The 125,021-nt window shown below is 43.5% G+C and overlaps 6 protein-coding genes and 3 long non-coding RNA genes across 15 annotated transcripts; 5 read left to right on the plus strand and 4 right to left on the minus strand.

The window, feature by feature from the left end:
- The first annotated feature begins 46,454 nt into the window (after positions 1-46,454).
- Positions 46,455-66,976, plus strand: LOC147062705 (activin receptor type-2A-like). Its single transcript, XM_085929639.1, has 11 exons — positions 46,455-47,357; positions 52,526-52,733; positions 54,036-54,169; positions 55,221-55,375; positions 60,731-60,874; positions 61,327-61,470; positions 63,126-63,271; positions 63,542-63,656; positions 63,737-63,875; positions 63,959-64,089; positions 64,208-66,976. Exons 1-11 carry the CDS (start codon positions 47,303-47,305, stop codon positions 64,400-64,402), a joined length of 1,566 nt encoding a protein of 521 aa, XP_085785765.1. The 5' UTR covers positions 46,455-47,302; the 3' UTR covers positions 64,403-66,976.
- A 1,687-nt stretch (positions 66,977-68,663) lies between these two features.
- On the minus strand, positions 68,664-71,417 carry orc4 (origin recognition complex, subunit 4). The gene is made up of 13 exons (XM_085929652.1): positions 71,234-71,417; positions 71,081-71,157; positions 70,904-70,994; positions 70,748-70,823; positions 70,594-70,679; positions 70,413-70,461; positions 70,197-70,348; positions 69,936-70,109; positions 69,769-69,855; positions 69,580-69,688; positions 69,407-69,502; positions 69,281-69,348; positions 68,664-69,209 (listed from the first exon to the last, which is right to left on the minus strand). Exons 1-13 carry the CDS (start codon positions 71,309-71,311, stop codon positions 69,027-69,029), a joined length of 1,326 nt encoding a protein of 441 aa, XP_085785778.1. The 5' UTR covers positions 71,312-71,417; the 3' UTR covers positions 68,664-69,026.
- An 830-nt stretch (positions 71,418-72,247) lies between these two features.
- mbd5 (methyl-CpG binding domain protein 5) lies at positions 72,248-83,012 on the plus strand. 2 transcript variants are annotated; one of them, XM_085929618.1, is made up of 11 exons: positions 72,248-72,400; positions 74,413-74,643; positions 74,710-74,924; positions 75,910-76,012; positions 76,243-76,414; positions 76,496-78,763; positions 80,474-80,643; positions 80,726-81,760; positions 81,838-81,911; positions 81,981-82,059; positions 82,133-83,012. In XM_085929618.1, exons 3-11 carry the CDS (start codon positions 74,815-74,817, stop codon positions 82,193-82,195), a joined length of 4,074 nt encoding a protein of 1,357 aa, XP_085785744.1. In that variant the 5' UTR covers positions 72,248-72,400; positions 74,413-74,643; positions 74,710-74,814; the 3' UTR covers positions 82,196-83,012. The 2 variants fall into 2 exon arrangements, with proteins under 2 accessions (XP_085785744.1, XP_085785753.1); XM_085929627.1 differs by having other exon boundaries at positions 81,984-82,059.
- Positions 83,013-86,531: 3,519 nt separating this feature from the next.
- On the plus strand, positions 86,532-87,484 carry LOC147062708 (uncharacterized). The gene is made up of 3 exons (XR_015066868.1): positions 86,532-86,627; positions 87,055-87,101; positions 87,213-87,484. It is a non-coding gene; the product is annotated as an uncharacterized LOC147062708 (long non-coding RNA).
- Positions 86,753-100,330, minus strand: LOC147062709 (plakophilin-4-like). Of its 5 annotated transcripts, none has more exons than XM_085917919.1 (22): positions 100,064-100,329; positions 99,086-99,289; positions 96,882-96,994; positions 96,565-96,599; positions 96,223-96,333; positions 95,032-95,186; positions 94,136-94,574; positions 93,356-93,529; positions 92,830-93,031; positions 92,447-92,579; positions 91,429-91,642; positions 90,376-90,559; positions 89,480-89,597; positions 89,159-89,353; positions 88,899-89,075; positions 88,628-88,778; positions 88,361-88,553; positions 88,191-88,275; positions 88,015-88,132; positions 87,808-87,939; positions 87,639-87,712; positions 86,753-87,482 (listed from the first exon to the last, which is right to left on the minus strand). In XM_085917919.1, the coding sequence occupies exons 2-22, from the start codon at positions 99,221-99,223 to the stop codon at positions 87,300-87,302; spliced, it is 3,324 nt and encodes a 1,107-aa protein (XP_085774045.1). In that variant the 5' UTR covers positions 99,224-99,289; positions 100,064-100,329; the 3' UTR covers positions 86,753-87,299. The 5 variants fall into 5 exon arrangements, 4 of the variants coding, with proteins under 4 accessions (XP_085774045.1, XP_085774014.1, XP_085774034.1 ...); XM_085917888.1 differs by having other exon boundaries at positions 86,753-87,551; positions 100,064-100,327; XM_085917908.1 differs by having other exon boundaries at positions 86,753-87,551; positions 96,229-96,333; positions 100,064-100,326.
- Positions 87,854-91,990, plus strand: LOC147062710 (uncharacterized). Its single transcript, XR_015066867.1, has 6 exons — positions 87,854-88,111; positions 88,176-88,584; positions 88,656-89,311; positions 90,046-90,158; positions 90,272-90,352; positions 90,450-91,990. It is a non-coding gene; the product is annotated as an uncharacterized LOC147062710 (long non-coding RNA).
- Positions 100,331-101,916: 1,586 nt separating the features above from the next.
- Positions 101,917-105,191, minus strand: c1h7orf57 (chromosome 1 C7orf57 homolog). Its single transcript, XM_085915946.1, has 8 exons — positions 105,058-105,191; positions 104,359-104,413; positions 104,115-104,288; positions 103,957-104,044; positions 103,590-103,719; positions 103,247-103,311; positions 103,062-103,162; positions 101,917-102,460 (listed from the first exon to the last, which is right to left on the minus strand). Exons 2-8 carry the CDS (start codon positions 104,399-104,401, stop codon positions 102,402-102,404), a joined length of 660 nt encoding a protein of 219 aa, XP_085772072.1. The 5' UTR covers positions 104,402-104,413; positions 105,058-105,191; the 3' UTR covers positions 101,917-102,401.
- Positions 104,660-107,671, plus strand: LOC147062712 (uncharacterized). Of its 2 annotated transcripts, none has more exons than XR_015066641.1 (3): positions 104,660-105,158; positions 106,546-106,638; positions 107,410-107,671. It is a non-coding gene; the product is annotated as an uncharacterized LOC147062712 (long non-coding RNA). The 2 variants fall into 2 exon arrangements; XR_015066642.1 differs by lacking the exon at positions 104,660-105,158 and adding an exon at positions 105,266-105,535.
- On the minus strand, positions 106,506-120,345 carry LOC147062713 (collagen alpha-1(XVIII) chain-like). The gene is made up of 41 exons (XM_085915960.1): positions 119,509-120,345; positions 115,925-116,466; positions 115,256-115,339; positions 115,121-115,180; positions 114,974-115,049; positions 114,312-114,442; positions 114,209-114,226; positions 113,950-114,132; positions 113,841-113,867; positions 113,697-113,759; positions 113,551-113,625; positions 113,443-113,493; positions 113,166-113,288; positions 113,004-113,057; positions 112,886-112,930; positions 111,967-112,098; positions 111,813-111,860; positions 111,709-111,735; positions 111,531-111,629; positions 111,380-111,415; positions 111,211-111,294; positions 111,093-111,125; positions 110,983-111,018; positions 110,836-110,895; positions 110,419-110,496; positions 110,311-110,346; positions 110,146-110,199; positions 109,952-110,026; positions 109,830-109,880; positions 109,718-109,748; positions 109,590-109,643; positions 109,471-109,505; positions 109,280-109,396; positions 108,881-109,031; positions 108,720-108,784; positions 108,469-108,597; positions 108,358-108,390; positions 107,639-108,034; positions 107,375-107,572; positions 107,106-107,215; positions 106,506-106,734 (listed from the first exon to the last, which is right to left on the minus strand). The coding sequence occupies exons 1-41, from the start codon at positions 120,299-120,301 to the stop codon at positions 106,521-106,523; spliced, it is 4,707 nt and encodes a 1,568-aa protein (XP_085772086.1). The 5' UTR covers positions 120,302-120,345; the 3' UTR covers positions 106,506-106,520.
- Positions 120,346-125,021: the final 4,676 nt, after the last annotated feature.

Consider the following 125,021-nt stretch of genomic DNA (forward strand, 5'->3'; position numbering starts at 1 on the left):
ATCTCGCTCCAAGTCATGGTAACCAGACGCTGCCAATAATATCTCGTTGACAGAACTAAAACGTACTTCAAAAGGGGAATCATCGCATCTTTGCCCCCGCAGAACAATTGTGAGCAATAAAGGACGACCTGATTGATTCCATCACGCTTGTTTGAGACGTTGAGGGGTAAAAGTAGTTCAAGGAATTGAGAAGAAGAAAAAAAAGTGATCTCCTGCGGTGGGAAACGTAGTGTTTGTTTACCTTTGCGCTGAAAATGGACGGAAGCGGACGCAGTAAATGGCAAAGACTCGATAGCATTCAAGCCTGCGTGACAATCTCGGATGTTTTCAGATAAAAGCCTGATTTTTACTAAAATTGTTATCGGGTTTGAAAAAAAAAAAGCCTCGATATTCTAAAAGCGGCGATACGCATCTCGAGTCATTGTGAATTAATACAAACAAGCCGAGCGGACGTTTACCTCTTCTGGAGCGATTCCGACCCGATGAATTACATTTTGAATCAAACGGAGGAAAAGTTCTACGCACAAAAACATTTGCCTTTTCTGGAGTTATTCACGGGATTTTCATCATTTCAGACCTTTACTCATCCTAGGAGAGAAGAAAAAGTCATGATATAATCCTTTTTCTCTGATGAAATTGCCTGCGGGAATCAAATTATTCTATGACCCGGCTCGACTATTCAAGGCGTCTTACCTCTGCAATTTCTTTTTTTTTTGGGAGAGACAACTTCTTGCCATGCATGAATCGCAGGTTAAGCGTATCCCTTTCAATGGCCGGAGCAATATAATTATGTTTTTTTTTACAAGTCGACGCTTATCTTCAGGCTCCTTCATTTCGAGGGCTTTTCAGAAGCACTTTACAGGTTGCCAATCCGGCGTGGAAATGCACGACTGCGTCGTTCAAAAGGTTTCTCTAGCAGGCCGCCCGACGAAAACGGGTTTGCCACGTAACAAGTGTGGACCAAAATTGCTTAAAAGCTGCCGCATTGCTGTGTAAAATATGACTTCAAATAAGTGAGAGCGTGAGGAGCTCGGAGCAAATTCAATCCAGTTTGCCAAATAAAAGCTGTCATTGGCAAAATATGAGTCACGGTTTGAATGCTTGGATGCTCGCAAATTGCCGCGGCCCGGCCGGCTGCGCTCGTCCCAGGTGTGAATTCACGTGGACTCAAAATTGGAACATGAGACGGCCACGCTTTGACAGTACATGACGTGCCGGACGGTCCTCCGGGCTGGACGTGTGAGGATGACGAGCATATTCATCCTATCTGAGCGTGAATACAAAAGATAAAATGTCCGGCGAGCAGATTGCTTTTCATTCCAAAATGAAACGACGAGCCAATTAAGCGGCTGGAAATGTGAGAGGACAGGTGTCGTCAGGTAAAAGGGCGCTTTGCGGCCGCTTTGTCTAATCAGCAACATTGTGTCTTTTCATTAGCTGCCTTTGTTAAGATGGCCCTTTAATGATGCAGCTTGTGAATCAAATCATCATAAAATCCCCCTGCAACCAATCTCAAAGTGAAGAGACGAGGGAGACGGGGAGGTAAAATGTAGAAAAATGTTCAAAAAATAAAACAAACACTCTTTGTGAGAGGAAATACCTGGCAGGCTGGCGCCACACTCGGTTCCCACACGTCCCCGGGGGAGTCGTTCTCCCGGGTTCCCAAAACATTACAAGAAGAAAAATCAAGACAGAGCAAGCTCAAAGCGCTTCACAAATGATCCCCGCCGCTGTTACATAAGTTTTCGCCAAACAAGGTGAGAACATCGTACAGCTGAGAGCAGTCGAAGAATCAATGCTTCATTGTTTTAAAAAAAAAAAAAAACACACAAAATAAAATTCTATTTTATTTTTTATTATTTTATTATACATTATAATATTTTCGTTATATATTTTTTTGTTATTTATTTTTTTTATTACATATACTCCCTGTGCTCATGTGACCGTATTGATTTTGGTCTTTCCACACATTTAAACATTTTCCAAAAGTTCAAAAAGTATCAGTCATTTCACGAATCAGATCTCACACTGTATTGACACGAGAGAAAATACAAAAATTCGACAAGAAGAAATAAATTTTCTAATAAAATAGAAAGCTCCAGATTTTTTTTTTCAATAAATCAAATCTTTCATTTTTCCAAGCTGTGAATTCCAAATCTTGCCTCTGAAGGGTTAAAACGGTTTGAAATGTTACATAAACCGCAACAGAACGGGGAACCAATTAAAGAGAGCTGCTGGAATATGATTTGCTCATTTAATCAAGGAGATTAAATAAACTCGACCCACCGAGTCCCGGACGGACCAATGAGCCACTTCCTGCTGTTTAAAACGCCGTCTGCTTGCTTGTTGCCTCTTCCCGCAGAGGCCGGAGTACGAGATCATTGGGGTGGCTGCGAATGATCGAAATAATGCCCCAACACAAAGTTGGAAGGGGCCTCGCCTTCCCACTCGGCTACCTTGAGCAAGCGGCTTATTTTATTTGCCGGCGTATTTTTTATTTTTTTTTCAAAGTGACTGGATTAACATAAGCACCTCAACCATTGTGCTCGCGTTCCAAATACGTTTATCTATCCAGACGGCTACAATTGTCGTTTTATCAGGTGGGCAAAAAAAAAAAAGTGCCTTTCTCTGCACTTTATATTTAGCAGTGCATCACTTCCTTTTCAAATATTCTTACTCTGAGTTGTCTTCATTAACCCAGCTCAAAACTGGCTTTACTTGTGTTTAGTATTGAAATAAATTAAAACTAAAGTAACAAAGCAAACAGTTGTGTATACTCAACAAAGCTCAACCAACTGGCAGCTCACCACCAATTTCAATCCTATTCACTGAGTTTCCATTATAGCTAATGGGGAGTCCCCCCCACCACCACCACCTCCACCCCTCCCTCTCTTTTGGCATCCAAAGTCCATAGGAAGCAGAAGAGGAAATGATATAATAGCTGCAGATTGCAAGGGGGTGCGTCTCCCGTGCCCAGCTGCTCCTCATCTGACCTCGCCTGAGAGCCGGAAGAGGAGGAGCTGGCACACCGGGCATTGCCGCGCTCGGAACCATCCATTGTTTCCGAACAAATGACGGCCAACGCTATGACAAAAAAATAAATAATAATAAAGACAGTAGCGAATTTATGGAGACATTTCCTAACTCGGTATGAAAACGTGTTTGTAGAAGAAGAAGTAAAAAGTTTCCGTATTAAAAGCAAGTGTGCTAAAAATATAACCGGTGTTTGTGTGTGAGGAATGGAGACAGAGTGTGTTTTCGAAGAATTCCTCCACTAATTAGGCGCACTGTTTGCCAGCTCATCCAAATTTTTCTTGACTGGGGCAAACGGAGAGAAACCTCTGAGCCAGAGTATAATATGGAAGTTTGGTTCCCCCCCCCACCTCCCTCCTTCTCCATCTGCTACATTTGTGCACACAAGCTTAATTGGAGCTAAACCTTGTCAAAGCCTCCTCCAGTGAACATGAATAGTCCAAAAATGTGTGAACGAGACAGTTAAAAAAATATATTAAAAAAAAAACTTTTTGGGCAAAAGGAAATTATTATTGAATGATCATATATAGAATCATTTTAACTTTTTCAATTAATATTTATATTAGGAAAATGCATTTCAGAATAATAGCAATGTTAGCGTCAAAACGGCTAAACGACGATGGTTAATTTCATTCCACATTTTATTTTGGTGCTCAAGGATTTTGAGGAAAATAACGTTCAAAAAGTAACCTTCGTCGAGTGTTGTCAAACTACGGCTTTCCGTGTCCCCGCTAGCTCGTAAATGCCTCTCAGCCGACGTTAATAAACACACACTCCATTTGTGCGGCAGGCCTCTCAAACAAATTGTAAAAACGTTTGTTTGGGTTTGTTTGAGTCGATGCGTTCGGTAATGCATTTTGTTTTGTTCCCGGCGACTCTCCGTCAGCGTTTGACGAGAATTTGTCCTCCCCTGGGTTTGGCAACACTTAGACACTCGCCGTGATAGCTACGCATTAATGTCACTCACCAACGACCGCACACTGGCCGGCCGCGTAAATCCTCGCCTCGGCTTTGGTCACAAATATTTGTTCATTAAAGTACACTTGTATACTATTCTTCTTTCATTTTGCATTCTAATCTGAGTCCCATTTCCATAACATATATTAGTCCGTTGTGTTGACGGTCACGTAAGTACTCAAACTCATCCTGCCGCCTTTTCATATTTATGTTGGCAGTGATTTAAGATGGACTGATTGTAGGGATTTAATTACGGGGGACACAATGGGCCACACAATTCAGTTTTCTTCCCTCACCGTCTTGCGAGGCGCTGACATGCCGCACACTCGGCTGCACACTGCCGAGGAATGTTTTACACTCCAAATGAGCTGTGCTTGCAGAAGAATTTAATTTGATCTGCCGCTGTAATTGTGCTCTCAAAAAAAAAAAAAGGGAGAGGGTGGAAAAGGGAAAGAAAAAGAGGAGAGGTGGTGGTGGTGGTGGTGGTGGTGGTGGAGGGGCCACGGTGCGTGCAACTTTAAAATGTAATATGCACAAAAAGTAAATTAACTCGAGAGGAGAGGCCCTTGTGATGTGTTGACACTTGCGCTGGGCCATCTCCCAAGGAGCAGAGGATGATGGGGGGGGGTACATGGAAGGAAGAGAGAGTGGGGGGGGGACGGCCATGATAAAACACCACAAAGAAAAGTGTTATGAATTTTATTAATGACTTGCAAGACAGTATGCAAAACATCAAAGGTCCACGGGAAAGATTAATGACCCTGCATGCGACTGTTTAATTACACCCAGCTAATTAGATTCTTGACCACATTTTTAATATCTGCATTCATACCCGACGCGTAATTGAGATTCCACCATATTTATCAATATTTCAAAAAAGACAGTGGGGGGATAGAAACAAACCTTGCTGGTGATTTTCTTGTTCGGCTTGTCCTCATTTAAGGAACAATTAGGGCTCAGTCAGGTTTGGTGTGTCTTCCACATTTAAAAAACAAAAAACAAAAGCAAAGCTGTGAAGGATACTTATTTATTCGCTAAAGAGGCTTTTGTCTTATCAACGTGATCTTTGTTTCTAATGAACTTGCTAATAGACTTATAGCGAGCTCTGTCAACTCTCCTTGTCGTGCCGTAATTCTCTTATCTTGACCTGAGCTGAGGAGAGAAGCACTCGCTCGTTCTCAGAGGAGCCGCTCTCCATCGACGGCTCCTTTCTGCAACATTTTTTCCTCTGCCGGATAATCCTGTCGCTATTTACGAGTCATCAAAATGCCTTTGAACTGGCGCTATCTAAACTATCTATCGGGTTACATGTTCACGTCTGCGGTTTCTGTGACCCGCTTGTTGTCGTTGCAATAATTGTGCTAGGATTATTCTTCATCGGGATTGTCTTGAGAAATCAGAGTGTCCATTTGCTAGCATAAAATGCTACACAGTCTCCCCCCCCTCCTGCTTTTCTCGTCCGTCTTTGAGTTATTCTGAGAAACAAGGCCGAGTTGGCACAAGTCACCAGACCTTGAATAGCACCATCTGCTGTGAAAACTCAAGTACTGTCGCATCGGGCGTCAAAACGCCGCAATCGAAACGATTTGAGTGCATTAGTGACGAGGCGAAATGGAAAAAGATCCCATTGTTCCTCGGGTGCTATTTATCGCCCTTTTCCTTCTCTTTTCTGTCTTTTCGTGACCATTGAGGTGGGTCGTCGCGTTTCGACCCCCCTTCCCCTCCTCTGTCCTCTCTCCATTTGGCTCCATTTGTCTTTCTGTCCGTCTTGAAAAGAGTGAGATCTAAATAGGAGCGGATCACCTCCCTAGCCGGCGTTTCATTAGAGGCAATTAGAAAGGCGAGGCTGCGACGTCCCATAAGGCTCAGCGAGAGGCAGGAAAGACGTCGGCCGCATTAACGGTCGGGGATGAAGTATGTATGACAACACTTTCATCAGCACCACAACGGTTCCTCACCGAGTGTCAGAGGTAGCCTTCTGACAATTATGACAATTAACACTGTCAAAATAAAGCCATTAGCTTAGCGAGAGGGCAAAGCAGTACACTTAATTACAGGCTTTTCTCTTCAAATGGATTCCCTTCAGACCACGCGCGCACGGCAAACGGCAAAATGCAATAAGATAATTATGAACTCAGAAACGGGGTAAAGGAATGACATCTGCTGTTGTCTGAACGCTGGCCTCGGGTCGCTGTGTGCTTCCTGTTGGATGGGCACACACACTTACACACGCAAACAGTGGCCTCATTCATTTTTAGATTGTTTGGAAGAGAATATTTCTTACATGGGGGTGCTTACAACAAGTTTTGGAACAGATTGCAAATGTATTGTTATTGCACTGGAGTCGGGGTTTTACGTTAGGCGCTCTCATCTATCTTGGGAAATTTGCATGTATGAGGCTCATCAGGTTATGAGGCGCATTAAGAGAAATAAAGCAAATAAGTGACAACTTTATTCAACTTCAATATTCTGATTATAAGGCGCATTTTTAAGAAAATAAAGGATTTGAAGTGCGCCTTATTGTCCAAAATATACGGTAATGAGGATTCTAAATGGTCATTTGTAATGATTAAAAAATGAGATTTTTTACCGTATATATTTTGGGCTATAAGGACTAAACAAAAATTTTACCTGCTCACTTTTTTAATAATTGAACTTCCAAAAATTAAATAGAGAATTTAAAACAAAATAAAAAATAAAGTAAATTTAACTAACCCTAAATTATCAGCAAATATGAGATAATTTAAGACTTTTCCTCAGATCATATTCTTTCTATCCAAAGTCATTTTTGTCACTTCTATTTGTACCTGAATTTCATATATCATATAAGATTGCTTATAAAACACACAATAAATAAAAATAAATATAAGTACATAAACATAAAATATATAAAAATATATATAAATAAAAATTCATGTGATGCTATTGGTGACTGTCAGCTTTGCTTTGGTCAGGAGGTGACCCTCCACCCCAACAATCATGTGTCATCATTTTTGAATGATAAAGAATGGCCTAATGGAAAGATTGAAACAAAGACAGTCATTGACATGGCATAAGAGCAAGCCAGCGCTCTCCCTCATTACCAGAGAGAATATCAGTGACTGGAGCACAGAGGTCAACGTGCTTTACGACGGCTCTACGACCCCTAAATGACCTGCCGTGTTCACAGCCAAACGCCGCTCGTCTGACCTAATTGCTTCTTATTGACCAGAACACGGAGGGGAAACCGTAGCGGGTATGCTAGCATCCACCCCTTTGCGGTATCGATTTGCTCTTGATTAATAAGCGATGCAAAGAACCAAAAGTAGGCGAAATAATCGGAGCGGCTTTTTACGCACGTCTGCAATTAGCGAGTTGTCACTGCGATCTCGAGTGCTTTCCAGTTAACAATCCTCTCAACTTAAAACCAATCCCATGGTTTTAAGTTGTGAGGATTGTTAACGGATTTTCAGGGAGATCCTTCACTAAAATGAACAAATAGTGTTTGTTGAATAATTAGAGGGTTAGACATTTGTTTTTTTTGTCCTGGAGAGCTCATTTCTGTCCCAGCATAACAAAAAGTCCACAAAGCCATACTCGGACGCCTCGATTGAACTTTGACCTGAACTCCATCAAACATTTTTGGAATGAACTAGATAGAAGCTAGATTGTGAGAAGGACCCTCTCTCAGGTCCAGCATGGATGACTCCTGACCTCCAAAACATTCTTCTGGATGAATGGGGGAAAACATTCCCACAGACACACTTTATAACCTTGGAGGAAGAGCGATAGCTAATACAACTGGAAAAGTTGCTTGAAAATGTTTTATTTCAAGAAGGTGAAATGGCAACATGACCGCTTCTGCCTTAACTCATTCAGTGCCATTGACGGTTATAGACGTCAAAGATATTAACTGGCAGTCAATGAGTTCAAGTTAAACTCAAAAGAACAAGAACTTCTGCTCAACGTGATTGAGTTAAGAGGGCAAGGTCTGTCCATCATCACAGCTTTGATTAAAATAAAAAAATAAAAAAAACTCCCATCTTATTTTGATGGAATCAGCGTGTCTGTAAATCACAGCACTTTGATTGGCTGCGGCAAACGCGCATCGCCGTCATTGCCGCCGCTCGCTCGCATTTGTCCTCAAAAAGCAAGCCGATGGCTCCCGTCAGATAAGGACGCGAGCCCTGCGCTTAAAGCGTCCCTGCAAATAAATGAATATGTTCTCCATCACGCCGCGGCACTTATTGTGTTTTAGCCAGGCCAAATGAAATTTGTATCATTTCTGTGGCACAGATCAAAAGGAAGTGGGCCTCGGCAATGACTCACTGCAGCCAAAACGCTCTGTTTCCAATCGAAGAAAATCAGATCTGCGCCGGTTGTTCATTTCTTTGACTTCTCCATTTGCGTGATAAGACAGCGAGCAGTGACGGTAAATGGCCGAATAAACTGTGACATGGCCCGTCTGCTGGCAAGCTTAACAATATATGACGTCATCTGGACGCCAGAAGTCCCTCTTCTGTCATTTTAGTGGCATTGGCACTAAGACAAAAGACCAACAAAAAAAAAAAAAAGGCACGTCTTCTGTCAGTCGCACTGGGCTTTGTCTTTCTAAGAGCTTTGTGGAAGTTTTCAAAGTTCTTAGTATTTACTACATACGGACTAAATGTAGAGCAATTTGACAAATTTATCGAAGGACGGCCGATTGACCCGTTCACTGCCATTGACGACTATAGACGTCAAATTACATTTTTTTGCCACACTTCCAAAAAGAGAGCACGAGAGCACTCAAACAGAAACAGCATATTTCAGCAAAACATTTGGGGATGGCGTTGTCGGTTCCGACAATATTTATCGAGGCAGAGTTTGGTGACTCACAAATTTGGTCAACTTCTTTTGTTTGAGTCAAATCAATTTCTATAGCTCTCAATAAAAAGTCTCACAGGGCTTCACATTTCCACAGATAGAATGAGTGTGTTGTTTCCAGAAATTAGTCAGACCCCATTTAAGCAGTTGTAGTGCCCTCCCTTATATAAGAATTTATTATTGAAGGAAATATAACTCTAAATATTTGTCTAGTTTTGGCCAACTTTATGGTTCACAACAAACAGGATATGTGCAAGTGCACACTTTTTTTCTGTTAAAAACAGAGAACCGGTCCCCAACGTGATTTATTCCGTCTGGCAAACGAGGCCCGCTAGCGGCAGGGTGGCACAGCAGCAGCAGCGCCATTGTATTTGAACAACAATGAAGGGTCATTACCGTGGAGACGGTTATCAGCACCGAGGTTACGGGGACGGTTCCTGCTTTATTGTCAAGCCCTGAACACAATTGTGTTGGGGAACCCGCACAGACTAAACAGCATGATGATGATTATTATTATTTTCAGGCAGGCAGCAAGAAGACACACCTGAGTCTTATCGGAGAGGAAACGGAGCCAACCTATATTAATGCATCCTGCCTGCAGTTTGTTAAAAGAAATAATGAGTAGAAGAAGAAAATAAGACAATTGCACCCAAATACAATAATAGCTAAACAGATAGCTTTGTTTGCAATTTTATTTTTTAAGTGTTCCCTTTGCTTTCAGAGTTTTGAATGTCTCTATGTGTTCTCTGTTTTGAGTCGGGTGACAAATTTAGAATGAAAGGCGTTTTTTTTCCGGGGAGGGGAGGTGGCGAGTGAAAGACACATCTGAAACACACGGGAGGAAATCACATTGAAAACAGTGAGCACTAAATTAATGGTAGCAGATGCCAAGATGTCTGGCATGTGCTTTTTTTATCCCTCCTGCTCGCTCACTTTTGTTTTCTCCGCGAGAGCTCCCGCATTCCTAATGTCGGAAAATTATACAGCAACGACTTCCTTCTCTCATGTCAAGTTCAGCGCCGTCATGTCTCGGCTGGGAGAACCCACGGAGACCCCACTCCCCCCTCTCCCCCTACCCTACCTGGCTAGGGGGCTAAGTGTCGGCACGGTGGTGTAATTGATTTCAAGTCGTGGTGGTAATAGTCTTTTCAGATGACAGGCTCAACGACAACGCTATAAATTATTGATGTTACCTTGATGATGCAGGCCGGCTCCACCAAAGAGATAAAACGCACCAATGTTCTTTTTGGTTTTTTTCTGGTACCCCCCCAAGGAAAATAGTTTTGCTTATTAGAAATTTATTTAGGCTAACAAAGCGTGTGTGTGTGTGTGTGTGTGTTGGCTTATGTCCAAGCGCAAGCATCCACAAAGACAACCTTGCTCTTAATGGCACATATGTGGGAGATGGAGGTGGCCGATACATGAAAGTGCTGTGATCATTACACTGATAGCAATTATCCTCCAGGAGGCTGAAATGGCAGCTCTGACAAGCTCACAATCATGGGTGGCGGCCAATCAGATGCCTTTTAATTTTTTTGATATTATTATTATTATTTCTAAACCTTGGCCTGGCGACGGGTGACAAAAAATGTGCTGAAATAAATAAAAGACAAAAAAAAAAAAAGCAAGCAGGACAAAGGAATTGATGTTATGTATTAATGTATTCTTAATGTGTTGGTGTGTGTGTGGTGGGGGGGTCTATGGGGGTCTCTTGAGTGGAGCCCTGGCAGCAATATGATTGAGTGCAGGGGCCGGCGTGATGGAGGGACAAAAACAACAAGGTAATTAAAGCTTAAAGCTTGCCATTTACGCTTGGCCATCCATGACGGCATAAGGTGTCTTCCACCGCCGCCGCCGCCGCTGCCCCAAATGGAAAATAAGTCAGGTAATTGTCATTGCTCACTGCATGTCATTATTTATTAAAAGGGTAATTCATCTTCATGGACACGGCAGAGGAGAGCAGGTAGGGCTGCTTTATTAGTGCCATAATCAAATGGGAGGCTTGATCAAATCAGGAGAAATGATAAACAAAATCATCTGCGCGCGCGCGTGTGTGTGTGTGTGTGTCTGTGTGTGTGTGAGGAATCTTTGAGTCAAAGTTTTCTAAAGCATCAGCATTGCCCCTACCAAGTCACCCCCTCCCCTCCCTTTTTTTTTTTTTTATTCCTACAGTATTTTGTTCAAAGTGCGGCGGGTTGACAAGAGAGGCTGCCTCCCGTTGTTTCTGCTCGCGCGGTTACAAAGAGGCGCGTAAAAAGTTACAAGGTTGTCCCCCGTGGGGTTAGATTTCAAACAGCACCTGTCAAAGCAGATGGGGCATTTAAATAAGAGTCTTTAAGAGGTATTTGTTACAGCGCCGCTCAGGAGTACCTGCTGTGCTCGTCGATGCTTCTCACGGCTGTCGTCGCTCGCAGAATCTGTTTGCAGATAAACATCATGAAAGTCGCAAGACAAAAAAAAGCCCACTGAGGCCACAAATTGCACCGGGCGGGGGATGGCTGCATTTGGGGAACTGCCGAGGCGAGTCGGGCCAAGTCTTTGTATGAAGATGCCTCACTTTTTTCTTTTTTTTTTTTTTTTAGAACCCCGCGAGTCGACGCGAGTGATCCGAGCCCGACAAGCTTTTATTTGTACTGCTTGTGATTTTGATACGGTTGACATAGCTCCTTTCCACACAAGCCTGTGCCGTGGCCCAAACACACACACACATAGCTCGGACAGGAACACCGCGGCGCCCCGGCGCCACTCCGGCCCAAAGCACGGCGTGATCCCACACCTGGGAATTCAAAGGAGGTCCGTGACTAAACATCAAGCGGGACAGATGTGTCCCCGAGAGAGAACATAAACACCTTGGAGCCTCGGCAGTCGGGAGGTGGTCGCAAGGAGATCCCGCCGTCTGGCTGAAGAATTTTCCAAGATCTTGAATGATAAATTACACAGCGGTCACTTAGCTCATGGTAGCAAAAAAAAAAGCCGCCATGGATGATGGATCATTTGTTATGTGTAGTGAATAAAGCAATCTTTATTGCCCGGCTTCACGAAGAAAACTTTACTGCTCGGCTTCACGAACAAACACAGACGGCTTAGTTGTGCTTATGCTTGAATTGCGGGTATTTTTGTTTTTTTATTTTTTTGCCCTTAACTAGCCCCCAGTAGTTTAACGTTGTGGTCTTAGCTCACATCCGAGCACAGTGTGTTTTTACTTATTTCTGTATTATACTGTGTTTCTAACTATACGCTCATAAAAACTTACTGTCTATACAATTTTTAAAAGGACATCATGTGCTCCACACAAGTGCTGTTCTACTGTTCATTATTTTTAGGCAAATCGATGCCGGGGGGGGGCTGGGGGGGCAAAGGCTGGCTTTGTCTGACAGGCCTGTACTTGCCACTTTTGAGACTGATCCTCTCTCTCGAGATGACTTCCTTGTCACTTTGGCAGCCTCTATCTTTCATCACGCTGCACTCAGCTTGTTTCCAGGACCGATCCGCCGGGGGACCAGAGACACATACCGGAGGTCAGCCCGCGCCGTTCCGGCCCCTCCCCCTCCCACCTTGTGACACAGACGCCAGACGTCTGGAATACTCCGGTGGCTTCAGCGGGTGTCATCTCCTCCCGACATTCTCGTCTTCTTCATGCTAAACTTTATGCGCACTGTCAGACACTAAAGGAATGACAAAGAGCTTTCCGAGCATTTCCTGTGCTGTCAGAAGACATAATGAATAAAAATGCTTGATGTCCGTGCAGGGTGGTGATGGGCGGAGTCTCCGGTACATACCTGTGCGGCATCCCAATTAATTGATTATTTATTTTGCTCATTTCTAGTCTAGTACCTTATAAATAGTTTCGGTCTTTGTCTCTTATGAAGTCAGGATGACCTCATGTTAATTGTGTGTCTCGTTATCTCCGATAAGTGACTTTTTTTGTTTGTGTTTTACAATTAGTGTTTTGCAGACATAGTTTTCCGTTTGTATTTTTTTGTTAACTTGTGTTTTCCAGCTTTTGGTTGAATAAACATTGTATTTGTACAGATCGTGTTCTGCCACATTACGGGCACACAAGCGTGACAGCCACACGGCGGAACCATAGCGCAATAACACCCGAGCAAATGTCCAAAGTCAAAGGGTTTGAGGTTGGGCGACTCAGAAATTGGCCAAAATGTTCACCCAAGACGACAGACGACTATTGTGCAAGATGTCACGCAAGGAACAGCCCGGGGGACTTTCCACAGAGAGCATGAAATAATTATTTCTGTGCATCCCTTTTGACTTGAAGAGAAAGCCTAAATTGTCTTTGCATGGTGCAGAGACAAAAACGTTTCTGTTTCAGGAATAGAATATACAAAATAGATAATATCATATCCAGTAAAGATACCCCTATAGTTGGAACTGAGTTAGGAATCTTTGAATTTAAAAAAAAAAGTAAAACAAAAATAAATGGGAGGGAAAAAATGAAAGACAAATGTAGCAGCAATTCTCAAGACATAAAAAGTCAAATCAGATTTCAAATATTTGTATTTGCACCAAAAGAGGGGCCAGTCTCAAGGGGTGTGAAGAATTACGAAAATCAGAAGCAGCAAGACATTTTACATGAGTTGACAGTACCTTCAAAGAATTTATAAAGTGTCCCACAATGGTAGCTAATATTTAACAAAACAACAATTGAGAAAAATCTGTCATCAGTCATATTTTCCCGCCATTTCTGCCAGTATATGTAAATTTCCCGGGCTGGTAAAACACGTTGAATTTGTTTTTAAAGGTCCTGTAGAAGTCATTTTCAAAAGTAATAATTTTATAATTCTCAGTGAGCGGCGATAGCGGAATGTCCTCGCTTACTTTCGAGTGAGTGACGATTGGCCGTCGGTGGAAAGCTAGCGCTCGGCGCTAGCCGCTTGGCAAACGCTACCTTCACTGTCATTCAGCTCCATCTCGGGCAACTAATCTTCTTGGTACAATGAAAGAGATTAACAGCTTTGCAACACTATCCCTGCCTAAATGTCATTATCGCGGCAACGCGTCGTGCCGAGCAGCCATCTTAGCCTCTGCCCGCTTATCTGCTCCTTTGTGGGAAGTTGAAGGCTAAACGTCCCCCGACATTCGCCGTGCCCTCGACCAGGCCGAGAGTTTGCGCATTAGTTTCCGGATCAAACGTTTGTACGGGAGGGGAAACAAGCGATTGAGAAGTTTATCTGACTCAAGGTAGATTGAATCGGTTTTGGAAATAGCAAGCCTCCAAAACTAACACTTAAAAAGTTTGTTTTTTATCCTTGTGTACGATACGGTTCCTCAATTTGCTTCCTTTTTTTTTTTTTATCAGAGTGAACAAATGTGAATGAATAAAGTAAAACAAGTTTTTGAATTGATACTCTTTTCACATACCTATGATTAAAGTCTTTCAAAGTCATTTTAAAAAGTCTTCTTGCACTGTATGTACTTTTGATCATTTTGGTAAGCTATTTTTGTATATGTGTCAATGCTTTAAAATGTTGTACTTTTAATGACAAAGTATGGGAAGATTATTCTTACATTTTACATTGTTAATGTTTTACATTACATATTTTTACATACATTTACATTTTACATTATAATGTATCAACTGCACTATAAAGCAATGATTTTCTTTTATTTTTATTTTTTTTACAACCCTTAGGCACTGGTAAACATCTATACAATGTTAATTTCTTTTTGTTTTTATTACCGCCCCCCCCCCCCCCACCATCATCACCCCCCCACCACCACCACCACCAATATGTATCATTTTATTTGTATTTATTTTATTTCCGTTACTTATTTATTTATTTATTTATTTATTTATTTATTGTTGGAATTTTACAGTACATTTGAAGAACACCATTGTTTTTGTCTCGGATATTTTTTTCCACTCTCTGTGTTTAGACATATATCAGTCAGAAGCTTCCAGAAATTAATTATATAAAAAGAGCCATGTGTGTGAACATTCTGCTCTTGCAAATTTGCATACAAAAGTCCTTCCACCAGCACGAAAAGAATCTGGCCGATGCAATGCGTATATTCCGTGCGGCCAAAGAAAAGCAGAATTGTAAAATATATAAATACGGTATATACGGTCGGTCGCTCGGTCTATCTCTGCTACGTGTAAGGTGATCTTTTGCTTCACCAACATTCCCAATAGATGGATGAACTACAAGCAAAGGATCCTCGAGCAGCTAACACGAGTTCATTTTAAGGATGGATCATTTCTCGCATCCCCCTCGGGACCTTTAATGAAAACGATCCCACCGGGAGGCCGACGTGATCCCACAACTCTTTCGGCATCTTCACATCACTCTTTGTTTATTCTCATTGAGCATCTCCCTCCATCTGCACACACACAGCTGCCTCCTCATTACCTCTCTACCTGATACCCAACCCAAACCCCTTCCCCTTTATTTATTTTTTTATTTATTCATTTATTTGCCGGCGACGCGGGGTTACCACATTTAATATCGCCGCTGAAACATGATTATTACCTTTTAATGCCAAAATTACGGGGGCATTCTTTTTGTCATCCTCGCCTTTGCGTTTCCCCCCGTAGCACCCCGTGGCAGGAACATCTTTATCTCCCCATGCGCTCGCAGTTTTAAAACCTTTACCCCCGCTGTTTGAAAAATATTTCTCATTTTCCTCCCCCATGGCGTGAAGAAATCCCCATAGGCAAACCATTAGTGATCTTTCTGCCTTTCCCAAACACTTATTACTATCAGCCGCACTCCTTGAGCTGCCTCATTGGCTTTTGGTAAATTATGCAAATAAGGTGATGTAGGAACATATAGTTTTTTTTCTGCAAGCGCGCAACTTTGCACAGCCTTTTTTTTTGCCGAGCAGCCGCCGCGCCATTAAAGTGACGGAGCACGTCAGCAAGATTTATGCATCGGTGACAAATCGTAATGCTTTCGCCGCTAATTTCCCCTCTTCCGTTTCTTCCACTTCATCTCGGCGCAGGTTGGTTTTGCCTTTTGGGGAAGCTTCGGCTGGTGAGTTCCACTGTATTTTCTTTTCCAAGCCCGCGCATCAATCTCACATTTGCGGAGGCAAGCCGAGCGAGTCGCTCGCACGTCGGATGTCATTACGGAAGAAGTTTTCATTTGAAGAGAGAGCGCGCGCGACGAGGAGGGAACAGATGGAGCGGGCCCGTCGTGGCTTTCGCTGTCAAGTCTGGACTCTGCCGAGGTCAAAGGTCAAGTGCTATTCCCAGCTCGCGACATTGGGAACTCGCGCTTGAAAAAGCCCGAGTGGCTTCAGACATCGGCGAGCGGACGCCATAATTGTTTTTTTATTTACTTTGACTGAACGGATTAGATTCTACGAGCGTATGCAAATGACAAATCCCTCTTAACCCCCGCCCCCCCTAAACGGCAAATACACCTCGACCCATCATACATTGGGCTCGGCCGATGTTATTAAACACAACTTTTCAGATTGACTTCCTTCAAAAGGTGCCATTTAAGCAGGCGGCGGGCAGGAAGGAGGCCGCGCCGGGAAGCGAATTACAGGTTGCCAGCACTTCGTCTCTACGGAGGAGTGACAGGGCCGTCATTTTGCCGGCGGGGCCACCTCCCGTGTTGTTGTGACAACCGGTCATTACGCTCCACTGAGATGCTCTCAGCTGCAGGTTTCAGCCCAAATGCAAATGGCACAAATGGGCTCCGACCGAGACCAAGCTAATAACGTCCTTTTCATCAGCTTGCCATTCTTTTTTTTTTTCCTCCATTATTTCTGAGCTGTGTAACACACACACACACCTTCGCTTGATTTTCCCCTTTGAGTGTGCAAGTAATGTGGAATGGTTCTGTTAAAAAGATGCTTTGATACCCACGTTTACATTTTTTTTTTCCCATAAGGAATTTGTTGATCAAAATGAAACATTGTTTATAGTCAGTGTGAAATCTGAGAACATGTCAAACGTCTTGGCACTGATTACTTTAAATTGTGTGTAGTCGTAATTAAAAAATATACATACTTCATTTAAATTCATTAACTTTCATTTAAAACTTTAAATTCGGTTTAATAGTATATTTTTTAAATTGCTATCGATATCGAGGGCATACACACATCAAACGTTTTATTTTCTCAGTGAATAATTAGAAAGTGAATTATAATTATAATAATTAATTATAATCATGTATAATAATACAAAATAATGTAAAATAATCTAAAATAATTGTGTATTGTATAAAATAGTAGGTAATATGTAAAACATGAATTTACAATGAGAAGATGGATCATGTCTCTAGTAATGATTCAAACTTTTTTTCACTATTTTTAGTTAAGCAGTCTGCAATTAAAGCAGAAAAATATTTTCAATGAACTACTTTTAGCGAATGCCGGTGAGCATTGAATATAACAGGTGCACCACACAGCGACCATTTTGAGAGTCGCTGCATACGGAAACTTTCTCAAAAAGCGAGCTCGATTTTAGAATGCTTAATTCACATCGTGTGATAAGCAAAAAAAATAAAAAATAAAAAATACTCGTGCGTGCTGGAGGGTTTCACCCATCAAAGCATTCTGCATCACCCTTCAAATGAGATCAAACTTGATCCCAAAAAGTAAAAAAAGGACAGTGTGGGACGGGTCTCCTCAAGGGTCTTAAGTCTCAGTCAGCCCACCACAAGAGGCGTGGAATTAAAGAGCACCGAATTATCTTTGTCCAAGCAGGACCCTTTCAAAGGCACACTGAGGAAAATCCCCGGGAAGAAACAATCTCCCAACAAGGATAATAGCATTTGCGGAATCATCTCGCTGGTCGTGGGGAAGAAGTCCGACTTTTTTTTTTTCTTAGCACGGAACAAGCCGCGTGTCCATAAATTACAGCTTCAATTGGATAATTGGATCACTTGCTAGAAGATTAATTGCAGCCATGCGTTCTTTCAGTTTTTTTTTTTTTGCTTCATGTGGACCAACGCTGGCATAGATCAGCTTTTCATTAGCGACCGCTAGCTCCCAAAGCAAAGATGACGCTTTACGTGTTGTTTGTTTCGGCATTGAAACGGCGCAAACCAGCCACTCGTCAATGTCCTTGAGAACATGACGAGATGTTACTGTAAAGGAAAATTGAGAGGGGGGAAATAGGATTTGCGACGTCTAGGCCAGAATTGATGCTTCCCAGTTGTACGATAAAGTGCTCCATAATCTAGAAATAGAGTTTCCCTTAAAACACAGCATTGGAAGCCGCAGGACGTCGAGAGGGAGGGAGAAAGCAGAGCTCAAAGCAGGCCTCATAATCTAATAAATTGATTTGCAATATCCTCTGAAACTGTGAACTGATAAACGTAGCTTCTCATGTCGCCCCGCCTCGTCTACAGCTCGGCTTAATGCGCTGGGAGACAAAGGCGCGGCCCGCTACTTTTGCAAAGTATCGCGCTGGCGCTCATTTGGGCCGTGCCACTGGTCACCCAAGGATTAAGGACCGCGCCGCTCCTAATCCCGCGCTCTCTGTAACCCAGCCTGGCTATTCTTCCGGCAAAAAAGCCGCCGTACACCCGAGACGCGGCATTCAACGTAGCCAGCAAATAAAGATTATCCTTGGATATGAAGTCCCATGTTCTTGAGTTTGTCGGACAGCTGACGCCAAAACAAACAATAGGCCGGTGGCATCGTCAGGGCTGTACTTGCAGATTGCGGCCCGGGCGCCGCACAAAGATGTGCGGACTTTGTCGTGTGAAAGACAAATCGTGCTAATCTGAGCCTCCGTGGGGGCTTCGAACGTATTTCTAGCGGGAAAGGTTTACCACCCAAGATTGCGCCGGTCGGCAGTGGAAAATGCCACCCTTCCGCACCCCCACGCAAAAAAAAAGAGAGAAACAACAAAATATGATTCACACCCAAATCCTCTGCCGTGGTGCCATCTCCTCTTTGAATAGATCTCCCCGAGGTTTTGTTTTTCTAATGGCTTATTTATCTCCGCCTACTACATTATCAGACGCTTTGTCGGGTGTACCTGAGACTCCTGTGAGGGATTAGCACGCGGCTGGCCCAGAGTCAAACGCGCCGACAAGACGCTGCTAAGACAAGGAGAAAGACGGCAACTCGGGGTTTGGCACGGCTACTTGGACCACACAGACCACCGGGGACCCCGGCATGCGAAGCACACGCTTAACAAATGTCACTTGACATTGGGAGAGGCTTTAGCCGTGCCCCCACATACACACACACACACACACACCCTCCTCAGCGGAGGAAAGAGGACTTGCTTCGGATTTGGCCAGTTGGCGGAGCCTATCTCCACACTGGCAGGGCACGCCGGGAATTTAATGGCTGTTTGCCTGCTGTGGCGGGTGCTTTTCTTCTGCCGCAGACCCACTTGGGCTACAGTCGGAGTTGCTTTGATGTCACTCACAAAGACAAATACCAAGACTATATATATGATATATATATATATATATATATATATATATATATATATATATATATATATATATATATATATATATATATATATATATATATATATATATATATATATATATATATATATATATATATATATATATATATATATATATATATATATATATATATATATATATATTGTAATTGTTTTGTTGTCAGTCTAATTGTAATTGTTTTATTGTATATTGTGTACTATATTTTCCGGACTATAATTCGCTTTTTTTTTTTCCATAGTTTGGCTGGGGGTGCGAAAAGTTCCCCCTAACATGTGATTTATACTCCAGTGTGACATATATATGTTGTTGTTTTTTTTGGGGGGGGGGGTTTATGACTGATGCGACTTGTACTCGGGGGCGATTTATAATCCGGAAAATATGGTATATATGTAATTAGATTGTATTTATAATTTTTTTATTTAATCAATTTGTACGCGGAACTACAATACATGATTTCCATATTTGTTCCATATCCGAAAATATAAATAAACCAGGGTTAGGGAAGTCCGGTTCTTGAGACTTGCTGACCTACCTGTTTTTGAAGTTTCCCATCTTCATCACATTTTGATCATTTGAATCAGTTGTGTTGGTGAAGGAAAACTTCTAAAAGAGGCAGGACGGCGTGGCCCACAGCCACTTTTTTTTTTCCCTCCTCCTTCTTTGTTGTTCTTGCAAGGCCGAGTTTGTCTTTCTTCGCAAGCATCCGAATGTTCCGAGTGTGTGTTTGTGTGTTTTTTGTCAGTGAAAATAACCACACAGCGCTTTGCAAAGGCGATGCGGTTCTATCTCAGTCCGCCGCAGACTGGAGCGGCAAACTAAAATAGTCGCAAACCTGCGTACTTGCAGAGGACAGTCGGGGTGTGTCAAAGCCTAACGCACCACTAATAGAACGTTTGACTGCCAAACAATGCAATGCCTGCGCACGCACAAAACACAAAAACACACACATACGGAGGGAATAGAGTCTCTTGTCACCGTCACACACCACCTTTGCACACACACACACACACACTCACTGAACTGCAAAGGCTATAATTACAACAATCAGCCATGTTGACTTGACTACGGCGACAAACAAAATGCTACACGCCGGACATCGATTCACACACTGCGCCGGGTCGCAAGATAGCGACTGTCATGATGGATGGGCTTATGCTTTCCAAGCCACTGGTCATCATTGCTTTAGCTCGGAGATGCCCCCCCCCCACCCATCTCTATTTCCTGTTCCGTGCTGACCCCCATCAGCCCCGAGACTAGTGCAGACATTCAATCACGGGTGGGGGGGTGCTGCAAGCATGCGCGTGTGTGTGTGCGTGTATAAACACTCCGGGAATTGTCACTTTTGTTAAGCTGATTTGAATAATAAGATACACAATGCTAATAATAATGATAATAATAATAATTCCATGTTATGGGTGCGGCAGAGATTCAGTGCCCACAAGAAAATAAAAGCAAACAATTCTAGCTAATTAATGAATTAAAATGGTAAACACTACATTTTCTTGATAGGAACGCTAAGGAATAAATAAGTTTGTACAATGCAAATGATGACGTTCGTTTCTTGTCGTTTCACACTGGCTGTTATTTTTTTCCAAGCGGCGAGAGCAGTGTGGCATTTATTAGCGGTTTTGCTGCTATTATTGCGGCACCGAGTGCGTTTGCTCGTATTTGTCTGCTTTTGAGGGGAGACGAGACAAATACGCAGGCAACGACTGTGATATTTGTTTCAATTAGGACACTTATTCCTGGCTGCAATCTATCAAAGTCACCGATGATTTCCTCGGCAAAATGAAACGTGAGCGCTCGACTTGATAATCTCGTGCAGCCTCCGAATGAACCCTGTACAAAGATGGGAAAAAATGGACATGTAAAAGAAAAAAAAAAATAACGGATGGGGAGGGGGTGTTGGAAATGATAGCTCATTTTGTAATCTCCCAAAGTGGCTATGGATCTTAAAAGTGCTGTGATGTATTGAAATAAATCTTCCTGCTCTTATTTTTAGTGGGAACTTTATTCTGCCATGCTCCCATCCAGCAAGACGTGTAATTTGTATACATGGCCTCTGGTGTTGTTTCAGGCCGCGCTCCAAAGCCACTCAAAAAAAAGGTATGTAGCTCTGGTGGGGAGAATAAACAGCCACCTCATTCCACTCTCCCACGTCTCGGACGCTCGTCTCCCGACCTCGCCGGCGTTCCGCTTCCAAAGTAAAGCGGACATAAAACACGGCACTTGGGGGAAATCAAAAGGGAGGAAAGGTCGGGGTGACAAAATCGCTCCAAAACATAGAGGTGAAAAGTCGGTCCACTTTCAACTAGACTTTTATTGAAATAAAATTCAACTAAATATTTGAGTTTTGTTGTTGTGAAAATGTTCTCTCACTTAAATCACAACAAAGTTTACAAAACATTTCGCCTTTGCGTTGTTCCTCAACATTTTTTGAGAATCAAGGAAAAACAACTCGTTAGCTAACTTTGTTATGCTAACATCCTTGCCATGAAAGTCAATCGGTGATATGTTTAGAATGTACAACAAATCATCGAGGGGAAACGCAAAGAGGTACGATGGCCGTAGAAGCAAGCCCAAACAGTAAGTGTTGAAGTGCGAGAAAAAAATGACCCCCAAAAATGACACAGCTGTCCATCAACATCCAACCCCTCTGATACGCTTCTCTGTTTAACTCAAGCTCCCGCATTAATCAACGCCCGACACCCGGGACAGTAATACACAGAAGTATGGGCGAAATGACAGAAAATGACATAGCTGTCCATCAACGCCCGACGCTCCGATGCAGCGTTCCCTGGAATGCGAGCTCCCGCTCGAGCCGCCCTTTCAGTCTGTCAACAAATATATATAAATATGCCAACGCCATGTTGCCATGGCACTTGTCCATATTTGGGTCACAGGTGAGCTGGGGCCTTTCCTACCTGGTCGCCCCGCCCACTTTCTCAGTGATGCACATCTGTGTTCATTTTGTGCCAACTGAGTAACTAAAAAAAAAAAATCACCTTTACGGCCAAATAATGTGTGTTGGAAAAAAAATGCAGATGTAATTTTTGACGGCATTTTAATATCCGGCTAACACACAACACAAAGTTCCCCAGAGCAGTAAAGCAAGCGACAACAAAGGGAGCAGCCAAGCAGGGTTACTCCATGAAGTTCCTGAAGGTGATCCACCTTGACAGCAATGAATGAACTGGTGAAGGTGAGCTTGTCTCGTTTGGACAGCGCAGAGGAGACAAATGACAAATGGATGTGCATATGACTAAGTGGACGCTAAGTGGAGCTGGCCCTGTTGACAAATGGGGGCTGGCAGCCGCACCTCCACCTGGCCCCTTCTCCGCCGCCGTCAATGTCGTCGGCGTCCACGAGCTGACGGCTAGCGGCCCGCGGCACTCCGCTGCGCCCGGCGACTTGACGGCCAAAATGACAAACACGATTGTCGCACAAGGCTTGGTTAAAAAGATCCTTGACACAGGAGACAGCATCGCGGAGGAGGTGAGATAAGGTCGGCGATGTCCGCTGAATTAAAATTTAAAATTATACAAAAACGTCAGGCAACGTGGTTCACTTGGCAAAGCGATACAAACGATACGTTGACATTTACTGTACATTCGTCCCATGGAATTTATTGCCCACGACAAATCTAGTCCTCAAATATGTTTTTTTTAATAACTGTAATGACAAACAGACACCAGTAGATGGCAGCGCTGCATTTTGGAGTTTAGCACAACACCGTTTTTTTTTTAAATGAATATTTAGATTACGAGTGAATCAATGCTATTGAGTTTAATCGCTAACAATGGATTTGAGATATGAGCATGGTGACTCAACTCATAAGTCAAGGTAGGTCTGGTTCTGTTTTTGTAAGGGACGTCTTCCTGTGCCTGGCCTCACGTGTCAACGCCTGTACGTCACGTTGACGCTAAGTCTATTTGTGTCACAGCAGCTCAGAGAAGATGTCAGCAAGGAAGCCGTCTACGGCTCCTCCAGACATCTCCTGCTAGGCACAAGAGGCACGAAGCACCTCCTCGCCGCAGCTACATGATTTTCTCATCAGGTCGTTTGACCTCAAATTTGACTTCTGACCTTTATAAAGAAATAAAAGTGCACGTCGATATATGTGCATTGGCGATGCATTCGTATGATACGTGCAATATTATGACACATTTTATGATCAAACACTGAGTTTCTTTTTTTCCCATCTGGGGAGCAAGGTGCGCAGCCTCCTACGCAGAGGAAATGCTGAGAGCCTTTTTCAAACCTCCCACCGATGCAACTCATTGTTCTCCAGATGCCAGTTAATGGCGCCAATTGAGATTTCAAGAGTTCCCGAACCGCGTGAGGTATTTAACGCGTCTCGCTGTGTCAACGCCATCTCACTTATTGTTTCCCTTTTGATGGAGTTTTCTTCAAAGCGTACCTCTTAACATGCTCAGATCATCCCGGCTCGGCCCCCTCGTTTGCACATCCGTTTTATTTTATTTTTTATCTCCTGCTCTCGTTTGCACGCCGAGGTGCTTTACCTTTCGGAAAAGCCAGATCAGACTTTATTAAGGGCAAAAGGAAGAAAAAACAGGACGATCTTTCCGAGCGCTAGTCCTCTCCCCGGGAGACTAAACAGAACAAGAAATAACATGAGCGCGATGTATTCATGTATGCCCTTTGATGTGTGCGGTGCATCGTCCTGTACCGCCATTAACTATTTAACAGAAATATCACATTTGTCAAAACTAAAGTGAGCATCCAAGACGAGAGGTTGAGGGAACTGTCGCATCGTTGGAGGAGAGCAAAAAGGCCCAATTACGCCCAATTCCGTTTCTTTTCTTTTTGAAGTAGAGCACAAACACAAGCGCGTGTGTGTGCGTGTGGGTCTGAACGTGAGCAGGGGGTTTCGTGTGTGTGTGTGTGTGTGTGTGTGTGTGTGTGTGTGTGTGTGTGTGTGTGTGTGTGTGTGTGTGTGTGTGTGTGTGTGTGTGTGTGTGTGTGTGTGTGTGTGTGTGTGTGTGTGTGAGAGAGAGAGACAAGTTGCATGACACATCAACTTAGCGCCCTCTAGTGGCTATTATACACACAATCTGATTCCAAATAAATCCAAATTATTCAGAAAAATATTTCGGTGTGCTACATTTACGTCCTTTTTTAATAACATATGTAATTTTGTACATTTGACTACAGCTGTGAGTGAAGACAATATTCATACATTGCAATACAACTTTTGTTCCGATAGATCAAATAGATTCAAAAAAGAAAAACAACTGGGTAGGCCTATCTCCAGTATTCTGCAGTGGGGGGGAAAAAAAATGAAAATAAATTGTTTTCAAAGTGTCAAGCTGCCCTCAGACGTGCCTGTTAACGCTCTGGAGACGTCCCCGCAAAGAAAAGCCAAAGTACAGGCATCAAACGACGAAAAGAAGAAGGGGGGGGGGCAGCATTTGAAAGGGAACATGGGTCCTATTCAGCGGGTAATATCTAGCAATTAATCACTTGATTAATATGCCCTTAAACACACAATGTGACAGTGACAAATCTTGTTCACACGTTTGCGATCCCGAAAACGATAATTATCCAATGAAAGTCTCATTTGTCAAACACGGGCAGAGAAGCAGAGCTCCCGCTTCAGTCTGTAGTGTCACCGGTTTTAATTTGACTCGTGTATTTTTACACAGGCGCTCACGGTCACTCCTCAAGCTAGTACACTGATCCCTTACATTACATAAATTAACACAAAAGGCGGAGCATGTTATTTTTTTTGTTATTTTTTTTTTTTAAACATTCTGCCATTTGTAGGTTTCCACAGTAACTTTCACAAGTTGTTGCCTAGAAACCACAAGTTGGATATATTTAAGTAGATCCACAAATATCTTCTATCAGCCCAGTCAAATGTGCTCGCAGCTAACAAGTACGATACAGTCAAATCCAGCTGGGAATGTAATAATCAAAACACATAATTACGCCGCCAGCCGGTCGTTTGTTGGGATGACCCAAAACCACATTCAGAACCTACGGCCAGCGTGATGGACTTTAGCTATCGAAACAGATTGATGAGCTTTCATTGCTCATTTCTTTTCATACAGTAGAGATTCCACTCATCGCCTGTTTTTTTTTTCTCCCTTGCTCGAGCTAATTCTGTTGTGACCCAATTTCCTCATTTGCAACAGATTCAAATGTAGTTCAGCATAAAAGTAGGGGGGGGGAGAGATAAACAAAACCTAAAAAAGGATAAAAAGATCTCTCTGATTTTCAGTTGGAACCTTCAGTGAGAGTCCGGGGGGAAAATCCTGCTCGGGAGAAGATTGCTATGGACACTAATAATGCAGAGATTATCCTCCCCCATGATGAAAGGTTTATGCGGCCACCTCATTTAGACATGCTGATATTCAATATTAAAGCAGAGGAAGGACTCTTGGTCCACATCAAAAAGCCTTCATCCCTTTTACTGCAAACGACTCACCATCCACATCTTTATTTATAACACCGTAAATTAAATGGCCACAAAAAAACAGGCTTTTCGTTGAAGGAAAATAAGCACATGTGTAAATTCCAACAGCAAAATGACCTCAAAGCCTCATTTCCATTCCCCGTTCCCAAAGTTGTGCGACATGTGACAGCCTGGCTTGACAGCGGCTTGAAGTGTGGCCGTCAGCCGGGCGGTGACAGCGTCTCTTCAGTGTGACGCGCGCAGATGAAGGGCTGAGGGCCCGGCCCGGTGCGTCGCCCGGTCGGGCCGGGCCTGGGAGATCTCGGCTTGCACGGCTCCCCTGGCACTCCCCCTAATGAGCTCCCGACGTGCAGCGACATCACACGCGCTCCCAGACGCGGCCAACCAGGGAGCAGTATGCGCATATCAATACAAAGAGCATGTCTCGGCATACAGACACGGTCCGAAACACTCGGTACCGCCCGGCCCCCCGTGCTAAATTGGTGCAAACACACGCAAAGGATGTGTCACCTGAGAGTATAAGCGAGAATGTTGACCAGATCTTTATAGCCGTGTCACGCCGCCACATACTGATGATTACCGAATACGAGTTACTTGTCGGGGAAAACCTTTCTGGAAGGAAAAGAAAAGAGCAAACGATATCAAGTTTGCAGCCCATTTGCTCTGATGATATTGTAATAAGATGCCTCACAATAGAGTGGCAATGGAAAATGTAATTACGTGCATTAGTTTATGTAAGCACTGGTGCCGTCACAGATCCATCAGTTTTTCAGAGCTCATCTGCAAGACCATGCATCACTGTCAGCGGTACTTTGATTGGAACTTCATTGGTTAGCCTCGTTTAAATAAAATAAAAATGCCACCTCACGTTTACTTAGGCCCCGGATACGGCAGAGAAGTTATGACACATAAAAAATGGTGAGATGGACCTCTGTATCATGCCATGTGTGGCAGGCTCTTCCTGCTAATAGAAAGATGAGAATGCTGTAACACCTTGTCAACCTTTTCGTTGCTTCCATTTTCAGTTCAGATGCCCAATAAAATGTGACTCATTATTTTGTGTGTGTTTTTTTTAGTACAACACAAACAAATGTAAATTGTTCCTATTTCAATTTTAGGCATCTAATGTGTAAAATGAAAAAGGCAGGACGCTTTTGTTTTGAATGTCGGGAGCTTTGGTCGAAATACGTCAAACAATCCACCCTGACAGCGTCATACGATTAGCCAAACGGTATCGAGGACAAACGTTTTGGGAACTGGCTAACGAGAAAGATACGCTGCCGCTGCGGTTTGACCGATGCCGTTGTTTTCAATTCGTACACGTCCACGCGGAACGATAACCGGCATGTGGTCTAGTCGGCGGTTGAACAAAATAAAGATGTTCCCACCGGAGTTGCGACTGCTCCTCAAAGTACAACCTGAGACATTTGCTGACCTCTGACCTCTCGAGGTGATTCACTTTCCTCCACCGACACGAACAACAACACGGGAGAAACTCTTCTGCATTCAAACACAACACAAAATCGTCTATTTTTTTTTTTTTTTTGTGGGTGTGCGAAATGATCCAAAACACAGGCATTCTTGAAATACAAGCTGAACACTTCCCTTGATGGTTAACCTAATAAACCCAGAAAAGTTATGCACAATTTGTGTAATTGAAGATACAATTAACAAGTCAGGGTTCTTTTAGAAGCCGGGAGACGGGTTTTATGCGGTGCCACTGAGCACCATTATGTTCCTCAGTCACCGTCCCTGCTCTCTTAATGGACATGAAACCCGGAGCTGAAGAAATACACAAACACAATTGAGTTAGCGGGCACTTACAAGGGGAGAGGCCACCTCCATACATTTGCGTAAGGACACATAACTGTCACTAAATTACATGTCATTATTGGGCGGATCATATGGATCCCACTTATTGGCGCTTAATGGCCTCTTTTTAGAAGGAAAAAAATGTGCATTGAACGATGTTTAAAACTAATGCCAAGGAGGATGATGGCTTGCCCCCCCCCCTCTTCAGCCTCACCCCAGCCTCCTTTGCTTATTCAGTTACTGTCCAAACCTCAATTTCCGTTTGCAATCAGCTCATTAAAGCTGACTGATGGAAAGGCGGTCACTCCATTAATGACACTCGGTGCCTTCATGTCAAGAAAAGCGCCTGGACAGTGGGACACGATCAGCAGTGGAGGCAAGACGCCCCCTGCTGGCCAACATAGGAAAGTCGCTCCTACACGAATACACACTTTTAGTTCTAAAAATGATTACCGCAAGAGCAAGATTTGTATTTAAGAAGAAAATTGCCTTTAATCGGGTTTGGCAAGAGAAGCAAATTCTAAAAAAATTTCATCAGTCAATTATTTCAAAGGTTCCATTCATGTCATTGAAATACTAAAATTGCTGTGCAGTTATTGGAAATATTCCACCTTCACAGCCAGAGGATAATATCAATATAGAGCAGATTCTTGGGTTCGTGGCTGGTTTAATTAATCTAATAATTAATTGAATGGACACTCTCAAGGACAATTCCCGCTACCTCTTCAAAACGCTAATTATGTATTTCAGTAATTAAATTAAAATACATCTTTCATCAGGACCGAACTAATAATGATAATAATAATAATAAAGGTACAGTAAGATGGATTTTGTGGAGTATTTCTAACGATTCAAAAATGTTATCTACTGTTAAATTTGATGATTAAACAAATGGATTGAAATCTGTAGGATATTTTTTGTCAACATATTTTTCAATTTACATGAAAGTGATTTCGATTTGTTTCATTCATTTGTTTGTCTTCATTTTTCATGATATCAGGTAAAACATGCAATATCTTTTTTTTTTTTTTTAATTGATTGAAATCTGTAGGATATTTTTTGTCAACATATTTTTTAATTTACATGAAAGTGATTTCGATTTGTTTCATTAATTTGTTTGTCTTCATTTTTCATGATATCAGGTAAAACATATGCAGTATATTTTTTTTTTATTTGAAATTGATTCCATTTTTGGCAGCCTCTCGTGCATAATTCACGAAAGGCCGGTAGAGGGCTAATTGTGCAAATTAATTTGTGTTAACGACGAAGCGAGAGATAACAGAATTAGATCTGGCACAGGTTCAACAGTGACGAACCAAGCCGCTGCTGCATCAAGAAGGCATCCTTGCCAAAAATTAACAAACACACACACGCTAATAATAATAATCGACTTTGTTATTAATCTGCACCCCAAGACGTGCAGTGAGGGCTGCGATGTTAAACAAGGACATGTGCATCATTAGAACAAACGAGCTGGGCCCTTGGACTAAAATTGATGCTGAGGGTTTAAGGAAAGGCACCAATGACTTTGTGTGGCACATTCATCAATCAGCATGTTACTGTCACAATCCAGCACATTCGGGGCTGCAAACTGTCGAGTCACTAGAGGAAGGCTTCACATGTGAGAATGTTGGAGTTTATAAGTGTGGGAAGGAGGACCGCAAAAGTAGAACCACCAGGTTCAGTTGATTTGAAGTTAAGGTTAAGAATTTGGGATTTATTTTGAATTGTGGAAAATGAAACCTCCAATCTGTTTCATGAACCAGTTTTATTTAGCCCTTATGTAAGCGCACAGTGCCATCTAGAGGAGCCCAAAAATAAAACAACTGGTTCACGAAACACATTTGAAGCTTCACTTCTCCTCCGCTAGATATTATATTCACGGATGGAGGTTGGAGTCCAAGTTTCAAAGTTTGCCCCTGATATTCAGTTGAGTTATGCTAAAGCATATTTCAACCAGCTATGTTTAAGTTCCCCGTTCATTTTATAAACTCTTAATTTGTTTGAAAATTCTGTGAATTTTGTTAAGTATGCGCTGAATGACCTTATAGCATTTAGAGACACGGAGCCGGAGTCTCGACCGGCGCTATAATTTACGTCTGTTAACACGAGGTGGGAGCCTGGGCCTCCATTTAACTCTGCTCAACGTCTTTATTGCCGCTAGTTCATGATCACCCATCCTAACGGACTGCTTATTGCCTGAAGCACGGAAGAAACGCGCAGTGCAATGATGAGAGGACACAAAGGGCTCGTTGGTCTTGTTGGCCTTAGCTTGTGTGTGCACGCAGCATGACTCACCTGGGCCTCGCTCACGTCAGCTCACCGAGCTGAGATGAGGTGAGCTGAGGTGAGGTGAGCTCGGGCTGCTCTGCTGACGGACCAGAGCAAGAGCTGCTTCTGGCTGCCATTTCAATTATGCAAATGTCTGCTTGGTAAAATGTGTAAAAAAAAATATATATAATGTTTTGTTCTTGTATAAACACTGCTTTATAATATTCAACATTTCATCCCTATTAATTCTTTAAGACTTTATTTTCCCATATAGAAATAGATCAGTGAAAAATTATAGCTACGAACATATTGCGTTTGCAATTTGCTGAAGAAAAAAAAATCATCTTTTAATAGATAACAAAAATGTAGTTTCTTTATATATAAGAGAGCGAGAGACTTTTGTAAAAATCATTTGAAAAAATTCTTTACTCTCAACTAATTAGTCATTAGTAATTAGTCAAATTACACATAAAACATTAAGTTCTAATGTTGAATGAGTCAACATATTGTGTTTAGAAAGTGCTTTAGAATATTCAACATTTCATCCCTATTAATTCTTTAAAACTTTATTTTCCCATTTAGAAATAGATCAGTGAAAAATTATAGCTACGAATATATTGAGTTTGCAATTTCCTGAAGAAAAAAAATCATCTTTTGATGGATAACAAAAACGTAGTTTCTTTTTATACATATAAGAGAGACTTTTGTAAAAATCATTTTTAAAAAATTCTTTACTCTCAACTAATTAGTCATTAATAATTAGTAATTAGTCAAATTACACGTAAAACATTAAGTTCTAATGTTTAATGAGTCAACATATTGTGTTTAGAAAGTGCTCAATATAGTTTGTCGATTAAGTGCACACACACACACATTTTCGTTTTAATCGCCGTTTTCCTTCACCGAGATCACAAGAGTCTGTGCAGCTCATTTTTCTCTTGCCTCTAATAAGTTCAGCCTCTTCTCTGCACATACGTACTTGCTCTCCCATGCTATTCCGCCATTTCATCCATTTGACTTAAAGGCTTCTTGCTACTAATTTTGACTGCCAGGTCAAGTAGTAGAGGAGCCAATTAACTGCAATAATGAAGCCTTGAGTGAGAGATGATGGCCATCTCCAGTGTGTCATCAATCCTGAAGAGAAACCATCACTATTTTTAATGCCCGCCTTTAACGTGCAGCCATCTGTTGCAGCATCTCATTTGTCAAAAGAATTAATAAACATCATGCCTACACCATTTCTCCCAGTACTTCTCAGCCATCATTTATTTTCATTTCTTGGTCTTTCCATAAACTCCACGTTCAATTTATTGTGTTTCCTTTGACTCCTCGTGAAGTTTATAAGCTCATTCTGACCACACTCTGCCTCTCTTTTTCAAATCATATTTCCCTCATTGAAATTAATGGAAATTCCGGCTCCGTATGGATAAACAGTACATGGAGACGGTCACGGCGTCTCACTAAACTGCAGTAATATTAGTCATTGCGTGCAGACGAGAAAGAAAGATGATAAGCCTGGCTTTTGTTCTATCATGTGTTAAAATGTGTAGCATTACTGTGAATTTATTTTATATTTCAGTTTATTTATAATCATTTTGGCATATTTTATTTTTAATTCATTAGTTTTTAATTATTTTTTTGTTCCTTAAAGAGTTGTACGAAACACAGTAGCACTCGTGCTTTACGTTAGCCCGTGTTTGTTAGCATTAAGCTAAAGGGACTTAGGGGGCAATGTGATTTAATACATTTTACTGTATGTTTTGTTTGCCAGTAAACCGAAAATCTTGAATGTTTTTTTTTTTTTTTTTGAAGACTTGCCCACTATCTACCAAACCATTTGAAAATGTTTGTGCTTTTCATTAGCCCATATTTGTTAGCATTAAGCTAAACGGACTTAAGGGGCAATGCTATGTAGCGGTTTTGATGCCCATCATGTACTTATTTGTCGTATGTTTATTTTGCCAGTAAACCGAAAAGCTTGAATGTTCTTTTTTTGAACCATTGCCCACTACCTACCAAACCATTTGAAAATATGTTCTCGCAAGTCAAAGTAAAACATCAACTGGAAATTCTTCACTAACCACAGTGACACAATGCATAAAATGTATTGCCAAAGTATTTTGATCCCGATGTCGCCGCTTCAAATCGGCTCCCAATCTCAGCCCCAACAAAGCGGGCCAAACCTCGGTGCTCTGGTGGCGTGGCCCGTGTCAAATTGCTCATTTGAGTTCTAATCATGTCATTTATCAAAATGCTGCACAGCCATGTCAGTGGGCAGTCGCTATGCTAATGAGAGCCAAGCGGGGACATAACTATCAGGTTTGGATGTTAGTTGGGAACAAACCCACACGCTCCGGAGTGCTAAATAACTGCCGCTCCGGAATTCGCCGACACCAGCGTGACCTCCGGGACGAGCAGCGTTTTCCACCACTACGGTCATCAAAACAAACAGGCAAACGTCGGCACGTTCGGCCTTCCCTTCTTGTCGTTGATTGCCGATGGAGACATTAATCTTGCTTTGATAGAAATATGTCACTTTCTGCCCGCCGTGATGGATGTGATTTATTGTTCCGGACAAATGTGCCGCTGCTCCTGACAGCTCAATTGTGGCGAGAACGTCCCAAAATGTCACCTGTTGTACAGCCGGCGACCTTCTAATTTTCTAATTCAATTTCTCCACTCTCCCCGCCAGTCGGCTCTGATCGCAAAGCAGTAATAACAATTACGCATGGTGACTGGCTTCCAAACCTGCAGTCACCCCCCCCCCGCGTTAAATCATGCTCAAGTAGTCTTTTATTAGACTGCCCGCTTAAATCAATCTAAATCTAAGCATAATAACTCTCTAATCAGGTGCTGAGGAGAATAATAGGTTGTCACGCTCCAGGAAAAATAGGCAATCATGGAATGTTTTCTTTAATTAGGCCGGTTTGCGTCGAAGGGCACGGCAGGAGAGTGGGACACATCTATCATAGACAAGGTGGGGAAATTACTTCAATTACTCAGGAAGGCCAGGGTGAAGAGAAGAAGAACAAGTCAGATGGGCAAAAAGAGCTTCCGGGCAACAAAGAGGGCAAAGGAGGCAGGTGAGGAAGCAAGTCAGGTGCTTAGGAAAGATGATGTGGTGTGTGAATCAGGTGACAGGATATTTGATTTTTAGCTGCTCGCTTATTCAAGGAGGTATATTATAGCAAAATGGCTTTTTCTATTTCTCGGGAGTACTCGTTCAAACCGCAAGTGTGAAATCGCACAACCGAGGAAAGATTCAGGAGCGGTCTATTTACAAAAAACTCAGAGTATGTTCTAAATTTGGATGACTCCTTTCGTGAGCAGAGAAAGACGAGCGTAAGGTGCAGTCCACTTTTTTTTCTTTTGGTATTTTTCTCCACTTCTTGTGAATACAAAGTTATCTCTAAAACACTTGCGCCGCAATTTAGACCTGCTTACATCTGGTCTAATGTCGAGTCTACCTTCTGTCATCATATTGTCAGGTGTCAGCTCCGTCATCATCACTTTCCAATTTTTAAAGACAATAAATCAAGAGGGGTCTCATTGAGTGTTATTGATGAACGACCAATTATTTGCCGTCTAATATGGTGAAAAGTGCTGACCCGTGAAGGCAGATCTCTTTCTTTCCTCCTCCATCAGTGACTGACGCATCGCAGGACACCCGTGATGGATTGGATCCTTAAACTGTTTCTGCACATTTAATGTAGCGCTCCGTCGTTGCCGTTAACAAAGCAGCTCGAATGATGGATGAAGTTGTTTGATAAAGAGGTGACTTGTCAAGCAAAAGTCAATATTCCGTACACCTGTTACTTATTCGGGTCTGTAGTTTACTTGCTCTTCAGGTGTTGCCCTGTTTTCACCACAAGGGACCTTTAAATAAAAAAATTTACCCGCACAGACTTTTACTGATATGGAGCCAGAACATTGCAAAGGGTTTTGTTGGATGAAACAGAGTCACGTGACAGCGATTCAAGTTTCTCTTGACCCTAAAATTAAACCAAAAAAAAAGGGAACACGAATGCAACACTTACCTGATTTTGCTTTCCCCCTAAAACGCAAAAATCTTCGAATAAAGACATCACAATTGATTGTGAAAGAATTAGACAACCACTCACACTACCTCCACGTTTGTCCGCAAAATTATTTGAAGACTCTTTGGAATGTCTCCACAAGGGGGCGTTAATTCCACTGTTGGTCCTTGTAGTGTCATGAGGGAATCTCAGAACAGTAAAAAATGCATGTGTATTTGCACTTGAAAGGAACAATATGAATATTGTTCACTTGGGAATTTCAAATAGTTTGAAGAACTGCTTATCTACTCCAACCATTTCATGGCTATAAAACTTCTACTGCAGGTACAGTTGCGACACATAAAAAAATAACCTGATAAATTGCAATATTATTTAGGAATATAGCAAAATTTTACTCACCAAAAATCCTGATTATTTGTACACAAAATCCATCCTACTTTCTTTCCTCAAGAAGATTTCAATTTTGCTGTTGTGCAGATTATCCTTGTGTTTCAGTCCCATCAAGAAGTCCTGCTTACCCCCAAAAAATGACAGTCTATCAGTCTTTTTAAGAGTTCCCTATTTTTCTTCACCTTTTTGTTGTGGGACTCCGATTCCCTGTTCACTTGCTTGCTCAGATGTAGATCCATTCTAGTTTCACCAAAAGTTTTGGAAAGCACAGTTGCTTGTAAACGTTGCCTTGGTTAGGCAAGTCAAAGTTACAAATCCAGTGTGGCTCCAAACATCATGTCGATCAGTGGCAAATAATACAATTTGCAGCGTTCCTCAGAGCCTGTGAGATAGGAATTTCGTATTCGTTGACCCTGGCAACAAATAGTGGTTGAAATGTGGTTGGTTAAATGATTAAATGTAAAAATACACGTCTGGAAGCAGCGCAACCAGGGGGCTCGCAATCAAAGGAAGCGGACAGACCATTTGGAATTATTTAATATGTCTGAAATTAATTTTAAATAAATGTTTTCCATGAATACGGATTCAAAATTAATATGTACCTATTCATGGACAAATATAATTAACATCAGTCTATGATTCAGATATTTTAGGTTAGCAGAGAAGGCTTTGCAGACCCTGACGGCCCACTACTGTTATGGTGGTATTCTTAGCCCGGGTCAAAAAGGGAAAAAAACTGACCCGAAACATTTTTAGTGTCCATGGAAAATAAACAGCATCACAGCTGTAGTAGACATCTTTGGCCACTAGAGTTCAGTGTTCCACAGATTATAGTTTTACCCGTGGAGACCTGGCAAACTCTCAAAATCTGAATGATTGATAACTAGGATTCCTTTCTGGTCTGTGTTAAATAGGTACATTTACATTTAAAAAAAAAAAAAGTTTCATTTCAAATAAATTACAATTTACAGTTTCTCAGTGGAAGTTATCATGGGATGGGCGTTTCAACAAAATGGAATACCCCACCATTTATTTACAGCCTCCGGGGTTGTATATCATTCACATACATACATCTTAGGACCGAAAGCCAATAAAAGGTTGCTTCATTTAATGTGACATTAATTTTATTACAGTATAGCTACTCCCTCTGATTGGTGAAGTTAATGCAGCGCAGTGCTTTTATTCTCTGAAGTATTATGAAAAAAAAAAGTGTCTCAGTTCCATTTCATTTGTCAAGGGGCTACTTAAGAATGAAAGATGCCCCTCACCCATTTCTTTTTCCAAGGACATATGAGCTCATGCTGCCTGGCCAGCTGCCTGGACATGGAGGAGGAGTTGGACACTTTCATTAGGGCCATTACATCACCATTGGCCAATCCGCTTCTTTCTGACATGAGCGTCTGTCCGTGAGTTTAGCTTGTGGGAATTGGCTGGGGTTAGCCTTCACCTTGACGAGACCGAACAAACCTGGGTCACAGGTTCCGAAGTGCTCTCAAACCCAAAACCGCCATTATGTGATGTTACCATAATCTGGTGCCTATGAGGCCATCTTTTGTGAGTCAATTTGACATTCAAAAAAATATCATGGTACAGAACAAAATTAAAAAATCACAGAAAAAGTGAGTACACAGGTCAGTGCACCTGCGGACATTCTTGTACTGTGACGTCATTTTCAGCCGACAGTAAGTGACAAAATGGCCGCCTCCTGAGATGGCTAAAAATCAGGTGGATTTTGACGCACAAAACATCAATCATAACACGGTTTCAACTAATTGGGCTGCACAGAATATTCCAAAAACAATTTTGGGGTGACTACTTCTTTAAGTATTTTGTATTTAAATATAGTTCTTGGTGAAGACAAATTGAGACCAGCTCACAATGCCTGTCATCCCACAATAAAAGCAAATCATCAGCAGAGGAATAATGAGGAGCACGGCTCCATCATTGTTATTCTGTTGTCTCTTACATAATTGACGGAGATTAACTTCCCTTCAAGCGAGTCTAATTAAAATCAATCCACCAATAAGGCTGGCTAATTAATGGAGCGATATGATTGGTTGGAATGTACAGGCTAATGAAGAAACGCTCACAAACAAAGTCATTAAGTTGTCTGCAAGTCCAAATAAACATCTGGAGGAGAAATCAGGAATCTGCACATGCTTTCTTTGTGACCTTGGCAATTTTTTTATTTTTTTACTTTCTGAAAAATGATTGGGTAAACGTAACAGTATTGCTTTAAAGTTCTAACTTCTTAAGATCCAAATGAAGCAGGAGCCTCCGTTTCCTAATAAAACCACTCTCTTGGTAAAATGTCTTTCAAACTGGCCACTGAGGCTTGCATCTTTTAATCTTCCTTTGCATATTTCCTCAAGGACATCTTCATGACATATCTGATAGATAATCTTGCCTTTTAATGTAAATCCGGCATCCAAGCCAGCCCGAGTACCTGGCGAATGCTTAACGAAAGTCCAGCAAATAAAAGATTTGATGGTTTGATGGCGCATTAAATCAATGCCTCCAGCCTGAATGAAGAGATGAAATGCTGAAAGAGAAGCCAACAGAATTATGGTCGTGATGTCAGAGTCCAGCAGCTTGGAAACATTTCGACAAACACAACCTTATTGATGTGTGTGACGAGAAAAAAAAAAAAAATGTTTTTTTCTGACGATCGTGACGAGCGGTAAGCAGTTCAAAATAAGTAAATTTATTATTTACAGATGAACTCAATCACTCAGTGCTTCTCCTTGAAGTCAACAATCATCACGCTACCAGGGGTGTCCAAGTAATTTTTGTCGCGGGGAGCATTGTACTCAAAGTTTCCTTCTGAAGGGCATTATGATTGTCAAGGCCTAATATTATATACTGTAAAATCAAAACAACAAACTGATGAATAACTAGTAAAAACTGTTCAAATATTTTCAAAAGATGAATAGAAATTGCTAGCAATAGCTGTAGTTTTTAAAAGTGAAGACAATTTGCAATTTTAGTATTGACACATGAAGTCAATCCACAATTTGTCTTTGTGGACTGCAAAAAAATGATGCCGTATATTATAAATATATTTTTGCCAGTGAAAGGTAGAGCAACTAAATGAAGCAACCGGTTAGAAGGAACAGTATCTTGCCAAACATGCATGCTACGCGCTAGCTATCAAAATGGAGCCCGGTGTCTTCATTCAACATTCAGGGACTCAGTGACACCTTTGTTCCCAGATGTGTGGATTACTGGATTGATTTCGGGAAGTGATAGTTGTAGCGTGAGAGAGTAAAACAAAGCTTGTAAAGTATCCGTGGAACTTTCACCGCATCTGTGCGCGAAGGAAAGGGAAAGCAATTAGACTTCAGACAGTCTGAGCCCATCTAACAGCCATGTTACTTGATTTCTCCTAGCGATGCTTGAGTGGAAGCTTACATAGTCCGTAAAGCCGTATTAAGCTCACTGTATGATGTCGAGTACATCAAAGATGGAAAATGAAACTAGACACCTTCTGTTTTTCATTCCTGAAAGAAATGACATCTGCACGTAAGCTGCTAATGTTCTGACCGGGACTCGGTTCTGTTTTTATGATTCAGGGAGATTGTAATAGTTGAGGTCAAAATTGTGATGTCCGCTACGATGTATTGGAAATAAAAAGATCTGAGCATGAAATATTTGAAATTATTCAAACTACTGGGGAGAAAAGTAATTGACACCGTTTATTATGAATCCTGCACTGTAGAGATGAACATTTGCATTAGGCTCGATTACAGTCTTCTCACATACATTATTTGAAATATATCACTGGCGGAACTAAGATTTTTTCTTTGGGGGTGGTCCATAGGGGGGCCAAGGGTATATCTGGGGTTCCAAGAATTGTAAAAAAAAAAAAAAGAAATACAAACCCAAAATATTCTTCAGAAAATGCTGATAAAGATTCAGTTTATATTCCCTTTGGGGAATTTGTGGAAATGTGGAAAATAAATTCCCCAAAAATGTGAAAACAGCCAAAAGGCAAAAAATGGTTCAAGCATATTGCAGGGTGTTTTGGTCCCCTGCAATACATACAACCGAAAAATACAGTGACCAAGCCCACAACTTTCTGAGCAGTGGGGTTACATTTTTGAAGTAACTTTTCATCCTATTAAGTTTCAATTGGAACTTTTTAATTTGGATAGATTACAATAGTGTTCCTGCCTCCATGATAATGAATACGCACAGAACAAGATGCCAAATCATTATTGATGAGATGTTTGTAAAGGAGGAAATATGATGTTTGGGGAAATATACACATGAAAAATGATACAATAATTGATGTTGAAATTTTCAAACGTGTTGCATTCATGGGTTCATTTTCGCATTTGGTCCGGCAGCAAGTCAGATTTGTTTCCAGTGAGTGTTGGCCGACCTTTGACATTGATTCATATCTTTTATGGAGGCGTTGGGAGGGTTAAAAAAAAATAATACAGAATAGGAAAACAAAAACCCAAAGTTTTGTCAAGAAGCAACTAAAAAGGTTCATTTCCATATTTTTAACACCTGAAAGCCAGATGTCCACGCCCACCTGGTTTTTCCTCTGCTCGGTGGGAGTCCCTGGCACCGGCCGTGATTTCGAACATTCTGCAGTCAGCAGATGCCGCAGAGTGTCACATTTCAAAGGGCGAGAGAAGAGAGATTTGTGAGGCCCTTAAAGCCCCAAAGGCAGGCTGGCGCCTCCCATTCTTGATTCCAGTCGGCAGAAGCTAAAGTCTCCTAGCGTATCATCCCTGGGCAGAAATGGTGCCAAGAAAAGCAAAATAGCATCTTGATTGCTTCAAATCTCCCACTTTAAGTATTGGAAGCAATCTTCAGTCATGGTCACAGACAGGCTGATTTTTTTGTTTTAGTCGTGCTGCCGGTAATGCGGAGCGAGTTATATAACTGTTATTTTTTATTTCATAACACTTCTCTTGTCTGTTGAAATCATAGAAAAGCTGTTATAGTCGCCGTGCTTCCAAGCCCGCCGGGGAGTCGGCATGTACAGTGACTAGAAATCTGTTCCTAGCAGAGTTTGAAAATTCTCACACAACTTTCACTTTTGGAATGGCGACGGATGTGAGTGTGTGTGTGCATATAGATGTATATATATATTTTACATATATTTTATATATTTTTTTTATATATAAAAAAAAAAAAATATATATATATATTATCATCCCTATTTCGACATTATTATTAATTAATTTATTTATTTATTTATTTTAGCCGATATGCACAACTTAGTGCCTCGGCTGAATTTTTTAACTAGTACATCAAAAGTGTAAATTACACGATTATTTCTATTTGTTTTAGTTTGCAGAAAACGGAAATGTTAGCAGGCTCATCTTGCCACATTTTGGGCTGGCAAGCCTTCACTGTTGGCGAGACGTCTTTGTTTTTTGATTATGCAATTTCATTTGTCTGCTCTTGGCAGAGTTGTGGATCCTGTAACGCAGATTCTGTGATTGACCTCAAGAAATGCGGTCCAATTGGGGAGCTCTGAACAATCATAAAGCAAGAATTGTCTTTGGGAAAGTTTATTCTTTCATTTCATTTACAAGTTCAACCGTCATCTCACCTCTTCGTCGAGAGACTTTCAAATTTTTCGCTTAGTTTGAAGGTCACTTGTTCATTTATCATTTTAATGGAATAAATGGGTTGTTGGGGTGAATTTTATTCTCCAAAGTCTTAAGAATACATTCAGGGCACGTTTGTGCGGAGATTTATTTGTGTCTTTTTTTTTTTTTGTTAGTTTCCCATCCTGCAACTCCTGTAGGAAAATTACAGGAGGTTGAATATTCTGGAATAAATTTAACAACCATCTATCATCCATGAAGCGATGGCATAATTAGAAAGACTTCATAGATTAAAAAGATGAATATATGGTGACTAATAAAAGACATTTCTAGACAAACTAAAGACTTGGGATAAATTAACAACAACATTTTTCAGGTTTCTGGCGCTCTGCTATCTGGCGATAAAAATGCAACAGAGGTTGTTGTTGGGTTTTTTTTGTCTTTGGAATCATCCATTCAGAGTTGAACTCAAATGGTCCCTTCTGTTTTGAATTTCAATGAAACTAACTCTCTGTGGACTAAAGAAGTCACTCTGGGTGTGCCTCATGTGCATTTATGTAAGTTGCGCCCATGAAAGATTTTGCCAACTATTCTCTCCAATTCTGTTGCTGCCATTTTGAACTTGCCCCGCCACTTACTGTACAATTGCACGTTCCTTACAAATGAAAGAGAACAAACGGGATTTCCACTGATGGAAAAATCATTAGGACAAAGAAAAAAATTGACTAAACACAAATTTCCTTACTGTGTTCATGATTCATGTTGTATTTTTAATATACTCTGCTTTGTATTCTACTGATGATAACCCTGGAGCAAGAGAGGATGAATGTTTCCACTAGGCCCCCGGGCTGCCTGCTAAATATTATACATGCATATGAAATCAGTTATCCCGTAATTGCCTTTGAAATGAGAAGGTTTGTTTTTGTCGTCTGTCTTTGCGTCGAATAATTCATGTCCTGTTAACTTGACACTTTGGAAGAAATGATGGTGTCTGCTGCCAGAGGGATTGAATCTACTCTTACTTCAAAGAAATGCACTTTGGATGTTTTCGTGTATTGTTAGTGTGAGCATTTGAAGAAGAAATAGTGCACACACGCACACTGTACACTCATTTTTAAGGAAATAGTCACCATGAGGAGTAAGGAGTTGCAGTCTTCAGCCGGAAGATGAGGTGAGGAGCAGATGGTGTGAGAAACTAGAAATGTAGTTTTGAGCTAATGGGAAGCTGTTTATGCGTGGGGGAGCGAAGGTCTACTTTTTTTGTAACATGAAGAGGAACCATTTTCCCAATGCCAGCACTTTATGGGACCCTCATTGAAATATATATATATGTATATATATATACAATGAATCAATGAATAATTAAATAAATAAATAAATAAATAAATAAATGATTTTGACCCTAGGGCGGCTCGGTGGGGCAGTGGGTAGCATGTCCGCCTCACAGTTAGGAGGGTGCGGGTTCGATTCCACCTCCGACCGTCCCTGTGTGGAGTTTGCATGTTCTCCCCGTGTCCGCGTGGGTTTTCTCCGGGCACTCCGGTTTCCTCCCACATCCCAAAAACATGCTTGATAGGCCGATTGAGCACTCCAAATTGTCCCTAGGTGTGAGTGCGAGTGCGAATGGTTGTTCGTCTCTGTGTGCCCTGCGATTGGTTGGCAACCAGTTCAGGGTGTCTCCCGCCTACTGCCCGATGACGGCTGGGATAGGCTCCAGCACGCCCTCGACCCCCGTGGGGACTAAGCGGTTCAGAAAATGGATGGATGGATGGATTTTGACCCTCATTTAAATACTCACAAACCATTTATACACAACATTAGTTTATGAATAAATAAATGAATGAATAAATGAATAAATCAATAAATAAAAAATGAATACATAAATAAATAAATAAATAAATAAATAAATAAATAAATAAATAAATAAAATAAAATAAATAAATAAATGTTTTGAGTGTTGTAAAGGTCCATAAAATACCTTGAAAAGTAACTGAAAAGAATTGAGTAAAAAATGTGTCATCTTACATCCGTCATCCCTTCCTAAATACTCATTCCAAAGATTGAGTGTCAGTTAACATATTAATCAAACAAAAACAACCCGTTCTTGTTTGTTCATCATTTCTGGTTAATTTGGTTTTATATTTAATTGACAATTGAGAATCTTAGTAAAAAATAATTTCCATCATGGATGGTTTTTTTTCATCCAATCAGCAATCAAAAACAATTTGTGTTCATCCTTATTGATTCTGAGCAGATGGTTTGAGGTCTCCATCTTTCTTGCCATCCATGATAAGCACTCACAACATACTATGTACAGTCAGCAGATACATCAGCGAAATTCAACACGCCACAGCTAAATTTATAATCAACCATGTCTCCAATTGCTACGTTAGACCTCTAAAACGGGATCTTGAAGGAAAACAAACATATTTTTGTAACATCTCACCAATGGCGACTTTGATTAACTTTTCCTTTCAACCATCCAGTACATGCAGAGAGCTCTTGAGTCTTCATTGGGATTGTACGTGACCCAGTTCAGGAAATGCCGGAGCAGCTGGGAGATCCCGTGCAGATAAGTGGCGCCAACAGCTCCAATGATGTCACCGTCTCTGAACCCATTAAGCTCCCCTCCATCACTCCCTCCCTTCAATCCTTGACTCCCATTTAAAAAAGAAAAAAAAGAGGTGCTTGCTTACAAAATACAGAAGGCTTCATTCCAACACTACAACATTTTTGGTGTTAATTGTCTGCTTGAAGAATTTTAGTGCACACATAGCTAACCAGAAAATCAAATGTGAAACTGAAAAAGGTGCACCGCAGAATAAAGTAGGTTGCTTTGCTCAAGAGCACTTGGGCAGTAACAGGGAAGCAAGTCTTGCATCCCTTGACAAGTCCAATAATGTTTTTGGCAAACAAAGTTCTTATCTTCCAGCCAAGTCTTAACAGTCACGTCAAGGGAGACAAATTAAGAAAAAAACAATGCATGGATATTAATTTTTCTCACCCCTACATTTATTTATTTATTTGTTTATTTATTTATTTGTGCATTTTTCTTTTTTTTAATTTAGTTTGTTACTTAATTAGTTTTTTAGTTAGTTATTTTGTTATTTATTTATGAAATGTGTTTGGCTGAAACATTCAGCAATCTCATCTGCATCTCAAGCAGGATGAATTGTCCAACAAATGGAAGAGCATCGAGTTTGGGTTGGAAGGGAGCCCTTGAAGAGGCTCTTACAGCTGTTGAGTGCTGTCACTCTCGGACTATTATCTCCAACTACCCGCTTGCCACCCGCCCCGCCCTGCCCCACTCCCACACACAGCGTGGGGGATTACAGCAACGCTGACATTCGGAGCCAGCTTCTGCAAGATCTGATTGGATGTGAACAGAAGGCAGTATAAGCAGTGGGTTGGCCTTCCACACAAAAACAAACATGTCATGCTGGCTCTGCTCTGTATTTAAATACCTTCACAGACCACAGCAAGAGTCACACAGTGGATTGGCCGGAATTTGTGTCTTCAAAAAAAACAAAAAAAAAACAGGGCCTCCATCTGATTTCGGATGCATGCATTCACTGCTGCAGTTGCCATCCCGAACACCGGGAACAACTTGTCTCTAAAGGTGTCAGTGTATTAGGTTACATTCCACGAATATCATGGCCTAATTGCACAACGTCCCAACTGTTTCGTCATGCTCACTTGTACTTGGTGTTACTTTCAAACTAGCCTGGTCATGCCGACTCCTATTTTGGGCACCTCGCATTTTAATTTAGAGCTGTCACTCACGCCGAGCTACCGCAAAGAGCAAAATAATACGGTTGAGATTCGAGAGCATTAGTTAATGCGAGCACATCCTCGGAAATCCATTTTCTGAATCAAGGCTGAAAAGATTTGCTTTGACAGAAATTCAGGTATTTGCACAACTCTCCAGGAGATAAGCATCAATGAAAATTACAGCAGTGTTCTTGGCAAGGAGCAAAAGTTGCAGATTAATGTTAGGCCTGATGACGTCCTGACGACTGAACTCGCTTCATTGAAAAGAGAATGTGACCTTCACAATGAAATAAGTGTACATCATATACAATGTCAGCTTTAAGAGCTGTATATTATTTAATTCATACTTGCAGGGGACCAGACCTTTTCTAGTATGTGCAAAAGTATTAGGCCACCCCAAATTTGATAGCAGGACTGTGCAACAAATTTCCACAAGGATGTAGATACAAGAATGTTTTCCCCATTAAAATATATAAATAAATAAAAATAAAATAATGGTGGCCCACAAGCTAGAACACAGATGGACAAACAAACAAAACGGACACCCCACATAGTCCACACGCCACCAAACAGCTGTACATTATGTCAAGGATTAGGAGGACGCTGATTCCTCTATGCACAATATAAGTGTGAACTGTCAACAATTGGTGATGTGTTTGTTTGTCTTTTTGCGTTACTGTAACCTTGACGGTCTGGAAGCGCTTTCTTCTATGTACTCTTAGTTGTCATGCAAAAGTAACAGAAGCACAAGACGCAACAATAAGAGCTCACTTGGGCTCAATAATGCTTTTGCTGTTTTATCACACAGATATGTCCAAGGACAGGATGAGCAAGATGATTAAGCGAGAGTGGCTTTATAAAAGAATTTTGCTGTGAGTTCAACATATTAGCTGTGTGTTTCTCTGGAAATCCTCTGCTAGTCAAAGACCAAAAGTGAAATTGTAAAATATTTGCATTTAGAGATCAACTAACGGCAACAGTTAGATTTAATCATAGAAGCAGCAATCTCTGGTTTCCCAAAGATCACACAGACACATTGGAAACACATTTCAATCCTCACCCAATAACAATACAACACGTGTATCCACATCCCGGTTTATTTACATGCTTTGTTGTGCTGCAATGCGCTTTGCAATGCACCACCTGCTTTTGTTAAAAGCCCTTTGTCAATACATTTGACTTCCCCCCGACACTCAATACTGAGTCCATTAAGCCTGAGGGCTGCTCTGTGCAAAGGGGCCACCGGTTCCAGTAAGGTATCTGCTGAGCTCTCATTAGTGAGCATCATCATACGTAATTCTGGCACGTGTAATGCCATTAGAGGGGATTTGGCGTCTGATAGTTGAGTAATGGGATGAACTGGACAGTAAATCTCATGGAGTGGAAGTCTTCCTCACTCAAAAGGTAGAGAAACCTGTTTCACATTTGGCCGGGTTTGCTTCCCACTCCGTGTGAATGCTTGTTGAAATGTCCCCTTGTCAGTTTGAGGTGTAGTCTGCCTTTTCCACAAAGCCTGCTGAGATAGGCTAATAACACCCCACGACCCTGAACAGGATGAACTGTGTTGAAAATGGAAGGATGGCATTTCAACAGGGGGGGGTGTAGATTTTATATATATCCCATGTGACGCAAGGACAAAAGAATCCGACAATGGTGTGTAATCATATTAAAAGGCTATTTATAGTTGCGCCAACCACCTCGGGCTAATTACCATTCAAGTCTTGAACTGTTGAACGTGCGAAATAATCAATTTAATCTTCGTCGATTTCAGGAGCCTTTCCGTTCCAACTCGCTGCAAGGGAAATATCGTCGACAGGAAACTGAACTCTTCACCCTGAGAGTGTTTGTGCCCGAAGCTATGTACAGAAGTGTTGTTGTTTTTTTACTGAGAATGAAAGCTACCACTCCACTATTGTTTAGTAAAGGTGACTCAGCTTCCAGTTTGGCAGAACGATCCCCCTGAGACCCTTGACCTCATAATCGTTTAGCAGTGCCAACGTTTGAGATCTGCTCCGGGCTATTAGAGGGATTAGTGTCAAACAGATTTGGGGATGGGCCAAGCCTATATCTGGACTTCATGGTATTCTCAGCATTGATTACAGAGCACCTAACCAATCCTGAAGCCTAATATAGACGAGTATGTCACTACATTGTGGCGTTTCATTTGTGTTGACCCACATTACAATAAGTGACAGGCACAGCTACACAAAGGGGCTCTCTCACCTATGGACAATTTAGTTTTCAATTACCCAACATCAACAGGAATGAGGATGGAAGGAGTAAGAAAGGTCATAACCAAGATTTCAATCCAGAATCACTGCTGCCCACTTCTGTACACAGTGTTTTGATTTTTGAAACTTACTATACTGTACATGCATATTGTATATATTTTAAGATTGTAACGTGCACAACAAATTTTGAAGTGTCCAACCCATCTGTGGAAAAAATAGGCAAAGAAAGGCAAAATTACCCTTTGAAAGATGCATTTAAAATTGAATTGGAGGTGATTGGAGGACTTTATGAGTCAACTGAGGACACTTTCGAATGGAGAATTATACAATGTGATGTGAATTAGAATGAGCTAATAAAACTACCGGCACTAAACGTAGTTTGGATTTAAAGCACTCATCGGTGTAAGTCACATTGGCAAACGGAATGAACAAAACACCGGCAACCTTCTCGCTCGTAAAGTATTTAAGTCAAGTTTACAGGAGTGGGCAGAACATCTAACGGATATCACATATTTGATTGATTTTTACAACAAAATAATAACAAGAAGAAATTGGTAAAACGTGGGTAAGTTTTTTATATAATCTCATCACATAAAAATGCACGCGATTGTTTTACCTATCTGAACGTCATTTTCTACTAAACTATTATTTTGAAATATCTCACCGGAAATGTGACAATCCATATTCTTGTTGCGGCTCTGTGCGCCATCTTGGATTGTCCCGACCAACAGCGGCGGCGACGGCGGTGGACGACTTTGACAGTGGACGGTGCAACGCGTCCTTAATTCGAAAAATATCTCACATAGGTGGATTAACTCGGTTTCCACCGGTTTGCACTCTTCAAATGATCATATCTCATCGAGTATATTTCGAAGAGGACGTCTGCTGAAGAGGCTTAAGTGGAGAGCGCCTCGTAGTCGGCGCTGTTTTTGCCTTCTCGAGCGGCGAACCGATCCTGCCTCTGGCCTGCTTGCCTTGTTGGACTATTGGGCAATATTTGGGCTAGCACACGAAGTTGGACACAAATCGACCCAATGCATTGTGTTGTCGTGCTTTGACGTTGGGAAATGGATTCCAATTTGACGTTTTAATGCAATGCTACGCAGCTCAGCGAAGACAAGTTTGATTGGAGGACGGAGTGCGCTTGATTCCCAGTCCGATGGATATTGCCTCTGTCCGGTTGCGGCTCGGTTCCCCGTTCCGGTGCTCTGACAAAACAATCGTTGCAACAAAACCGCGTTTGTTCGTAACGATGCTGCAGCATGGCAAACGTATGCTAACGTCGGCTTGAATGCCAAGAAGAAATCTCCTTCCATCGCTCATCTGTAAACGTGGAAATACCAAGCAAGTCCCCCCTCCCCCCTCTTTGCATTACCCGGTCTATCTTTGGATTTATCTGGTTTTGAACATGTCCTGTTTGCAGAGACAGACCTCCTTCTGACTCCGCCGCTGTGAGGTTTTTTTTGTAGTAACTTTTTATTTTTCTTACATCTATTTTTTTTTAACTCTTTCTAATCTGAGGATCTGATTCGGATGGAAAATGGGAGACGCCACCAAACTGGCCCTCGCCGTTTTCCTCATCTCCTGCTCTTCAGGTGGGTGTGAAGGTATTGTACTTGTATTTCAACCCCATGCCTGTTGTGTGCAATGTATGCGGGATGTTGTCTGTGCAGAATGCGGTGCAATGCAACCCCGCGGGGGAACGGGGGTGGGTCTCATCCTGACATCGTTTGTGTGACCCGTGTTGTTTTTAACATTTTTTTGCACATTTTACCAACAACGTGTAAGACTATATTGAACCAAAATTGTTCCTTTGGGTGGATTTGCCCCTGTTGCATGCACAATATGTGAACTAGAAACTGCAAGATGATTTGAGCACTCCAACTCAAGTTAATGCATCGGATCATTTCAGAAATGTACTGCATACTGTAAAAATATGTTTGCATGCTAAATTCTGATCTTCAGGGATGGCTTTGTTGCAGTATATCTTTTCTCTAGGGTTATTTTGAACTGCTATATTTTTGGCTTTAGGAAAAAAATATTGGATTTCTGAGTTGGCAACATTTTGCATTTGCATTGCAGAACATATTTGGAAATGCAAACTAGCCCATACCTTAATTAAGGGTTGGAGCAAAACAGCCAACTATTGAAGCAAAAGTGTCCATGTCGTATTTGTCTTGTTTTTTTGTCCAAACATTTGCATGCAACATGCTTACAGCAGCTGCCGATGCAGCTCAACCAGTGACAAACTCACAGCCGGCTTGATTCAGTCGCTCCGCACGCAGCATTGTTTTCATGTCGTGACAGTGTGCTTGTGAAAATTTGGATTCATTACCTCAATGACTTTGTTTACAGGCACAAAATTGTTTTGATCCAATCAGAGTCTGGATTTGAAATGAAGATTGGATTTGATTAGGACTTGTGTGTTCACACTTTTGATAGGAACAAATCACTTTGACACGATTGACCAAATACACCGAAAACGGCAGGCTTTTGCGAAAAAAACCATCACTCTGCTCATTTATTTTATTTTCTCCTTTTTTTTTCGTTTTGCTTCGTCGCCCATCTAGCATGCAGATTATAAAAGATACACAGTGAGTGCAAAGTCGCCATTTACAGTAGTGAAACGTGTTAGAGGCTGCCGTGACGTCACGCGCGAAGCTCTCCGGAGGCCTGCTGATCTGATTTTGTCAGCTTATCTGATGTGTAACTATTTGTTTTTCCTCTGCAAGTATTGCCTTGTTAGGTCATCCTTCTGAAATTGCTGACGAGTAGATGCCAAGTTGGCGCCGCTGACGAGTCATTTCAAGGAATCCTTGGAGTTTTCCATCTTTAAAAGCATTGTGTCTTTTCAGGTTCACTTTTCTTTCAATAATGAGAAAGTGAGGGTTGGAGAAAGCTAGTCAATGCCATATGTTGAATTTCACTTTGCCGCGTAGCATTACTTACCGAGCTGCCTCGTGCAATATGTCAGTGAAGTGAAAGCTAAAAAAAAAACGTGATCAATTATGTATCTATTTAAATTTTGTACGGCGTAATTAACCTGAGACAATGAAAGCGTGTCAACATGCACAATTAGCGTGAGCAGATCACATCCACCTTTGCTGAATTATGCGATGGATGAAGCGCTGCCTTTTTGTGTTTACCTGTCAAATGGGAACTCGCTGGGCGTCGGAGTCAAGCCTCTAAAATAAACATGGTTTTGTTTCCGTGGAGATGTGGAATGAATGTACTTGTTCTTTTCCCACCGGGGCTACCGGATGCTCCGCACGGAGGCTCGCGTTTTGTGCAGTGCAGCAGTATCGGGCGGATATATCGATCCTCCCGCTCGACGGTGTGAGGTTACATTAGCGCGTCGACCATCTTCTGGTCTGTCACAAGAGCTGGAAGAAAAAGAAAAAATGTCGAGAAACAGCTTTGGATTCTGAGGTGAACAAGTGCAACTCAATAAAATGCAAAGCTTCTTTGATTGAGTGCCGGCCGCTGGAAATTTTGAAAAATGTAAATCACTGCAAGCGGTTGAGGCAAGCCTTTTTTTTTTATTGATGTGACTTGATTTGTGTGCTATGCATATATAGTTTTTACAATCCTCCTAACACAAATTCCAAACCTCTGACACATTTTCAAGACTCTCACACAGTTTGCGCAACAGCAGCCTGTGTGGCTTACACAATTGAAACATTTCAAAATGTTTTCACGTTGTTTATAAACAAAAACATTTCAGCTCACAAATGTATAAATACTTTCAGTGTATGTCAGATCGGAGAATTTTGGTTTCAGAGATCCAATACGCTGTGATTTGAATTATGTTCCGCAAACATATTTCACCAAACACGCATTTCTTTCCCAAGCAAGAAATTTAGTACGTGACCTGCGTGTTTTGCCTGCAAAAGTGAAACATACAAGTCGACGCGGTTTTTGTGATGTCAACAATCGTCAGTATTTTCAAGGCGGCTGTACTTTGATTGACCGCATGTACCTTGCAAAGTGAAAACAAACGTTCTCCTTTGCGTCACATTTGCCGTCTTTTACTAACGTGAAAGATGTGTTCTATTTTGAAATGAATTGTTTGTGTACTTTGAATCAAATTTGTTTTTGAGAAGGGAAGTATCCATTTGGCCAATTGTGTTTTGTAAGTGTCAGTCTGTGTTAAGAGTTTAGAAAAAAGTATTTGAAGTTTGCTTGTTCATAATATCTGTCTGAAAAATCACAACACAACTTTTTTCTTCAAATCGTTCAGCCCTCTCCCTGAGACTTTTTTTTTTTAACTGCTGTGCTTCTTAGCAATCAGTAACTGCTCAAGACTGATAAACACAACCATAAACCTTGCAGATACTTGAAGTTTATTCGCTGCGGCAATATGATACCATATGCAATATGATCGCAATTCCAGATACCGACATTTCATTTTTGCACCTCAACACCGCCGCGTGAAATGACCGGGCACTAAATCTCAAGACGGGCCGAGTCGAATCAGCACGGCTTAGATTTGGACAAGCGCGTGGAAAGTGTCAAACACGACCAGTGGCATCCTGTAGTCGAGCAGATGTTTGTGGCGACTCTGGCTAAACTGGACCCACCATCATCTCAAATGCACACCCACATGGGTATAAATAGTGTGTCTGATGGCTTGCGTCCCACCTGCTCCCCTTTTCACTCATTGGCCGATTGATGAAGATACGGCAACATGACAGCAAATTCAAATTTACAGCTTTAAGCCCAAGTGGCACTCAACACACCCTTCGAGTGAATCCAAACAATTTAAACGAGGGACGCAAGTCCTCCTTTGGTCCTCCGAGAGATAATGAGACAATTTACAGGGCTCATCTTGAGAAGAATGTTTGGAATGCGTCGGCTATTTGCTACTCGTGACGCACGAGTGTCGCCGGGCTTTTACGCAAACTTGCTCCCATGACCCGCCCCGGTGTCCTCCCCACCGACGCTTATCGAAGCAGAGGCTAATGGGCATTTGTCGCTGCAGCATACCAGCGGGGATTAAAGGGATTGAATTCAGTCGCTGAGTACGGTGCTTTTTAATGCCCCCCCTCCTCCTCTCGCACCGTGGCCGCGGTGGAAAGAGTGCAGCCTTTGTGAGCGAGTGGCGAGCCCACCCAGCTACTCGCCGCTGCCATCTGATTGACTCAAGTTGCTGCTCTTACTGTCAAATCAGTGAATTGTGCCGTCTCCGCCTGTTGTTGCGTTAGGTTTAACGTCACTTATCGTAGACGACGTTGACTCTCAGCCAATCAGATGGCATGTCGTTGGTATGTACAAAAGTATCATGCTGGTGTAGGCATATGCATATTAAAAGTTTGAAGCTCTCTTTTTCTTTTTTTTTTCTCTCTCTCTCTCTCTCTCTCTCTCTCTCACTCATTGTTTCAACAGATAATGACGTAACACCTGTGGCTGTCAGACGTTGAGAAATGCCCCCCCCCCCCCCCCCCCCCCCCCCAAAAAAAATGTAGCCAATGTTAACAGATGCTCCATTTAAGCGTTGGGCTCACGTTTCACCCATCAGTAGAATTTATGTCTTGTCATCGTAAAGGTCTAACAAGTTGAGTCGGCCTTACAAAAATTAGCCTTTACTCGATTAGGAATTTTGAGGGCCGTAAAAAAATGACAACCACAGATTGGTGGAAAATCTACAGAAAACATTATCTTGTAGTAGCTGATTTGCTTGGAAAAAACTGTCCAGTCTTTCTTTGCTGATGATCAGTAAAGCATGATTTTTTGCTTCCCGAGCTTAACATAACCCCAAAATTATTTTTTTTCCTGCTGTGTTGTTTAATAGGCTGGTGCATAAAAAAAAGTAGCGCAGTCAAGTAGAGATGAGCACCCAGAATGCAAACAACACTTCAATTGGAGTTATTTGCCTTTTTCAGATGTCCAAATATGAGGGAGTTTATATGAGCTTCAACGCAAAACGTCGAGGAGGCATCTTTTTCAGCGGCGAGTTAAGAAGTCGGCTCGGTGTTTGAGTCGGGGAACAATTAAAGTTGCGGTTAAAGTAGGTCACAGTTCACCTCATTAAATCTCATATTTGGAGGACTGAAAGGCGCTGGTTGGTCAACTTGACTGCCGGCTTTTGAGCAATTGCACCTTTTTATTTTGGGATTGTGCACGACGATTGCTATTGACGCAGAACAAAAACTGACCTATTTTCCAAGCAAAAACATGAAATGAAGCATCTCCAAAGCGCTTTTGTCACTCGGTCTGACTTACTCACAAGCAGCCCCGGCCAACCTTCCCCGTTCGAACAATCAGCCATTTTATGAATCGACATTTAAAGATGAATCGACACAATCATCCCGCTTGTAATTGATTGGTTGACTGATTTTTTTATTTTATTTCGGCATGTACATTGTTGCACTTTATCACAGTTTTGATTGTACTGACACGACTTGCCAAAATGGGAATCGGGATGAAGCAACCTTACTTATGGTGTCCCGCCCCAATTCCAACAAAGTGTTTTGTTTACATGACACATATACACATTGAATTATATTTTGACAACAAAAACCAAGAATGACAGTTCAGGGTTACATAAAAGAAACCATTTTGATTGTGTTCAGCAATGTTCTGATCCAATTTGTTTTACATCATCCAATAAGCTAGCATTTATAAACTTTGTAAAATATTGTTGTCGACTGATAAGGACATCACAGTTGCTCGAGGCTGAGATAACGACCAATCACAACCAATCGTGAGCATCAAATGACATAAAATAGCACGGATGAATGACTTTTGTCACTGTTCTTGCCAGGCGCGATCCTGGGACGCTCCGAGACTCAGGAGTGCAGCTACTACAACTCCAACTGGGAAAAGGAACGTACCAACCGCACCGGCACTGAACCCTGCTATGGCGATAAGGATAAAAGGCGGCACTGCTTTGCCACGTGGAAGAATATTTCTGGCACCGTGGAGGTAGTCAAGCAGGGTTGCTGGTTGGACGACATCAATTGCTATGACAGGTATGATGGCAAAAGAAGCACATTCCAGTAATCCCTCGCTACATCGTGGTTCATTTGTCCCCCCCTCCCCCCCCCCCCCCCCAAAATTCAAAACTTCAAAATATTTTTTTTATTAGAAAAAAGTTATAATAATAATAAGAGTTCCAAAAACATATTTACAATATTGTACCTTGTTATACATATTTTTTTTATAATAAGAGTTCTAAACACATCTTCACCAACATATTAAAGTATGTATGTAAAAAAAAAAGTTGTTATAATAATAAAAACGTCCTAAAAACATATATACAGTATGCACACTTTAGCTACATCTACAAATGTTACACACGCACGTGGATCATATTTATCTTATTTATACATTATTTTCTCATTTGTACTATTAATACAGTATTTGCATGTTTGGAACTATTGTTTAATGTTCTAATGATAACATATGCACTTGTATGGTTTAATATACGCTTATTGATACACAAACAATGTATGTATCTTAAAAATGAGAGGGTGACACCATGCGGATTTTCACCTATCACGGGTGGTCTTGGAACCAATTATCTGCGATAAACGAGGGATTACTGTACTTCGTTAGTTTTTAACTCGACAAATGAGAAGTAAGCTCATGTTAAAAAACAAAAAAAAAGTTAGGTTATTATTTATTTCGCTCTACGCCCTCATTTGATGTCGTGTGGTGGCGACTGAAGTTGCAGTCAATATAGATTTGGAACCCTAGCAGAGATGGCGCCGTCTTGCCTCCCCGGAGAGTCCATAACAAGTCTAGGCTCTAGGGCGGCTGCCACTTCCTCCGTCTTATCTGATGGCTGCGAGAGTGTCGAAGCCAGAGTGAGATTGACTTTGGAACTATATACATTGTATTTTGCGATTGTTCAAGGCAAGGAAATGGCAATAGTTGACATAGTTTTTCCGTCTCTCCAGGATTTATTTTTTTTGGACTAGTACATTAACATGCACCTTTAAAACACATATTGTCTGTACTCATTTTTTTTTTGAAGGGCATGTAAACATATGCCTTTATCTTATTTGGGTTTTTAAAATTCCAAACGAAGCCAACAGGTCGGTTTCAGTTCTGCGCATAAGATCTTGGACTTTGTAGTACAGGTCATGTGGAAAGGTTAACAAAACGTTCTCACAAATGTAATTTCCTTCACGTTAGCTTAACGCAGAGCAACTAGCAAGTGACAGGTGTAACGATCTGGAGAAACAAGAATAAATTGTATTAGCTTTGAAAAAAATATTGTTCCACTCTAATGTGTAGCTTTTCATTCCGTCTTGTTTTTTTTTTTACAGCAACGAGTGTGTGGAGAGGGAGGAGAATCCTGACGTTTTTTTCTGCTGCTGCGAAGGCAACATGTGCAACGAGCGCTTCCTCTACTCACCTGATACAACCCCGCAAAGCGACACGCACCAGTCAACAGCCTACAGTATGTACTGTCAACACACACACGTGCACTCAATGGGAATGCTTGCACTGATGATATAATAAAATGAACAAAAAAATTTACATTTTTAAAATGTTCCCATTATTTTTAATAGTTAGCACTATAAAAAACCCAATATCTATCGATATCACACAATATGAAATCATTATATCGTAGCATACTTGTCATTCATATCGCACAACCCTAATTTGTACCCATCCATGAATGCCTTTAAATATTTTTCAAAGTTATGAATTCTGTGTTTTATTTGCGCTGGGCAAATGTTGCCAAAAGATCACGCGCTTCTATATTTTGAATTTGGAGAAATACATTCGATGGTCAGAACGCCAGCTCCGGTCTTTGTCTGTGTGGGGGTGGAGAGTTCGATTAAATTGAGGGATTTGCAAAGTAATCATTACGGTGTTTGGGTTTCATTTTGAGCCGATAAAGGTTGGATGGACATAAAATAAAATTCAATACATTTCCAAATCAAAAGGGCTCTTACAAAATCCATCAACACATTCACCTTGAACATCTGCGTTTTAGTCCATTGGGTGCCCCGCCCCCCTCCGTTTCACTGTCTGAACAGAGTTCATCATTTTGCAAAGCATATTTTGCAGTCAGCTGACAAAATGTTGTCATCTGTGTTTAAAAAAAAGTTTGGATTGCACCTTTCTTGTGTAAACCTGTCCCGCTGCAAATCCTGCCCCTACACGCACCGCACTCATTCTGGCTTCAGCCAAAATGTTATCTCAACATCATACACAAGCAAATATTTTTTAGAATACATTTTTCTATCTGTCATTCCATCGATTACTCGAGTACCCAACCTGCTTCCTGCGGGGGAGGTCAGACACAGTTCAGAGCGTTGTGATTTTTGACCAAAGGATTAAGTGATGTCACAAGACAGATTTACTCGTCCTGTTGCGTGCGTGCGTGCGCATGCGTTTGCACTCCCTTCAAAGATTTTGGAGCAGCGAGGCTCTTTTTTTTTTATTATCCACCTCTCATTTCCCCAACAAGATCTCAAATGTTGTCATTTCCTTCCTTGCAGCCACATCCAACCCCTTTTCCCAGAAGCCTCAGCTCTTCAGCACTCTGCTCTACTCCCTCGTTCCCATCATCGGACTGGCCGCCGTCGTCCTCTTCTCCTTCTGGATGTGGCGACACCACAAGTTGGCCTATCCGGCAGCCCTCGTCCCCACACATGTAAGGAAACACAAAAACACGCACACGCTTTAAACACCAAGCCTCGTTTTGGCTCCATCTTCATCCCTCATCTTCAGCGTTTATGGCAGAGGTCTCCACTATATTTTTCCAAGGCGTCCTGAGCTTTATTCTAAGTTCCATCCAAGCGCCTCTATTGTATGGAAGGGAAGTCACGGGGCCCCTGCATTATTGATGACACTTTATATCGGCAAACAAAACTAAACACACAAGCTGCTTGGGAGAGTAAGCGGAGGTGGTGGCTGGATCGTGTGGGAGAGGGAGAGATGAGAGACTTGAACTTCTCTCACTTTACTGCTTGATTCCGAGCCATACTACGCTGAAAATACCCATCATGCCCTGCAAAATACAACTTGAAAATAGATCTCAAGAAAGATTTTCATCGAAACATTGTGGCATCAATTGTTTATTTGGTAACCGATTCAACTTTAAAGCCCAAGTATCACGGTAATAAATTCGACTGTTTTTACGTTTTTAAAATGGATGCTTTTGTCTGAATTCCTCGTTTTGATAGCATCACAGGTCCTTCTTTTCTACTTGTTCTGAAGTGCGGCCTCTGAGCCGTTTTGGTGCGGTCTCTTTGAATGCAAATGAGATGTGCAACTCCCTTTCCGGTCGACATATTTGTATTTTTTTTTAGCCGATGTGGCGTTTACTTTTTTTTTGTTGCTTTATTTAAACGAGGTAGCGTTTACTTTTTGTCAATAGCAGAAGACTTGTCCATCCAACCAAACATAACACAAATTAAATAAAGTATTTATGAACACGTCTTGTAAACAAGCAATTCAGTCAAGCTACGAAGTAAGCTAATGCTAGCAGTATATCTGCAGCACCTGTTTTTTGTTGTTTACTTTAGACTGGGTCTTTACTGATATACAATAAAAATATATTTTGTGTTGCTGCCGCAAATGGTGGAGACATTAAACCCTGACCACTATTAAAAGTACATTAAATTAAAAGTAGTTCTATACTTAACACAAGTCATGAAAGCGTTATCGATCCCTCCATTTAATGCTCAACCATATCCCTTTAAGTTGCTCTTTAATGCTTAGCCTAAAGACGTTGAACTCATTGAGACTTTCCTGCCATTCATTCAATGTGTCGACACATCGAAAAGCGTTTATACAAACGATGCATAATCACTGCGTGTAAATAATTCAGCGGTCAACTTTAGCTAACTCAACAAATGTGTTATGGTGTAGTCTTAATAATAGTATGAAAGCTGTAATTACAGTTTCGCACTGTTTTTTGCTTGACTCTGAATTAATGGACTGAATTAAACACAAATAAAAACACAAGATGCCTTTAACCATAATAAATGATATGCAGCTAGTAGTTGGTGTGAATTAACTAATAAAAAGTAACTGCAGTATATCATTTAATCAACTGAAAGCATTGCGTACAAACACGCTAAACGGGACTGTTTATAAAAAAAAAAAAAAAAAAAAAAAAAAAAAAAAAAAAGCACTTCAGCCAAACTCTTCACCTGGAAGCCAAATTCTATTTGCATGTATTGACTTCCTTGAATGCAACGTTGGGCTTTCCCTGCCTTTAACTGCCACCGTAACCAAAACAGGCAAAACCAGAGCTCCTTTGTGCAAACGTTAGGCGTCATAATAGCTAGCGTCACAGTTTTGGGAAGTTGTCACGTGTGTGTTTGGGTGTAATTTGTACAATGCAAATCAGAAGTGCGACGATGAATCGATTAATCGACAACAAAATCGCTAATAGTCTTTTTTTTCATTGATTAATCGTTTAAATGCTGTTTTTATTTCTTAAAAAGTGTTCGGATTTCCGCTCGTCAACATTTAATATTCTCCAATCACCGTCATCCTACGTGAAAGCCGACTGCTTATATTTGTGTTGAATCAAAAGAAAACGATTGCAATTACTTTGTAAAAACACTTTTTGGACCACAACTCAGTATCAGTTATTTCACATTGTTAGTGCAAAAAAAAAAGCATTTGAATTTTTAAAAATTATTTTGAATACAATGAAAACATTTTATCCGATTCAATCGATAAAATAATCGCCAGATGAAATGATGATTCAAATAATGATTAGTAGTGGCCCTAGGTTAAATTTAAATGGCTGAAAAGGCCACTCGGACCATGCGATGTGAATGATTGTGCAAACATGCCAGTAGGTCCTTCAAGCACTTCACTTATAGCATCCACATCTCCCGCTCCTCAAAAGATCACCATTGTAAAATTGCGATGTGAATATCAAATTGCTCATTAACCACTCAATTAAAAAAGTGAAATGTCAAAAACTGCAGAGAACAAAGATTGTGAGATCCTAAGTGACTCGAGAGCAAAATGAGCCGGAACCGTTGCCAAAACAAGCCCATCCAGTCTGAGCGAGAGCTTTTTTTTTTTTTTTTTTTTTCCTTGGCGGCCTGCATACTTGTCACCAGGCCTCCATTTTTCACACGTGTGGCAAACTTGAGGTGATCGTCTCAACCTGCCGATTTTACCACGAGAAGCTCTTCTTCTTCATGAATGCGCACCCTGTTAGTTTTTTTTTTTCCCTCCCCAAAATATATATTTTTCTTCGAACTACCTCGATTCTTATCTAGGTGCGAGTTTCAAGGAATTTTGCATATCATTAATCATTCTTGCTGTTAAAATTGTCCATTGGTCTATTGTACTGTTATCAAGTCCAGATCATCGCTTAACGTGCTTCAAACAAAACCAGGACAATGAGATTCTCATTGCTCAGTTGTTGCCGCATGCTTGAAAGTTTCTATCTTTCCTTTTTTTGCCACCGCTGTCATCTTAATCTGGCCTTTGCTCCATTGCTAACGTTCTAGACACGAGCGAGTCGGCGTGAAGATCTCCTTCCATCAATCTCTTTTCCATCCTCTAACTGACATACGATTTTCTCTGTTTGCTTCTTATGTTCTTTTTCATGAAAAGCACCCCTTTCACATTATGGTGGAGGTAAGAGCAGTTTAATTGTAGTTAATTAATTTCCTCCCCTCCTTTTTGGGTTCACTTTCAATTCTCCACTTGAGTCCCACCAGGCTGTCTTTTTCTTATCCTCTTCACTTTTTTCCACAGCATCTTGTTCATTTAATACCCAGCACATTTGTCCTTTTTATTTTATTTGATATATCTATTGACATTTTTGCTGCCTGGGTTTATTGCACGCGTGAATGTCTCTTATGTTTCCTGCTGAAAATATATGGTGCATGGTGGAAAGTAGGCGAGCTCCAAGTGCAGCCCCTCCTCCCCCACCCTCTCCCCTTTTCATGTGAATGTCCGTCCACGTGTGATGTCTATGTAACATTGTGGTTGAATCTGCGCCGCCGATTTAACTACCTTTCCTACGTCCACATGAAATTGCAGAACAACCGAATTTTATTCTGTCACTGTCAAAACGACCCCCGTGCCCGAGCTGAATGTCAGCTTCCGTCAATATCTAGACCCAAACCCACTTTTGGGTGCGTTTGCGGTCAATCCTAAAATTTTACCCCAAAGTCTATTATTGCTAACTTTTTGCAAGTAGTTGCGTCAGTTTTCGCACACACTTGCACGTAATGTCGGGTTGTGACTCGAAGTCAGCATTCTTGCAGTAGTGCTATGAGTGGACAGGGGATCCGCTAAGTCCTGACTGAGGTCTAGTTTGACCCCCCCCCCAATATTAGATGTGCCATCAAGCACCCCCCCACCCCAAAAAAAAAAAAATCCCACCCTCACTGAATTAAGGAGCTCCAACAAAAAAACTAGCGTGCTATAAATCATATTTTATATCTATCCAACAGTTCACATTTAACACAACGGCCAGCAATTAACGGTAAATGACATTCATGAATATTCTACTTTTAAATCTTTCGATTATTTTGAACTCCTGTTTGGTTGTTTCTTAAATTACAGCTGTCTTGTAGAGAAAATAGAGGATAATCTTATTTTATCCTGTTCCTCAAGTACACTCGATATTCCGCTTTTGTTAACATGGAACAGCGGAAAATAATAGATGACCATGTGCTTCAGAGTTGCCTAACATAGATACTGAATTTCACGGCATGTTTACACACACACACACACACACACACACACACACACACACACACACACACACACACACACACACACACACACACACACACACACACACACACACACACACACACACAGATGCGGAAAAAGCTTTTTGTTAGTTTTTTTTGCCTTCAGACGAATCAAATTTATACTGAGCTGCAACCCTGAACACCCCCGTGCATAACAGCTACAGAATTTTCTTCTCATTCAAAAGCCATTTCTTTATACAGCACAGATATTCAATTTCAGTGTTTGTGACCGTCGTGTTGTCAAGCTCGTTATCTTGAGCGACGTGTTCGACAATGTCTTTTGAGACACATTTTTAAAAGTGCATGTTTGTACTCCCAAATAAGAACACCGTGTAAAGAATGAGCCATGGCAACAGATTCCATCCATATTGGTTTTTAAAGGCTCAAGCCGCTTGTTTTCATTTCCCAGCACAATTGCTGGAATTTATACATTCAAATGTTTTCCCAGCTTCTCTGTGAACCGCATTTCGCTGCTGCTTTCTCAATTTTGCCGTATGCGAGATATAAAGCCGATATTTGTATGCCGGGTCTCGCCCTTCGCCGGCCCTTTAAACAGCCTTGGCTTGACAAGCTTCCGCTTCCACCGCACGCACACAATGGTGAAGTGGATGCGGTTGGCCTCGGGCTTTTGAAACTTGCCCTAGCTTATCGCTTAAGCCCCTCCGAGGTTCAAGTAAAAACAGAAACATTGCCACCGTGCTTCTTTCATTTGACTCACTGGAACGTTTCCAGCAACATCCTCGTCCATCCAACGAGCCAGCTAGCGTCTTTGGGCTACTATTTAGCCCGTGGTGTGAAATGTGACCAACGCATGCTTTGTTGTAATCCTTCTCCCACTCATTGTTTCTCCCTCTGGTGTAAGCCTCACGCAGCTCACGTTTTAACATCCTCACCGGTCCCCCCAAAAAAAAAAAACATCATCAAACTAGTACATCTATGTCTTCTCCGAGTTGAGGCTCGGACCGAAGACAGTCAAACAAATGCACAGAGTTCATCCTTTGCTCGTTGCACCTGAGGTCTCGTTCGATACTCTGCGGCATTGTTTTCACGTCTCGCGTGATGTCATGCATGAAGTCGGTTCCAATTCTAACAGATGAAAAATGTGTTCATATCATGGCTCATTATCGCCTCTTGTGGAAGCAAGCGGTATTTCATAGCCATTTGGTAGGAATGTGGAACATGCTTGCAAGGACAACAGAAATGACGCCTCAGCTTCGGTTCTCTGGAATCTAAGACACTTTGAACGCTTTACTTTGTCCTCGCAGGATCCCGGTCCTTCGCCGCCGTCTCCCATCCTGGGACATAAACCGCTGCAGCTGATTGAAATGAAGGCCAGGGGACGCTTTGGCTGCGTATGGAAGGCCCAGCTTCTCAATGACTACGTAGCCGTGAAGATCTTCCCCATTCAGGTGTTGATGGAGTTGAGGGACAGTGGGGGGGGCACCACAAAATGTTTTTTTTACCAAGACAAAAAAAAAAAGCAAGCGAGACAAATTTTACTTGTTTGACTAACTTAAACTATTCCAACATTAACAAAAATTCCCCTATCCGGAAATACAGAAGAAGTCCTGTTCTACATGCAAAGTAAATTGCGTCTTGCCCTAGAGCTTGTAATGTCTCGCCTCTGCATATTTGCTAAATAAACCCTTTCAGGAAAATACTTTTTAATATTCAACCGTACTTGCGTGGAAGTCAGAATGAGACATATTTTCGTATAATACTCCCTCAACTATATTTACGTTCACTCATAAGTCAACCTTGAATTTTGCAAGTTCCCAGTTGATTCAAATTTGCAACTTTCCTCCAAGTTCAGTTTTGTAGCTTGATGGCCGGAATAACCGCCTCGTCTTGTATCTCGTAGGACAAGCTTTCTTGGCAGAACGAGTACGAGATTTATAGCGTGAATGGTATGAAGCATGAAAATATCCTCCACTTTATTGGCGTGGAGAAAAGGAACAACAACCTGGACTTGGAGCTGTGGCTCATCACCACCTACCATGACAAGGTAGGCCGCATCTTCTGTTGGGGTCATGTGACCTTTCTAGATGCATGCGTTATTGTTAGCACATTACCGCTGCAGTCTCTGTATTTCCTGAATTTTTTTATTTTTTTATTTCTATAAGGTATCATCAACATTTTTGTAGTAACAATACAATTATTATTTATTTGTATGTTGAAGTTTTATTTATTGAAAAAAAGCGGGCCTTCATCAGCACTTCCGCAAGAGTTTCAATCTTTCTTACCTTATGTCACCTCAATTTGAAAAAAATTGCGAGGAGGAAAAAAAAGAAAAACTGCGTGATGCACTCATCTCGCTACTCAGAGTAGAAATTGCTTGGAAAACATTTGCGTTGAAGGACCTTTTGGCAAGGTTGCACTAGAACGAGAACATCACAGTTAAGTGGCTCGTAAATCAGCCCCTGTAATTGTTTTCTCAGCGGGGGGTCTTTCATAACTCGGGTCTACACAACACCTCATCTTTGCACTTTTAAAGAGCAGCCGGGAAAAAGGCAAACCTGTTCTTTCGCTTGCACTTGGTTTTAGCACAGCTGGTACCGGAATTGTTCATGACTCCTGACGCCTTTTGATGCTTTTGGCAGTCCAATATAACTCGTTTACCCTCAAAGCCAAATCTACCTGCAGAAACTTCTTTTTTTTTTTTTTTTTTTTTCCTCACGGCAAGACTGCTGGTTTTGTTTTGGGATCTGCTTATAGTACCAAAGGGATATTTTGTTAAAAAACAAGGCAACGTAAGGGATCAGCGGATGCTGCCTGCCCTCTAGTGGTCACAATCGACAGCGTTTAACTGTCAGAACAAATTGCATCGTGTTATTATTAGTTGTCCTCTTATCTTTTGGGTTCAGTTTGCCTCCATTTAATGTTTGCTTCATATGACTTTCCCAACTTTAATGAGGACAGCTGGGTAAACGGATTATAAATATGTTTTCGGTCTCCTTTGCCATTTGTCCCCAGGCATTTCCTTAGCTGCAGAATTAAACAAACAGAAGACAAATATTAGCATTGTAGTCACGTTTCTTTTTGATGATTGTGAAGTCACTACAACATCATGTGTAGTCATTTTATCATTTTCAAGTTCTAACAGCTTTAGGGCCTTAACAGAACCAGTTATAGTTTACACATTACTCGACTGATTGTATTTATTTATTTTTCCTGGTGCTGGTTTTCACTTTCTGCTCTCAATTGAAAATGACTCCTACAGTTGATTCTACAGACAGTTGATCAGACTTGGATAGGACCCGGTCCAACTTCATGGATAGCATTTTTTTTTACTCCTCTCGATGGCACTCTTTGTTCAACATTGAGCTGACAAAGTACAATATAGTACACTGACTTGCCATTTTCTAAATCCCTTTATTAGAACCATCCATAGACCATAGAATTGGACATCTTGAATAGTCCAAAACAACAACAACTGGTTCATGAAGCATATTTGAAGCTTAATTTTTCCAAATGTAAAACAAATATAGAATCGTTTATTGTGATGATCCCCAAAACGTTATTATGACAATTTAATTTATTTTAATTGGTGCAATAATTGAAGATTAAAGAATTGGAAGGCAATAGGGGGTTCAATCCTTAACATTGCAATTCTGATGTGCTATGTGTGATGGATTAAAAAAAAATGTCTCCCACTTACAGGGCTCACTGACAGACTATCTGAAGGCCAACGTGGTGTCCTGGAATGAGTTGTGCCACATCACTCAGACGGCTGCCCGAGGTTTGGCCTACCTCCACGAAGATATCCCTGGACACAAAGACGGACACAAGCCCTCCATCGCCCACAGGTGCTCCAGCCAGGAAAATGATTTGGACATCAGTGTGATTTCCAGATGAGATTCAATTTTTTTATGTTGGATAAAATATTAATAATAATATCATACAATAATATTTAATAATAAATAGTAATGTAATCATTAATAATTAATATATTATTAATAAATAATAACATAATCATCCTTTTTCCACTCACTGATTAAAAATGTAAAATCTAGATTGATATATGTTGTTGTTATTGCGCTTGCTACCCTCCCTAAACCTCCGCGTTTCTTTTTCAGGGACATCAAGAGCAAGAACGTGCTCCTGAAAAACAACCTGACAGCTTGCATCGCCGACTTTGGTCTCGCTCTTAAATTCGAAGCTGGCAAATCAGCAGGGGACACGCACGGCCAAGTATGTTCGGAGGCATTCCTTGCGCCACGTGCCACACGCGCCGTTGACCTTTCCAATATGTTTGTCCTTTTGACGTCAAGGTGGGGACGAGGCGTTATATGGCCCCCGAGGTCCTTGAGGGAGCCATTAACTTCCAGCGGGACTCCTTTCTGCGCATTGACATGTACGCCTTCGGCCTTGTCCTGTGGGAACTGGCGGCGCGCTGCACCGCCGCCGATGGTGAGCCGCTCTGACGATCGGTCGCCGGGTCACGTGATCGTCGGATAATAACAGTATTAATCGGGGGAATGTTGCGCCACCAGGCCCGGTAGATGAGTACATGCTGCCTTTCGAGGAAGAGGTGGGCCAGCATCCGTCTCTGGAGGACATGCAGGAGGTTGTTGTGCACAAGAAGCTGCGGCCCTGCCTTCGGGACTGCTGGCAGAAACATACGGTCGGCACTTTTTTTTTTGTGTGCAGCTGTTATATTTTTAACCTACATGACTTGTAAAAACCGGAGATGAAATTTCAGCATAATCATATCACATTTCTCGCTGTCCGCCACTCCTCAGGGTCTCGCCATGCTGTGCGAAACTATTGAAGACTGCTGGGACCAAGAGGCCGAGGCCCGACTGTCTGCCGGCTGCATAGAGGAGCGCATCGGCCAAATGCAGCGACAGGCTCCCCTAATCGGGCCCGAGGAAATAGTCACCGTTGTCACCATGGTGACCAACGTGGACCTCCCGCCCAAGGAGTCCAGTTTATGATCGGCCGACACCCCGCCAGACGAGCATCGAACACGGAGGGGGCGAGCGGCCGGCCCCGGTTGGTCGGTCGGCCGCCTTTTCTCATTCTGGTTTGGTCGTCGTTTTTGTTTTTTTGCAAAGCACCGGTCGCTACTCGCGCTCAGGACGTACCGTGTGTTGGCCTCATGGCATCAATCTCCAAGCCCCCCCGCCCTCCCCCCTCCCTTCATGTTGACACACGTGCCCGAGGAATTTGAACCAATTGGGCGATTTATGACGAGACTCACCAAACTTTTGGATCGTCTTTTTATATACACTACGTCAGGAGGCTCAACTGGAATCTTCTACAGTGAGAACAGACCTTGCAGATTTTCACCAAACTCGAAATACATTTAAAAAAACAAAAAAAACAAACAGAATATGGGCATGTGGCTCTTGATACCTTTTGCTGTTTTCTTGTGCGTGTTTTTATTTTTATTTTTTTGATTCCGTTTATTTGTTTTTGAAGTATCGACTAACATTCTGCCAATAAGCAACGGCTTTTTGAATGTTTCTAGTGTAATGCTGCTGTACATAGTGTATTATGAACCCAGTCGACTTGTTAATCCATCATAGTTTTAAGGGGAACGGGGGTGGGAAGGGGAGGAAAAGGGGTGTGATCCATTTTTCAAGCATTACGATGATAAGAACCATAGACCTCCTTCAACCAGGTATACCTCAGTTCAGATGGACACATATGATTAGTCCCGCTCACTGTTTTGAACAGTTTACTGCTCACGCGCCCGTTTCACAAGCTTCACCGCATTTAAACGCCAGAACCCTCGTCGGTGCTCATGAGCGATGTCGTCGGCGGATAGTCAGCGGCCGCACGTCAGCGAGTGTTCCCGCTTCTTTGCTTGCCCCCCTTTTTTTCCCCATTCGCTTTGTTTAGTTTTCTTCTTTCGTTCAGCCGGTTAGTTAAGAACAGCGGTAGCGGTCAAAAGTTTTTCCCCTTTCATATGTAAAATGGTTGATGTCTGGATTTTTATAGTCACCCCTCGTTAGTCTTTGAGGTTTCAGGTTTGAAGTACGGTCTTGAGGAAGGTTCCAAAGGTACTCGCCCCCCGTTTTTTTTTGAAATATTCTCAGCAGAGCCAGCTCAGTTCTTTGTTTTGCTAAACGGGCGGTCACTTGTAGAGCGCTCTTCTACTTTTGGTACTCAAAAGCGCTTCGCTCTGCTTCCTCATTCACCTCTCGATGACATCATCAGGAGCAATCGGAGTGCAGTGTCTCGCTCAAGGACAGTCAGACACGGTCACAACGGCCGAGGATCGAACCCCCGACCTCGCCGTTTGATTGCACTCATCGCATTTGACTACTACGAAGGGTTTCCACTCTCTGTTTCTACGCCTCAGGAATCTTTGCTAGCCATCCTCCTCACTCACGCCCTTCCCAGAACCGATTTTGTCAGGTGGTGACTTCTTGTGCTTCTTCTCACCTCATCTCGACACTAATGCTGGACAGTGAAGTCACAAGACTGCCGCTCTTTGTTCAATTCAGGTTCCGGCGTGAGCCCGCTGACCCCGAGGCGTTGTGCCAGGTCTCGCTTCAGCACTGGTTGTGACTTTTTAACGCCTTCTCACAGTTTCAAATCAAGTCATCGGTCGTAACAATCCGGGTTGGGTTCCCACCAAACCAAACTGCCAGTCATGTGCTATTTCCTGTTTTCGTACCGCCCCCCCCAAACCAAACACGCCACGTCTGTGTCGCCATCAGACGAGAGGAGGCAGGGAGCGCATCTTTCATCTCGGTGCCATTTCTTCCACCATAATTCCTCTTGTAGATGTCAGGCCAAATGGATGTATATGTCGCTGTCGGAGGAGCAACAGCGCCCCCTCCCCCCTCCCTCTCAAATCCGCAACTTTTGATTTGCTCCGATGGACGTCACACACTGGTGCCGCTAAAACTGCAGTCTCTCTTCGAGCTTTGGGGTTGTTTCACGTGATGCGGTTTCAAATCAGAGTTGGAGGAATGTTGGAAGGGATGTATTGCCCCCCTCCCCCCTTTCTGAAAAAACGAGCAGCGCTCTGAACTTGTTTTCCCGCCAATGATCAAAACTGCTATAAGTCAAGCTTGGAATAAAACGTATGCACATTTCAGCAAGGTGCTAGATCTGAAGGAAGTCAAAAAGCCATCTATGTATTTTGTTAATGTAGCGTGAGCTTTGCGTCGGCGGCTCTTTTTATTTTCCCCCCCCCTCCTCTCAAAGCTTGGCACTACCTCAAATTTCAAACTCTCCCGTCATTAAGTCTTCACAATTTCAAATAGCTCGAGCTATTGCCCTCCCCAAAAAAAAAAATAATCTGATGAATTGATGAATCCTTTTTTCAAGGGTATATTTTGTGTCTTCATGATCAGTGACTTGAAACCGCATCAGTGAAAGTGTCCCAAAACACCATTCAGGGATTCAGTACTATGCTTTTCTATGTTCTGGCAAGTTATATGCAACCAGTGCCGCAAACGACTCAACACTTGAGCTGCAAGAATGACTTTCAATACACACACACACACACACACACACACACACACACACACACACACACACACACACACACACACACACACACACAAATAACTAGTAGCATTTAATTCTGATTTTAATCCTTGCATATTGATGTGTTGTATTTATTTATTACTCAAAGACCTAAAGTTAGGGGCTCGTAGCTCAGGTGCAACTCAAACTCAAGAGTTGGCACGAGTTCAGCTTGTCGTTTTCGGGGGGGGGGGGGGGATGAGTCGGGGTATCCTTACTTGTAATTCAGGAAGTACTTCAGTTGATTCTTGAAGAAAAGATGCAAACTGCTCCTCACTCTTTAGTCTCCGTACAAAGACCGCAGATGAATGTTGTCGAGACTCCTTCCTGGGTTCTGGTTTGGTGTGGCCCCCGCGTACCTGTCGAGGGCTCCGCTTTCAGCTGATCCTCATAACGATTGTGCTCTATTACGGTCCAGGTTGATTCGGTCCGACACTCGATGAAACCAGGTGGCTCATTCGATCCGACCGCAGGAAGAAGCACTCGAGTTGTCTTTACAAACCACTCGATGCGATTCCGAATGAGGTCATGGGAGACAATCTTACAAATCAGCTGGACTTGTGGCTACGCTGTGGTCGCCGTGCTCAATAAGAATATTTAAAGGTTGTATGAATGGAGAAGCTTTACATTTTCTATCCTGACTTCCTCCAAGTCAGCTCCAGGCTTACATTGCTGTGCTTCAGAATACCAGTGAATCATTTGTGTCTTGTCGCCCTGCTATTTGAAACAGTCGAGGACCTGTACAGACATGAGAACGTATTAAAATCAAGTATATACTCTGAGCTGAATCTTTATAAGTGTGTGAAAAATCAGTGTTTCCTATAGAGTACATTCATTTATACTTCTTGTGTTTTTGGTTTCAACTGTCCCATCACAATTGAACTTTGTGTAAACTAGAGGCTCATTGGAGTACTTTGCAAATTATCCCAGAAAGCACTTAACAGCAGTGTTCCTCAGGGAACTATAGCGGATCCCCTGACAGTTGCAATACTCCAGATGTGATCATGAAATCATCTGCTCTTGGTGTTTCATTCCACCGCCGCGACTTTCTGCTTGACCCTGCTGTTGTTAAGAATTCTAGAGGAAGCATTGATCTCCAATGACCTCATTACCAAGACTGTGATGGTTTGGTTGCCAGGTCAGAAGTTTCTTTAAAAAAGAAAGAAAAAAAAATAAATAAGGAAAAACACTACAAGTTTATGACCCCCACTATTGCTAAGGTTCACTTAAATTCAGCGCTGATCAAAGACATGGAGTCTCTTGGGGAGAACACACAAAAAGAAAACTTTTTCTCTTGGTCATGGAAAATGTGTGTATTCGTGCCGGTGGCAAAAGTCATCTCCAACTTTAGATTCATCCTGGAGACGAAACTGATCTGTGATCAGCGCTGTAATTTATGTCAGCCGGTGGAGGTTTTTAATCCGTTGAAGTGATCCACGTGATGTAAATAAATGTTTCTAGATTGTGAAATTTGATGTTTGGCTTTTTTTTTTTTCTCCCCTTGCACGCTCACATGTTTAAAATATAATTTTTGTGACACTTATCTTTCCGCAGAGCCAATGATGTGAGATCCTCCATTACCTGTTTCTAATAATTTGACTTAAATGTTGCCAAATGATGTGTCCAAATTATTCAAAAACAGCCCCACGAACATGATACAATTCAATGAATTATATATTTATTTTATAAATATTAAAAAAAAATTGTCATTTCAAAATTAGAAAACCAGATGGTTAGCATTAGCATGATAGTCCTTTCTGCCGAGTAGTGTTCTTCACTTTTTCTTCCTCGAGCCTTCTAAAAAGGTTTTATAAAGAGCATAATTAACACGATATATTTTTTATTATTTAATCACTGGAATAATACAAAATTGTGCCAAAAGATGCTGATTTTAAATGTTATATTTGATATACAAGTTTATCATCAAGAGGGAGGGGTGGGGGCAATTCTACTTGTAACTGTTGCTGTATTTTGGCATTGAGGGTTTGGGGAAGTAATGAATCCTTATTGACCCTTTCAGAGCAGTTTAAAAAAAAAAAAAAATACTTTTATTATTGTAGAAAATAGTAAATCCTAAGCAAAGGCAGACATGCCCCACTGTTTGATATCTGTGGGACATTGCGGATATTTGTGCAGGGCCTCAATGATCTGACTGCTGTCCAGCATGAGTTTCATCAACTCGTATTCCCGCTGCGTTTTGGTCGAAGATCCGTCCACAGGTCGGATCAACTCCAGTTGTTGCAGGTGCTCGAAGGCCTGTGAGAGCAAAAAAAAAAAAACTGAAAATGCTTTTCCGGTTGAAAGAAGCTTAAAAGTTTGTCCGCCACCTTGATGACAACAGGCTGCTCAAAGTTGTACATGGAGTTGGACTTTCTCTGGAGGAACTTCTTAAACTCTGAAAATGGAAATGGGTCAAAAAGATGACATCCCCGTAGCATGTTAATTGCACGTACCGTTGTAAACCATCTGGAAGTTGAAGGGCTCTCCTCCGTAGACGTCGTTGAGGTGTTTCATGGAAATGACCAGGCACAGCTCCAGGATGGAAAGACCTGAAAGAATGCAGAATGTGCAGTGAACCTGTGTGGACCAAAGGGTCCGACTCCAAGCATTCTGTCGTGTATTTCACCATGAAGCATATTGGACGTGGAATCGCTGAAGCACATTCTGCTGGCTTCCAGTACGTCGGCAGGCTTGATGTTGGGATGTACTGGAGAGATGCGACTCAAGCACAACATCTGGAAGGAAAAGATAGTCACTCATTCATCTTGGAGAAGACATGTTGGAGGATCTGGTGCTTGAGTGACCATTTCCTCACCAGTAGCATGTGCAAAGAGCGAAAGTCTTTACTGAAGTTAAAATGTCTCCGTAAAATCTCCTCCACTGATTTGTCTTCACAAAGACTCTGGAGAAAAAAAAAAAAAAAGACACAAGCGCGGTTACGAGACTAATTTTGTCAGAGTCGCCGCCGTCCGTTGTCCTTGCCTGCACGCTGCCGTTCCAGTCTTTAGCAAAGCTCCTGTCGGGAAAGTCGTCTGGTAGGCTGAGCTGGGATGCGACTCGCTCAAGGTACTGAGAGAAGCTCAGGTGGCTCAGCATGTGGATCTGACGATGGGAAAAGCGCGATTTCACTCGCTTCTCCAGCAACTCCAGGACATCCTGCGAAGCGCCACAAACACCTCCGCTCCTTCAATGGACTGACCCGGTTTTGATCAAAACCAGACCAAATCAATCCATGCAACTGACCAGCCTGCAGGTGAGCCCGACCACGGCGACCGGCGCCTGGGCCGACTGGGACACATCCAACAAATTGTAGAGCAGAGTTTGGTTCTTGTGGTGAGCAAAGAGATCAAACTCATCCAGGACGAACAAGATTGGACGAGTACTACTGCGGTCCCCTGAGTACAAACTCGTGTCAGAACCAAAATGGAGAAAACAACTCCACGGATTTCTAAATCTGACCTTTCTTGAGTGCCTCTAGCAGGAAGACCAAGTTTTCCGCAAAGCTCCCCTGGAATACATTATTTGGGAAGTGTGTATCAGCTCTTCTCATTAATTGGTACTCAATTTAGAACAATTGACTTCAACAATTTAGAACATTGATTTTTTTTTTTTTTTTAAAGTGAATTGTGGCGATACTTACAAATACTTTGTCGCCGACAACATTTTCCAGGTTGAGTTGTCGTGTTATTTCTTTCAGGGCTATTCGATCGTCGGTCTGCAGGAGGCCTGAGCGAATGAACAAAAGATGCGTCGAACTGGATTGCAACGTGGAAGAGCACACTGGGATGACATACCGTTGAGATGGACCTGCAGGAGGTTCTTCTCTACTTCCTTTTCCTGCAGCAGCTCTCTTAACACGCACTTGAGGAGCTGCGGACAGAAGGACAGTGGACGAGATTGCACCACGCTGAGATGAAAGAACCGCATTGATGATGTTTAGGTGATCTGACCACAGTTTTCCCGGATCCCCTGGGACCTATGATGAGCGCAGAGTTGCTTTCCCCGTGGATGGCGGTTCGCTGGAGCAACCCCAGTAAGTGTCTGACGGGAAAATAGAAATCCGCTGTGAGTAAATACTTTCCAGATGCATTGCGCAAAACAACGCTCCGGACTCAGAGCTTGCTTACTTGTGTTGAGCCTCTGATGCCTCGAGCGTGCTGGGAAGCTGATTGTGGCAAAATCGCTCTCTCAGACATTTGTGAAGCTGTCATTGAAAAAAAAAAAGAGTCAGTCGCTTATGCAACAAATCAGGAATCATACTAGAAAGAAAGTTAATAAACCTGTGTGATACATTCGCTGATTGGCTTCAAACATCCGAGTTCGGTCACGTTTATCCTTTCTAACCTAACTCGTATCATGTTGACACATTCACACTGCTTTACCCCCAAATCAGTCGATAAATCTCGAATCCTAAACAATCCCGAATGTCGCAGAGTGAAAACAAACCTTCGCGGCAAAAAAAAAAAAAAAAAAAAAAAGACGTCCCTGTACTTCCGTCGAGTTACTGCAGTTCCGTTGTTGTCGTCGCTGATTGGCTGCGAATACTCACTCTGACATCTTGCCGCCCATTTAAAAATATAACACAGAAATAAAAGTTGTACCATAAATACATATGAAGAACTTCCCAGGATTACCACAAAATAAGCATGAATTCCTTTTGGTACGTTATCATGAGATCAACATTTCGTTTTGCTTATCATGAGAGCTATATAATTTTGCTTAATGTCCACACGAGGGCGCTGTGATAAATGCTTTCGACTACAAGAAACCAACACCACATGTAGTTCTCATAATGTCCACACGATGGCGCAAATCAACCCTACTGAAATAAGGGATTGGGGTCACCAACCTTTTTGTAGCAGAGAGCAACTTCTGTTCTTGGGTACTGATTCATGTAAATGTTTGATACACAGCCAGCGTTATTAATAACATCTCATCTATGTGACAAATTTCATCATAACAATTTTTTAAAAAATGAAAGAGAGCAACAGTTTAATTTTTTAGGTATATATTTATTCATGTATTTATTAATTCAAATTTCTGACTGTTTGCCTTTGCAAAAGGCCAGTGTGGATCTTTGGGGGCTGGTGCTGTCACAAACATTAATATTCACAATGACACCATAAAAGAACAGCCATCAACAACAACAGCAATATGATATAATAATAATAATAATAATAACACTCGATTAAAAACTGTTACCCCAGTTAATACAAATATTATTAGCTCCATGAGATCATTTTAAGTGTAGTTTTATGTTTATTTGTATTATTTCGAGGAAGGCTGGCTATTCATGTCAGACAGATAGCAAAGAGCGTGTTGGGCCTTTGGGGGAGCATCAGCTCTCCTGTGTGCTGGCTGTCGCCAACACGCATGCGCAGTCGGGCTCTCCATCATTTCCAATATCCCAGTGTAGGAGAAGCAGCAGAGGCAGATAGAACTAATGGGTAGGTAGGTTTCCTTTTCTCCCCCCCCCCCCCCCCCCCCCCCTAAAGATCTGAAAGAGCCCTCGCATGGACTATTCGCCGTTCTATCGCCAATGTGCATTCACTGTGGTACTCGGGTAAGAAAAGAGTGTTACGCGGAAATTGGACGAGAGCATTAAAAGCGTTGGAGCTAAAAGAGTCTCCTGTGTGTCTGCAGACGCAAAGGCTTTGCATGGCTAGCTAACGCTAGCTAGTCGGGCCTAGCCGTGGCCTTGCGTTGGCCCCTTGGCTCGAAAGCCGTCGAGGGCCAGACTACGCTCCACTTCGACATTTTCGCGTCGGAATAAAACACTGGCGTCCCCCCTGTTGGAGCCCGGTTACGGCTCTCCCAAGGGAAGCGTCGTGGACGGTGTCCAGTCTGGTCGCGGTGCCTTTTGGTTTCAACGAGTAGTCGTTGGCTAACTAACGGTAGCCAGACAACTGACGCTTGGCATGCTAACCTCCAGCTAGTCGAGTAAGTGACCACTGCATCGCAGACGAGCCCGCTCGGGTTTTGTTGACACCGTCACTCGTTCGTTCCTCCTGATCGTAGGCTGAACGGATCACTGTACCCGAAGGCTGTTCGGAGAACCAGAAGCTCTGCTTGTGTTGTTAATGGCAACACTTGGCTGGCTAATGCTAAACTGCTAAGTGAGAACCTTTTGGTCCCGATTGGTGGTTAACGAAAGATTATTTGGCGTCGTTCACCTGCCGTAGGAGAGTTGATTCCGAAACTGTCGTGTTTGCAGCCAAATATAAAGTGAGCTATGATGCTCGCCTCGTCACCTGGCTTGCTCCGATCACTTGTCAAGATGATGAGCGTCTGTCTCACTGACAACATTGAACCAATCGACGCACTTTTGACTATGCTTGCTATTGGAACTATTGAATATTTCCACTAATCACTACTGAAAATTCCAGAAGGCAATTAAGTGAGAAAAACATGTGTTAAAGACTAATAATGCATACACAAGAGAAACTAAGAGATGTTTTATTTATTTTTTGCTAATCAGCAGTTTTTTGTATTTACAAATCGTTGCTTTCGCATGGCCATGCTTCAGGCTGTTACTATCACGTTTGGTAACCGCCTAATTTTGCATTCTCGAGCAATTTGTTCAGCTAAGTCTGCAATGATTTGCTTAAAATGATGAGAAATATAATTTGCAATACTATCATGAAATAAAATTACAACACGAGAATTTCTGTATGAAGTCACATTGTAGTCACTTGTCACCATTGTAAAAAAAACTAGGCACAAATTTCAAGATTAGTCATAATTAACTAACGTCATGCGAGTAAGGTACGTTAAAGTTGATCTAGTATTGGTTTGTGTAGCATTAATTTTTACTTTCCCTCAAGTCTTTGCTCCATTTGGGGGGGGTTTGGTGATAATGTTGCTCTTGTAGTGTGCCTGGGCCGATTTATAACACGTAATCATTACATTTATGGCATTTTATGTACGAACAAATAAATGATTCCTTGAGGCAGCCAAAATTCTCTGATGTCTTTTTTTTTTTTTTTGAGGGTGTAAGGGTACTGCAAATGTTTTCACCCTTATTTTTGAGTCTGAGGTGCCCAGCTCTTGGAGGCCATAATATTCCAAACTGGAAGAGTACAATTCAGAAAGTTGTGGTTTCTAGCAAAACCATTTCTGACTGGTTTTCTTCATTGAAAGCTTCAAATGAGAATTTGAACGCGGTGGTGCTTCTTCTGATCGATGGCTGCCACGCATACTGCTTCACCCCCCTCCCCTCCACCCCCTTTCCGTAGTTGTATTGCTGGCTTTGCTGCCAGCCAGCCACTCCAGTTATGAGTCAGCAGCAGCAATGCTTGCAAGGATGCTTTGTCACTGGCAGACTCAAATACGCAGCAGGCAGAAAACAGCCAATGCAAAGTGTCTGTTTCCCCCCCCCCCCCCCCCAACGAGATATTTTATTTCAAAACGTGATGTTTTCTCCCTGTCTAATTGCTGTACACTTGTTTGACCCGTACAGGAAGCGTGGGAATATCACCACCCAGCTGCGTCTGGGAAACATGTTGAATTCACCCCGCTTGTTCATCTGACACAAAGGACAAATGGTAGCAAAAAGTTAAGCCGAAGGTGTGCGCGTGTGGAGCGCACCCGTTCCCGACCCTCTTCCTGAGTGGGATGGCTCTGAACGACGAGAGGCAGTAATGGAGCTCTGTGTGGCAATCAGCACCGCGGCCATGAAGCAACTAAAAGGGTAGGGTCAACCTACCCGATCGTTCCCACCCTGCCCCGCCCCACCCTCAAGAGTGCTATTCCGTAGCCGCCCTGCCGACTGTTGGAAGACGAAGATGGCGTGCGTCGTAGAGACTCCGCTGGATGTCTGACAGAAGTAGCGGTGAGGTGTGAGCGCAAATCCACTTGAGCAATGAATGGCGGAAAGGACTGTGAGGCGGGCGAGGAGAGGCAGGCCGTCCCTGTCCAAGTCCCCATCGGCTGGCAGCGCGTGAGGGAGCACAGTGGCATCTTGTATGTCAGGTAGGAGACGCTCACGGCTTCTGGGCAAATTGGACACGTCAGCATGTAAATTTGCTTTTAGAAAGACATCTGTTTTTTTGTGTGTTTTTTTTTAAGGTCCTGTTACTTGATTGGTGTGATGATATAATACATAATTAGTGTAATTAATTGTTATAATAATGTAGAAATTTAATTAAATATATATTTTTTAAATACAGGGTCTTTTTAGGTCTTGGTAATTGGTGTGATGATAAAATTCATAATTAGTGTCATTAATTATAATAATGAAGAAAAAAAACTTAAAATAAAATATATAAATAAAAATGTGTAAAAATAATATACATAAGTAATAATAATAATGTACATGAGTAATTAAAAAAAAATGTAAATAAGGATTACCTGCCCCGAATTTCAGTATCTAAATGAATCCGCTTTTGTTACGTCTTTTTTTTTTTTTTTTTTTTTTATCCATGTTTTGGTGAGGTTCAGGGTGGCTGTGGGGGTTGTTTGGAATTTGGAAATTGCACATCTTTTGAGTTTTGACCACATTTGAAAGCAGTCCTAATCCACCCAGATGGCACACGGCCCGATGGTGTCGGGTTGTGTCTTCTCGAACGCACACTCTGCGCTCATCACAATGAGCGCAACAGTTGGTCAAGTGTCAAGTTTATTTTTAGTATTGGAAAGAATCCCGCCGACGTCTTTGACCGTGGCCTAAAACTGTCACCGTGCGCATGCACACAATCGCTCGGAATGTTTTTTTTTGTGTTTTTTTTAAACGTTGCGTAAGAAATCTTCAAATCACAGCCCAACTCGTTTTGAGTTAATGTGACTCATCACTTCATTCAGATGCACAAATTCAAACAAGGACAATCTCACACGGGTTGCTCTTTTAGTGCTTATGCCAAGTTGTGTGTAGAAGTAGAAAACATTCTCTTCAGTTTTCTGCACCGACACCTTGAGTGGCGTGTCCTGAATCTGACTTCTCCGTCTTTTCTGTGTGCAGTCCCAGTGGCTCTGTGCTCTCCAGTTTGGATCAGGTGAAGAACTACCTTCTGACAGACGGGACCTGCAAATGTGGTCTGGAATGCCCGCTCGTCCTCCACAAGGTAGCAAACTCGCAACCTCTTCTTCCACATTCAATTAAAAACATGCATATAAAAGTAAAATGTCTCATGACATCTTTTACGTCGTGTCATCGTCAAATCAAATTTCTGATGCTTGAATGTGAAAATTGTCATCCGTCCCATCATTCTTTGTTTCCCGCAACTCGACACAAAACTATCACAGCTGTGAAATCTTACTCCGTCATAATCAGATGTATCGATTGATTCCTCAGGTGTTCAACTTTGACCCGGGGGCCATGGTCAAGCAGAGGACAGCGGAGGACGTCAAGTCGGACGAGGACGTCACCAAGCTGTGTATTCACAAGAGGAAACTTCTGGCTGTGGCTACGCTGCACAAGAGCATGGAGAGTCACCCTCCTCTCACTCTGAGCGGCCCCGTCAGAGGTACACGCGTACCTCTTCAACGTGCCCGAGGGAAGACGCAGGAGCGGCTTCAAACTGAACCGTGCTATGTTTGGCCTCAAGGTACGCCGGCGGCGTCGCATTCCGCGAGTCATCGAGCAATAAGGACGGTAGCCCACGATGTCCTGGCCAACGCCGCCGGGCCAGACTGCAAGAATCCTTACAAGATGGCGATGGCGGCCGGCCACCAGCAGCAGATGTTTCCACCTCAGGAGATGGGCGCAGGGCAGCAGGCGGAGCTCTGCGCCGGCTACTCCAGGCCGCAGAGGTTGCCCGGCGGCGACCCGGGCCCCAAATCCCCTTACCGGCTCGGCTACGGAGGCATGTTGAGCCCACCCATCTCCGGCACCAAACATTGCGGAGATGGCTCGCAGTCGCCCCGCGCGGACACGCTGGCTAGCCCGGAGGCCTTTCAAAGAAGCAGTTCTTGCGCCTTTCCTGGCACCGGCAGTCCCAGCTCGGCTTCCATCCACGGCAATTCCAGAACGCCTCTTTCCCCACCGAGCATAATGCTCCACGGCTCCCCTGCGAGCCAAGCAGCCTGTGCCATGGCGAGAAGGACTAGCACGCCGCTCTCGCCCACAGCCACTGCCAAAAGCCCCGTCATGAACAATATGCCCCGCGGGAACCTCCCCTATGCCATGGACGTGCCCGCCGCAGCCTTCCACCATAAAGCGCATGCCGTACCGCCACCTCCGCCTCCTCCCTCTGTGCCACCCTCCTGCGTCCTGCAAAAGAGGCAGTTGACGTCCGAAAAAGACCCCTTGGGTATCCTGGACCCGATCCCCAGCAAGCCTCCTAGCCAGCCCCCAGCCAATGCCCCAAACTTCCAGCCTAACATCCACACTCAGGTATCAATGATGAATGTAAACATCCCCCCTCCTGCCATTGTCCCTTTGCCAAGTAACTTACCTTTGCCCACGGTCAAACCCGGGCCCGTGGGTCACGGCGGCCAAATTCCGAGGACTCAACAGAGCGCTCCGGCTTCGTCCGTGCCGCCGTCCCCGGTCACCTCCCCGGTTCACATGACGGGATCGGCCCTGGGGCGAGCGGAAGCTTCGCCTCATCGCTCGCGCTCGTCGTCAACCTCCTCCGAGCACGGGAACTTTGCCGTGCCGTCGGGGCATCAGGCCGCATGCGGCGCCTTGAAGGTCCCCCCTCGGTCCCCTAGATCGGCCATGGGCTCTCCCAGGCCGGCTATGCCCCCCAGCCCTTCCGGCAACAGGAATGACTCCATCCATCAGTACCGAGATCCCCAGCTGCTTGGCGCTCTTCAGCACAACGCCGCCACCACGTACTCGCCCACCTCCTCCTCTTCCTCCTTGCCCTCTCCTAGCGCTTCCCAGAAGGGCCAGGCAGGACTGCTGAGGATGCCCCTCAACCAGATTCTCAACCAACAGAATGCTGCCTCCTTCCCAGCCAGCAGTCTCCTGTCAGCAGCAGCCAAAGCACAGCTAGCACATCAAAACAAACACGGCACTACCGGTGCGGCGGCTGCTCTCGCGGGCGGCGGGGCCAACGGAGGCGGCGGGCACCCCGGCTCCACCGGCGCTCATCCCGGCCTGGAAGGACACAGCACTTTAAACTCCATGCTCCCGCCAAACTTCACCATGCTGCTCAACTGCCCCGAGGGTCAGAGCGGTCGAGCGGCTCTCCGAGACAAGCTGATGGCTCAGCAGAGGGACCCCGTACGCAAACGAAGGCAACCGTCGGGCAACGCCTCGGTCAACCACGACGGCAACGTGGGCTACGGCACGCTCAGCAAAGCTAGCATGGGAGGGCCGCAGATGGCAGCAGAGCAGGCGCGAAAGGCCGGTCGTCTCGGAAACCTCCCACCCAACGCCTCCATGGCCCAACTCCTCCAGTCCATGAGCAGCCAGAGCTCCCACAACATGGGCCACCACCCCGGCCTCAGCCCAGGACCGTCTCCTCAAGGAGCCGCTCAGCTCCACTACAACGATTCCACGGCCAAGGTCCCCCAGCAGAACGTCATGGGCCAGCAGAGGCTTCGGGTCCAAGTGGACGGCATGCAGAATTGTCCCGGCATGGACGCCGCGGGAGGTCACTTGGGCTCGCGGCCGGGTCAGTTTCCCGACATGATGTCCCAGATGAAGGCCGCCGCCTCAATTAACTGCGGGCCACGGGGTCCCACCGGTGGACTCAAAGCCCCCGACGGCACGCCGCTCGGACGCCCGCACACCAATCCCCCGCCGTTATCCCATTCCGGGCCTCACCCCTCGCAGCACAACCTCCATCATAGCGTAGGACAGACTAACATGGCGGTAATGGCGACTGGAGATGGAAGTTGTACAAAGAACATGTCTGACACAGGTGAGAAACAACAATCGCAAGCGTTGATATTTTATCGCAACACGCCTGCCTTGATTTCATCTTACGTAACTGTGTCTCTGCATCCCCAAGAACAGTTTTGAGACTTTGAGTCAGGATCAACCAAAAAAGATTTAGCTGTGTCATTCAGGCTGCGGCTGAGCTAATGAGTAGGCCAAATGTCACCGGGGGGCTAATCGTCACTCAGTCCGGGTTTCTCCTCGTTGATATCCGTTTGCTTGTTGACCAAGAAACAGATGGAAACAAGAGCTGCATCATGCTTTAAGCAAAATGGCCCGGATAGGCCATTCTATAGAGCTTCTCATGGCTGGTCGCTATAGCAACGACAGACCCTGAATACAGAGGAGAGTAAAATCCTTGACGAGGCTTTATGCGTCACGTATGACATTGTGTGCGCGGCTCTGATCATTTGTATTGAATCTGGATTGGTGTTTTTTTTTTCTTTTTTTTTTTTCTTGTGATCACTGCAGGACTTTGCTGCTGGCCACCTATTCTTAGTTTTTCCAGTCAAGTCATTAAAGTCCAGATGATCTTTTTTCGATATCATAAATGAAGGTGTGGGATGTGAAAGGCTGATGACTAGCGCACTGCAAAACACCTCTATACTATTAATAAACTGATAAATTGATATCTTAGATTTAGCCCCTTTTATACATCAAGGGTGAAAGCCGTTTGATTTATTCTTCACGAACACTTTTTTTTTTTTAAAGCAACACACTGCATGATGGAATTAAATTGGCGGATGCAACAAAGTAGCCGGTTAAAGAAATTTGCTTTTTAGCTTTAGCCTGTGTAGCCATCTGTCTTGAATGCTAGCTGGTGTGCTCCGATTCCCGCCCCCCAAACAAATACCCCAAAGAAGTGGGGGTTCACAATGAATGTTGTAACCCCCCCCCCCCAACCGCAGACACCCCACCACCGTGCTGACCAGCTCACATCCCCCAGCAGTCTCAAATGCACCGCCTGACCCTCGGCACCTCCCCCTCCCCACAATCCAAACTCCCCCGACAAGCTTCCTGGCAGCGGACGGCACCACCAATCATCACTGGGTTCCCATGGTAACATCCCTCGGCAACAGCCGTCACTATATCGAAGGGGGAAGGGGGTCGGCCGTGTCGCTGCTCTTAGCGTCGTCGGGAAGGAAGAAAAGAGGCGGGGGGGGGGGGGAAGGAAAAAAAAATGAACACACAGCTGCCCTTCAGCTACACATGATGGTACCAGCTGCTCTTGCCACCGCACGCACATACATACGCACACACGCTTGTCTCCTCGGGCTTTGTCTCGGTAACACTGCTGCTCCGTCGGGTTCATTTATATATGCGGCATGCATCAAGAAACACCCCCCCCCTCCCCCCCTTCACACATACCAGTTGTATTGCTCGACTTAGCCGCCGCTTATATCTGTGCTCCCCCCCCAAAGGATGTGATTTGCAACTTTCACCTTAAAGCAGGACTTCTGCTCTTCAACTGGATCTTCTCACTGGCCCGTTTGGTCTCATTTTCCCTATGCGGTTCACACGCTGATTCTCCAATCAACCAAGTTTCAATATTTGATTGAGTTGGTTATGTCAGATGAAACAAAATGATCATCAAACGCACATCTATTGTGTTTAAGTTGAATATTATACTCCCCCCCCCCCCCCCCCCCCCCGCGTGTCTAACGTGTGCTCCTTGGTCTCTGTTCCTCTGCAGGAAGCCCGTCTCCCCTCGGCCCGCAGCCTCACGTCAACCGAGGACGGCTGTACATGCAGCAGGGCGGGGCCTACCAGACTCAGCAGCACTTCTCCGACAACAACCCGCCTTACGCAGACGGCGGCAATGCCAACCTTGACTCCGTGGGTTGCCGCTATCAGATGTACCAGGTGAGAAGATCGGATTGCGTTTGAGGTCTGCGCCGCTTCGGACGTGCGATTTCACAATGTGGTCCTTTTTGTGCTTTGGCAGCAGGGGATGATGGCGCACCCGCAGTTTAGCGAGGGGCAGCCGCGCCAGAGCGAATGCTTACCGGCCGGAGCCCCCGGCAGAGGCTCGGAGTCCGTGGACGCCATCTACAGGGCTGTGGTGGATGCCGCCAGTAAGGGGATGCCGGTAACCATCACCACCGCGACGATGAGCGGGAGCACACAGGCCAGCCCCGTGCCTGCCCTCAGCGCCATGAGTGCCTTCACCGCCTCCATCGGGGAACCCGGCAAGCTCCCCCACGGGGTCGGTGCGCCGGTGCACGGGGAAGGGGAGGTTTTGTCGCAGCAGGCCAGAAGCCGGCAGCTCAGGCCGGCGGAAGGCCAAAAGAACGCCGACGCGGGCAAGAGCACCCCGGAGGCCAACGACTACTTCCGCGGAACTCCGAGGGGACAGTGGGACGGCGGCGGTTGGGGTGCAGAAGAGTTCCTGGAGTGCTCCACGCAGGTGAGGAGCAGCCCCCGCATGGAGCGAGCCGCCCCGCCCTGCGCCACCAATGGCTCCAACGACCACAGCGTGGCCTTGTCTCACGGCAAGACCTACTTGGACGACGGCTACCGCTTCAGCAACTGCAGCCGGACACCCGCTAACTACAAGGAGCGTCTGGAGCAGACGGTGGAACGTTGCGCTCACATGAACGGCTCCGCCCCGCTCTTCAGCAGCCGGGGCTACGCAGACCTGCTGGGAGCCCCTCGGCAGGACTCGGCGGCCGACGACCAGTCTCCCGGCTCGTCCACGAGCCTCGAGGGCCCGCTAGCCGGCGCCAAAGACTACGGCCACTACAACGGCCACTTGAACGGGACGACGCCCAGCCCCTCGGACACCAAGAGCCTGAGCAGCGAGGAAGACCTGCGGCAGCCCGACTCGCCTTCCTCGGAGCTGCTCCATTACCGCTCCGGGAGCTTCAATATGGGAGAGCTGGTGTGGGGCCAGCTGAAGGGCTTCCCCCCCTGGCCGGCCAAGCTGGCGGGGGACGAACAGTTCCACGGTGCTCCCCTGCAACTGCGAGATCAAGCCAAGGTGAGTCGAAATGACGAGCGTAACGCCAATGTCTTCCCGCAGGACAAACAATGACCTTTTATCTCGTGTCCGCCCAGGTTGAGCCAGACAAGCTCAAAACTTTAACGCACGATTTGGAGGCACTCGACCGAGCCGCCAAAAGAGGCTTGAAGTAAGCAAACGCCGTCGTCGAACGCGTCCCGCTTGGCCAAATTTCAATACGGTGAATGTTTTTCTTTAGCAGGCCGGGCAAGCTGAATAATCACTTGGAAGCTGCTATCCACGAGGCCATGAGCGAGCTGGACAAAATGTCGGGCACGGTGAGTCCGCCGACCCCCTACAACCACCCCACCCCCGCCCCGAGTTTCTCATTCTCGCTCTCCCCGCCGCCAGATCCCATCAAGAGATCGACAGGTGAAGATGCCCAAACCCAAAAGGAGGAAGATCTCCAGATAGCAATGAATGTGTCCTCCTCCTCCTCGCTGCCATCTGAGCTGTCCCAGGTGCTACACGTTGACGCCACGTCTTCACTTGACTTGCTGACTTTTGAGGTGCTGGAACGTCCAATCACCGTTTTTACTCCAGTAAAAAAAAAAAAAGAAAAAAAAAATAGAATGAACCATCAAAAAAGGTTGCAATTTGTCTACAGCTTTCTTGAAGTACAGTAACTATTTTTTTCTAGTATAAGACATTAAAAAGAGAGAGAGAGAGAGAGAGAGAGAAAAAAAAAAAGCTCGAAGCATTACCTTACATATTTAAGACAAATAGACAGTCCAAATATTTCTGATACATTTTCATGATGTAAATAGGTAATCCCGAAATGTCCTCTTATTAAGAAATGTATGTAAATATTGTAAGATGTAATGTACAAGCGTACCTAATGCACATTTTATCTTTTGTTGTACAAAAACAAAGCAGAAGTGTACCAATGTCTTGGTTTCTATCCCCTCGCGCGACATCAATACACAAAACGGCTTTTATACGACAAGTACTACGACCGTCGCATTGAGTTGCTTTTTGTACACCGGCCGTGGACAACGTTCTGTTACTTCATACCTGAAAGTGTTCATGAGAAGAAGAAGAAGACGAAAAAAAATGACAGAATGAACTTTACCAGCAGAAAGTATTCCGCCTTTCCACGAGCGCCAATGTTGCTAAATCTTCTTCACAAAGCAGAATCATCATCATCGTCGTGGTGACCTTTCTTGCACTTCCGCAGTTTCATGACTTGAAAATTTGGGCAATTCTTTCCGAGTGATTTTTCTCAACTACAGATTGATTCTTTTTATTTTTGTGGATTATTGCGTGTTGTCCAAACTCCTTGGAATGTCATTGTCACCCCCCCCTCCTCCTCCACCCCACCCCAACATTAACAATGATCAAAATTAACACTCGAGGGGTGAGATGATATTCTCCCATTTTTTGGGGCCTTGTATTTCGTTCTCATCAGTTTGCTTGTTGTAAATTATTCCTGTACAGTTTTTCATATTTATTTTAAGCTTTACAAATACCCTAGATGGCAATAACACTACCGAGAGTTCAAAACTCAAGCCTTATCTGTGTATATGTATGTTTTGTTTGACTCAACTGCAAATTCATTCATGAGGTCCCCTGTTTTATTTAAGAAGTGATCTTAACAGACTGTCAACCATTCTACTTGTTTGTGTTCCATAATGTTTTATTTATAAAAATGCTTATGTGCGAGAGAGAGAGAAAGAGGATGCTGTCTATGTTTCAAATAAATGTCATTTTACACTACTTCGAGCTCCCAAGTTAGACGTCACGGCTTGTTCGGTCACAACGAGCTGAAATCAGCACGAAATGAAAAAAATAAATACAAGTGCAATAAAGCAATGAGACAAGAAGATCAAAAGTTGGCCGATTACCGTCTTGCCACTTTTTGGCGCGCTTACGTTCGAGGATGTCGTTTTGTCGCTACTTGTTCAGTGTGATTAAAAAGCAAAGATGTTCATGTTCCTTCTCGAACAAGCCTCGAGATCCGACTGAATGACCGACCGCAGACAAACGCAAGCTTTGAGGAAGAGTCGGCGGCAGCAACAAAATACAAACGGCGCAGTGGCGAAAATGAGCCAACGCGTTGGCGAAAGTTCATTCTGTCTCCCCGTTTGCGTTGTTGACATTCAGGCGGAGCTACTTTTGCCTCTTGTTTGGCTTTGAATAATCATCTCCCACCCTCCTATTGTCAGTATTTGATTTTGTTTTTCAACCTGGCAATATCTTGCCTCACTAATATATACTTAACAGATGAGATTTGTGTGAAGTGTGCACTGAATTGCTCAAGTTTTTTTTTTTCTGCATTCATGTGGCATATTTATACAGTGTCGTTTGTCAGCGTCCATTGTTTTGATATTGTTTGGACTTTTTAAATTTTTTTAATGGTTTGATGTACGAAGCATTTTTGTAAATATTGAAACACATTACAGATCATGCAGTGATGTAACATATGGAACGATGTTGCACAGATGTCTTAAGATATTAAAAAGTGGGCACTCTCACTTGAACGAGATGCTTTGTTTGATTGTTGCTTTCTAATCTCTTCTCCGTATTTGTACTTGGTGGATGACTGTCGCTGTCTTCTTGGATTGAATGTCAAAGTTTGAAAATGAGGCTCCAGTGGACCATCTATCTCTACATGCTTTGTGGAATTAGGTGGCATTCGCAGGCTTCATCCCAAGCGTTTTAGAAACGAGATCAAGGTAAGCAAGATAGTGTAGGCTCGTGAGTGAACGATTCGTTCAAAAAAACCGAATCTTTTCAGTGAACGTGAGTGAACGGAACACTTCCTGCAGTTATTCGGTGCAGTTATGCGGTGTACCTAATGGAGTGTCTGAGTGACGTCACAGATCAAACAGCTAATCAGAAAGTGGGTGTGAGGGCGGGTGTGGCACTTTTCACTTTCGATGATGCTTTGACCATGATTTTTCCCTAATGAAGTGGCCTGTTATTAGGTACACCTGAAAATGGTGGTGTACCTAATGGAGTGTCCGAGTGACGTCACAGATCAAACAGCCAATCAGAAAGTGGGGGTGAGGGCGGGTGTGGCACTTTTCACTTTCAGTTAAGCTTTGACCATGATTTTTCCCTAATAAAGTGGCCTGTTATTAGGTACACCTGAAAATGGTGGTGTACCTAATGGAGTGTCCGAGTGACGTCACAGATCAAACAGCCAATCAGAAAGTGGGGGTGAGGGCGGGTGTGGCACTTTTCACTTTCAGTTAAGCTTTGGCCATGATTTTTCCCTAATAAAGTGGCCTGTTATTAGGTACACCTGAAAATGGTGGTGTACCTAATGGAGTGTCCGAGTGACGTCACAGATCAAACAGCCAATCAGAAAGTGAGGGTGAGGGCGGGTGTGGCACTTGGCCATGATTTTTCCCTAATGAAGTGGCCTGTTATTAGGTACACCTGAAAATGGCGGTGTACCTAATGGAGTGTCCAAGTGACGTCACAGATCAGACACCAATCAGAAAGTGGGGGTGAGGGCGGGTGTGGCACTTATCACTTTCAGTTAAGCTTTGACCATGATTTTTCCCTAATAAAGTGGCCTGTTATTAGGTACACCTGAAAATGGTGGTGTACCTAATGGAGTGTCCGAGTGACGTCACAGATCAAACAGCCAATCAGAAAGTGGGGGTGAGGGCGGGTGTGGCACTTATCACTTTCAGTTAAGCTTTGGCCATGATTTTTCCCTAATAAAGTGGCCTGTTATTAGGTACACCTGAAAATGGTGGTGTACCTAATGGAGTGTCCGAGTGACGTCACAGATCAAACAGCCAATCAGAAAGTGGGGGTGAGGGCGGGTGTGGCACTTTTCACTTTCAGTTAAGCTTTGGCCATGATTTTTCCCTAATAAAGTGGCCTGTTATTAGGTACACCTGAAAATGATGGTGTACCTAATGGAGTGTCCGAGTGACGTCACAGATCAAACAGCCAATCAGAAAGTGGGGGTGAGGGCGGGTGTGGCACTTTTCACTTTCAGTTAAGCTTTGGCCATGATTTTTTCCTAATAAAGTGGCCTGTTATTAGGTACACATGAAAATGGCGGTGTACATAATGGAGTGTCCAAGTGACGTCACAGATCAAACAGCCAATCAGAAAGTGGGGTTGAGGGCGGGTGTGGCACTTTTCACTTTCGATTATGCTTTGACCATGATTTTTCCCTAATAAAGTGGCCTGTTATTAGGTACACCTGAAAATGGTGGTGTACCTAATGGAGTGTCCGAGTGACGTCACAGATCAAACAGCCAATCAGAAAGTGGGGGTGAGGGCGGGTGTGGCACTTTTCACTTTCAGTTAAGCTTTGACCATGATTTTTCCCTAATAAAGTGGCCTGTTATTAGGTACACCTGAAAATGGTGGTGTACCTAATGGAGTGTCGGAGTGACGTCACAGATCAAACAGCCAATCAGAAAGTGGGGGTGAGGGCAGGTGTGGCACTTCTCACTTTCAGTTAAGCTTTGACCATAATTTTTCCCTAATGAAGTGGCCTGTTATTAGGTGCACCTCATGGACACTTCAATAGGTACACCACACGAGGTTAAAAAAAAAAGAATAAATAAATGTAGTGTAGCGACGATTCAGTGAACGATTCTTTTGAATGAATCTTTTGAGTGAACTGATTTTAAAGAACCAATTCACTTAAAAGAACTAAATGCACATCACTAACGCAAGAGAAACGTGCAGGCTCGCATCTGCCCTCTGTTGTCCAAATAGTAGAACTGTGGCAGAAGACACATTTTTAATCTCTCACTGACTGCAAACAAGGGAGTGAAAACAAGTGAACAAAGGTTACAAAATCGGGTTAGGGTTTGGAATTCGGGTTTCAACCTATGGCGAGAGCTTAAAAGTATGGTTTAAAGAGTTACAGGTTTGTCATAACTTCCTTAATTCTCAACATAATTTCCTTAATTCTCAAAACTTGGATTGAGTCTCATCAAGAAAATGTTTTCTGCTGTAGCACCGTCAAGCAAGTAAATCCATCATTTCCAAGTGTTTATTTCATCTTTTTTTGTCACATGATTTTCATTACTCATATACAGTATTTCCATTTGTAACATTGCACATAATCTTCATCGGCGGTTTTGAACAGAACAGACAGCTTTGTTAGCTTGGCCAGGTCACAGGTAAATGAGAAACAATTGATAAATAATATAAAACTCTTTCTCACGTGGTCACATATAAAGTTCTACAGATTGAATACAACAATTCAACATGACAGTCCCAACGTTGTATTTGTACAAATAGACATTTCTCCACATACTTTAAGATACACTACTGCACTTTTTTGCCAACAGACATGAAAGCGACGAGTTCTCGCCTCATCGACGGGCAGCTGATCCAAGTCAGACTTTTTCCGAGCACCTTTCATTGAGCATCGAGAAGATTTTTGGACTTCTCACGCTAACCGGCAAGAGATAGATTCAAACTGCTGCCATTTTCTTTCACATTTTAGGACTAAGGACTACTAAGAACACGTGGTTGAACATTTGCTGACATTTCCGCGCCGGACCTTCTCATCTGTCCGTCGACGGCCAATCGTCTACACCCAGGAGTCGGGCGACCCGGTGAACTTGTTGGCCCTGTTTGAAGGCCTCCGTGTGGTGGAGTAGAAGTCCACATAATTGGTGTTGTTCTTGAAGCGGAGCGGCTGGCCGGCGTAGCCGTCGGGGGAGGACGGCGTCAGCTGGACCGGGTCGTCCTCATACTGCTCCACTCCGTAATCCTGCGGGGACGACAGGTATAGCCGGTTGTAGTTCTTCCTGTCCGGTTCATCGTAGAAAGGCTCCGGGTGCTGGGGGGGGAGCAAGCATTCGGGCTATTTGATTTGGATACATAATTCCATATTCATTCGTCTTTTTCATTTCCTCTCTTTTCTTACCTGGGCCCTTCTTAGCTCATCTCCAGACTGGGAACTGTATGTGCCAATGAAATAGGTGTTTTTCTTCTCAGACCCTGAAAAATATACAAATTTAAATTTGAGGTGATGGAAAAAATAAAAATGATTCCAGGGTTAAATTCCCGCAACTACAAGCAAAGGAGGCCCAAACCTGCGTAGTGATGCCTGCGTAAAATGTTCTCTCCGTAGTACGAGTCCACTTGCATAGATGACGTCTCTCTCGGGTAGTTGGAGCTGTGCCTCCTGATGCCCAGCATCGCCGGCGAGGATGTGGCGCTACCACCTGGGGCAGAATTGAAATGACAGTCAACCATGCTATCGTCTCTCAACTGAGGCCATTCTCTCTCCTCGCCGGTACCGGATTGGATGACGGGAGACATGTGCATGGGGCTGGTGGGGAGCGTCGGCTGCGAGCGGTAGCGGTCTCGTTCCAAAGTGGAAACCGGCGTGATAAAGTGAGTGTAGTTCCAGCCGTCCTGCGAACATCCGTTTCAACAAATGCGGGTCCAATTTATGCAGCTTCGAGTTCCTGACCTGTTTGTAGAGACTCCTCAGCTCTCGGTATTGCCACAGCGTGTTCAACACTTGAGCAGCTGCCTTCATGACCTTCATTGAGTACCTGCGTCGTGATGACACACACACAGCTTTTTTTTTTTTTTGGGTAGTATATTTTGTGACTTTGCATCCCGTGCCGTATGGCGCACCCTTTGCCTCGTCCTTTGCTGATGTCCACCAGCTTCTCGATGCCTCCGCTGTCGGCCAGGGCTTTGGCGTTCTCCATGTTGTGGCTGGTGACCTCGTGCAGGGTGCAGCAGACGGACGCTACCGTGTCATCCGACAGCACCGAGGGATTTCCGCCGGGAAGCCGGTTGATCAGATCCCGCATGGCGTACTTTCCTGACATCGGGACGACGAGAGCAAGACCGTGGTGAGTTCTCGGCCGGTGTAAGAATGAATGATAATTGTGTTACCCGTGAGCTCCTTGTTGCGTGCGTCCAGCGCCATGTTGCGGAGGGCGGTGGCGACGGAGCAGACTACTCGGTCGTTGTCCATCCTCAGCAGCTCCACCAGGATGGGCAAACCTTTCTCCTTGCGCACGGCCGCTCGGATGTAGGCCGAGAACTGTACACACGTGACCAAGCATATGACTCGCACGCCATTTCTTGATCCACTTTACAATTCCAACTACGAAATTTGAACAAAGTCAAGATGATCAGTTTGCATCCAATAGTAAGATGAGACCTTCCAGTTTCCCGCGGAGAGATTTTGCAGTGAGCCGGCGGCCCCCTCCAGCGTGGCGGCGTTTGAGCTCTCGGCCAGCAAGTTGAGGTACGCTTTGACCACCGACGGATGCCACAGCAGCTCGGCGCCCCTCAGAGACGGAGAAAAACCCGGAATGGGCCCCGTGCCGTCCCACTGCTCAAAACACGCGCACAAGAAGATAGTGGCTTGGGACAACCTATTGTCAACCTTTTTTTTTTTTTCAAACTTTCAAAATTTACTTTTTCATCCGGCCAGTCTGTCCTCTTCCTACCGCGCCTCCTCTTCCCCCAGCAGATGTAGTCTAACTCCTTGGCCGTGGAGGAGAACCCCAAGAGGGTGTCCAGCTCCTGGTTGCCGAGGAGACGAGAGGACGGCATCTCCACCTCCAGCCGGTAGGAGAGGTTCCTCAGTGTGCACACGCTGTTCTCCACAATCTGAGGAGCGTTATTATTAGAACCTGAACTGTTAGAACCAGTTCCAGTATAGTGTGTGCGTGTGTGTGTGTGTGTGTGTGTGTGTGTGTGTGTGTGTGTGTGTGTGTGTGTGTGTGTGTGAGTCACCTTGCTGTCAAAGTCAGAGGTATTGACACAGGCTTTCAGGATGTGAAGCAGTGAGTCTATCAAACCTTCACAGCAGCGCAGTTGACCCCTCGCCTCCTCCCCTGCCGAGCTCAAGTTCCTGACGCGCACAAAATTTGAAAAGATGTCAAAGGCGCAGACAGCTAATGATGGTAAAATGAAGCTTCAAATTTGCTTCATGAACCAGTTGCATTTTTTGACTCGTTTAGGTGGCGCTGGAAGTACAGACTTGGCATTTCTTAAACCGCCTCATTCAAACCAACAGCACCATCTAGTGGAATCAAAAAATAAAACAACTGGTTCATGAAGCACATTTGAAGCCTCATTTTCCATTCACTACTGACACCCTGTTACAGCAGCTCCAATAACTTTATCCTTTAGTTGTAGTTTGTAACGCATGTAGTCATTTAAATAATAGTAATAATAATAATAATAATAATAACTATGTAGCACAATTTAAAAAAGTGTTTGAACACATTTATTTATTTATTTATTTATTTATTTATTTATTTATTTGCCTTTCATTGCTCCATCATCTGAACCTACAGGGCTATTTTTTTGTGATGATGCTGAGAGATGCAATGAGCAACTTTCTCCACATGGAGGCTTCCAAACTGCCTGGATACAGTAAAAGAAGAGGAGCGTGTCCTCCAATGGAAAGGTTCAGCCATGGCAAATATCAAGTTGAAAGAGCAGCGCTGCAGTGCACGGCTCCCTCCGTGCATCAGCATCAAGACACCACTTAGCTTACGTCTTGCAACATTTAATCCTCAGGCAATGCAGGAGGATCTTACAACCCTTTCACCTTGTTCCAGGACTTCCACGGACTGCAATGAAGTTTGGACCAATAGACAGGTGTGTGTGTGTGTGTGTCTCACCTCAGACAGCCAGTGGTGTTACGCAGCAGTAGCGAGGATTGGAACTTGATCTTGTGTTGATCACGGTGTGACAGACTACTCCAGCCTGAGTGGGGGATGACCACCGTGTTGGTCAGTGTGGTCAGAGCGTCGCGAATGATGGTCATCTTCACCGCGTCGCAGGACGACAGGTTCCACAAGACCCCTGGAAAGGACAAATCGGTTTTCTTCATCAAGCGCCAACAACACAAAGTTGTGTCAAGGCACCTTGCATGGTGACCACATTGCATCATGTGAAATAAGAACATGCAAAAAGGCCTATGCCGGGATTAGAAGATGCAGTCAGTCTCTTTGCTCTGATCACGTTGTGGTCATGGGCGACTTTTTGCACGATCTAAAAACATGCTGATGATTTTTTTCCCTGCGTTTTTAAATAGCGCCGAGAATCAACTTGGACAGCCAGAAGCCATCTGGTGTCTTCCGGTATGAAAAAGTATGTCGCTGTCACTTGCATCCTTTTTTTCAAGAGCACATTATCTTGCATCGATCCCGATTATGCACTCAATCAAAACACAGCAGGCCACCCACAAAGCAGCCGAGACACTAAATGATCTACTGCCAGCCAGGACATTGGACCGCTACTCGCTCATTCGCCGTTAGAGAAACGTGCATTTTTTTAAAATAGGTATTTACGGAAAACCTGATTATTGTGATGATTTTTTTTTTTTTAGAGAATCTGCATTGAGAAATGGGATTGCCATCTGGATTAATAACCTCCCAAGAGCGATTTTTTTTTTCGATGAGTAGAAATAGCGTGAACGTTGGTGTGTATATTCACACAGAAGAGCCGTCGGGTAATATTTGAACAGCACAGACAGACAAAAAATCCCAAACTACAATCTTACTAGACTTCGTCCATGTCAAATTGAGCCAAAGGTTCAAGGTACAACTTTTGCAAATAGATGCTGCCTCAAAGGTCAGTTGGTATCTACTAGCTGATTAGCATCATTGACTGAAGAAAGTTTCTACAACCACAAAGTCACTTTTCCAGTGGTGGTGAAAGTAATGACGTACCGGTCACCAGCTCCCGAACTTCATTGTCTGTTGTTTTCCTGAGGAGGCGCAAGAGTGCAGGCACCCCCCCGCAGTTTCTCAGTGCCACCTTGTTGTTGTCTGTGGCTTTCCCGTACACCAGGTTCCTCAAAGCCCCACAGGCGCTCTTTTGCACTTCAGCTGCCTTGTTGTCGAGCAGATCCACCAAGTGCTGGATGCCGCCGAGGTGACACACCTGCGCAAAGACCAAGGAGTGGTCAAGACACGGACGCAGGCATCTAAATTCTTAAAATGCATTTATCAGAGTGGAGAAGGAATTGTCATACTTTGTCATGACGGCGCCAAATCTTAGGACAAGTTTGAAAGCAGTCAACACATGGAACTTTTTTAATTTGTTTCATTATTTTTTTTATTATTTAATTAGATTTTTATTATATGTAATTTAATTTAACACATGGAACTTTTTTAATTTGTTTTATTATTTTTTTATTATTTAATTAGATTTTTATTATATGTAATTTAATGTCAATTCCTTTTTTAATTTTTTATTTTAAATTATATTTGAATTCTATTTTATTTCATTTTTTTTTTTTTTTTTTATTTTATTTTACAGCTTTATCAAAATGTTGGTGGCTGACCAATATTCAGTGGTTGTGTGTTCAATGGCGTCTGAAAATACGTCGGCGCCTATGGAAAACGCTGCGTTCCCAGATGACATCATCGTACGACAAACCAAAGCAATCGCAGTGTCCTTGCGTCGCACGAGGCTATTGTGCCGCAGTCATTTATTGCGCGGGAATGAGATTAAAGAGAAGACTATTAAAGCTTAGAAGTGTTTTCTACTTTTCAGTTGGAGCAGATGGCGCTTTGGCTCAGTTGGGATGCCAGCGTGTACTTTTAGAAAGACAGACGAGCACGTCGCCATGCACGTGACGATCCATCCGCACATTTTAACGAGGAATTTAACTTAGTCTTGTGAGCCGCTTACGGGGGAAAAAAGAAAAAAATAATGCAATGAGACGTGGCCCTCGCCACTCACCTCAACTTTGACCCTGTTGTCTCCAAAGCACAGGTGCTGCAGATAAGCGGCCGCATTGGCCTGCACGGACGGGAAATGATGCTGCAGCATGTGGATGACCTCCGGCAGCTCGGGGTCACGCCACGCAAACTCCCTTGGCGGGCCAAAAGAGCAAAAGGGGTTAATGGAGTTCCGTTTTATCTCCGTTGAGCACCCGTTAAATGAAGTCTCTTCATTAATACGGCACGAGCGTGACTAATGAGTTTCATTCATTCCGTGACCGTGATCGGAACAAATGGAATTTATTACCGTTGGTTAAAATGCAAAGTAACCCAGCGAATGGGTTAGAAAAACAACCCCACATCTTGGAGTGTGTCATAAAAGCTGGCAAACATTTTGTGTACCTGGGGTCTTTATGGATGCTCTCAATGGATGGCGTGCGGGTGACCATCCGCTCCACCAGCTCCGAGTGCTGATGCGAGTAGACGGGCTCGCCGGGGACCCCAAAGGAGTCGAGGTACACAGCCGCATTGTTTAGTCCGTAGCTGCTTCTTTGGTATGGCAGAGTGCTGCAATGGCTTGTGGTCCGCCGTAAGGTCCCGACACCTGGGGAGGAGAGGCAAAAAATAATAATAAAATACAATAACTCCAGCCTTAAAACAAAGCATGTCTAATTCAATTCAATTTTTTGGGGACAGTGACTCTTATTCTTATCATGCTTTACAGTAGCAAAAGAATTTTTCATTTATGACAGCTCCTCCCACAAAGGATATGATGATGCCTAAAAATGATGATTTAAAAAAAAAGATGAAAATTTGAACAAATCAGAAGTTCAATCAGGTGATGCCTCAAAAAATGATGATTTAAAAAAAAAAAAAGATGAACATTTGTACAAGTCAAACAGCATTTTAAAGTTTGGGATTGCAGTACCTGCACCTGTCCCGTAGAGGGAGCCCTGCAGTTCTTGGGAGGGGCTGTGATACAAGGGGCTGTGGAAGGTGCGCTCATCAAAAACTGCTGTCATGTGGGAATCTGGAGACAACGCTGCCCTCAGCTCCGGGTCAATCTGGCTTGACTGACCGGCGACGTAGGAGCTGTGAAGGCCTGCGTTTTTTTTTTAAATACATAAAAAAGGAATTTTCATGAAACACATAAATGATTTAATACTTACACAAAAAATGAAAAGAAATGCCGTGTGTGCACCTGCCTATTGCTCATCTTCTATCTGTAATCTGGGATTATGCTTCATGTCACAGATAACCGGGAATACGGACTTGAGCGATGTGTTGGGCTACTTAGTAGAAAAGCACTCAGCTGGAGGATGGGGAGCCATTTCATTGTAGTTCACTCACACACTCGTGTGCATCTTTCTACTCTCCTCGCATGCTCGATGGAGCACGACAAATGCGTACATAGCGATCTCGTAAACCGAGAGCCGCGCTGTGAAAAGGAAGAAAGAGCGGCGCTGTCGAAAATCAAGTTTAAAGCAGATGCTGACGGCAGTCGAAAGCCTCTGGATGCGGCCAGATGATAATCATCTGATGGCTTTGTGGTAGAGACCTGGCTATGTGGGTCAGTGGGAGAGGCTTAGTCATGTGACCAAAGAGTAAATGGGTGTCGTTGTGCAATAACTCCGATTGTATTTAAATTCAAAAACCTGTGAAATAGTTTATAGGGAGGAATAGAAGATATGTTTCAAAGGTGACTGACCTATGAGGCTGTCAGGGCGGGGCAGGGCGCTCCTCTGGTACAGGCCATACGGGTCAGCGCCGTAGGCTAAGGACTGACTCTGTCTGGGCAGCGTGGAGCCGTAATGCTGCGGTACGGCCGTCATCCCGGAGCGCAGGGGCGACCCCAGCAAAACCCGCCCCTCGATGAGGGACAGCGTGGAACCCAGACGGCCGGCGGCGCCCCCAGCTCGTCTGCCGTCGCCTGGGGAGGACGGTGACGGGCAGGAGGGTGGCACGCTAGTGGCGGGGAAGACCGTCGCCAGCGGTTTGGGTTCGGAGAGGATGGGCGAGTCATAGGTGCTGCCTTGAGATGTTCGCAATGATATGCGAGAGGGTGAAACGGTGCCGGCCGTGGCGCAGCCGGGAGACTGGCTCCTGGAAGGGAGGGACGACATCCTTCGTAGCATCCGGCCAGATGGCTGAGAAGAGGAAGAGATCAAACAGGACGTTGACACATTGGGTTCCACGCTGGTCATTTGTGCCCAAATCACTTTTTTTTTTTTTTTTTTTTTTTAAACCAAGGAGGCATTTTTTCTTGTTGATGCTGGAACGAATTAATTACATCTCCATTCATTTCAATGGGACAATATGATTTGAGATTGACGATTTGAGGAAGAGATAAAACAGGACGTTGACCCTTTGGGCTCTATGCTGGTCATTTGTGCCCAACTTACTATGCTTTTGTTTTTTTTAACCAAGGAGTAATTTTTTCTTGTTGGCGCTGGAACGAATTAATTACATCTCCACTCATTTCAATGGGACAATATGATTTGAGATACAAGATTGGTTATGAAATAAATACAAATGAAATCGCAAAACACTACTGTGTGTCTGTTTTTATGTCCATCAAGTAGGTAAGGGTCAGAGCCAACCTACCTGCCCGGACGCTTGACCCTCAGCTCTGGGACTTCTGGAGAGGGAAGCACGGGGCTCGGAACGCACCACGTTCTGGTTGCTGTAGTAACTGACGCTGCTGTCCTGATAACCGCTGTCTGAATATGACGTCACGTGACCCGAGTGGCCCCCCGAGCCTGCGACCACACCGAGAAACATAGCACAGACCAGACGGAAGCAGTCAGCAAAGACGCTGGCGTTTTATCTCGTTTGCTTGAAGGGGACTTGGGAATGGAAAAACATCGAGCCTTGATGCTTGTACACTAACATTGTTGACTTCATGGCTGGCCTAGTTTCTACTCAAGCAAAAGGAGGCGTAAGCGGGAGGGGGGGGGGGGGTTATTTTCAGACGAAGGAAGGAGTAAAAGGAGAGCAAATGTGCTATCAAAGCTTTCCTTGGATCTTGCATGATTACTTCTCCACTTGTGAGGCTCCCATGTTGCACAAATGGGATGAAAGAATTGAAAAATCTGTTTGATCACTTTTTGTCGGCTGTTCAAAGGCTCTCCTAAAATGTACACCCGGAGGTCTTCAAACACCAGACATGACTCTTGCGGCTGTTTTGCCCCGAGTTCCTTAAAGAACTGTCGCTGTTCTCCCGCTAGATTCGGCTCATCTCTTCGCATCCTGATTTTATTGGTCTGCCTCGGATACTTAACAGTAATGGACCGCTTGGGCGTTTTTTCTACAAGTCAAGTTTACTGACCTTTTTGCCACCTCGACTTAATTTTTCTGGCAAACGTCATTCAATCAAGGTAGAACGTTGCTTTTTAGCATGATACTTCTTGTTGTTTAAATTAGGGAAAATAATAAATAAATTAAATAAATTAAATAAATAAATAAAACGTTTTGAATCATCTCGCTCACTTGGGAAGAAAATGAAAGTTCTTAGGTAAAAAATAATAATAATCTAAGAGGACCTAGTTGGTTGCATTTATGTACATGAATTTATGCATTTACCAAAATGTGTAAATCCATCAGAATTTTTATTTTAGCACTCAATCAAAGTGGCATCATAGCGGGTATTCCATGATGCACCTTACAATGCAGCCTGATCTGCTGAGGCTATTTTCCCCAGTTTGGTGGTGGTGACACAACACACCGACAGGATCGTGTTGCATTTGCGGTTCTTATTTCAGCGCCAGTGTCAGTGTGTGTGCACAAACGACAGACCCTCACTGTCATGCAGGGATGCGCGGTCCGCTTCGGGCGGGTAGAGTCCGTCCTCCGCCTCCATTCCACGACCTTCACATGCAGATGCCGCTATACCCTGCGCGTTGCCCCCTGCAAAAGCAGGACAGAATTGCACCTCAGACCGTAAATGTGATAGAATTAAATTTATTTATTTATTTATTTATTTATTTATGTATTTATTAATTTTTTTATTTATATATTCGATTTTTTTTTTAAATAATATATAAACACAAATATTTAAAAAATACAGAGCATAGGGGATTATATCTTTTAGGAGAAATCTTATGATAAATCTGAGACACAGAAAAAGAGAACTCATACCCGGAGATCTCCAAGCAAATGACTTCTCTGACGAGCTTGAGCAAGAAGACAGAAAACAGTATCAAATCGTTAATCGGTAAACCAAACAAATACAATTGTTTGCTTCAATATGTGAAAACCTCCTAGATCAAAAGCACCAGGTGGAGGTCAACCATGGCCGATAAAGTTACACTAAAACCCAGAGTTGAAAGACAGAAAAATGAGACCGATTTGAAATTTCAACATATTTCAGGTCGACCAGCATCCTTGAGCAGTCTCGGAGGTTCCACTGAACTCGATGCACTTTGTAAAAAAAAAAAAAAAAAAAGTGTGCTGACCTGCTGCTGTCCGCCACCGGCGACTCGGCTCCCAGCATGCACCTCTCCAGCTGGCTGGCCACAATCTGACGCTCTTCCTCCAACTCCCGCGTCAGACGCTCAAACTGTAGCTCCTGTGGAAATGCATTCAGTGCCATACTCACTCGGAAACAACACAAATCTGCTGGAAGTTCACGTGATAATAATGTAAGCGCCCCATGTTCATGCATTCAAAAGTCCAAAACCAGACTTAAATCTCATCTCAGGATAAAAGCACTGTTGTATTTGGGTCAGCTGCTCATGCGATAAATGCAACCTTGACAGTGTCGGATGGCGTGCGGCAGTCGGAGCCCTCGTCGCTAAAGGTTGCATGGAGATTTTTTATTTTGTAAATCAAAATGGACTTATTTGCTCATACAAATCAACTGATATGTTTGATCACAAATCTAATGGAATTAAAATTTGGGAAATTGTCTGTTATAGACAAAGAACACTATAGGGACAAAAGTAATGAGACACCTATTCATTATTTATTTAACAGTGAGCTGGACTAAACCGCTTTGTTGGTTATTATAATGAAGTACTTTTTGCTAATCAGGTCATAATAGCAAAGCTTTGGGAAGACATTGTTTTGCTAGTATAAAAGTCGTGACGTATAATGTATTTTGAAACTATTTTGTGTGCATTTTTTAATTTTTTGTGCCCAGGTATCAAAACCAGTATTGAATATCATAGACACCAAAATGCATTGTGCTTTAGTGATTAACTATAAAAGTCAAATACTTTCACTACTTTTAACTCTTTTTTTTCTTAAACATTTGCTCACCTCATTGAATTTTCCCTCATCTAGTATATTTTACTCTTCTTAAAAGAAGAAGGGAAATTACTCTCGAGGCCACGCTTGCTTTTCAAGCCTACGAGCTCAGCCATGATTTGTACGGTTTGCCTCCTCGTGTTCATCATAAAAATCCAGTAATGGGCGACATCACAAGAAAAGCAGCTGTGGCGCCCACCTTCACCGTGATGGATGGAGAAATATGCAACACATCCGGCTTTTTACATCCGTTCTGTCCACCCACAACATGACCCACTCAAGCACTTTTGATTTCCAAACGCCCACCTTTTAATGGGATGCCTCGGAATATTGTCAAAAGGCATTTTGAGAGTTGCTTTGAGTCAGTAAGTGGAAAGGTCCACGGTTGGGGAACTGAAGTCACATGACTCAACATGCTTCTATGTATACTGCTCAATTTTAATCCTCCCTTCTGTTCTCAAGGCTTGAAAGAAGCAGTTTTGCATCAGAAATTTTGAATTTAGCACCACATCAAAACACATTGAATAGCAAACCCGCTAATCAACCGCCGAAACGATAGTCGGATGGCGAAGCCGCACCGGCGGGTTAGCAACGAGCTTCTGCTAGCTAGCTAGCGACCAGTCAGCTCCCAATACTGGCAAATAAGCGCCATTTTGGACAAAAGTCGTTCTCGTGAAGAGATGATGAGTAAAGACAAAAAATTCATTCTAATTGTTAAACTAAGTAAAGATTGACAATGCACTTCAATGAACTCAACAGTCTGACGAGGTCTGGTGACCTTGAGTCAGCAGGAAGCTGTCATTTGCTGTGCCACGTCCGACCGACCCGATCATCCGACTTAGTTCAAGCAAGGTCAAGGATCTGTGCGCTGACGCGACCCCTTCGGAGCATTTGCTGAGTGTGCATGATTTTTTTTGGAGCACCATGCATCTTTACACCGTGAACATACATTGATCTTTCCAGATCTGGCCTACTCCGCTTGCTGATGCTGACCACCTGATAACACTGAGGTTCATTTTTTTTTTCCCACAACAAAGATTACTGGCTTTAGTTTATCCAAGCAGAGTGCAATATCGACTTCTGAGAGAATGATAGCGACATCACGGCATTCACTTAACTCCCTGACCCTGGCCGACTGCTTCCTACCTCAAAAGACTGGTTTGTGCTTCTCTAACTTCCTGATAAGGATTTCTGTTGCTGTGATTGGTCAAGACTCAACTTTGATAGACTGCACTAGTTGCCACATTGCCCAATCAGCTTGAAGTATTATTAAATTTGTGTATAGGTAGTGCGAATATGAATGGGCTCCCCGGAGAGTTGCAACTCCTTCAGTGAGATGAAAACAATGAAGCAGGCGGGAAGGTTGTGTGGATGTGTACACAAGCACAGCAGACGTGTGGTGCCATCCCACCTGTTCTTTAACAGAAGCCAGCAGGTTGGTGGTGGTGGTGGTCTTGGAGGTGCCGCCAGTCTCCGTCGGTATGCCGCGGCCACTCGATCCCTCTCTCAGTGCCATTGGCCCCTCTCCTTGCGAGTCCACTTCCTCCATCTCTGATACCTGGTGGCTTCAGAGTCCAGAGGTGGTCTGCTGCTGCTGATACTGCTGAGGCAGCGTCTATGAAACGGCAAAAAAAAAAAAAACGTGTGGACTGTCACGTATTTGTATTTACACAAGGTAGAGACCATTTTGTGGTTTAGCGACTGTCATAATCCCACTGGAGCTCATTTGGATGGCTTCGGGGGAAAAAAAATGCGGTGACTGACTGAAGAACCTTAAATTCCGAATCCTTTGCATTTGTGCAGATTTAGACTATCAATGACACATGTGAGCATATACAGCTCTGGTGGTGGTGGTGGTGGTGGTGATGGTGGTGGTGATGGTGGTGGGGGGGGGGGGGATAATCATTAAAAAAATCACTGCAGAATTATCAGCTCATGCAAAGCTCCATTGAGCTGCAAAAAATACAAAATAAAAAATGTTTGTCTTTTTTTTTTTGGGGGGGGGGGTCAATTTGGGACACATAATGAAGTCCCCTGAGAATTTGTTTGCGTAAATGTGCAATCTAACCGTGGTCCCTTTTTTTTTTTTCCCGGAGCTGTGCATGTCAATCGAATTGAAAGCATGACATCTCCACAGTCAGCAATGACTGCATGTGCAGTAGTGCATGCACACTACACAGAGGGCATTTTGTTTCGCGAACCGTCCTCCGGCGAAGCAAGGACGAGGTCGTCAACCGACTTGCCGGACCCGACGCGAGGAAGGCAGGAAGGCAGGCAGGCAGGCAGCTCCCCGCCTGCCTCCTCCCTTCCCCCGGTCAACCCCTCTTTTCGTTTGCACGCGCAAACGCCGAACGGTCTGCCAGGCAAAGCGGCTGTCGGTGCTACTCACCGGCCAGATGTTGCTGTTGGAAGCAGGCCACACCTGGCACGCTCCGTCCACTTAGGCATCCATCCACCTTGTCATCCTCCACATCCGTGACAGCGGCTACATTTCCAAAACGAGCGTAGAAATCCACACGGACACACCTTGCACCTTATTATATGTTATACGTTTTAACCAGAGCGTGACTACGCGCGTGCACGGCTCAGAATCATGAATAATGATATATGCACTTCAACCTCTGGTGGCGACCGCGCGGAAATCTGCCGCCCGCCCACCAACCGCCCAGCCAGTGTTACCGATCAACGGCGTGACGTCACCATGCGGCGATGGATTGTTCTCTGATCCGATCGGTCGATCGAGCGCCGATTAGCGCCTGCGGAGGACACGTGCGCACGCAGTTAAGTTAATCGACTAATAATAATAATAATAATAATAATAATAATAATAATAATATATTATTACTTTCTAGCCATTATTCCCAAAAAGTAGAATATGTTTAAGACAAATACAAGAAAATTGTTCAGCTTGCGTGGTAGAAGCATCGCCCTCGGGGTTGGTTTTTCTTCAACTGGAACTGGGCCCCTAGTCAAGGTAGATGGAATTATAAACAACCTCAGGCTTCTGCTTGAAAAAAAAAAACACATGTCAGGGAAAGCCTACTAGAACAGCTTAAAATTGTTGCAGGTGTGTGCTGACTACAATGTCAAAATTTGTGATTGGATATTTCTGCACATTGGTTTTCCCCTTTCCCCAATTTGGGAAAAAACAACCCAATTTATTAGGGGTTTTTGTGTGCACAATAATGACCCAACTTTCTGGATGAGTCAAATTTTTGGCCCAAATTGTGTTGCTTTTAACCCAGAATTTTAAAGCTGTAGTCATAAATCTGCTTTAGTCAAAAGCTGCTGTAGTTGTGATTTGATACTACTATAAACAAATTGAACTAAGCATATTTTGCAATTAACAATGTGAACGCTTGAAAAGTTTTTGTATTCCCACTGAGATCACAAATGTTCTAATAACGGCAGAGAGAAAAAAAAATAAACAAGCACAGTAACATGCACATGCCCATTTATTGAAATAAAATGTGTGAGGAATTACATCTAGTTGAGTGTGCGTTTTTTTAAGCAATGCCTCCTTCCCTTTCATTTGGCCAGCGTTGGCTGATCAAAGCCCACTGATGGATAATCTTACAAGCTACCCACTTTGGTTAGCGCCAACTTGTTAGGAGTTTATCTGGCGATACACATGTACAGTGAATAAAAGGAAGCCTGGCAAAAGGTCACCATTCTAAAACACGCAGCGGCAACACGTCATACAGCAGCTTTTAATAATATAACACTTCCAATAAATGGCATTTGTGTTTAAGACTGTTTTCAAAAAGTACCCCGCACCCCTTTTTGTCTTGTTAGGATTTTAATTTTTGCATCACTGTCAGGTTTATACATTGATGATAGTTATGGTAAAATGAAGCTTCAAATTTGCTTCATGAAGCAGTTGCATTTTTTTTTACTCATTTAGGTGGCGCTGAAAGTAGACTTGCCATTTCTTAAACCACCTTATTTAAAACAACAGCACCATCTAGTGGAGTCAAGAAATAGAACTGGTTCATGAAGCACATTTGAAGCCTCATTTTCCCATCACTAAGTGAGAAAATTAAGAATATTTGGGGGCCGTCTACATATATTTGTACAGTTGACTTCTTTCCAGTTTCTTGGCGTGGTGCGATGTTTTGTTTGTCATGAGATAGGGATGTCCAATGCATGATTAACGTGTTGGTTTGCCAAATCTCAGGAAGCAAGTAACAGAATGTCACCATGGAGAATTTGGCACAGGCACATCAAGAACTGCAATTTGAGTTATTTTTATTCCGCTTACAGACAGAACATGAGAGAGAGACCCGGTGAATATAGCAGTAAACTGATATTTTGCAATACTGGAATCTAAACATCACTTTGTAGCAGTGGCTTTGCGATCAGCTCGCAACCTGAAGCCCAAACAGACATATTTTATTTGTCTTTGCTTTATCGCAAATAAATTAGCACAACACATCAAGAACCGACTTGCTCAATCCTCATACAATTAGGCCGGCAAACTGAGCAGGTCAAAAGCACAGAAACATTTGACGAGATTAGTTTTGGACACGGCTCCCGAGTTACCTTCCAAGTTGAGGAATTGCATTACAAAAACAAAACATCATCAACACATCTACTCAATTAAATGCTTTATACAAACGAAAGCAAACCAAAGGAAGGGCTCATCCCAATGCATAAACATGAGCACAAACAGTCAGTGGGTGAAGAAGAAGAAGAGCCAGTGAATGTGGGAACAGCTGCTCCACGCACTAATCAAGGTCATCCACATCCTCCGTTGCAACGGTGCTAGTTTGCTCCGAGGTCACGCCTGCAAAAAAAACGCACACAAATAAAAGAAACTAAAAAAAAAACATCATTTGCAGGAAATTGCAATGGCACACACCAACAAGCACACATCATTAACCTGATTTATGGACTAAGCTAGAATCTCCAAATTCCTGACTTTTAAGGAAACCCCAAAAATGGAGGATTTATTCAACCACTAGCATCGTATAAAAAAAATTTAAAAAAAGAGCAAGCCGTTTTCAACACTTTAGAATGGTCAATAATTCATAAAAGTAACACCCACACGTCCGAATTGACCAAGAGTAGAGATTTTTGGAAAAAATATAAAAGTCACCAAAATGTGACTTCGGAGGGCCTGATGCCAGCGATATGCAATTTCTTCACTTCAAACTTCACTCGATTTTTCATGTTGAGAAGAAAACAACAGAGCAAACCAGCCCCAAATCCTCATTCAAATACGCCACGCATCTTTACCCCATGCGCAAATAAAGAGCCCACTATTTGGCATCTTAGTAAAAGATGGAAATCTTAATAAATCACATGCAGCACACCCACTAACACAAAATTTCACTATTTGGCATCTGAGGAAATCAAGCCCAATATGTCTCGGATGTATGTCGTACTTGAGGCATCGTCGTCATTGGGAGATTTCTTTTTATCCTCCACGTAGCCGTGACTCAGCAGCTTGGTCATGCTGACCGGGGGCATTTGCTTATCGTGAGACCTACGCGGAAAACAGACAAAGTCAAACTTCTTGTGAAAGCTTCATCCTTTCACCTCCATCCGTCTTGTTGTGGGACGTACTCACGTTCTCTTGTACTTGTTGCTCACAGACAGCCCCTCCAGCTGAGCTGCGGCACCATCAGGAGACATCTGCGGGACGGAAATGGTTAGCCGGTTTATAGCGCAAGCGTTTGGGTGAAACGCATGATTGGGGGGGGCAAAGGTGGATCACGGATGATGAAATATGTCTACATATGAAAATTAATGGGAAGCCTGTGATGATGATGATGATGATGATGATGAAGAAGAAGCAAACCTGCATAACCCAAAATAAATAAACAAACAAACAAACAAATAAATAAATAAACCAGTCACCAAAAAAAAAAAAGCAGGGACAAAAAAAATGGCGACTCTTTTGATGTCTTCACCTTATCGTTATCATGAGTAACTATATCGGGGTCTCTTTCCCAGGATGAACTGTTATCAGTGCCAAACGGTGCAAGCAACGGCAGCTTGCCGCCCTTGGCCTGGCCGTTGGGAGATGTTGCTTTGCTGCTGCTGTGAATACAAAACCACCGTCACATAGCATGAGCCGCGCTTGGCGTTCGGCGCCTCGGAAATGTCATCAACGTGCACAACGATGGCACGACGACAAGGTGTGAAAAGGATTTTCTTCTCCATCTCAGTGTGACGTGAGAACGCATCGTAGAAGACCATACCATTTTTTATATAGACCCAAAAAAGAATGTGTATGATTAATATTCTTTCATATGAATAATTGACGTTTTCATTTACCTGTTGGAGTCATCACCTGAAAACCAGTTGTTGGGACTGTAGGCTACCTTGGGCTTGTCATCCTCATCGTTGTCATGGCTCAACAGGCCTACGGCACCCGAATGATCTCATTTAAAAACATCCCATCGCACATCATATAGTCACTGAATTATGAAGACCTTTATGTCCGCCTTGCTTAGCAAGCTTGATGTAGTCCGAGTCGGACTCGAGGATTCCAACTCGCCGGCCGCTGACCCTCTCCACTGCTGTGCTTTCGTCAGCAGTCTGGGATAGACCGGGAATCTGAGACGTCGGTCCGGTCACACCAGTGGCTGCCGCTCCTGGCTTGATGCCTGCAATAAATTGACAATCTTGATTTGAACCAAAGTGAATGTCAGAAAATGTAGTTATTTGTATTCTTACCTCCTGGCTTAGTCCTTCGATGGTTGGGTACAACAGCACTCATAGTGAAATAAATCTGAGAGACCAAATTAAATGTAATAATTAGATCAATTTAAATACAATAATGCTACATAAATGATATTGATGATAAACATAAATCCTGGTCCAGCCCACATGACATCAAAGTCGGCCGGCTGTGGAGTATTTTTTTTCTCGTTACATTACGCAATGGTAGCGCAACAGGCGCCCCCTGTCGGCGGTTTATCAATCTTCCCTGCCCAAGAATACGTTCATCATTGTAATCGATGAATAAATGAATGAAGAAAAGCAAAATATATGTCGTAAAAAAATTGGTTTTCCAGCGTTAGGGAAAATGCACTTATACACTAACGTGTAATTACATAATATAATGAGATTATTTTCGGTTCATTTAATTTTGACTTGAATTATCAAACGTCTCCATGAAAACTGCAATCGAAAAAGAATAGACAATGCTAACGACAACACAGTTTAATCGCAGTAGCTGTGACAATAGGTAAATACATTATTACAGAGGCGGTATGTGTAACAATGCCTTGCTAATGCGTTTAGCCGCCTAGAAGCTAGCCCGTCAGCGCAAAAACGACGCAATCAGACAGTACTTGGCAAAAAATTACATATAATGAATCATCGCTTTATAAACTTTAGTGTAATGCAGATGTACTGTTTGGAGACATTTACCGCCTGCTGCTTGTTCTTCAAAGAAAAGAGACGAGCAAATATCAGCAGAAGCCACTTCCTGTCACTTCAGCAACGCCTACAGTCAAAGATCGCCTATTGCGGTAACCCCACGTCTCTGCAAGTCTTCCCTCGACACACACACAAATCTTCTCTTTGTTCGACTTCCACGATGTCACGTATTGCATGGTGGCTCAATTTACAGCATCTTGCTATCAATATATTCATTGTCACCGTGGCCTGTCTAGCTTCTGGGTTTTGTGTTAACCGACCCACTGTTTCCAAAGGGAGACCGTAAGAGAGCTCACTCCTGCACACATTTTCAGATCAGTAAATGCAGGTGATTAATTTCACCAAGAACCCAGTGACCTTTTGCTTGTGGAAGAGTAGAAGGGCAGGGACAGTGGTTATTGGCAAACACATTTTAATTCAAATCAAGTGTTTTGTCACAAGCAGAGTTTGGATGAATATTCAAAATACGGTAATTGTATTCATGTTTTCTGTAGAATTGGCCTCTTAATTACAAAATGGCATCAATAATTCAGTTTGATAAGTGGCATGTTAAGAATTATTGATCACAAGCAGTCAATTCCCCTGCCATGCATATTCTTTTTTCACAACCACCGTACTGTGCTCCATTTGAAACCCAGGCACCAATCTCGATACTTATTGTTTTCAAAATAGGACAAATATTTGGTTGTCTGAAATGAAAATGTGCAGTTTTTGCATGCATGAGCTACAATGTGTCACTAACTGGCAACTAGAGTGTGTTTACTGTTGCCATTAGAGAAACAGAGCTTTCATGCATGTTTACATATTTTGTTTCAATTCTACCATCAGCCTGGTTAATGATGATCCACAGCTGAATACATTTGGGATTTGTTTTTGTTTGAAGACAAGAGTAAAAAAAGAAAAGGCACTCATAAAATAAAATAAAAACTAGCCCTGTTATTGCATACAATGTTTTTTTTTCCTTGACTGCGGAATCATACAAATTGCTTTTCTTGTTCAAGTACTTTCTCCAATTCCTTGCATTTACAGCTCTGAAAAAAAAGGAAAAAAGAAAAAGACACAAATATAAAGTATCTGGACTATTTTTTGGGGTATTTTGACTATTTGTCATTTTCTGCAAATAACATTTCTAGATTTGAAATTTGGGAATGATGTTCATAGTAGTTTACAGAATAAAACAATATTTTTGCTTCCGCTCCAAGACTTACAGTACCTGTAAATAGCAAAATCAGAGAAAAAAATATTTATGCAATGGTTTGTTATCTCTTTTTTTCCCCAGAGCTGTAAGCTATTTTTAAATCTTCTCGGAGCCACCTGAAATTCTCATTTGACATTGACGATCATTTTGTTTCGCACCATTTAACCTACTTGAAAAAGAAATGATGTCATGGCAAGAAAACAATCCAATCAAATTGATAGTCCCAAGCGGGCTTCTCTCCATCCAACATGTGCGTTTATCTCCTGCTGTGGCCGATGTAGCTGTTCTCCACGCACAGCACCACGTAGGAGTTGGAGCAGCTGCTCGAAGTCTGCTGGAGCAAACTGCCGCTTTGCAGCGGGGACGCCTTGCCGGTGAGTACGTGACTATTCATGCGCCACGACTCGCAGAAAGCGTCCACCTCCCGCTGACCGTTGCTGACCGAGCCGTGCCACATCATCTTCTCAGGCCTGCCAAATGCCAAATAAAATCAAATTTTTGAATTCGAGCTCACCTAAATTTAAAAAAAATTCTCTCTATATATATTTTTTTTAGCCAATGACAGCAATTTAAAATGGAAATACTTAAGATTTTAAATGATTGACAATAATGCTAATTAGCACAACATTCAAGGCACAATTTGTTCTTTGTTGTGAAAAACTGGAGTGACATTTTTTACAACTGCAAAACTTAAATGAAAATGATTGAAATTGACCAACTTGAAATTTGATTGAAGTTGAATTTTTAAAAATTCAAATTTTATTGAAGATTAATAGTTAGCAATCCTGATTGATGAGCAACAAAATGTAAACTTGATGTTTTTGACTGGGACGTAACGTACCATGTGCTGTCGCGAAGAACATCTTTACCATCAAAAGAGTAAATCGGTACATTCTCCTTGATGGTGCCGCCGTTGAAGATCGAATCCCAGTTGTCAAACAAAACCTCATCCTGACGAGACAAAAAATTTTTTTCGTTGTTGGGGAAGGCCAAGTTTTACATTTAAAAAGCAGAGACATGTTGGCCAATAATAATACACACTCAATATGCAACTAAGTGGTTACTGAATTGTTTTTTTCCCCCGTCATTTTCATTTTGTATTTCATCTACCTTCAAGTTGAGTATTGGCATGTGCTCTCTGTCAGCTCTGCGGACAATGCTCTGGAGATCTTGGAGTCTGGAGGACAAGAAGGCCCGGAAGGTTCCCTTCATTCCGATGCTTTGAGCCTGGCTGAAGCAGAGGAAGTCAGCGCCTCGGATGCCCTTCATAGATCCCGTCTGGGGCTGGTTCAAGGCGATGAGATGGAGCTGGAAAAACCCCAAAACGTTCAATAAAACGCAAGTGACAGCTAACAAACCACGGCTTCTCCTTACCCCTGGACCAGATGTGTGACGGTGGACGGGATTCTGGACCACGGGTGGGGCGGGCCTTCGCTGAGGGGTCACAGCATAGTATCGGCCATCTTGGTTATTGACCCGGTCTGTGTAACTGGGGTATCTGGGGTCCGTTGGGGCGGGGTATCGCGGATCTGGCTGAGCTGTATGCCGAGTGTCAGGGCGGTATCTGCCATCGGGAAGGTTCTGGTCTCTGCCGTCGGGGTTTGTTTGGTACGGATGGTACGGCTGGCCTGAATGACGTGGGTCGGGCTGAGAAATACGGTCCGGGTTCACTTGCTCTGGCCTCTCCGATTGCCTGTGGGAGTCGTTGGAGTTGCCGTGTGGGGGGTACGGAACGACCGGTGGCGGCTCCACTGCTGCAACTTCATTCGCCTGCAAATTGGTTCATTGGATATTTAAAAGCTTCTGTAAGGAACTTTTCAGGATGATGGACACTGGGGCACAACCGGGTGGTAAAACCAGAGTGAGATACTGCTCACTTCAACGAAAAATGGTGGCAAGTGCTGTATTTTCGAAACTAGCATACTAGCCTAGCTTGTGCCAGCTATTCACCCAGTTTTCTCAATGGCTCCGGCTTGGTTCATTGACGTAGCAGGCTTTGTCTACTACTGGTGCCATTGGAATTTTTGCCACCCGAAGGTCCTTGCGACATCACGACCAAATAGAAACTTTGGAAAAACATGCAGGACACTCACATCTACTCTTGGTAATGGAATATAGCCCCCAAGCTGAAAAAAACGGAAAGCAACAAATTCATGAGAAAGCTGCTTCTCTGGGAACTTTTTGCAGAGAAGAGCCCTTCGTACCTGGATTTGACGAACCCCGTCTCTGACTCGTAGGTAAAGATCTGTACGGTCTATGATGTAGACCAAAGAACCCTCAGGTTGTCTTCTAGCGGTGGCTGTCATGATGTCATAGGACTGGAACACTGTTACCTGCATGTCCATATAAAAACTCTTCCATCATTATCTTACATTGGGACGGAACCAACTTAATGAATTCCTTAAATAAACCAGTCCAACCACAGAAATTGGAGGTCATTTTTTGAATTGCTCACCCCAGAAGCATGTCCAGGTGTTCCGGGTACTCCAGGTGGCCCAGGTGGTCCAGGGATGCTGATAGCTGTTATTCAAGAGGCAACAAGACAAATGACCTCTCCAATGATACATCGAAAGCAGTAAATACGTACAGTCAATTTGTTTTTATTTTCCAACTCACTATGCGTGCCTCGATGAGGTCCGGGGAAGGAGGCGACGCCAGGGGGTCCAGGTGGCCCCGGTGGTCCAGGGCGGCCGTCGTAGCCTCTGCCTGGTGGACCGGGTGGTCCTTCGGGACCTGGTGGGCCGCGAATGGAGTCCCCTCTGGGGCCCTGGTGGTAAAGTGGTTCAATGGCTGTCAAGTCTACAAAGCCTTTTGTGCCATCAAAACGACCATTTGCTATCAAAATTAGCCGTACAATTTTGTGTAAAATTGGGCCGATTGGGCTTCTTCTGTGTCCTCACTGTTAAATTAATAACTAATCCGGAGCTTGTGATCTCTAAATATTTCCTCTTATTGATCAACTTCAGGTGTTTGTTAGCTTCATCCCAAATTACAACCACGGTTTTATGATCTCACTGGAGGTCCGGGGACTCCCGGCGCTCCTATTCCGCTTCCTCCATATCGTGGGTCGTAATGGCCGCCGCCTGGTTCTCCTTTCTCTCCTTTCAAACCCGTTTCACCCTTCAATTCATTCTAGACAGAGAATCATTGTGAAATATCCAGAGGTTATGCATTTTTTAGTTAACACAAATTCAAAAGAGTCTTACCTTAAAAGCATAAATGTCAAAGTTTGACCCGGCACCTGAATCGTAAGCAAGATGTTCATATTACGCTTGGTCCAAACACAACAAGAGCATGTTTGAAGTCCAGTGGCAAGATACCTTACCTGGTATACCGGGTAATCCGGGTGTCCCAGGGTCACCTTTCTCTCCTTTGGTGTCTACAACAGAAAGAACAGCGGCTGTAAGTTGATCCAGACAATTCAGACGACAACTTACTGTGTTACGCACTCACCTGGATGATACCTGGAATAGTCATCATAAGCCTGGAATGACAAAGCCGCAGGAATGATGACTTTGAAGGTCTTGAAAAAAATTCTCCTACTTCAGCACTGACGTGAACTTACTCTGGATGCTGGTCCAGGAGGTCCAGGTGGGCCCGGGGGACCTGGGGGACCCTGCATCAAGACGGTTACTTTAGTTGACAAAGTTTCAGTTCTCCTGAATCACCGAATGAGAATATACTCACATGGTATGTGGTACCGGACCCGCCGCCGCCTGGCTCGCCTTTTTGTCCTCCAATGCCGTTCAGTCCCGGTCGACCCTACAAAATAAAATACATTGAACATATTGATATTTACACAAATGTTCTCATTTTTGTTGACTTCTGTATGTTGATGAATAAAAAATAATAAATGAAATAAAAGCAGATTAAATACTCACTGGTCTACCCGGAAGTCCAATTTCTCCTTTTTGACCCGAAGGGCCATAAGGACCCTGCGGAGAAAACAATTACATCGGTTTGTGCCACACAAAAGAACGCAAAGGCATCTACAATGTGTGGAGAAAATATGTACATTGTACAATATATATGGTAGTTATACTTACTGGAGGTCCAATTGGACCCGGGGGTCCGATATCTCCCTGTGGACAGAACGCAAAGTGATTTTTAGATCATGTCTATGTTAGTATAGCTACTGCTTTTTGAATAGTTACCGGTTCTCCTGTCAGGCCCGCCAGGTACTGAGGTCGCCCATCCGGACCCAGGTTGACCCCGGGCTCTCCTTTTTCACCCTGAATAAACCACATGCTTTTTTTTATATTTATGGTAGAGACTACTCACAAAATGTTTGGGGGACTTTCAGGGAACATTTCATCATAAAATCCAAAATACCTTTTACAGGTGAACTTCAACTGTTTTTCTTTTGACTGCACTCGTCAATGCTTCAGTACTCAATTTGTAAAACAAACTAGGAGCTGACCACAGAAATTAATAACAGGTTTTGTTTGGGTCAATGAAAATAGACTTTAGAGTTCAGAGCAGGTGAAAACAGGTCTAAGTTGTGGCGCAGGTGGTGTATGCAATTTTGGAATCCATTAGCTTTAATTTGAATTCACGGTGGATTTCCTTACCTTCGTGGCAAACCCTGGAAGACCCGTGTCACCTTTATCCCCTTTCGGTCCAATGGGCCCCTAAAATAAATCAAGATGGAAGACGCATGCACTTATCTCTGTTTTCTTACATCTGGCTAAGTCTCTTATGATTGCATGTCAACTCACAGGAAATCCAGCTTGGCCCGGAATTCCTACTCCCGTCTAACAGAAAGACAGAAATAAAGAGTTGTGAACCCATGTTGCCTTGGTTTTATTATTTTTTTCAATCCACTCACCGGTAAGGCGTCACTCCAATGAAGGTTGTCACGCTACAGCAAGACACAGTTGGGAGAATGAAGGTGAGTACATGATGAAGCAAAGGTGTGGTGGTTAGTTAAAAAAAAACTGACTCACAGCACCACCCTGATAAATGATCTGCCCAGGAGGTCCGGGAGGCCCCGGAGGTCCAGGTTGCCCTCCGTCACGACCTGGCAGACCCTGCGATGGGAACCAACATACGCTAATATTTACTGTACATCTCCAAAGTGATCTTCTGAGTCAAAGTATATCCTTGATGACTTACCTGTTCCCCCTTCTCCCCTTGATCTCCTTTCGGACCCTGAATTAACACAGTCATTTGTTGATTTCACATTTGTTGTATTTTTTTTTAAATAATATTTTTACTCGTGTATACTGAAGCAGAAAAGAAAAACGGAATTCATCTGCCGGCTTACCGGTTGTCCGGGAAAACCATCCAGACCTGAAATCCCTTGTGGACCTCTTGGTCCCTCTGCTCCTTTGTCACCATTGGTTCCAGGTATACCTGGTCTACCCTAAAAATCCAGATAATTTAACTCAACATTGGAGACCTCGTGGAGAAAATGTATTACGTGAGATGACAAAACGGCTTACCACCAGACCTGGAATACCTGGAGGACCCTGGAAAACAGGACACAATAAATATTTATTAATAGTATTTTTTTTTAACTGAGGGAAGCTCAGGTGTGACACATTACCTGTGGTCCAGGTGAGCCACCATTTGTCTCAAAGCCCTCTCGCTCATTCTGTGGAAAAATGAATTTTTTGACTGCACTCCAAACTTTACTAGTCACTTTTATGTTACTAAAATGAAATTGCAAATGACTGATGATGAAGTGAGCGTGTACTCACAAAGCTAAAGGGGCTTGGCAATCCGGGTGGCCCTGGTCGTCCCGGAAGTCCAGGTGGGCCCACGGGACCCGGTAGCCCTGCTAGCCCAATCTGTCCTGGCGTCCCCGGAAGTCCCGGGTCACCGCGAGAACCCTGCAGTGAACAAGTGTTACTCACATCCTGGCATAAGAAATTGAGGCTATTCCGCTGAAGGAGAAAAATTTCAAGATGAACTTCAAATGCAAGTGAACTTAATTTGACTCTCTCTGTAATTTTGAACGCACGTGTCCAACTGTTTGCTAGCATTGACGAGGATCATTTATTTACAGAGCAGTTCTAATGACACATTGATGGAAAAAAACACCTGTTGTAAATTTTGCCGTCATGTTCTTTGTTAGAGAACAGCAAGCTGTACAAATAGTACTGAAACAATGAACAGTTGAAGGTCAAATTTAGTTCACAATTCAAATTTAGTTTTATATATATATATATATATATATATATATATATATATATATATATATATATATATATATATATATATATATATATATATATATAATTTTTTTTGCACTGAAAAGAGGATCAACCTATACAGGCTATTTATTTACATCCATATGTCTATTATGGGGATCACAGCTACATTTGACATGATTTGGATGGGTAAATGATTCACAAAATTAGCTGGAAAATAAATCAACTCTAAATAATAAATCAATTTTATTTTAAAAACAAATTACAATTATTTTCCATTTCCAATTTTGCGGCCCACTTGCAATACCGCTATGGACCACTAGAGAACCGCGAACCACCAGTTGACAACCCCTGCCTTAATTAATTCTGTGAGGTATTATCTGAACATCTGCATAAAATGGACCTCCCAAAGAATCCTTTACCATAATTGTCTTGTTGGTTTTACATTCAAATTTCCATAACCCACCTTCTCTCCAGCTCCTCCATGAGAGTTGAGGTCACCGCAGTCGCCCTTTGGAGACCATTTGCAATATGTTCAGATTACAAGACCCAAACTGCCCACATGCTTGCTATTTTAATCTAACCTTCTCTCCTCGGGACCCAGGTTGACCCGGTGGACCAGTGAGTCCAGGAGAACCCTGAAACAGCACAAGGGATTCAACAACAAGACAGCTATCTCAACACCTTGCCTAAATTAATTCTGGATCACATTTTTCAAACCAAAACACGGTCTGATAGATACACACCGGGATTCCGTTCCTTCCAGGTGGGCCAGGAGGTCCAAAGGCAACTGGACCATTAGATTCAAGTGCAACTGATGTACCAGGTGGGCCAGGGGGGCCCGGAGGACCTGGAGGACCAACACGACCCTGAATAACAAACAACAAAGGTGATCAATTCCAAAATGATTCCACTGCCTTTGGTTTCGGGTCCACTCCCACTGATCCAGTTCTTTGCATGCCCAAATATGGTACCAACTGGCTAGTGTGAGTGCACCCTGAGATTGACACTGCCTCTGCATACCCGGATCTTCTCCCAATCTGGGTATCCTGAGCCCTCCATGTCATCAAATGTCTGTGGAGGAACACAGTTAAGCAAAGCAACATTTTTTTAAATGTGTGTATAACATACCGGATGATTTCTAGCTCCTGGTCCAGGAGGTCCCGGTGGACCTCTGGGTCCAGGTTGTCCTTCGCCCCGCTCACCCTGAAGTTCAGAAGTCAAAAAGTGAATGTTGTGTGATGAAATTAAAGTTTAACTGGAATTCAAAACTGAACCTTGTCTCCTTTTGCACCAGGAATTCCAGGCGTTCCTGGGAAACCTGGCGGCCCTGCAGGACCCTGAAAAAAAAAAAAAAAAGATCCATGGAATAGAATGAAATTGAGTCTACTCTACTGTTGTAATATGCAGAACACACTTACAGGTAGTCCATCCTCTCCTGGGAACCCCTGCAACATCATTTACAATCAATAAGTTGCACTTATCAAGTAATACAAGCTGAAATTCATCATGTTTCTAAAATTCTCTCACAAGCTCTCCCTCAGCTCCCGGCGGGCCAGGCAATCCATCTCGGCCCGGAGGTCCGGGTGGTCCGGGCACATGCTGTGACTCATCTCCAAGGCGGACACCCTCAGCCGCAGCCCCAGGAGGGCCCGGCGGACCTGGAAGGCCCTGAGCGCCATGTTCTCCTTTACTTCCAAAAGTTGTGCTACCCTAGAGGAGGAGGAATTGATGTCACATTTCTAATTCTTAAATAAGAATGTAGGGACATTGGGCGAAGTTCACAGACCTTATCTCCCTTTTCTCCCTAGAAGGAGACACATAGTTTGATGCTGTTATAATAATGGAAATGTGAACGGGACCATAAACATGCCGATAGTGAGGAACTTCACCTTCTGTCCGCCACCTCCAGCATTTAAGGAGAAACCTGAGCCCGAGTCTCCTTTGGGCCCTGCGTGGCCTCTGTCCCCTCGGGTGCCTTTCTCTCCTCTGTCACCTTTCTCTCCTTTAGCCCCAGTTAAGCCTGAAAGATGAGTGAAATATTATGCATGCATATATTGGGATGGAGAGGTGTCATTGTTTTTTTTTTGTTGTTGTTTTTTTTATGTCCCAAAAGTATTAGCGACTCTTCAGGATTTGAGTACTAGTACTGGTCTGAAAAAAGTGGGATCCCTAATAAGTCGATGCTTTGCAAATATTTGACTAAAACTGCTGATTCAAGCAATATTTTTTATTCGGCAATTTATTTTTTATTATTTTTATTTAACATGTGCCATCTGAATCAGTTTTTTTTTTAATTGATTCTTTTTTCCGTGGCTTCTCCTCACCAATGCTGCTCTTGTATTTGGTTTTACTTTGAAGGTGGTTTCTGTATTCTTAGTACTTTGTATGTGTGTGAATATTGTGCTCTAACAATTTAATTTTACAGGATGAATAAAAGTATCTCTTTCTACCTATTGTATGACAGCCTCGTCACTTAGAGGCAGTGCAAAAATGTCAACAGGTGGCGCCATTTCAGCATTCATCTGGCTTGCAACAATCAAGCTCAAGTTACCTGTTTCTTTAAATCGGCTTCCTTTCGAGGCAATCAGCGGGGGCTCGGGCATTGGCCTGATGGATGCTGGAGTGGTCTGGTGGTACAATATGACGCAATCATAAATCTTCCACTCTCTTACTGACTGGGCAATAATGCCTGACTGACCTTCACTCCGCCTCCTGTCTGCCTCCTGCTGCCTTCACCGCTACCAAAGTCGCCAGAGGCCTGAGAGACAAGCAGGTGGCACGTGAGCGTTCAGACGTCAGGTCTGGCCGTGGAGGAAACGCTAAGAATACTCACAGCATCAGAGTCGTCGTCGATGTCGTCACACAAGCGCTCGGCTGCCCGAGAGTTTCCCACCAGCCTCAGATCGGCAATTTCGCCCTAAAGACACACAAGCGGCAGTGTTTTGTGGATATGCGAAAAACATGTCTTGGAAGGAAGGAAGGAAGAAAGAAAGAAAGAAAGAAAGAAAGAAAGAAAGAAAGAAAGAAAGAAAGAAAGAAAGAAAGAAAGAAAGAAAGAAAGAAAGAAAGAAAGAAAGAAAGAAAGAAAGGAAGAAAGAAAGAAAGAAAGAAAGGAAGGAAGGAAGGAAGGAAGGAAGGAAGGAAGGAAGGAAGGAAGGAAAGTGATGACAAATAGAAAAAGAAAAAATAGGGTAAGTTAGAAGGGAAGAAAAAAAAGAAATAGAGAAAAAAAAAAAAAGTACAAATAGTCTACCGTTGTGATTATAAATTGCATTTTTACTTCCTGATTAAAAAAAAAACCTTTAAAATGGAATAAATCTGAAATTTGAACGAAATCAAAAATATAATTTATGACAGACTAAATATAGTCATTTTGTTGTTGGTTGAAAGTATCATTTTTTCAGTGTACAATAAATTGGAGCCCACGGGGTGGTCAAACATCATTCCGACATTTGAAGGTCCATGACACGCTTGTTGAACACGTGAAATGTAGCCTGCTAACCTCAAACTTGTCCTGGTCGGCCCCACCGGCCTGAGCGACAAAGATGCCTGCTCTTTGGTCCAGGTCCATGGGATCCGGGGAACGTTCAAACTTCACCACTCGTGGCACCGCATCACAGTCCTGGTAGAAGGTCACTTGCTCCTCAAAGACGGACAGCGAGAAACGGCTCCATTTGTCCACCAGGCTCGGCACGTCGAAGCTGGCCGCCTCGTACGACTTCTCCGAACCAGGTTCGGTGTAGAAAAACTGCACCGTCTGGCGACCCGCCCGCACGGCGCTGAGCTTGACGGCCACATACATGAGCCTCTGTGGCCCGTCGGTGATGGAGAAGAGGACGGAGGGGCCCGAAGTGGACGGCTTGATATGAAACAGGAGGGAGAAGTGGCGGTAGAATGGGTTGGGCACATAGGCCAGAGCCGGCTGGCCCGACACGGCCGCCGAGGTGAAGACGTAGGCCTGGGTGCCGCCTGGCCACCGGACTCGACCGATCTCATCGGGTGGCGGATCTCCGATTAGCTGGAGCAGAGACAAACTGCTTTGCTCTGCGGGGAAGGAGCAGACGGGGAAAAAAATTACATCTTTGCAGCGATTACCAAAACCTTTTACCGATATGTCAAAGGCCGGCAGTGGCGGGACTAGAGTGGGGGCCACGGGGGCACTCCCCCCCCCCCGCAAAAAAAATGCTTGGTTTCAGCCCAAATACTTTTAATTCACATTTCCTACTGTGGCCTCTAAGGAACATGTTTATTAGCTAAACAATTTGGGGGCGTTGTGATATTTTTGGTTGTTTTGTGGACCCCTTGAAATATCCTTTCGCCCCCTGAGCAAAAAAAATCCTAGCTCCGCCAGTGAATCCCGGAGGGCGAGATATGGCCTGTCAAAGTGATGTGAAACTATGTTTCAAGAAAGTTCTTTTCATTTTGGCCGAAAATCTGAACCAACATTCAGAACCCCCAAGCCCACACCAACTACTTTCTCAACATAAATTGAAGAATAATTTGGTTGCCAGAATCTCCCATGATCAAACTCTGCAACGTTGAGTATTTAGATCGATTAAAAAAAAAAGTCCTTTTATTTATTTACGGCACAAAACAACAAATGTGTGGCCACAAAATGACTAAAAAAGTGCTAATATTACAGTTCCCATAGAAAAAAAATTGTCTTGAAGCCAAAAAGTCTCACAAGGGAGGAAGGTTTTGGCCCAGATGCTTCCATGGGAGGGGAGGGGGAGGGGGTGGCTTGGTGGCAGATTCATGAGAGAAACTGAAACGTGAATTCTGTGCATAAAGGGGGGGGGGGGGGGGGGTCATAGAGGTCAGCTGTTTCCAAGTGCAAGAGCATCATGTTCAGTCGCAGGGGGAATCCATAACTCACGAAAGAAAACAAAACCAGGGCAAAACCTAATGTGACATTTTCATTAGTGAAGACTCAAGATTGAGCACCAACTGCTCTTAGTGGCTAAAAAGGAGCTCAAAGCAGCTTTTGGGCCCAGAACAAGTTTTCACACACACAACTCTGGTGGAGAGCGTGGAAGAAGGCGTGCAGGGTGGTCTGCTCCCAATTGGCAGCACCTGCTTTCCTGCTTCGGGGTTCCTGTGGTGGCAACACAGCTCACGCAGCTGCTGTCTGAAATGATCTGAATGAAAGAACGTTTTGACTAGGGTGTCCACAGCTTGCATTTCAGCCTGGTCAAAGTTGAACGTCCATGCACATCTGGAAGTGGTCCAGGCCGCTCTTTGCCTCAGAGGCCATGAAATCATCTTCTTTTTATTACATTTTTTAATAATACTAATGATTATTATTTATGTATTTATTGTTTTAATTTTTTACCTATTTATTTATGATATATATTATTTTAAATTATTATTATTAATAATTAAAAATTAAAAATATTATTATTGTTGTTATTGTGCCTAATGATCAAAAGAGGTGTTTTATATATTTGACTCAATCTATTTTTATTTTCTCCCTAAGTAGTCCATTCCAAAGTTTCTACTCTTTGACTTGAAACCGTACTTCTGCTTTGACCAGGGTCTTTCATTTTTGAACTTCTACTTAAGTACTTTTGCCACTTGTCAGATGCCATGAAGGCTCCTCAGATGACAGATGGAAGTGTCAAGCTAGTGTGACATGCACAAATGGGAAATCATCGCAACATCCACCCAGATGTTCCCTGCTGGCTCCTTGCCCCGAAACAACAACACAGTTGTGTAGTTCCCAGCAAACAAAGTGACCTCATGTTACAGCAGATGACATGAGGACCATGTTTCACTAATCTAGCGCCTGTGGAACAACTGGCAGTAGCTCGGGGAGATGGATGGATGGATGGATGGATGGACGGATGGATGGGAGGGCAGATGGAGCTGCAGGAAGGAAATGCTTGTCAGATGTTCATGGGAAAGCTGACCGCAGGGGACCTGAAGTGCGTAAGATCCAATATGGCTGACTGTGGAACTAATGCCTTGCAGCGGAGCCAGGGAAAATAACTTCAACAAAGTTTTTCTTCTACTCCCACATCTATCTTGGTAGCTGGATCTCCAAATTTGAGAAGCACCAAATATCGGAAAATAGAAATAGAGGAACATCTCTGGTTGTGTTACACGGGTTGACCCATATTAACACGCCTGCTTACACTGAGCCAAACGGATTTGATACGTCTTGAAGGATCATCGACCGGGATGAAGCAGCTGCGACACCCATCAGATGTTGGGGAATCAATTAAAATCCACTCATAGAAGATAAGTGAGAACTCTTGGAAACAAAGAAACGCATGAAGATCGTGGCGTGGCTGGGTGGCTGCCTGCAGAATATCCAAAGGTCTCAAAAGTCACTGAAATGTGACCTAGTGCATATTTTTGGAATCTGAACATTGTCTAACAAGGGTGATTTCCCAACCACATAAATGTCTCTTTCAAAAAAAAAAAAAAAAATTACGACCAGACAAATTACTGCTTTGGCGGGGTGGGCAACTCGCTGTGATCTTTGCACATCTCACCAGGCCCTTTTAGAGGCCCCCGTCTTATCGGGATCACAAAGATGCCTTGTTCTCAGCCTGACGGCGTCACCCTCTCTCCCACGCGAAGAAGACGTTTCCCCTAGCCGCAAATGCCATCAGAAATGCCAACCGCTGCCAAACCGCCTGCCACAGATGCCCCGATTGTTTTGGGACAGACGATGACGACACCCGGAAACGGAACAATGCTCATCGTTTGTTGTGGTGTACTTTTTCTCAAATGGTCGAATTGCTATAAGTCAACAGGGTTGAAAGTACATTTCCAGAGATCCAAACCTTCCAAAAGTGGGCTTGGGTGGAGAACATGCGATAGTGACGACAGAAGCAACAGCAGAAGCAGCAGGAGAGATTTTTACGCGACAATGAAAAGCAGTCTACAGCAATTCAATTGAAAGCAGACATGATCATCAGGAAGATCCAAGCATGGTGCCCAAACCTTCAGCTGTCGCCTCATCAGAGAGGCTTAAAAACATGCAAAGCCAGTGACGTTCAAAAAAAAAAAAAAAAAAAAGCAACAATGTGCGCTCAAGCAAGATCAGGCAGCAGCACACAGGATGCTCTTGAAGGTTACCTTCCGAGTAACTAACAGATACACAGTCCCCGACGGGCAGGAGGCCGCACTCCACCGGCACCTTCGCGCTCTCCAGCGACTCCCAGCAGCTGTCCTGCACTTGGTTGCAAAAGCTGCGGCAGGGCAGGCGCAGAGGTACCCGGTTGGGCGACGGGCACTCGGGCACCAGTAGGAAGCAGAGGAACCACTCTACGAGCCGGTGACAGCCCGCCCGGGTTAGCCGGGCCCACTCCTGCATGGTGACCCCCACCTGCTCCACGGACGTGTGGTTGAAGAAATTGGGCAAGGTGAAGAACTGCGGGCGCTTTTTGGAACACATGGGCCAACCGGACGGGACGGGTAAACAGAGTGGATCCAGAGTCCCGTTGTTCGCATCGCTTAAATTACTAGGAAGGACGACGGTTTCTACGAGATCTTGCCTGGACCCCGATCCTGATCCAGATGCATCACCTTCCCAAGTTCCGGAGCCTTCCTCCCCCTTCCCTCCTCCCGAGCCGTCAACATTACCCGTCAGGTTCCGCTCAGCGCTCTCCACCTTCAGGGAACCGTTAGTAGTCCCGGGGCTGGTGGTCACATGATCCCACGTCTTGACCAAGTTACGGATTCCCGTGGCTACGTTGAGGATTTCTTCTCCGAGCCCTGACAAATCCTCACCCTCCTCTTTCACCTTCTTCACGCCACTGGTCGTCGCGGGGGCGTCCGTCGAGGTCGGCGTGGTGGGCTCCGGGTCAGCGTTCCAGAACCAGGCCTCCAAGCCTCCAACACACAGAGCCAGGAGCAGGACCCTCAACATTGTGCTCGCCTCCTCAAAAGGTCCGAGTGTGCCGTGCTGGTACTTGGACCCTTTTAGTCAAGTTGGTCCAGAACAGAGATGGGAAAAGTGCTGCGGCTCGTGCTGGAAGGGCACACCCCCCTCTCGAAAAAACATGGCTGGAGAGGGACGCGGAGGAGAAGGTTGGTCACTCGCCCTGAAACTCCTCCTCTTCATCATCCGCTGCTCGTCATTTTCATACCGTTATGAGGAGCTGCGGGGGCTATTTAGGCAAAGTTTCCACACATTCATCAAAGACTTGAACGGATGTGGAGACTCATCATAGTGAAGGACCTTGAAGAGCTCAAAATGCTGGAGAATGAATCCAACTGCTCAATGATTTCAATCACAATTGATCAGTCCAGATATGTGGTGGAAGTAGCAGTGATTACTACAATATATTTACTCATGAAATTTTACTTTGAAAAGAAGAATTTGGAGAGTGGAACAAGTTTTGGAAGATGTAAAGTTCTCAAGATGCTCTAAAAAAAGCTGAACAGTTTGAATTTGAAAATGTGGAACTTTTTTTTTTTTAAACAATTAAAAAATGTAGAAGGAGCCGAATGTCCCAAAAATGTGAAGCATCATAATAAAAGTGAAGTTTTCTGGTGTCAAATAACAAATGTGAAGAAGACATGAGAGGTGATGACTGATGAAAGATGAGAATGTGAAGCTACAACGAGGAAGTGGTCGTAAGGGAGGCTGTGTGCGTGTGCATGTGTGTGTGTGTGTGTAGTTTGGGGAGTGGGAGAGGGGGGGGGGGCTAGGAGTGTGAGTCCAAAGGGGATGTTCTCATAATCCACTCCTTCGCAAGGCTGTTACCTCATTTCAGAAAATCCCCCGAATGGTTTCCATTTCCAGGTTCTCACAGAGGAACGATAAGGGGGAAAGCAGACCCCCACCCCATCCCAACTGAGCCCCCAGTGCCCCCATCTGCCAAGTTAGGACATCCAGCTGTTGCGCATTCCAGCCCTCACATCTCCCACGCCACATCGTAAAGGGGAGACATATAAACTCATCTGTGCATCGCGAATCCCCCTTGACGAATCGGAACACGACTGCCTCCAGCTTCGTGACCTGCGCCGAGTTAGCCAGTCACCTGGGCCGCTAACTTTTCAATGACTACCTTGCGTAAATTGAATTGCACCAGAGTTTTCCATCCTGTACATTGAAGACGGCGGTGCTTTGAAATAAGAGTTTAAAGCGTTCCATGATCACACTCGTAACTCAAAGCTAATGTACGTGCATCCGTAAACAACTGGCGAATGTCAAGCAACATGTAGGCGGATCAAATAAATCGATTCCATGATGTGTTTTGCACGAAAGCCAGCCATGTGTTTAGTGCGTGCGTTGAGTGTGTTACTAAACTAAACACATTCCCCAGCCAAGCGTCGCCAGCTCTTGAGAAATGTTGCTGCCATGGTGATTGGCTGCGGTTAGGGAGGGGTCGTCCATCTCCAGACTCCTGCTGCTAATTTAGCGCAGATGACGAGCGATCGACTCGAGTTTTTACTTTTCTTCGTAGTTCAATTGTAGAACAAACATTACAATGCATTTCTTACTCACTTGGCGTTCACACTATCACAATTTTAGGTTTTTTCACAAATTGCCAGGTCATGGCTTTAGCAGTAGCAGTACACTCGTTTGCCAACAGAGGGCAGCAGTGCAACGTTTAACTCGGTTTGAACTATTTACAATACTGGACTGTACAAGTACTTAATACTCCAAATATTTCCTGCTACAAGCACTACTTGTGTCGTTATAAAATTCTACTGATAAACATTTAGTGAAGATGTCAATTTGTACAAAGTTTTTTTTTGTTTCTTATTGTCCACATGTGCTTCGATTCTGCTGGAGCAGTTTAGCATTTGAAGTTAGGGAATGTTCATCCAACCACAAAATTCAAGTCGAGCTGTTGAGTCAATGCTGTCGAAGGACTTGCTTTTTGTCTCGTGCTTGGAATTCCACATAAGAAAGATGTGAAGTTGATGCCGCTGGCTACCTTGTTAGAAATTGACACCGCTAATAACACTCCTGCACGTTTTCATGTGAGACAGGCCGGCCGTGTTATGGCGCGCTCAACAAAGTGAGTGAGGAATTCAGTGTTGATAAGACGATCTGTCTTATTGGCTCTTGGTTTTATGAATCTGATTGTGGAAAAGTGTTTTATTTTTTTTATTTTTTTTATGTATGTAGCATATTTCAAGCCACCCAAGGACATTCAACAGTATTCTAAGATTAACTCTAGTGTTTTGGAAAGGAACCCATCTGAAAAATAAAATGCATATAATATATAATGCAATTCATGGATTTTTTCATGTATTTCATGAGTCAAGTGGATGCAATAAAAATGAGTGAAGTAGCTTGGCCAACATCATCTTTTTACAACTATTTATCAAAAATCAACTAGATGCTATTCGCACCGTGTTGATATTTCAAATTCTGTCCTAAACACATCATGCATGCAAACGTGATATATGCTCGCTCCATAAAAAGTTGGCCAAACACATGAAATCCATCCTAGATAATTCTGATGGGGGTGCAAGCGAGACCCATTCAGGCATATTTGTAATGACCTCGCCAGAGACACGATGACTCGTAAGGTCAAGCGCCACCGACTACTTTTATCCTGCAATCAGCAGCTACAGAAAGAGCCAGAAATGTCCACCAAAGATAAAAGTCGATTCGATCTTAAAGACATCAATTGGCAAGATAGCCGACATAATATAAACTGTGCTTCAAGCGGATTAGGGGAGGAGGACCTTGGTTTGCCAGTTGATAATTTGGGCACCATGTAAGGATGATTTTCAAGAGGCCTTCATCTTAAGGCAAGCATGTTCCATAGCTGGAAAACAAAACATGGCCAGTCCCACAGAACACCTTGTGAGCAGCCCGTTGCGATGGCAGATGTGATAGGATCGAGTGGAAGATGGAAAACAAAACAACCTTTCAAGAGCTCATCACTCGGCTTCCTCCCTCCCTCCCGCTTTTTGGCTGTCATGCTCAAATGGCAGAAAAACATTGCCGGGGCATTTTGATCAGCTTTGACGTCTTTTTGAAATTTCATCCACCAAGTCATTAAAACCAGCAACTATCATACTTGGTCATTAAGCCGCTTTAGTTTTGGGCTAAAATTAGCCCTGTACGGCCATGTTTAAAAAAATGCACATCTTGAAACGACCCTTTTGGTAAATTGATGCCACATTTGATTATGCAACAGGAAGAGCGCAGTATCCGACTACGATTTTTTTACGAATTCGCAGCTGCCTTTCAAGCCCCCACATGTCTCAGAACGTCGTCCAAAGACAAACTAAATATGCAAACTAACTATTCTTAGTGTGTGCATGTGCCGGGAAGAACAAACAAGCCCCCGAGAGGGGAAAATCTAACCAACTTGCAACTATCCAGCTGTATCGGATCTTTACTGCAAACCTAAGTGATGATGCGGAGAACATCTGGAACAAGAACACACTTGTGTGTGTGTGTGTGTGTGTGTGTGTGTGTGTGTGTGTGTGTGTGTGTGTGTGTGTGTGTGTGTGTGTGTGTGTGTGTGTGTGTGTGCACGGCCACACACATGCACGCACACGCAGCCGGCGCAGGTATCAAAGCATTACAGATGAGTGTTGGATTAGATGAAGATCCTGTTTGGATTGCTTTCGAGCAAGGGAAAAAAAAAAAATCGATTGAAAAGATAAACCGGATGCTTGGGGCTATTAAAACGATCACTACAGACAGATTGGTCTGTCTTGTCTGTCTATTTATAGTTGGTTTACTTATTCTATTCCAAAAGTAAAAGTTTCATTTTGTCATTTGCTATAATCATCCAAATAATTCATTATTCAATTATTCATTCAATGTGTCGTCAATTAAAATGAATATGAATTTTACTTTTTAAAAAAAAGGGGGGGGGGGGTATGTTTTACTCACAGGTACATGCGCACGTCCACCAAATTTGTTGCTGAATAAAATGTGAACCGTACCTGTGTACTGAGTGTGTATCCGCTGGAGTCCCAAAAGCAGGATGATGCTGATGCTGAAGCAGGTCTGTGGGGTCAACCACCTGCTGCGTCCACCCATTCTTGCGGCCACTTTAAAGTTGGGGCTTCCCCCCCCTCCAGACACAAAAAAATAAGGATTTCCTGTCAGAAACCTGCGGGAGGACGCCTGATCATCCCCGGCTGAGCGTTCCGCAGTTTCTGGGGAGAAAAAAAAATCTGAGAGAGAGAGGAAAGCTCTTTCCGACCCCGCGCCCACCGATGCAGACAGGTTGAGGTCTTGAAGACACAATAGTGTCAAGCTAGAATGACACAACTTCCTTTGCAGTGTTTTTCAAAGTAAAATAACTAATTGCCAGCGGCTGTCGCAACAGACGCAACTCGCAAATGACATTGGAATGTAGACATAACGTTTGCAAGAAGGTCGCATGTAAAAGGTTTGTGATCTTGTGGGTGAAACTAAAATATATAAATATAAATTCGCAACTTTTGAATGAAATGCTGAATATTTCGATATATAAGTTGCTGTTCTTTAAAAGGAGTTGAACGGCACAATTTGGAAGACCACCAAAAAAAATTATAGAACTGAATTTAAATTTACAGTTGCGGTTTTTGAGTCATTTTACGGAGGAGACAACACGTGATCATTTTCCATATGCGTGACTGCGCGTTCACTGTTCAGACATGTCTTTTTCTTCAGTACCGGT

This window comes from Syngnathus leptorhynchus, chromosome 1 (genome assembly GCF_054491065.1).
Source record: "Syngnathus leptorhynchus isolate UIUO chromosome 1, UIUO_Slep, whole genome shotgun sequence".
NCBI lineage: Eukaryota > Metazoa > Chordata > Actinopteri > Syngnathiformes > Syngnathidae > Syngnathus > Syngnathus leptorhynchus.

Excerpts from the sequence above, each read along its gene's own strand:
- orc4 (XM_085929652.1), bottom strand. The coding sequence starts at position 71,311 with ATGATACGAGTTAGGTTAGAAAGGATAAACGTGACCGAACTCGGATGT. Across the intron at positions 70,349-70,412 it reads GCTAGAGGCACTCAAGAAAG|GGGACCGCAGTAGTACTCGT; the intron begins GTCAGATTTAGA and ends GTTTGTACTCAG. Across the intron at positions 69,689-69,768 it reads GCTCTTTGCACATGCTACTG|ATGTTGTGCTTGAGTCGCAT; the intron begins GTGAGGAAATGG and ends TTTTCCTTCCAG.
- LOC147062705 (XM_085929639.1), top strand. The coding sequence starts at position 47,303 with ATGGGAGACGCCACCAAACTGGCCCTCGCCGTTTTCCTCATCTCCTGC. Across the intron at positions 52,734-54,035 it reads GACATCAATTGCTATGACAG|CAACGAGTGTGTGGAGAGGG; the intron begins GTATGATGGCAA and ends TTTTTTTTACAG. Across the intron at positions 64,090-64,207 it reads ACTGCTGGCAGAAACATACG|GGTCTCGCCATGCTGTGCGA; the intron begins GTCGGCACTTTT and ends GCCACTCCTCAG.
- LOC147062713 (XM_085915960.1), bottom strand. The coding sequence starts at position 120,301 with ATGTTGAGGGTCCTGCTCCTGGCTCTGTGTGTTGGAGGCTTGGAGGCC. Across the intron at positions 115,050-115,120 it reads AGACAGGAGGCGGAGTGAAG|ACCACTCCAGCATCCATCAG; the intron begins GTCAGTCAGGCA and ends TTGTACCACCAG. Across the intron at positions 109,032-109,279 it reads CGGGAGTCCCCGGACCTCCA|GGCCCCAGAGGGGACTCCAT; the intron begins GTGAGATCATAA and ends CTTTACCACCAG.
- c1h7orf57 (XM_085915946.1), bottom strand. The coding sequence starts at position 104,401 with ATGAGTGCTGTTGTACCCAACCATCGAAGGACTAAGCCAGGAG. Across the intron at positions 104,289-104,358 it reads TCGAAGGACTAAGCCAGGAG|GCATCAAGCCAGGAGCGGCA; the intron begins GTAAGAATACAA and ends AATTTATTGCAG. Across the intron at positions 102,461-103,061 it reads CAATGACGACGATGCCTCAA|GCGTGACCTCGGAGCAAACT; the intron begins GTACGACATACA and ends TTTTTTTTGCAG.
- mbd5 (XM_085929618.1), top strand. The coding sequence starts at position 74,815 with ATGAATGGCGGAAAGGACTGTGAGGCGGGCGAGGAGAGGCAGGCCGTC. Across the intron at positions 81,761-81,837 it reads AACTGCGAGATCAAGCCAAG|GTTGAGCCAGACAAGCTCAA; the intron begins GTGAGTCGAAAT and ends GTGTCCGCCCAG. Across the intron at positions 81,912-81,980 it reads GCCGCCAAAAGAGGCTTGAA|CAGGCCGGGCAAGCTGAATA; the intron begins GTAAGCAAACGC and ends GTTTTTCTTTAG.
- LOC147062709 (XM_085917888.1), bottom strand. The coding sequence starts at position 99,223 with ATGGAGGAAGTGGACTCGCAAGGAGAGGGGCCAATGGCACTGAGAGAG. Across the intron at positions 92,580-92,829 it reads AGCATCCATAAAGACCCCAG|GGAGTTTGCGTGGCGTGACC; the intron begins GTACACAAAATG and ends TGGCCCGCCAAG. Across the intron at positions 89,354-89,479 it reads CCTCTGACTTTGACAGCAAG|ATTGTGGAGAACAGCGTGTG; the intron begins GTGACTCACACA and ends AACGCTCCTCAG.